Consider the following 144,179-nt stretch of genomic DNA (forward strand, 5'->3'; position numbering starts at 1 on the left):
ACATGAGGGTGGCTAGTTTAAAGCAATTCTGTGTTGCTCTTAACTATAGGATTTACTGCTGAGGAATCTTTAAATGTCGTTTTTTTTTTTGTCTTTGCATCTGCAGAGTAGTAAAGTTCTTAGTAAAGCCTCAATTCAGTGGTTCAAAGCCTTGACAAACCACTGAATTAACTTTATTTCTATCATTATCTGTCAACTTCTATACAGATAATAATTCCATAAAGATGGAAAAGTATGTTAAAGGAAAAGTAAGTCTTCCCACTGCATTTGAAAAAAATAAAGAACATCTGAGCACAGAGAGTTGTGTTGGAGCCAAAATAGGTTTGAGTAGCTCCACAAAAAAATATAAATTAATTTAGTTTTATTAAATAGTACTAGAAGGAATTTAGTGAGGAGGAAATTCTTGGATGGTGTTTCAAAAGCAGCCTGATAATATGAACTTGAGTTGAACCTCTTAAAAAAAATGTTTATAAAGGAATGTGATACTTACCTTTGTTCCAATTCAGTGCATGTTTAGTTCATGAGACTGATCTTTCAGAGGTTTTTAGTTTGGTGGAAGGAATGAACAACTGAGTAGCATATAATGTGACTCTTTAGTATAAACTACTGTAAAGTTTCTGTGTTTTGTCTTTTTTTTTTCACTTGAGACCTTGAATTCCAAGAGCTTTTCATCTTCTTTGTGAAACTGCTGTACTATCAGGCTTGATAACCAAATCACTTTATACAGAATTCTGGTTTTATTTAATTACTTAAAACCTATTACAACTTTCTATCGGAAGCGCTTTGAAAGTACCATTCTACAACCAAAGGTGATGCACTTCTGTGGTCTTTATGACCAGAGTGAGCAGCAGGCGTGCCCTCCAAATATTTACACCTGAGCACTGGATTCTCCCTCTTCCTTCTTGCTTTTGAGTCTTGTGTACTCCATAGACTTCTATAGAATAAAACTGCTATTGCAATAAACTTAGGAGAGAATGAGGTCAGAAATAGGAGTAAAGATGTACTCAGAGTGTTTCATATATGAGAAAATTGCATCTCAGCTATATAAAATGTCTAAGTAGCCAGATCTCTTCTAGGAGTCACAAAAACTAGAGGTAGAGTCAAGAAAAGATCTGGCTGCTTAAAGTGGAATGTATAGGCAGAGTGTAGGTACCAAAGTATAAAATTATCTTAGACACCTGATTATCTTCTGTTAAAAATCTATTAGGTACTTCTTCATTTTGAAATTGTAAGAGCACTCAAAGTGTGATTTCACATGCAGTCCAAACAGTTGAGCTTTACAGGACCACTTGGGTGGACTCAAAGCCCTCTTAACAAGAGAAAGCTCCTTCAGAGTGCATTTGTGATGCCTGTTTTCTCTTACAGTAACAACTCTGGTGCCGTACATCTTTTTGACAGCTTAGCATTTAAGGCATAAACCAGGTAACCAGCTTAAATTTCCATCTCTGGAAAGGATGGATCTCGTACCTGAGAGAATGGCCTGGCCAGCAGATAATACACGGCAGACTTCTCCCTTTACAGCTTTACATTAACAGCTGGGTAAGTTAAATGAACTGTCCTGGGGAGGAAGTCTGGGACGTAAAGCTTGTGCCTAAGCGGAGGGTCCCAGAGGGATGCTTTTAACTGCATTTTTGCACTTCCTCCTCTGTCTCTGGTACAATCATTTCTGCACCATGGCTTAGTTTCAGCAAGAGATTTTGTCAGCCCGAGTAACAGTCTTAGAGGACTATCCCAAGAGCCAGGAGTGCAGAGTTTGATCTCCCCGAGACGAGAGGTGAGTTCAGTCCAGATCTCACTTCCCAGGCGAGTGCTCTAAACAGAAAGCGCTGCAGGGAAAAGAGGGTTCTTGCCTACCAAAAGCGAACTGCAATGGCACCATAGAAACGGGTGATTCCCACTCTATGAAAGGCTGGCTGTAGAGACTTTTCTAGTGCATGGATCACAAACAGCTTCCACTTAAATTAACAGCTTGGTGGTCTTTCCAGGGTGGCTCTTGCTTGATCTCCATTGCCGAAACATCCCTACTATACATAAGTTCAGCGTTCGTGGAGCTGGAGAAAAGGGCTTCCTCAAAGGGTGCTCCCGAGAGCTCCCACTGTCAAGAGGATGAGAGGGCCCTGAAATGGAGCATCGCTTGTACAGGACAGACCACACGACCGACCACCAGGGCTCAGTATTTGACATTTACGGTTTGAGGATGTCAGCAGTGCTTGGATGGCACATAGAAGAGCAAAAGCTTAGCCTCTTTTGAAGCTCTAAGCCAAAATGACTTTCTAACTCTCACTTTGCAGTCTCAGGGGTTCTTCTGCTTCCATCATTCTTGCTTAAATATTACCATAATTCTGGCGCTAATCTTCAGCTGCTGTAAATTGACCCATTTTTACTGAAATTAAAGGAACTATGTCAATACACATCAGCATTAAAATTGGCTTGCTGTATTAATCCGAAATGCTGAGAAAATGGAATTGGCTCACTATGCTGTTCCCTTACTGGTTATGTAATGCTACAAGCATTTACAGTACTCTTTTGGGTCAATACATGGGAAGACGTGAGTTGTGATGACTGAGAAGGTGACATTTGTTTACGTAAATGCTTTTCTTATAATTACATCCCCTTTACATGTTTCTCAGAGAAGATTACACCAGGAGAGGATGCCCAGTGGAAAAATGTTTCTCTCTGTTAAAACTGAAGACCTCAGCTAATAAGGTTAGCATAGAACAAGTATTGAAGGTAAACCAGACTGTTTCAGATGTCAAATTATGCATGCAGAGCCTTTCAAAATATAGCATAATGCTAAGTTTTTATCTTGTCTTTCCCAAAGCTACATAGAAAATATTTACTGAAAAATTAATACATTACTAGGTAATCATTATAGTAGTACATATATATGATATTATGTCATGATGCAACTCAATAGCTGCAAATTATGGAATTGGAGCCAAAATTTCTAATGCATGCAGAAGTCCTAAAACAAAATTATAAAAATGTTTTGAAATAAAACCAATAGCAATGTGAAAATTGGGGCTTTTGAAATTCCATTTCAGGAGACATTCTTAAGTATTTATGTGCTCTGGGATGAAAAAACTGAAGTGTCAAGACTGGCTTAAGATGGGAATTCTGAACTTGATCATTTTTTTCTTTTTAATCAAACAAACTCCCCCCCCCTTTTTCTTCAATAAGTTTTGCCCAATTAAAGAACTAAAAACTCGAGCCAGTATGAAATGTGCTGTAAAAATATTTAATGTCTTAAAGTAGCTGTAATGACCAGGGCAGTTATTCCATTTTTACACCAGTAGAAGGGACCAGGAAACTGGCTGTGCTCTATTTTTCTATGAATTGTGACTTTTCCTTTTTACATTTGATCCTTTTTGTGACACAATAACCTTTTCCTTTTGAGATCTCTTTGCCTGTGATTCAGTTAAAAATGATTGAATCAGGTGTAAAACTAATTTCAAAATAGGAAGGGGACTATGTCTTCACACTTTAAGGAGAACATCAGTAGAAAGTATTGCTTGATATTTAATGGGACAATATGGTCCAAAATTTTTATTTGCTTAGGATTTCAGCTGCAAAGCTAGAGGCTGATTTAGTAAGGAAACATTTATTGCTTTTTATATACTGTACCTTGAAAGGGTTTTATGAAAGGCATCTTAGAAGTATTTCTGCCTCTACATTAAATCCTGTTGCTTTGCAGGGATTCTTTTTTTCCAAAACTAATGCATTTTAATTTAACGCAAATTATTACCTTCATTTGCTTTCTGGCACTATTGAATACATTTAACTAAATGTGTCAGTAAATCCTTTGTTTAAATAAAATGAATTTTATTTTACAATGTGGGTAAGCAGGCTTAACTTATTCAGGTTTCTTTGGCTGAATAGGTATAGATTTATATATAATGCATGAATTCTGTTGTAACTACTGCTTATGTAGTCTCATATCTTGAAATAATTAAAAGAAACAAGCATCTTTACTGGAACTAAGTATTCAGTAAGCTAGGTAATTTAAATCACAATTATAGTGTACAAATGTGGTTGATCATATGCCTTTTCTCAGGCTGCCATGTCTTTAGTGTAACTAGTGCATTTGTAGTATGCTTCTTATTAAACAAACACAAAATGTTAAAAGAACATTAATGAGGTTTCAGAATGAGCTACTTGAAAGTTAGGAAATAAAAGAATGAATATTGACTACAAAACCTTAATTCAGCTGATTGAGCATATATGCTGTATTTTCCACAGGGCCTCCTACTTCATTTGGTGTTCATAATATATAGGGTTTGCTTAATGACCTGCTGTTCAAACTATGCTCTGTGGACAACGTTAATAGCCTTCTGTGAAATTGCTGTGGTATTTATCCTTATGATTTAAATGTTAATTAATTGTTTTCACAGAGTAACTTTGAGGTGAAGGAGTGCCATAAATGCCATTTTTGCAGAGATGTTGGCATTGGCTACTGTATTTGGCTACCCAGCTTGAGGTGCTAGGACCGGACTTTTAGCATAAAATATGGGGACTAAATGGGGAGAAATAATTTAATGACAATGTGTCTTAACTTTTGGGTGCTTACCTTTGCAATAACAATAGTATTCTTTCACCAGTAATAATATTATTTCAACAATTTTTTCTGATGATGGAGATTGCCTGCTGTGACCACTGCAGGCAACAAAGGCAGTGAAACAAGGCTGTCAGGAAGCATGTAACATTTCTAGTTCTCTAGCTTATGATGTTTTGGCCCTAACCTAAGTGACGGTTAGCATAGCTACTGACCACCATAAGCCCTGGTAGCTTAATTATCCAATTAATTTTCTGCCAGAGGTAGGGATGTAACTATATTCTGATGGACATAGACAGAAAATAACCTGCTTTATTCAGACATCTTTGACCTAGACTCTTAAAAAAAAAATACTAAAAAATGATTCAGAAGACATTTTACCATTTTTTTTCAAGCTGTGCAACTTATATTAACATACATGAAATGTAGAGTGCAGGGAATGACACTCAGGTTTTCTTAAATGTCATGTTAAATGTCATAAAATGTCATAAATCATTACTCTTTTCAGGTTTCTGACTAGTAAACTGGAATTATTGAAGGAGCTTTTGTTCAAAAATCTTTTTCCCATAACCAAACAACGTAGTGGGCTTTGATTTCTTTATCTAGAAATCTCCCAGTGTGATTTGGGTTGAAGGGAAATTAAATTTGAAGTCCTTTAAAAAAGTATTTCTTATCTCTGTTCAAATACATTGTACATCAGCAGTGCAGGAGATCACCCTCATACCTGCTGCCTCTGCTTCTTTGTCGTCTTTGCCACAGATGCAAGTTTATTATATGCCCTTTGCATACTATAAGCATTGAAATCACTAGTTTAATTTCTAACTTGTGAAGGTGTGAGAACCAGCAGGGAAATAATAAACCAGACAGAAAGCGGTTACACTGTACTCATTTTAGCATCAGAATGGAATCAAGCTTGAGCGCAGGTTGTGAGATTGTAATCTGCTTTACAAAAAATAAATCTTTATGTCACCCTAAAAATGTGCATCAGCCTGAGAATGGTGTTAATGTTTAACACAAGGAGGAATGTGTTTTCCTGATGTTTTACTTAGTTTAAACAATTCCTTCATACATCATAAACCTGGAAGTAGGGCCTGTTTTACCTACTTTGTTTTGGAAACTGTAAGGCAGATTACAGCTTCAAAAGGGAACGTCGCTCCTATGAGGGAACATGGAGTTAGCTGGGGTCAAGACAACCACCCGAGCTGTGAATGAACGCGGTAGCAATTTTTATCCTTAGGCACAAAGTACATTTATACCTGTTAAATTTGGTTCGCCTAAACGCAAATGGATAGGAAGAAGCGTGTGTCGAAACCCCGGGAGAGCAGCCTGCCCCACTGAAGACGAGTACCTCCCTCTTCTCGCTGACGACAGCGGGCCACCGGGTGCCCGCGTCCGTTTTGGATCCAGGGGTGCAGCTGGCTCTTCTTTTAGACAAAAACGTGGTGGCAGTTCTCCCCCAACTCACTCATTTTAATAGATTTACACCTTTATACTATCATCAATGAGCATTCGATCCTCAGCTGACGTCAGAGATTGTGGAAGAGCAATAGCAAATGTCCATGAGCCACTGAACAGCAGTTAGTGGGAAAGTCTGTTACCTGTTTTGGTCAGAAAACTGGATAAAGATGGGTTAAATTTGATGCTGAACCAAAAAAAAAAAAAAAAAAAGAAAAAAGAAAAAAAGAGAAAATCCATAAGAAAAACAACTGTTCTGGAAGGGTTGGGGAAAGGGGAAAAAAGATAAGGTGCATACAGTTTTTTTGGTGTAATTTTTCAAAACACTGAATAACTTAGGAAGTGGAATCTCACTGAAGCCTAGTGGTACTCTTGCTCTGAAATCATTTAGAAGTTTTGAAAATGTTAACCTTTATGTTTCTAACATACTGAAAATATACTGTTTGGGCTCATGTTTTCCATGCTTTCTTTTATCTCTGAAGTGAATTACTTTTGAGAAGTTTTTTGCAAAAATCTCTTTTGCCATTTTTGAGATAAGTGTGGGGAAAAGAAACAGGCTTCACTTACCAAGATTAATAAGCACCTTTTAAAATACAAATAAGCTGTTTAACATAAAAAGGCTGTGGGGTTTTGGGGTCTCTTTTGTTCAAAAAATTCAAACACCATATATAGCTATATATAGCTAGTTTGTGTGTGTGCATATATATTTGTACACCTATCACACATACATTCTTATGTGTATATATGCACACACATATGTATAGCTGTATTTGTATACATATATGTACACACATATATTTATTGATATATAGCTTTAAAGTTTAAAGGTCGGCCTGAAAATAGGATCAAATCCTGCATGGGGCTGAGTGGAAAGTGTGGAACAGGGACCTGGAAAATGATGATGCTCTGGTGTCTCATGCAGGTACCTAGAACCAGGCCAGCTATGGCCTTAAATGAGGAGTAGAGATTTTGCTATGAAGCAAAAAAAATAGAAGGAGTTTGTTTTGAAATATCAATGTTACAGATGTTATTTTGCAAAGCATACTATAAATATTTTTTTTGCTGGAATGGATTCTTCCCAAATCAGGATAATCCTTCATTTGATGTTATGGGCTTGCACATCTTCCTAGATTTTGCGTTGTCATGGTTTTCTGCACCATTCACAGCTGGGCTGGTAATTTTTTTTATTGATTCTTGCTGGAGTGTGCTTTTACATTAGCATTGTCTGTTTTTAACTCTTGCACATAAATAATCTGTTATGCAGATACTAAGATGAATAGTTAGTATTTATTGTTGGAAGAGAATATAAAGACTTGTACAAGGTTTTTACAAATATATATTGTGCAGAGTAAGGATCAGATGCTCTCTGGCCTTTATTTGCATGGACAATAAAGTGTAAATGTCACCACCTGCAGAGGAGTCCTGGTCTGAAGGTAGTAAATGAGAACTTAGTATTGACAGTGCTGGATAAGACAGCCCCATGAACTGGATAGAAGGCTCTAGAGCAGATTTATTCATGACAGATTATTTGACTTGCCCCTTTTCTATTTCCATTTCTTTTTTTTTTTTTTTTTCTGCTATGCTATTGCATTTGTATGCTTAGAGAGCCCTGAGCTGAATGTGAGACTGTTCCAATTCTCTTTGACAGATATAAAGTCCTTTTGGCAATGATCCTTAGCCCTCTTCTTGGGCCTGTCTGTGCTTGATTCAGCCAGATCTGATGAATGAGGGAGCAAGTTAAAGTCCATTTTTAAGTAACTAGCATACTCCATCTCTCTGACTATGGTGATATCTTGAAGGACTCTCTTATTTTAGGCTTGCCTGTTAACAGTGTGGGTAGTGAGTTGTTCTGCTGTTGATTCAGCTGAACACTGTGCTTACCTGTTTTTGAAGACATAAGATATCATTAAGATTTCATTGCTCTTTGGTGGAAGCAGAAGGACCAGAATTTTCCTTCCTGTCCTCCACAAGCTGCAAGGCTATATTTCTTTCCTTACAGAACATTTGAAACCTATAAAATGTGGGAGTTAGGGGAACACAGGACACGTTCCCTCAGCTTTCCACTGACCTGGCTGACCACACAACTCGGGATGAGTTGTCTTCTGCAAAAGCATGCTAATGGGTGTCTTTGCATTCTTGGCTATTCCAGGCTGCATGGTCTGACCACGTGTTTCTCTGCTCAGAGAAGGATAAGGTAAAAGGAGGAGAAATGGCGGCATCACAGTGAAGGGACAAGATGTTCAAATTCTCATCTATATTTGAATAATCTAGAGACCTTCCTTGGAAGTTCCCACACTGGAATCACTTTTACAAGGAATGAGCCTAAGGGATTGTCTCAAACTGAACTGCCGATAGAAGAATATATAGCGTGGTGTAGATCTAGCCAATGAAATAAACAGTAACAAATCCCCAGTGCTGAGAGGGGGAAGAGTCACTCAAAAGTACTAAAGAAACTCAAATGCGAACCTGCAGAATTATTAACCAAAGTGTGTAACTGCATTGCTTCACTTGGCCTCAGTACTAGAACAGAAACAAAGCTGTATTCACCAACCTTAAAAAGGGCTTTAGGATGATCAAGGGAGCAACATGTCATGAAGTCTGGTTTCCATACTGGTTTCCATACTGGCAAATTGGTTGAAATGTTACCAAAAAAAAAGGGGAAGAATTCATTGAAACATGTAAAATTATATAATAAATTGACTTGTTTTTCTGCAGGGGAAAGTTACAGTTTACAAGTGCTTTTGAAGCAGGCAGTGATTATGCAATTAAGAATGATGCACGTAATGTACTGCTCCTATATTCAAGCAGATGTTAATGTATCCAGCACCAAAGACACTAACTAACCATCACAGGATAAAAAGGCAGTCTTATTATGTATTAATAACTGATCAGGACTTGTTTTAAAGTTGGAAATGCACAGTCAGTCTTCACAAAAGGAGGTTCCCTGGTGGCTGTCCCACGTATCTCTGACATTTCAGCCCACTCATGTAAGATCTTTAAAGGAGGCGAAGCATGAGCTGACAAAGCTGGCGGCTGCTTTGAAATTATTCAGAGCAGTCAAAACAAAAATTGCCTATGAGTAGGTACCAGCTGACTAGGTGATAACGTGGCAAATGAAATGCAGAGTTAGTGAGGAGTGAACATAAGGAAAAGCAGGTTGGTCTACAGTTTGACAGTGACAAACTCCAAATTAAAGGTCACTTTTGCCAGTCATAAAGAGGTTGTGGAGAGATAGCGTACAGCTCAAAGCTCAGTGCAAAAAGCTAAGAAATATAAGGGAAAAAAACAACAAAACACAGTATTTCACTATTGCAGTCACATCTTGAATAGCATATACAGGCCTTGTAACCCCTCAAAAAATGCTAAAGTAGAGAAATATAGAAGGTAGCAAGGATAACTGAAGCTATGGGATGCTTGTTACAGGGGAAGAGGCTAATTAGGCTAGGACTCTTCGACCTGGAAAAGACAAAAGACAAGGACAAAACCAGCATCCGATAGATCTCTGCAAAATCAGATATGTTAGGAAGAAGGCAAATATAGACTAGTCATTACCCCTTTTAGCACAAAATCTGGCAGGTACCCACTGAAATGAGCAAGCAGGAGGCTTTTCTGGGCTTATTTTTAAGGGAGAAGACGTGCCAGGAGATGTATCACTCTGCATTTGCCTTAGACAGTTTTCTTAAGCAGGCATTGCTGGCGATTGTTAAAGGCATGGTGTTGGACCATGCCACTGGTGGACCAGTGGTCTGAATCAATATAACAGTCCTTATATACTACAATTCCAAAGGAAAGAAAATATATTTTTCTGTGCATTGCTGTCCTTTAAAGGCTGTAAATCCACACAATAATGGTCAACTCCACTCATGTTCACAGAAACAGTACTTCCAACCTTCTTGCCTCTCTACGTAGTTTTGAAATCAAGTATTTCCTGTTAGTCTTTGATACACTCCCATAAATGTGACAATCAAGTTGGCCTCTCAGTGTTGATACTGACCTGTTTTTGCCCCAGCGGAGGAGTTGCCAACCTGGAAAGGTTGAAATAAATATTCACTAATAAAAATGGACTTTCAATTTTACCTCCCTTTCTTCCATCTTTCTCCTATTGGAAAGCTGTAGGCCTTAGTTATGCACTTCATTTTCATTACTTTTTTTTCCCCAGGAAAATACAGGATAAGACTGTATGAAAATAAAGTCCATGACCAGCTCTACAGCTACTGTAGATCAGCACAGTTCCTTTGAAATTGCCCAACTAATGAAACTATGCTGAGGAGCCAGTCGCACCTGAGGAATATTTCAAAGCATCTGTCTGTCTGCGTCTCTGCAAATGATCTGTCATGGCACGTTTGAGTTCCAATTTGGATGTGTTTGCAGATAGAGTATTGACTGGAAGAGTAGGCTTCAGTTTATTTTTCATTATAAAGTCTGATAGTTGATGAATGTCTTTTGGATAAACAAGATAACAGAAAAGGGATTTGAATCTTTTCTGCACATTCATGTTGTCATTTATGACACAAATAAGGCTCAGCTGGCCCTGTCTGTTCTGGACAGTTCTTTACATCTCTTCCCCATTGTTGGTTTCACACGTTTTAGCTCTCTAAATATTATTCAACATAATGAGTTTTTCAGTTCTCTCAATTCACATTTTCTCCTAGCTGCCCTCCAGATACTCATACTTTATTCTTAATAAATCCCAAATATATCCACCTTTCTTTTTCTGTGTAATTTCAGAGGTAAGGAAATATTGAGCGCTCTGATAATCTTAGTATGTGTTGAAAATACATTTTTTCTAACATGTAGTATTAGCCACTCTAGCAATTACATGTCTGTTAGTGCCTTTTGGATTACCAGCTTTCATTTCTACATGTTAGCTTAGAACTAGTAATAAAATTGAGAATATATACCTTTAGTTTTGCCTTTAATTTGTAGCTTTTTGATAACCGAACAAGTTGTTGACTAGATAAGTTGAAAACAGCTGCCAGTTTGTTACATTATTTTGGATAGCCCAACTAGTGTGCAATTATTGCTGAGCACGTGAATTGACTCAGCTGTTGTATTCATTTGGCTGCTAATACACTGTTTCCATTGAAGGATGCTAAGGTTATCATTATTAAATGCACAGTTTCAGGGTGATGACCAATCTTTGCTTGAATTTTGGTAGAGCTATCGCTTAGAGTTATGACAGCAGTGAAATGTAAATTTTGATTTACTATTCAAGGTTACATTCTTTCACCCCTAATGCATGGCAGAGGCATTAACTTAATTATGAGAGAAAGTGTGGGCATGTATAATATGAACATGTAATAGCATAAAAGTTCTCTAGTCCTTTTAAAGTACATAAAGTACATATGTTTTTTTAAGCCATTTCATGTTTGTTTTGTAACTGTCAGCCTCTTTCTTCGTAATGAAGTTAATGGCAGACAGAAATAGTAGAAATGAAAGTCTCATGCTGGGCTTAGCACCAATGTTCTTATTAAACTGTTCACTCACTTCTGCATTTACTTCAACTATACAAGCTGCATAGTTAATGTACATAAATATACAGCTGTCAGCACATAAATTTTTCTCTTGGGAATACAGTAACATGCCAGCCTGCTCTAGAGTGAACTAGAAATTGTTTCTTGATACTGATCTTTGGATGCTGGTTTTCTATGGTAATGGAGAATGCAAAGCTGGTTTGCATCTTTATCCAAAATTACGTGATCAGGTTTGTCCTGGGACAGACGGAGAACACCCGTCCATCCCTGTGGGGACAGTGCCCTTCCGAGACAAGCCCCCACATCCAATGCACTTCTGGCCCACCGCTGGCATCCTTACTGGGACAATTCACATTGCATTTCCCCATTATATTCTCCACTGCTGCAGTCCCGAGTCGGCATTAACATCTGCCATTTTTATACATAAAATGGTCAGTTTGAGCTTGAGAGGCATTTTTAAAATTGACAATTGATTGCATGATTATAGTTGTTCAGTTCATAACATCATTAGTTTCATGGCTTAGACCCAGCTTAAAACCATTAAGCTGTTTACTGCCTCCTAGACCATAAGTAATTTTTCTGCTTTGGAAATCATAATTAGTGCCGTTTCCTCTAAAAGGAAACCATCCTACTTTTGCAAATGCATTATTATTTTTATTTCATTTTTCATCTGTCTCTCTGCATTCATTTACTCCAAGAACTTTGACATTATATTCCTTCATTTTTTTACCCTGCTTGCATGTTTGTTGTTGCTGCACACATTGATTTCCTGTTCCACAATTCTATCTGTAGCATTTGTTTTTCCTTTAGTAAGTAGTTCATCAAGGGCTTTTTGTTATTAAGTCTTATCAGTCCAACAAATACAATGACCATCTCTTTTTCATCTCTCTAGAGTTTAATTTTTCTTAAGATAGGCTTCTGGCCTTTCACTCAACCTCCTAGCTGGAGAACCAGTGAATTATATGTTTTTCTCTTTTCCCCCCACCCTCTTGTTTGTTTGGGTTTTCCAGTCCTTATTTTCTTAAATTGTATTTTGATTATTTGAAAATTTAATTTCTGTGTGATTTTAGACAGCATTTGTTTCTAGATAATAGATTGCAATACTCTAACTTGTGATAATTGAATGTTTTCAATGAAAATTATTTTTCAACCCCAAAATGGATTTTCAGCTACTTGGATTCCCTTACCTAAACTATTTGCTAATGCAGAAAATGTTAGCTATTTGCCAAAGAAATAAACAAACACCCTAATTTTTGGCCTAGCACTGAAAAAAAAATCCATTTGAGAGTTACTCTGTCATTGAAAGTCCCTGCAGATTATCTTTTTCAAGATTTTTTTTTCTTTTAATCTGGACTACATCTTTCATGGAATAACAGAAACGGACTTTCAGGCTGTCTGCCAGTGATGAAGACAGAAGAACATGACATCACGCAGAAGGCACCATCCAGGCAAGAAAACTGTGATTTTGTGGGACATGAACAAAGCAAATAAAAGATTCTCATGAGACAATACAGTAACATTTCCAAAAAGGAATTTTCTAAGTTTCAACTGAAAATGTTTGATTTTTTTCCTATAAAAAAATAAGACTTTTCTGGAAATTGCATTAAAAATACCTTTTTCTCCTAAAATATTTCTGATTAGCTCTAGCTGTTATAACTTACATGGCCCCAAGCTCCAGACATGAATATCTTTAATGTTCAATATGCATGTCATGCTCCTTTAGCAGTAACTTTCAATGAAAGTGTAAAGAGAGTATTAACTGGAATGCATTAACTTTATGGCATGTTGTTATATGAAAGTAAAGCAATTAACTTGTGTCATGACTACGCGTCCTCTCAAATTGCAGCGCTCAAACAGATGCTTTACTGCACTCAATCCCTTTATGCTTCACTGTCATGGAAATAAATGCAGTTTTTAAAATGAGGATTGTGTAAGATAGATAAAAAGGATTGTTATGAAGTTAAAAATATCACTTTATACACAGTTAACTTGGTAAGCCATAATGATGAATCTCCATTTTTCTGAAGTGTTCATCAGTGGGAACACTCTCAGACAACCTCAGATCTCCCTGTAGCTGAGAGCAGAAGAAAAGCTGATAAGCATCTGCTGTGTCTCAAAGGCAGCTACAAGCAGCAGAACGCCACAGTTATTTATATGATGTTAATACAACCCAGTGCTGGAGGTTTTTATGTGGTAACTGTGTGTTTCCATTCTCTAACTGTGTGCAGGCGGTGAGGCCAGATAGTGCTGAAGACAGAGGAGTGAGATCCCTACCCAGAACAGGCAGAGGAGGCACAAGAGAGTATTTTGGATAAGTTAAATATTTTCAGGTTGTCTGGGTCTGGTATTTAAAGATCTGGCTGGCTCGATCTCGGATTCAGCGTAGGCCGCGTGGGGGAAAAGCTTTATCGTGGTAAGAATGGTAACCTGCCAGAACAGACAGGCTCCAGAGGCTGAATCAAGCTAAATATGTTTGCCCTGTTTGTATTATAAACTTTCTTCTGGACCCAAGACCGTGTTTAAAATCACTCACCTGATACTTTGAGAGGCAAAATAGGTCCCAGCAATTTTATTTCATCCTTAGCAGGTCTGCCCTTGAGACTTTCTTGTAATAATGGCTAGGAATAATCGAGGCCCTGCAAATTCAAAAACAATTGGCCTGTTTTTCTCACGTTCTGGACAAAGCGATAGTATATCAACTTTACTACAAGAAGAAACTTACTTTCATATTTTGTTTTATAGTGCACTTCTGAAATAGACTTCATGGTCGAAATGTCATTGCTAACTTTATTTGTGATTCTCAGCTAAGGTTTAAAATAACCCTTTTGTTCCATTTGCAGCATACACGTTGACATGCTTCCAGATTTACAGCATGAAGGGAAGAAACAACTTACAGCATTTTTAGCACAGAAAAGGAGAGATTTACAGGACATATGGTATTATAGATAACTTTTTTTTCCAAAAAAGGAAGTAGAGCTTAATTTGGAATTTACGTATAAGTTGAAGTTTATTAGTGGCCTCAAAGGTTTCTGCTGCACTTTTTTTCTTTTTTCTTTTCTTTTTCTTCTCTTTTTGAACATCAGAAATTAAGTACTGTCTGGATGAGATGACCTACCAGAGGTCTCATCAGTTCAGTGATTCTGTGATTGAAAAATAGAATGGAATTTCTTTTTTTCAGGCATTAAACAGCTGAAGCTGGCGAATGGAGTGAGACACCTCTCTCTTGCCTGTTTTACTACTTCAGAGAGTACTGTAAGAATGTCATGTGCAGGAGTATATAATCTTTTTGTGTACTAGTACAAAGTTGCAATATATTTATGTGTCAATTCATTGTTATCAGCCTACAAATTATTAATTTATGGATTATGGAAAACTGAGAGGGTTCAATATCAAAGGATTCAGCTATTCAATAAGTACATTTTTATTTTCTATTGTTTCTGGTCTTGACTCAAAAGAGCATCTCTGTTCAGAAAATTGTTATGCAAAGGATTCTCTGAATTGGGTCTATATAGGACAAAAGCAAAAAATTGTGCAAATAATCAATTTAACACATTAAAAATAAAAAGCAACAATATACAATCTAACAAGAAGCCAAAACACTTTTAAAATATATTGAAAAAAGTGCATGGTAGATATACAAAAGGATTTTGTTGTTACTTTTGGGAACACAGTCCAAACATTCAAATGTTTAAATATTTTATTTAGACTCTGCATACTAGGCATCTCTAAACCTTAAAATTCACCCAGATGTATGTTTTCATGTTTTATGGTTTGTTCTCCTACTAGGAAATGAACTATTTATCTTGTTTTTTTTTAAGGGTCTGACACAGTAGGTATTCTCGGAGCATGCTTTCATGGAAATTGTTCAAACAAAATGCAGGGTGGTGGGTTTCGATGTGAGTTTCAGTAAGGCAAGGGATCCCAGTTTCCTGCTGCCTCATAGCTCGTCAGTAGTAGTAGTAGAGTTTTGTAGTGGGTTGTCAACTGGCGATTTGCTAGAGTTTCTAAAATGAAGGATGAGAGCCCTGGCTTTCCCAGCCTGCATCTGTTTTTGTGATCTTGACAACTGCTCAAGTGCAACTCAGCTCTCCAGTGTTAGGATTTGCTAATATCCCATTGCAGGACTATCAACACACCCAATGCAGTTTTGTATTTTTGCCTTTTGAAGGCTGTAGTTAGATGATAGGATAAACACAAGTGGGTGATCTTAGAAACACAGCTAGAAATTCTACTAAAATAAAGATGTGACAGCATAGGCTTAGAGCATTATTCAGCCTTTAATCCAGGCCCAAACTCCACAGCATGGCTCAACAACAGTGGCCAGGACTGATCAGCAGGTGCTTGGGACGGCACTAAGATCAAATTCAACTGGGATATGGATTGATCCTACCAGTTGTGGATTACGTGCTAGGAGTGGGTGCAGACTGAGCCAGCCTCCCTCATGCTGGCTCTCTGCTTTGGTGCTTTGACTTCTCGCTGGATGAATCCAACGACTTGGCAAAACTTTTCCATGTAAGTAATATAGCAAGCTGTTTATGTGTCTGCACCATAAAAGTGAATCCTGTCTGTCCACAAATCCTTCCAGAGCACAGCCTTTGAAAATAATTGGAGATGACTGCAATCTCCTGCCTGTTTTAGGCTATGCATTAGATGTATTACTCTCTTCAGACACACTGCCTTGAGCATGGCTTTTAGCAGACTTCAAAAATCTCCTAAATTTAGCACTTCTTTTTAATCTGTATTTATTTCTATAAATGTAAGACCACATATGCACCCTGTTAGTAATTTTAGATTGTGAATAAATTGTGCATTTTTAAAAACATCTCCATCTGTTCTTAAATGTATCCAAAAAGTAGAATGAGGCTGAAGAAAACACAGAAGTATACAGATAATAACTGTAAGAATTAGGCAGTATCCTAAAAAGGGTGCTTTAGTCTGAAATCCTTCCAACCTTTGTGTGATTAAAAAAAACCCCTATCCAAAAAACAAGCAAATTATTAGGAGTGTAATTTCTAAAGCAATACAGAGGAAATGTAGTCCACTGTGTACTGCAGGGCCATGCTTGAGGTTGTCTCCCTTGATGCCCTTGCTATTTTGCAAGCCTAGCCAAAACTCCTGAGAAATTCATATACCAGACGTCCCACGCTGAAGACGAAATTGGGCTGATGTTTTCTCTGCTGACTATGAAGTGTAGTGAAGTCTTCTCTAAAGAAGTGCCTTGTGCACCACTTTGAATTGCGAGAGAAGACAGTAGCTGTCCTACTGCTCATACCTCAACTATAAACACCAGAAAAGAACGTGCTTGTTATTGAGACAGGAATCACTATAAAACATGCTTGCAAGCACTGGTCAGGAGAGAAAATCTAATTACAGCGTCTGATAAGTGTTTACATGTCCATAAATATGTTGTTAATCCAATGCCTAGAGATAAGTAAGTGCTCCTGTAAAGCCAGTCATCAGAAAATGGTTTTAAAAAAATCTGTTTAATAGGTATTGCACATGTACAGGGGAGGGCTGGTATATTTTTCCCCCTCATTGCCTTATTTAAATGAATCTGATTGATTGTCATTAAACTGATAAAGCTTGAAGATTCTTCCCTGAGAACGCTAAAACACAAGAGGAGAAAATGGAAGTGGTCAGGGTAATGTTCCAACCATATCTGCTATTATAGTTAAACTCAGATAAAATTTTGGTCTTGATCAATAATAAAACAAAAGTAAATCTGTGCTTTAATATATGTAAAAATCTTACCAGGAGAATGGATTTAGTTTTTTTCATGTGCCAAAGATAACTTAGGCACAGTAAGGATAATTTAGTGTGGGATATTTCCCAAAACAGGATCTCTTTTCAAATCATGCTTTGTCCTCAGTCTTTTGTGTAGCAAGTTGATTTATGTCTATAAGGAATAAAAAGTATTTGAATGGACTCTGGCAAACTATTATTTTGCCTTAAAATATTAAAATGTTTTGAAGTCCTGAGTGGTAAAACAGCTCAGCCCACTACCAAAAAGCAGAATGTTTTCAGGAAAAAGAGAACTTTAAGTCTTGGCTTTGTTAAATCTGGAGCACTCCTGACTGAGTCCAGAAGTACTTAAAAATGAGCTCATCTGCAGGAATATGCATTGTCTTAACACAACACATATGCTTTGAATTAAGGAGAACAGAACAAAACTATTTTAATGTTTTGCAAAACTGAGGTCTCCATTTCTTCTTTTTGGCTGGGCAGTCCCTGGTGGAAGCCTTGCTTCAAAGAGCTTATCGTCAGTGTCTTTTTTAAAATGTACCTAAGTAACTTGGTTATTTAGCTCACTGTTATACATGAATTAATTGTAGGATGTCTCCTTGTGATATATGAAGAGCCCTGACAAGTAACTGATGCTGCACCACCACCAGCCTCAGATCCTTTGTTTTTTCATCTGTAGTTTGTTCTAAGTCGTTAATGTTGTTGCTGTTACTGATTGCATGATCTGTTGCCTCTTGCCCTGCACACCTTGCACTCTGCTTTGACATTTGTCCCATTTATTGCAGGGACAACTAGTTTCCATCAGTGATTTACCCTTGTATTTTTCTTTCTGTGGTGTCCATTTTTAATTAGGTGGAGCTCTTTTCTTCCTCTGCTTGCTAGCGAAAGCATTTGGGAAGCAGTTTTCCCTGGCCCCAGAGATATTCCCTGGGCTTTGCAGAGCGAGGCTCCTTCCTCACGCTAACTTTGCATGTGGTCTTTATGTCACACGAAATGTGGTTATGGACTAGTTTCTGACTTGCATATTCAAATTCATACGACTTAGCTTTATTACAGGCCTGTAAAAAGATGGGCCTGCAGTTTCGCAGGGCACCTCATAATTTCCCCCATAACAACCCCTTATGTGTGGATCAAAGATTTCTTTAGCTTTGAATAAATTAGTCTAGCAGTTTTTCCTACTCCTGGTGGAATACATCATAGATTTCTGAAGCTTTCAGATGTGGAGGATTTCACACGTCTGATTTCTCTACCCTGTGATTTGCTTCAAGAAGAAAACAAAAGCTCTGCAGAGACTCAAACTGACAGAAGTAGGAGGAACTGTGGTGGCTTTATTTATTTCACTTTTGCTAAGTGTTTATTTTATTTCTCAAACCATGTAATGGAAGTGCGACATACACAACGGATGGCAAGAGGAAAAGTTTTACTTTCCTGGGCTTTGGCAAATGCCTAGTGGCAAGATGTTACCTCTGTTAATTCAGAAACTACTGACTTAAACATCTACTCTTAGGAAGCTCCTTGTTTGTACCGACCAGAAACTCGGTGAGAAAGACACCTAACGAGTTGCCTTCTTTGGGCACTTGAGGACATTGCTGAGGAATCAGAGCAAGTTTAAAAGGTCAAGAAGCTGAATTTCTGTATCTGTCTTCCAGTTCTCAGAAGAAGGCAGAAGTAGCTCAGATACTCGCTTTGGTGGCTGCTGCTGTGAACTTCCTGCTCCTGCTTCCACTAGTTCAACAGCAGGGAAAAGCCCCGGGGTATCGGCAGGCACAGCTCCCATCAGGAGCTCTGCTTTTACGTGGTTTCCCCTGTTGGAGACCGGAGCTCTGAGGAAGGACGTGTCACCAACACACAAGTTGTGCTGCAGAGAGACCGTGGGACTTCTGGCACTGCATGAAGAAGGCCAAAGCCGCCCTGCGCTGGTGGTGAGCCCCGGGTGCCCGCGGGAGAGGGTTCCCGCAGGGATGGTGCGGCTGGATGGAGAGGGCAGGCAGCCCGGGCAGCTCGGTGAAAACCTTGTGGTACTTGTAGGGGACGGATTGAAGTGGGGGCTTCAATTAACATGCGCTCAAGGCCTGAGACAGAAATTGGGGAACTGTTGTACTTAATATGAAAAGAAAACATACGAAAGTGATAGTTTTTGACTGGAAAGTTTAAAAAGAGTGATGAAACCGCAGAGGAGGAAGTCTTACAGTCTTGATTAAAATGAGTCCTTCCTTAGAGATGTGATAGTAGTTGGAATATGGAGCAAACCATTTAAAAGAAAACAAATGAACAAAACCCCCCAAACCTACTAGACTAGGAAGAAACTTGAAGATAAGAATGAATAATACTTTAAGGCAGGGATTGCACATTCAATTTGCCGTAAATAATAAAACCCTGATGGAGAAATGTAAATGCCAGAATTGAGAAGAGCCAGAAGATGAAGCTGCACAGGCTGCAGCAACCAGTGCAAGCCAGGGCAGTGCCTGGCACATGGAGAAAAAGGGCAAGAAAAGCTGAGTTGCAGAGTTTGGCTTGCTGGTGGCGAGCACCTGTAGAGCATGTGCAATGTGAGTAAAAGGACTCACGACTGCACAGCTACTCAAAATGCAAGATTTTCACTTCTACTTTCATCTCCCTGATGGAATTTTAGAATGAGAAGTATACTTAAATACAGAATTGAAAAAGAAAATTATTAAGCAATATTGTTGAGCATGGTTGTAGAAGCTTCATCTCATGGAAAAGGTACTCTCACTCGAGCAGTAAGGGATCAGATTAATTTGGTAGAAGTTTGAAGGTATTTTCCAGCATATAGGAAGCCCTCAGCAAGGTAAAATCTAAAGTTGAAAGCGACCAAGGGACACTCAGCAAATCATTAGAAAAACTTCCTGTGCTATAAAGCAGACAAGACAAAACAAAACAAATAAACAGTATAGCAGGTAATTCACTAGATTTCAGAAAAACAAACAAACAAACAAACAAATGCTGTACGCAGAACCAAAGGTATTAGCAGTATGCAGGAAAAAGCTGTATCTGCTGAGGACAAAGAAGTGTTAGTGTGGGGCAGGATATGCCAGTGGAGGAACAGATCTGTGGACATGCAACAGGGTTTTATCTTGAGAGATACTGTTTCCTCAAATTGCTTTTTGGGTTGCCCTGTGCAATTTCACAGGGAAATACAACAGAACGGCGCACCTGGGAAAAAAATTAACCTAGCAAGGATGGCTTGCAGCAAGCCTGGGCACATTCATCACCACCTTTCTTCCACCTCCAGTCTGGAAAAGTATGAAATTTCCTGGAAATAAGCACACTTCTTCTTGAAAATCATCAACCTGAATTGCAAAAGTAGCCCCACAAGAATGCTATTTTGCAAGATGTACAGTTCAAATCTTAATTTGAGAAGTTAACAGTGATACTCAGAGAAGTCCTAGATCTGAGATACATCCAGCACTAAGCTGTCCAGGGAAAGACTATAAGAAAGGAGCTGCTAAAGTCTATTTGCAGTGAGCTGGTCAAAACTGGCTAATGCATCACAGATATTTACAGAAACTGAATGTCAATACACTGGAACAGAGAGGCACTCTTTCATATTATACTATAAAATTTTAAGCCATTTATTTTTGGGAAGCCAGTGCCCACTGGAACTCACCATAAATGGTGCATTATCATTGCCAAAGGGCTCGACAAGCCCTTCCACCTGACAGCATAGAATATTTCTGCGTCCGGCACCGGCACTCAGGCTGGTAGGACCCGGCCCCGGAGCAATTTCCAGTCACTGCTGGGGAGGACTGACCACAGCTCTCCTGTATCTCCTCTTCCATCTCCTTGGCATATTTTTATTTTGAGGACAGGAGGTGGAGAGGAAGCACAGGCCTAGGCTTGGCACGTCTGTGCTTTGCACTGTGGAAATCCTTCGCTGGGAGCACACAACCAGACTACAGCAATTCTGCGGCAGCTCAGAAAAATCATTCTGAATCACCTGTTTATGAGAACGGGTCTAGATTAATTGTATTAGGCTTTTGTCCAGCCTAGCCCAAAGACAGACTTTCCCACTCTCCAGTCGGCCAAAATAGCCACGTAAAAATCTGTTGTCAGAATTCTGCCCAGGTAGGTGGCACTTTCCTGTTCAAGCACTTCAGACTCACATTTGCTTTTTTGTGGGTAATTAGAGCATATTTATGTCTTTTAACATACAGCACTTTCATGTGTGTATACATGTTTCTTTCCTTAACACAGTATATTATTTCAGGCAAGGCTAAAACAATGATTGTAAAATCAAACATTCCTTTAGCTTAAATGTTAAAGTTCACAGTGTGTTATAAGCTTGGTAAATCAAATTTGCTTTTCACAGCCTTCCTCTGAACTATAAAAATACTTATTGTGCTATTCTTTTCCATCAAAAATACTTGTGTTTGATTTTGTGACATAATTTGCTTTAAAGAACTCTAAAAGTTAAAGTATTCTCTGCAAAAATAAAAAGTTCACTGGCTTTCATTTAATGAAAATTATATTTTTAAGAGCCAAAAGAAAAAGTCTCTGAAGTTGATACAGTACTTACATTTCCTCAGATGAAAAAGTCTTAACATTGAAAAGCTTCTAAAGGACTTCTATAACTGTGACCAGTTAAAATTTTGTATGCTTTTCCTGAGTCATCAAAATACAGGAAAAATAATCTTTTCCACTATACTTTCTTTGAGCAGACTACAAGTAATAGGATTAGATTATTAATGCAATTTCTATGGAATACATTTATACTTTTTGTCATTTTTTAACTTCTTAGCCTAAGAGATAATATTTAATGCAAGGTACTTCAGTAAAATTAGTTATCTTACTTGATATATTCTTGTTATATTTAGCAGCTTCCTATTTTGAGTGGAGTGTTGGACTGGGAGGCAAGGGAGCTGAAGTGCTCTCCTACCCTACAGAAGTCAATCAAAATTTTAGCATTTCCTTCAACAGAATTAGAAATTCAATCTTAAATCTGCTTCATACGTCTGCCCACTGGCCTGCGTGACATTTGGATATTACGGACGAAGGACATTATTGCCCTTTAGAGGGAATGACTTGCCCTGAAGAGTCCAGTGCTTTAAGACCTTATCTGCAATGTGGTAGATCAGAGGTTTTGTCCTGTCTTAAGCACTAGGCTTTGGAATAAGCCTCCCTTTTTTCACTCAAACTGTAAAACTACCATTAAAAACAGTGATTAAAGCTGAATTTGATTACAGCAACACAGGCTGAGAGTACAGCTTCCCAAACAGGTTACCACAGCAGAAAGTGTGCTGCAAACTTACAGTGTGTCTATCAGTTATCATACAGTAACAGTTTGCCCGCATGCTCCTATCTGGAGCAAGTATGAGATTAGTTTGAGGTAGCCTGGCTGCTGACAAAGAGAGGTTGCTTGTTCATCTGCCCGTGCAGGGTCTATAAGCTGCTGATGAAGACGGCACTGATGATGCCAAAGAACCTTCTGTGGCAGGGATTTGAGTCCAAATCCTGGGTACGCCAGGTGAGCGCAGAACAGACTAAATTCCTGGTAAGTCTGACCTTTCCCACTGACCAGAAATTCAATTTTGGACATGGAGAATGATTCCTTTTGTTGAAACTTTTAAAGATTCCAAAAAAGTGTTCCTGAATTACTATTTTCCAATGAAAAAAAATTTGTCAAAAAATTCACAAGCAGCTCTAGTCTTGATCTCACTAAATGCCTCTAAGTGTTACTGTCAAACAGAGATAAGTAACAAATGCAGCTGAAGGCAGGTGGGAAGCACTTTTGTGCATTTTTTTTTAACACAAAACAATAAAAGTCAGGCAATTTTGTAGTATTTATCTACATACAGTTCAACCACCATTAAATTAAGCAAAATTAAAAATAGTAATAATAAAAATGGGAGCTGGTTCCCAAAGATTGAGTGGCTCCGGCTGCAGTCATGAATTCAGACAAAAAGCTTCTTTCCCTAGGTCCAAATCTGTAGTGCCTAAGTGGGTGTCCTGCTGGGAGCTATTAGTAAAATGATGGTTCTCACTGAGAGACCATTCACAGTTATTAAAATATAGTAGAATCTCACAAATCCATGTACTATATAACTTATGAGCAAAAGAAAATCTCTTTCCAGTTCTCAGACATGGAAGATGCCTGCAATAATGTCCTGTATTATCTTTTCACAATAATGTGTTTAGAAAATATATTGCTCTGCACGCAGTGGTGAATTATGAAGTGTTATAAATAAATGACATTAAAGTATAGCCTTTCAAATAAACGAAAAAGTCATTTAATATTGCATCTCCCTTGCTTTTATAACTGTGATTACTCACTTGAAAAAAAAAATTTCCACCATGCAAGGTCCATATTAATATATGTAAAGCCAATATGATTATGCATTTCAGCTTCTTCCTTTAACTTCACATCTGCAGTAAGAACTGGAGAGTAGTCTGGTAGCTGCTATTGCTGACAACATGCCTTGACTACAATTAGGAATGCGATTTCCTATCTTGTGTTTACCTACTGCCTCTTGTCATGAAACAGGACGTAAAACTTCAGGCAAGGATGAGTGGCGTTGCTCCTGAATAAGGGCCTGCAGTCGGAGCATGGGTTTGAGCTGTGCTGAACCCTGGCTGGACTTTGCTGCGATTCCAGGTCTCCAGGAGCTCACCTAAAGCGTGGCAGAGCAGGGGAGAGAGGCAGAGCCGCGTCTGTCCCCAGCCGGCCGTGCCCAGCGAGCACGCAAGGCGAGAGACGTCTGATCTCACTGCCTGCCTCGGGAGGCATCTTGGCAGCACTGTAGGACCCACACAGGGCAGACGACCTGGGTGCTTTCCAGTGTCAGACATACTAACGGACCCCGCTGGGATCACAGTCTGAAGCCGTCTTCAGAAGGGAGCAGACTCGTGGCAGCCCAGTTAGAGCTATCCTGGGCCGTGCGGCTGCGCTTTGGACCTGGGCCTCACTGCAAGCATGAAAAATCAGGACTATCCCAATGCTAATACACGGCAGTGGTCCTTCTTCCCCTCCCCGGCTGCAATGCGGACAGGCCAATTAGTGTCCTAAGAAGGTATGCACAGTCCTCTTAAACTCTCAGTAATTTCTCATGACTCATGAGGAAAGTCTCTCAGGGGCTGGACAGGAGTGAGTTTTCTTGATTGTCTTAATTGGGAATGCTTCCCTGATCTTAAACCACCACCTTGCTTAAGACATTGTTCCTCTTACAAAGTGAGGAGCTGGCAGTTTGGTGCGAACAGAGAGAGGAGTATTTTCTGGAGATGTAATCACTGATCTAGTGACATTTTTTTGTGTGTTTGTAATTTACACATTCCTGAACTGCAAGGTTGGAAATAAGCCAGAAATTTTCTTGACTTTTATTCATTTGACCAAATAGGAAACTTGGAAATAAACAGCAAACTCCTAGCTGAACAATGGTATATATTCTGGAAGGATACGGACTCCAAAATAGGGTTGTATCCAAACAGCAAAATGAAGTCGGGCTTGAGCACAGAGTCAGGGAGGCAACTGTTCTGTTCTCCCTTTTTAAAATTATTTTTTTCTTTGGATAGGACAAATCTAGACAAAAGATAAATACAACTGTGTGCATTTCTTAACCTCAGCTTCTTCATGTGGTTTGAATAAGTCGTGCTCTTCCATGCAAGTGGTTTTGTGTCCCACTCTTGACTCAATTTTTTCTGCCATTTATTTTACTGAACCAGACACCTAACTGTTTCCCTCTCTACCAATTCCTAATCCCCTTAATCTCTCCACCGAAATTGTTCTTCTGTATCTATTTCCTTGTCTTTCTTTCTATCCTGTTCCCAGTGTCCTCTCATCCTTATTTCTGTTTCCTCATTTTTTCTGCTCATACCAATTATCAAATGTACAGTATGATCATTTTCCCTGAAGGCAGACTGTCTTGAGTCTCACTGAAAACGAAATATGGGAAGTAGTGCTCATCATTATTGGATTTCATGCATGCAGCCTCTAGGAATATGATAGCCATTTTGATTTAGAGCAGTGTGGTTTTAGCCTTCCTGAAAGGCATAATACTTGATAGCCATTTGGAGTTAGCAGAAAATTTGCATGTTTATAACCAAGGTTTATGGGACATTTGCAATACCCCGTGTCACAGAAATAATGATAAAATCATGACAACTGACAATGTCTGCTCTTTTACCCTTCTTTTAGATTGGCCTCTCTCTGCATGATCATTCTGCTTGAAATGTTAATTTGGTTTATATTTTACTACCATATAAAAGTGTGCCTGGATCAGGGAAACCTGCAATGCAATAACCACAATAGTGCGTGTCCCTAAAGTAAGCATCCTTCCTTGCTGCTACATTGCAACTTCAGCTGGGGACTTCTGCACTGGATAACTACATGACTGTACAAAAGAAGGTAAAACAGAGCATATGGCTTCATTGGGATTTAGTTCTAACACTTTCTAAGGAATTACTGTAGCATTTCTCATAGAGAAAAAGAAGTTCTCTTCCTATCACACACAGAAAGAAACTGCTGAGAGATCTGTGCAAGCTTATTGCTACTGTCTCCACATTATTGATCCTGTGGCTGTTCCGTAAGGCAACCGCAAACAATAAGTCATCATTGCATGTTAGTTGCAAGAAAAGAAAGGGGAAGTGGGAGTGCAATCTGAATACAGATTCTGACCTGCTTTCTGTGCCTCTGAACATCAAGATAAATTTAAGTATCACCAGCCCAAACCTTGAGTCCTATACAGTGGAATAACTATACAAAAAAGTAGTTTACTGCCTCATCTCTAATTCTGCTGTGTATAGCAAAGTCGCTGCATTATAGTGCTGATGTATTGGAAATGCTGCTATTTGAAATGCCGGTGATGCTAAAAATATAATACAGGACTATGCTTCTATTACAATAACAAGTGGATTACATATCAAGGAGAAAGCTATTTTAACAGAAGTATGTATGGATAATGACAAATAGAAGCACAGAAGATATTCAAATTTAGGCTGTAAGAGTTTTTCTTCTGCCAAGTATTAGTGTTTTGTGCGCATTCACATCAAGCAAACAATGGGGATGTCTGATATCTTTGCTTGAGCCATCAATGAAAATATTGAAGGGTATTGATGTCTGTGTGAAAACAGATCTAAGTATCAGCAGTACTTAAAAACTTCCCGAAGAATTATTAATCGTTTTAGCTGATATTTCTTTTATGCACAAAGCTATAATAGTTAATGCTATTAAACATGTTGCATTAGATGTGAAGTGATAAGCAAGTGCAAGAATAAAGCACTAACCTATTCCTGAAAGAAAAGCATGTACAAATATGTGACCTTATCACAATATTGAGTCTCCTGTTAAAAGCTAGTATATAAGAACCAGAGACCTTACTGTATTTTACTGTAATTAGGACAGATTCACATTAAAATCCTTAAAAACCCAACTGAGTTAGAAGAGACCTGAAGAATCATCTCTCTTTCCACTTTGAGTTAAGAAATGAGAGATTTGTGTAACTTGTTCCCAAAGACATCCAGCGATGGAAAGTCTGCAGCTTCTCCAGGCAATCTTTTCCAGTGTTTCGCTATCTTCAGTGGTAGCGAAAACAGAATTAAGTCAGAAGATGCTCTCTGGGCACCCACACACAACATGAAATACATTTAACGCAAGAAAGACTTTATATGGTAATATGTTTTAACAAATGTAAATGTTTCCAGTCTTTAGCTACTTCCTTCAGCATGAAATGCAGCCCTTTCAAGAACTCTTTGCCGTAAGAACTAATTAGCACTCTGAAATTTGAACTGCTTAAATGCATGGTTATTTGTATTATTCACGTTTTTGCTTCTCCACTACTCCTTTATGAAAGAAATTTTACTGTCATCCCCAGCTGCCATGAAATAGGATTTACTGATCGTGTTTCTGGGTTCTCAGAGCTAAACCATTTCTTTAATTCATATAAAATAAACCATATTATTTGATATAAACTCTATTTGTTATTTAAATATCATTAGATTGTGTAAGAAAGAAGAAATCATTTCAAGGCATAATTTGGATAGCTTGTTAGAGTTATGAAGTGCTGTTGATGATACATTAAAGAAAGGTAATTAAAGGAATCAGTGAAGTACTAGATACGAATGTTTAAATTCTTTATACAGTAAACTCATTTGGGTTGTAATAAACTTTGTCTTTACAAATGAAATACACCACCTGGTTCAATTACGCTATGTATATACTATATACCTATGCACTGTACGCCTATGTCTGTTACTTGGGTACCTTGGAGAGCCTGAGAATAAGGTTGTAGATGGAGGGAAAGCTGGTCAGAAGAGCTTTGAGAGGGGTCTCCCTTACCAGGGTCTCCGTGGTGAGCCGATTTCTGAAAGAGAGACCAGAACTGCTTTGGGAGAGCGCTGAACAAGCTGGGGAGTCGCCCTGGGTCAGCTTTTAAGCAGCTGCTGTGCTTCGGGGCCCCGCTACGCAACCAGCTCCAGAGCTCGGGACAGCGGGCGCCGAAGGCAAAGGCGGTGGGTGAATCCCCGCAGGGTCAGGTCGATGGAAAAGCCGGGCGGTGGAGCTGCTGACAGTGACAGTCTTTAAGAAGAGGCGCGACGACAAGGCAGATGAGCGATGCTGCTGGTGCTGCGCTGTGCCAGGGGCTGGGCTGGGTTACCTCCTGGTCTCCCACCGTCCTTTCACCCCAGCAGTGCGGGTGGCGGCGGCGGGTGCGGGACAGCTCAGCTGCAAGCGGCCCGCGCGCAAAGAGAGAAGGCCCTGCGAGCCCTTCCTTCACCCGGGACCCCCTTCCCCGTCCGCGCTGACGCCTCTCGGCAGCTGCGAGCGGGGCGTCCCTGTGGGGGCCAGCCCGGGGGGCCGCCGGCAGCGGGGGCTGCAGCCTCACGGGGAGGACGTGCAGCAAGGCGGAGACGAAGGCACACGACTTTCTGACTGTGCCCGTGGCCTGGCATAAATCCAAGGTCTGCCGCAGCTGACAGTGACATCGCAGGCTGCTGTTGGGAGCTAGCGGTGGTGCCAAGAGAAGCCACCACTGCCGGTGAGTGAATTTTGGAGCCTCTGTATGCATTGTCATCATCTGTTGTTGGTAAGGATACCTAACAAGGACAAGTAACACACAAACTTTCACAGGTGTTAACAGCACTGACGGAGCCATAACTTTCATACTGTGCTAGCTGTGCAGCTTTCACAATGGCATTAAAACAGAGCTTTGCATTGGGTTTTTTTTTTTTCTTTTTTTTTTGGCAGAAGTGACTGTGTGATATGTTTTGTACCAAGTGAAATTTGAGGTTCCCACTTGCAGACAGAGTGGGTTCCCACGTCTTGCTGCTGTTGCTCTTTGGAGGTCACTTTCTGGGACCAGGTTATCAGAGCCACAGCACAGAAGAAGGCAGAGGAAAACTCAATCGGGCTTGTGTGGAAGGAATCGCAAAGTTTCCATTCCTCTCTGTCCACCGCGGCTGCATTAAACCTTCCCTATTAAAAAAATTGATTTTTAGAACATAGCGACTATTAGCAGCCCTGACATGCTCAAGGATTTCTCTAACCTTTATTTTCTTTTAATGCCTGTGAGGGAATACTCTCTCAGGCAAGAAAAACCCCTGCTTATCTCCAAATTTTCTTGCAACTTGCTGTGAAATGCCTGACGCTAGCCAGCTCTGGAGACAGCACATCAGACCAGGTGGGCCCAGGGAGGGCTCTGTGGCTGTGTCCCCTAAGCGAAGAGGACAGGAGTCACGCTGCATTTGTCACTAACGCCTCCCGGCTCCCCACGGGAGGGCAGCGGTGGGGGTGGCGGTGCTGAAGCTTGCTCCGTCGTGCAGGGTAAACACCGCCCGGGATTCCGGGGCGGGCAAGCGCTGCCGAGCACAGCGGGACCGAGTCCACGGTCTCTTTGTGAAGTTGCATTACGTATTTTTTAAAGTTGCATTATGCATTTTAAGGGCTGCGGCCGCGCTGCGACGATGCGGCCTCAGCGGAGGCCGGGAAGCGGCCACCGTGCTGGGGTGCGACAGCCGGGGGGGTCGCACGACGGGGCCGCCGCGGCGCTGCCACCCCGCCCGGGCGCGGCGGGGCGCGGCGAAGGGGCGCGGCGAATGGGGGCGGGGCGGTGGCGCATGGCCCCGCCCACGAGGCGCCCATTGGCCGAGCCCCTCCCGCCCCGCCCCCTGCCCCGCCCCGCCGCGGGGAGGGAGGTGCTAGCCCCGCCCCCGGGCCGCCGCCGCCGCCGCGATCGCACCGGGGCCGGGCCGGGGCCGCAGCCGCAGCCGGAGCCGGAGCGGGGCAGCGCGGCGCAGGGAGCGCGGGGCGCGCAGCGGGCGGGTGCCCGCGCGGCGCGGAGGCAGCCGCGAGCGGGGAGCGCGGGGAAGGGGGCGAAGGGAGGCAAACTCGCCCCGACGCCGCCCGCGCCGCCCTGCCCGTTTCGCTCCCTCGGTCCTCGCGGCCGGTGCGCGCGGGCGCGGAGCCGCGGGAGCCGCGCGGCGCGGGGGCGCAGCGCGCCCGGAGACAAAGGGAAGGGGCGGGGGCCGCGCCCGCAGGAGACATGCGCTCGGTGCGGAAGCGCTGGACGGCGTGCACCATCAGCATCCTCCTCATCGTCTACAAGACAAAGGAGATCGCGCGCCCCGAGGAGCGCCGGGAGGCCCCGCTGCCCGGGTGAGCGGCCGCGCCGCCGGGGGGGCTGCGCGCGCGCGGAGGGGGCGCCGGGGCCGCGGCCAGGCGGCAGCGCCCGGCCCGGCCGCGCGGGCGCGGGGGGGGCGCCGCGGGCAGCGGCCGCGCGTTGCTGCCGGCCCAAACCGCGGGGCGGGGGCGCGGGCGCGGGCGCGACGCCCGCCGGTGGCCGCGGGGGCGCGGCGCTGCGCGGCCGCCCGAAGTTTGCCCGGGAGCCGCCGCTAACTTCAGCGCCCCTCGGGGCGGAGGGTGCGCGCGGCTGCCCCGGCGCCCCCGCGGCGCGGAGCCCCTCGGCGTGGGCTCGCCCTGCCCCGCGGCGCCTGCCCGCAACGCGAGGCGGCGGGTCGGCTGCCGCGTTCGCTCTGCGTCTCGGCCGCGCAGCACGTCGCGTGCGTGCGCCTCTCCGCGCCTGCCGCTGCGCTTCCTTCCCCCCAACTTGTAGCCATCCTGCGCAGAAGTTGGGTGTTAGCCGAGGCTGGGCTCCGTCCGGAGGGGACGGGCTTGTTTTCGGGGCAGCGTGCCTGGGGGGAGCGCGAATTCGTGCAGGGGCACAGGGCGCTCGGGGGGCTGTGCCGGGGCTCGGGGGGCGCAGGCACAGCGGGTCTCGCCCTCTGCTGTGAGCCCTCGCCTTGGTGGGGCGGGGGGAAGGAGGAGGCCGCAGGTGCCCCCGCGCCCCGCGAAGGGAGAGGCGGGAGAGGCGCCCCTTCCCCGGGCGCAGCTGGGCACCGCGGGGCTGCTGGGTGGCGCCGGGTCCCCCAGAAGCAGCGGTTCTGGTGGCCGGGCTCCTTCTGCCGCCCCGCACGTCGGGGGGACAGAGCAGGGGCTGCTGCTCGCCCGCCGCGGCCCCGTCTCCAAGGTCTGAGAGGGTTTTCCCTCCGCGTGGTGAGTGGTGTGGTGTTTGCTTCCCCACGTATTAAAGGTTTTTACAACTTGGCTGTAACTTTGCTTCTTGTTGAAACTCAGCGTGAGCCCAGGTTTCGCAGCAATGCTGTGGTATCCCTGTGCTTGCAAGACAGCTGAAGTTCAAACTGTATGTTGGCAGGTGCAGGAAAACGCACGTGAGAACTAATGTGTCAGGGAGAATCAGCATTAACTAAAGACACCCGTGTTTCACAATGCAAAATCCTTCATTTCAGGCTAGAGGTAGTTGCTAAAATGATTCAGAAATTAGTCACTAGGTATAACTGGTACATATTTGCAAAAAAAAAAAAAAAAAAACCAACAACAAAAAAACCCCAAAACAAAAAACCCCTCACTCCTCCAGCTTGTGGTATCTTGTATTTGACGTTATTTAAAAGGTACTGAAATGAATTGATACTTTAATATTACATGAAGCAAAATAAGCGTATCTAGTCGTAGCTATGCGTGTCTCTAACAAGACTTAAAAATACAACCATAATGTACTTCAGCAAGGTCATTTAGCGGTATCTGGACACCTCTGGTGTCAGTGAAACTTCTTGCGCAGTCTGGTGCTATGCTCTTTGGCTGAGGCTGCGGGAATACTGTTTCTTTTCCCAGCCCGTCTGTCCCATCCCTCAGCAGCAAGGATCAGAAAACAGGAAGACCACTATCACCTTCTGCCACCGCTTATGACTCCAGTCCGTCTTCCGACGGAAGGGCTCACTCAGATGTTTGGTTATTTTTGATGGGCCATATGGGAAGACAGAGTCATGTTTTTGTGGAATGTTTTACTTCCCGAAGTACCAGTAATCTCGAATTCTGAATGCATGAGGTGACCGGTTTTGTATTTATTAATGACAGTGCCAGTAAATGCCAGGTTTTCTAAAATAGGTTACTGTATAAGAATCTGTGCGATTCCAAAGCCTGAGTTGCACCTTAAATAGCTCATGTTTTACAGCAAAATCTCTAGGACAATTACTGTAAAAGCATGCCATTCTTTAACTAGACTGTAATGCCCCTTTAAAAGTTATTCAAGTAATGAAACACATGCATTATATGGAATGCAGGCTTAAGCTGCATTATCTTCCGCTGATAGAAAATATGCGTTTTAAAGTTCTAAGACTCTTTTTTTTTCACGTCTAATGAACTGTATTCAGGATAAGAGGTGGTCTTATTAGCAAGGTAATTCAGAGTTGAGGTTGACACCATAAGCCACAAGTTGCCATCACTTTTAACAGCAGTTGTTTTATTAACATCAGGGGGGATTTGCTGCAATTCTAGAAGATGCTAAGTGGCTCCAATTTATTTCGCACTTGCAGAATTTTTCAGGGTAGATTGAGCTTTCTACACATCACATTATTTAATATTAATTTTGGACGAAAATTAAACTGCTAATAAAAAGGAGAGGAGCATATAAGCAAACACCTTTATGTTTGTAGCAGAGCTTTAACAGAAAGTGCTTAGGACCTTCTCTCAGCTGATGAGAACACAACTTCAGATTGTTTTTCTGTACCATAGTTCATTGAAGATGTAAATTGTGAATACTCGAGACAATCACATTTCAAATGCTTGAGTACTTTAGCTGTTTGGAACGTAATTTGTTGCTAAATTTTGTCACCTGTTTCACTGTTAAAGTGTCTAATGGGTCACTCTTTACTCAGCTAGACTAGAGACACCCCTGAAGTACTCTTATGCTGTGTACTTTACCTGATGCATTGGGTAATTTTCCTTTAGATGCATACACATCTTGTTGCAGGACAATACATGCAATAAATACATTCATAACGGTTGTGGAAAAGAAAACAGCAGTGAGCTTGCTCACCGAATATAAAATTAAAAACATCGAAAAGCGAATATTGAGTAAATTGCGGTTGCTGTGCGTAGTGACTTTGGCGACGTCCGGTCGCGTTGGCGTGGCTGGGCGGCTGCGCCTGCGGTGGCGCGTCCCTGCACGGGGCTGCCTGGGCTCGCGGGCGTTGCAGTAGGGGGCGCTCTCAGCTCTGCGGCCGCGCCGCGTCCCCGCTGCAGCCGGCTGGCGCGGGGCGGCGAGGGAGGGGCGCGGTGCCACTGGCACAGGGGGTCGGGGCTTTGGGGGGTTTTCTTTTTTTTTTGAATGAAGTGTAAAATACTGTTTACTACTTACAGGAGCTTTTGCAATCATGGCACTTTTTGCAAATGAACACCCGGTACCGGTTTTGTTAATTTAGCCTAATTAATGTCCCGTTGCAGGTTAGTTCCAGTTTAATCTGCTGTATAATTTACCAAACGCTAATGCGTATATGTACTGTAATAATGTTGCAGTAGCTCTTATCATGGAGCAGGATCCCGTTGTTTTAAGCACTTACAGAGGCAGGGAAACAAAAATCAGCATTTCCCTAGAAAGCTGGTGGTCTCTTTCAGAGACTGTAGTGAAACATCTTTCATGCTCCCTTGTGTTGGGCAAATGTCTGCTGGTCAAAATTCCTGTTTGCAAGCCAAGTGGAATTATTATTAGTAACAGTATTTCAGAGAAAAAGTTCCTTTCTTAACAGATAGAGAGATTTCTGTATATTACCATGCTATATATTCCTTCTCAGACATGAGACATTCTGCTTGGTCGAATGTTATACACAAAGAGTTTGATATATTAAACAATTATGGATTAAACAGCTATGTTTGAACTCAGAGAGCTGAGTGTTGCTCTGGTGTATAAATGGAAACAGTATGGTTGCACATATGGAGATTTTAGACCTAAGACATAAGTCCTGCTTGCAGAGTTTTAGCTTTCCTATTACACTTGCGTGGCCCTATTGGCTGATACAGTTGTGGCTGGTAACTTTATGATGCTTCATCAGATGTTCAGTGATCATCAGTCACTGCTAACTGCAGTTTTTGTTTTTTAAGGTTACCCTACCAAAATGCATGGATTTAATGAGATTGGTGAATAGGATTAGGCAACTGAGCTGTCTGGCCCTGTACGTACAAATGTTTCAGGAAGTCTCAGGGAAGTTTTGTGTTTTGTATTCCCCGAAACTCCAGAATTCCTGGCATGAAAGTCTCCTATTACTGGTAGGAGGCAAAGAGAGATAATTAGCGCATTACTGTGTAACATGAGAAATTGCTGGAGGAAGGATGAGAGTTAAGTCTTAATTCTTAGCTTAATACTGGAAGTTAGGGACATCGGAGTGCAGAATCTGCCTCACACACATAGAGGCAAACCAGGTCTGGCTTCACAATTTGGAGTTTATTATAATTTTTGTTTTGTTTATTGAAATAAAACTAAAAATATATTTAAGATTTTAAAATAAGCATTAAATTATTAGATATAGATCGCCCAGAGATTTCTCTTATTTTATTTGGTGAGTAGATTGGGTGAGAAGGGGAGGTAATGCTACGTTTTGTTGTGGATGAAAAGAAAATATCGCTCGTGCTTGTGATCTAAATTACTTCAAACTAGTAACATAATTGTGTCTTTTCTGTGTTGCATTGCAGAGATGGTGAGCTGAGTTTGAGTAGATCAATGATCAATAGCTCTGATAAAATAATTCGAAAGGGTGGCTCCTCAATCTTCCAGCACTCTGTAGAAGGTTGGAAAATCAATTCCTCATTGGTACTGGAGATAAGGTAAGTGTCTTAAAGTCCATTTCATATTACTATTGCCTATAATTCTTCTGGTGTAGAAAACTTATCATAGTCATGTGATTTGCTGTTGCTGGAGGATGTTTTATAACTTTGTGCTTACCTAGGTGCAATGTTAAATGCAACTGAATGACCTCAGACTCCGAAGTAAAGTTGCCCTTCACAGGAATACGTAAGATGTTTTCATCTAGTTATGTCAGTCAGACCCTCGAGGACAACGTCTACATTAAGCGTGTCTGCACTGAACTGGTGGTCTCGCGTTCCCTTACAGTCAGTGGTGAGAAACTGGCGCTTTTAGGACATGATCTCGTCCCATCCTACTGTAGCTGCCTAAAATAGCACAGATGAAAATACCCTGAAAGTACCTGTATTTCTCTCTTCTCTGCAAAGAGAGTTTAGAGAAATGACTTAGATCTAGGGGTCAAGAGAGAGGCTGTTGGGTGATAGGACTCCTACCCTGAACGTCCGCGACTGGCCCAAGTGGCGTCGGCGCCACTGCCGCCTGGTGCGGTTCTCCATCCCTTGCAGGTGCAGGCCAGGAGGAGTCTCGGGTCCACGTGGAGGTGGGCACCAGGGCAGAGTTAAGAGGAGGGACATCAACATTTTTTTTGCATCAGGGCCACCATTACTGGGCTCTTGTTGTCATGTCTTCTCCGTCTCAGGAAGGTGGCCAGGGTGGGAAGGGTGTGGAGCTCGGGTTAGCGGTACGGAGGGCTGAGCCTGTCACACTCTGTGCAAGGTGATAGAAAAGAGGTACTTTTCAGCAGCAAAGGCATAGCGGAGTGGATTTTTGATTTTCTGAATCCGAGCACTGTTTTACAGCTGAGTAGGAATTCGATCTAATTAAAATGTGGTTTCTATGTCACTTGTCTTTCTTTGATTTTGTATAAATTAAAGGGCGGCTTATGAAACCCTTAAAGGCAATGCTTCTGTGTATGAAAGGCATGGCTTCTCTGAAAAAGGGACTTCCAGCTTTATGGCTACTGTTTTATGTTCTTCATTCTGAAACAAGCCGAAGATATTAATAGCTCAGAAATGATTCACATGCACAAAGTTGTAGTAAAAGTAATCTGTGGAGCAGTTATAATTCTTGAAATTCTGCGGCTATGATGGACTTAGCACAGCCCCACTGCAACAGCGGGGGAACAGCGACTGGGATGAGAAGAGCAGCAGATTTTGGGTAGCAGCAATAATTGCTCCTGCTGATACTCAAGCCTGTGGCTGTATCTCAGCAGCCGGGCAAGCACAGCGCGCTGCGTTGCACTGCGTGGTGCACTGCGTTGTCCTGAACCCCTGGGTGCCCTGACTGGGGGACCCGAGGGTCCAGCTATGCCCCTGGCACCTGGTTTTCGCACCAGTGAACACCTGGATCTCACCCTAAAATGCAGCCAAGGAGCACTCCCATGCCCCGGGGCTGGTGTTTCTCCCAAGACCCTCGGTGTAGATGTCGCCTCTTTAACCAGTGTGTGGTTGTTGTGTAAAAGATAAATTCCGCTCCAAGGTAATTTAGGGAAAATAAGCAGAATTCCTATATCAATAACAATATTTAAGATTTATGAGGATGTAACTGACAATTTAAGCTGGACTGATAGTAACTTGAATAGTGTCCAAATTTCAAATCATAGGCTATGGTTCTGACAAGAGAAAACAAGCAGCATGCCATTTTGCTTGTGAGGTAAATTGATTTGTTTTGGAAGTCATTGAGAGACTATAAACAGAAACCTGTAATAACTCTTTTCAGTCCTCCCATTTCGGTGAAGAATTAAGTATCATGTTTCAGAACCATTTAAAACCAATATATTTTGCTGCTCAAGCCAAACAATAAACAAACGGTAGTATTATAGTGACTCTTTAGGTAAAGTTAAGAGAGAAATCAGAGTTTGGGATACTTTTGAGGTGCTCACTTTTCACCTATTTCAAAAGCAAACTGTATCGTTCGGACAAAGAAGTCAGAGTGCTTTTTTTTTTTTTTTTTTTTTTTTTTTTTAAAGTTTCTTACTACATACATATCTCAGTCTACCAATAGCCTGAGTTTCAAAAACAACACCTTTTTTTCTTACTGTTGGGGGATGAGAAAGTTCTCTCACTTATAAATGTGCTCTTAAGAAACATCATGATGCAGTTACTTTGTGGTTTTTAAAGACTTAACAGTGAAGAGTATATTTTGTCTCAGTGATACAGTGAAGAAAAACATGTAACCTGTACACTAGTTTAAACAGTAAAGCTCCCATTTGGTCAGCGTGAAGATTTTCCATATGGCAGAATGCATAAAGTTGAGGTTATTTAGATGTCCGCTTTGGTCTCATTTTGAGATGAAATAGCTATCGTCACGAACAGCAGATCAGAGGAGCAGGTGTTTTCACTGAACCGATACACGATTTTAGATTAATGTGACTTAGGGCCAAAATTTGATGTCCACTGTGAGGGGAACCAGGGCTACTAGCCAGTGCACATCCTTTGCAGAAATGCTCTGTGCTAACGTGTGTAGCATACTCAGGTACACTCTTTGGCAGTGAGGGAGGGAAGTTTGGTGCGTTTTTCCTTGTGGAAACCACAAACAACCCCTTGTAGCGTGTGCCCCTGTGCTGATGCTGACTAAACAACATGCGTTCTCCTTTCGCTTTTGTAGGAGGTTTGCTATACACCTTTCTTCCCCGTCACAGCATCTTAGCTGTAAATATTTTTATGCTTATAGAACTATCAGGACTAACTTTAAATGTATGTAGCAATCTCCTAGAGTGTTCTCATGGTTAGACTAACTGTTGGGTCCTCCAAAGTACATTACATGCACTGTGTAGACCATGAAGATGATTCATGCTCTATTATTGCAACTGTTAATGTGAATAGTGTTTGACTTGTGGTGTGAGGTTTGCCATAGCAAATAATGGCAAGAGAGAAACATAATAAAAAAGGCTAGCGCCTGTTGAATAATGTATAAAAAGTTGTCACTTCTTAGCAGTGGAGAAACAATTTGTGAAACCGTTAATGTGCAGCATACAAACATTTCATAAAACTTATAATCATCCCAAAATGGCAGCTACTGTTGTCTTACATTAGCTTGGCACCCACAATAAAAATTGAAAAATATGGAAAAATTGTGATAGTGAGTTTTGCTTTCTGCAAGGACAGCGTGTTTTGTGCTGTGTCTGGACCTGGCAGGTTGGCAGCTGGGACATTGTGCTTTGCTGTCTGCTCTGTTGACCATGGGTGTCCTTTCCTGCCATTTTATATTGGCTTGGGCTAATGACCACTTTCTGTCAGCTGCTGAGGTCTTTTCTATTTGCTATTGGAAATGAGTTCTTGACTGGGTCATAGGAATCAATGAATGAGACAACTCTATTAGCAGGACCCCATGGGAGGAGGAAGAGCTTCCATGGGGTATCTGGGGTCCCAAGATGCTCTCCTGGACTTTGTGACCAGAAGAGGCTGTCGAGGGGGTGTAGCAGCCCCTTTGGAGGTGCTTGCTTGGAAGAAAGAGCTAGACTTTGCATGACTGAGGTGGGGATGGTGAGTATCGCTAGCTAATTACTGGAAACTGCAGCAAATTTGCTGCCTTGCCAATCATGACTGCACCAGTAGGAGAGTGATTTTTTTAAATGGATGGTACCTTCTGATTGCTGGCAACTTCTTTTAAGAATAATTAGTAATTCTGCTGCCCAAGGAAAGAAGACTGCTTGCTTGATCCCTGACTGAATGGTTCAGTCACGTGGGAACGGGAGAGAGAGGATCCACCTTCTGTGGGGTTTTATGTCTAAATCCTTCCTATTGTCTGTGACAATTTGAAGGTTTTCCAATTATGGAAATTGGGAAATTTCAGTTCCATTAAAGGCCGTGCTTTCAGAACGGAGAGATGTGGCTGAGGTGATACAAGCCCATCTGGGGAAGCCGGCTTAAGCAGGACTGGGGCCGTGCCAGCACCTCTGTGGTCTGTGTGAAATGAAATACAGTTGAGGCTTGAGCGCGTGATTTTCTTTTTCCACTTCTTTTAATTAAGTGGGGGCATGTATTTTCGTTGGAAGGAACGGTTAGAGGTTTTGAATTGCAGGAAGGCAAAATGAAGAAAAAAAACCGATGCGTGTCTAGGATATACTTATCTGTTTGTGATGTGGGTGAGAACTTGATGAGTGGAAATTTCCTGTCAGAGAAGTCTGAGAACTTGTAATATGCTAACAGCTTCATTTAGAGGAGGAAGAAAAAAAGAGAGAGAGAGGGAGGCTTCCCCCATAGAAGGGCTCCAACTGTTATCATTATTTGTCTTGCAAGATGAAACGAAACTGCTATGATATGTCCCTGAAGTGTGTGCAGTAAACGTAGAGCTGGCCCTGGAGCAGCTCTGAAGCTTTTGGAGCCACATGTTGAGGCCAGCCAGGCTCTTCCCTTCCGAACCTGCGTCTCAGAGACACGCAGATCGGGACTCTCCGGGCTGATGCAGTCATAATAAACCTTAAAGCCTTCCCAGAAATTTGAAAAGCGTTTTGCTTCCCTCGGAGCCTTATCTCAACTGAAAAGGTGGCGTTCGTTCTTGGTTGGGGTGGTTAACGCCACTGACTCCGTTCTTTGGACTATAACTTGCTTAAATTCATGAAAAGCCGATACATGGCTGACCTTCATGTGCTAAGCGGTGGCCAGGCACGCTGTTTCGAAGCCCTCTTTTCCCCTTTGCGTGCCCGCTGAAGGCCTGTGGCGTGATTAACGTGTGCTTCAGCTGGGAGGTGGCGCTTCTGGCAGGGGGGGAGCCTGAAGGGCTCGGGGGGAGCCGGGGCAGGCCGGACCCCCACCTGGGTACCCGGATGGGTGCTGGTGCGGTCCGCCCCGGGCTGGGGAGTTCTGGGAAGCTTTCCCTGGTTAGTCACAGTTACGCATGGTTTTAACAGATCAACTCCAAATCTTAGCAGATTTTCAAAATTAAACAAGAAAAAGTCAGTGGGAATCTGCACTGGCTTGGGTGGGAATGGGAGTCTCCTGCGGGTGAGATGGTATGTGCTTTTCAAAGGAAAAAGATACATGCTCGGTGATCTTGCTATAGTGGGAAGTGTGAACCTGCATGCAACGTTCACCAGAGTTGCTGCATAACTCCTTAATATTTGTCTGGAGGAGCGCTCAGTAACACTGGATGTTTGCTGGTTCTGTATTGGAAGGACTTTGTAGGTTTGTTTGTCTTGCACACAAAAAAAGCACCAAGTGAGTCCAAAAAATGGAGAACTGAAAAGCCTGGGCTCAGTTTAGGGGTGATCTAAAGTCAGTACTTGAACCGTTTAGCTACTATCGAAACGATCAGCACGGTATTTTGAAATTGAAATATGTGTGGTGAGTTGCCTTACAGAGCAAATAAAAATATTTGGATGTGAGTAACCATTGGCCTTTCAGTAATCAGTGGTTCTTTAGAAAAACAAAACATCAGTCTCCCCTTTTGGTAGCATGTGAAAAATCCTCCCTGTAGTCACATAACACACATTCAGAAACGCAGAGCTGGAACTATTAAAACTGCAGTTAAAATTCCTAACTGGTCTTAATTTATTAAAAGCCTCCTTGTGATCAATATGCATAGAGAGAGCATAAAAAGGAAATACTAGAAAGGAAAGATAATTAATCAAACTAAAACTGCACGCTGTTCCCTCACTCAAGCATGCAAACGCAGTTTGATTTAACTACCTGTTTCTCTTGCGGTGCCACAGGCGAGCAGAGCTGGAAAGCGCAGCTCCTTTGAGACAGTAGTATTTTTAGTGTGCCTAAGTAAAAATGGAATAATAAGGAATATATTAGATAAACACGTGCCAGGAGTGAGGTAGGTATAGGTACATAAACCTTCAGTGGGGCAGGGTGTGGACTAGATAACCAAGTAGCCGGCTTTATTCCTGTATTTGTAGCGGCATTAAGGCTCGGTGCCCGAGCTGGGTTGCCCAGCGCTGAGGAAGCCCGTCAGTGGGTTCGCCCCACAGTGAGGCTTTCCAGCACTGCCCTGCTTGGAAAGAAAGTCTTTAAAAATATTTGCAATCCTAAAAGTCAAATACTTAAGTGATTTTTTTTTTTCTTAATCCAAACAGTTCTGTGGCAGATATGGGAGAGGTTGCCACAGGTTGATACTATTTGCATAGTACAAAGACTATTGTACCAAATAAAAAGTGCACATAAATAGAAAACATGTCGCCACATTGCCCCAGAATAATACATCTTTATATCTTTTGGAAAGCTATGCAAAGCAGTGGTATCTGTTATGTGTACTTCATCAGATAACCAGGAGTTGTGCTTCATGTTTAAGTACTTTGAACATCTGTTTCTGGTTATCAAAACAAACCCAGGTCAACCACAGATTGTGGCACTGCATTTCTGAGAGTCGTGTAAGCACATTGCAAGCAGCTGCTGGGCTCCAGCAGACCCCGCTAGCCCCCTGTGCCTCACCTGCCTCTGAAGGGCTCTGGCTGTACCCCTGGGACAGCTTTATTCATCAGAACAAAACTTGAAGCCCACCTCAGAAAAACAGTTTCTTTACACGTTCTAGCTTATACTTGCAGAAGTTCCTTCCATTCAACGCCTTTGCTTTGAGGTTCACTGAAAAATTACGGTTCCCCCCCCCCACCTTCTCTAACTGAGCTGTGAAGTGTCTGAATGCGAATTAGCATGTCTTTTAAATTATTTTTAACCAACATCACGATTGACTGAGAAACCCATGTGTGTTTTGTGTGTAGTTTTTGGTCCTATCCCTTAGTATAATTTTTCCTCTTAACACCCATGTGAAAATGGGAAGTACCACTATCCCCACAGTACAGATGAGTCAGCGCAGAGGAACTTAAAACAATGGCATGAACATCTGCATGCTTAATCACATTTCTTCCAGTATTAAAAATATTTGGATACAGTTTAAATTAAAGATATTTTAAAGATAGCATTATTACACATCTCATATTGGCACAGAGATTCTTACACATACTCTAACACCTGCTCATCCATTTACCATTGAATGTGCTACTCAACTTCAGATAAAAGTATACTTTTAAATATGCGAGAACATACTAAGATTCAGTGACTTTTGCCCAGCTCAAAATTTTAATGAAAAATAAATTCCATAGGCATTTTTGAAATTTCAGTTCTGTTAATGATTGATTGATTATCTGAATCTAATTCAGCTCCATTTGAAACCCATTGAAAGACTTTTCTGAGCCTATGTAGATACATAGGCAAACTCTGTAAAGTTACCCACCCCAAATTAATACAGGAAGCCAAGGCCCTATCTTATTTTTTGTCACTGTTTCCATAACTGCACTGCATTTTCTCGTGTTTTAAAATAATACGCAAGCTGCTCTGTTCATGCACAAGCATTGCCCCTTTTTTTTGCAGATACAAGTAATAACGGGCTTGTTTATTCTTGCTATCTGGGTGGGGGCTTCAGAAAAGTCAAGTGAAACTCCTTGTGCTCACGGGCGATTCTGTTTCCAGCCGCAGCTCTCAGTCTCTCCACGTTGCAGATAATTTTTCTGGCTTTTTGCACCTTGGCAGTGGCCACCCCTCCTCACACCAGGGCGCCCGTGAGGGGGGAGCCTCCGAAGGGCTCGCCTGCTGCTGTCGAGGACTTGGTGCATCTGCCTGGTCCCATGCAGAGCCCCAGGCCTGATGGCTCTGGTCCTAGTATTTAATAATTTCAGCTGTTTTTAATGCTGCTGGATCAGATGATTCCTTCTTTCCCTCTCTCTTTCATTTTGTAGCCGTTTACACATCTGTTGCTGGGTGCCCACAAAATGATGCTCATCAAGCCCATGGGGCATTTAAATCCATTTGAACTTACAGCCTGAGGAATAGGCTTTATCGTGCTTTATGGAGATGCCTTGCCTGGCTTTTTATATCACTTCCAAAAGCTTTAGGCACTCAAGGTTTTGATATCCTCTACTCTGCTTCATTGTTTGGAGACCCTCACCCACCTCGGCACAGGGCGTCTTTGCCCTGGTGCTGCTTCATCTGTGTGCGGTGGCTGCAAAAGGGAACCTTGGCCGCCCTTCTCTTTTTTTTTTTCCTCGCAGTTTAAGAAGTGAGAGGAATCACTTGAAAACAGTATTTTTATCACGTTTCACTTCCCCTTCGGCGTGTGAGTTTGATTCCAGGGCAACCGTTCTGCGCGAGGGGCTGCAAGCGGCTGGCTTGTCTGCTCTGAGCTGGTGAATTTAAAGAGCCTTGGTTTTGGTATTTTTTTTTTTTCCTCCCTCTTAGATCTCACAAGCAGGTACAAATTACTGTGGCTTAACTTCCTCAGTTGACATTTAAGCAGACATACTTCACCTCTTACTTGCCGTGGACTGGGAGTATACAAATGCTTAATTACCCCCATTCCCTGGACTTGTGCTATCTGATAGCTTGATCATGAGAGGCTAAACCCCTGTTAACAGTTTAAACGCTTAATTGCGGAGACGCAAGCTGAAGGATTGGACTGAACTGATTTAAAGTGATGATAAGAGTTCCCAAGAAGTGCTTCTCTGAGTTCAGCTAACAGCCAGGCTGCACGCTAAGCTGCAGTTCTTCAATTTGCAGTGTGGTTTTAAGCTGATTTTGTTAAATTAGTACAAAAGACTGAGCGTGTTCCTATTTCAAGTTAATTAGGATAACTTTGACTGAGCCTTCAGTTAATTAGGAGAAGGTTTGAGCTAAACCAAATACCTTGTTGTTACAGTGAAATAAGAATCTAAAAGAAAACATGGTCATTCCTGAACCAAGCTGACTTTTGAGACATGAGAGTATAGTGAAACATTTATTTCCTAACTCACAAATAGCCCATCTTTTAACCAACATGTTTTCAGGAAAACCAGCTGCTCTGGTCTTTTTTTTTTTGACATCTGTGCATACAGATTTGCATCTGTGCAAGGCTTTGTAAAGTATTAATCAAAAATAGTGCTCCTTCTAAGTTTTAGAGTCATCTTCCCTTGGTCTCTCAGTGCCTTTATCTGTATAAAGTAAGCGAGCTCTATCACTGTAATATTGTAATCAAGCCTTTGAATTCTGCCCTAAGGACTTTGCTCTAGCTCCGCTCCAGAGCGTGGGAAATGACCTTAGTCCGTCTGAAGCTGTCTGCCCTCAGCTTCATGCAGCGTGCTCCCTACAGCCGGCACTGCTGCCAAATAAACTGCGTGTGAGCGGTTGGTGCTGGGTCTTATCTGTGCCTTTTTGCGGATTGACAGGAAGAACATTCTCCGGTTCTTGGATGCTGAAAGAGATGTCTCGGTGGTCAAAAGCAGCTTCAAGCCAGGAGACGTAATCCATTATGTGCTGGACAGGCGTCGCACCCTGAACATCTCGCAGGATTTGCACAGCCTCCTCCCTGAGGTTTCCCCGATGAAGAACCGGCGATTTAAAACCTGTGCAGTTGTTGGAAATTCGGGCATCCTTCTGGACAGCGGATGTGGAAAGGAGATTGATAGCCATGACTTTGTAATAAGGTGAGCGCGCATCTGCTGTTGACGATTATAGTCTTCTGTCTGTTTCTTGGACAAAAGCTGTGAGAAATGCTTTAATCTGAGGCACAAATTTCAGGGATTATTTGAAATTATTGAGTAATTTATCTGAAACAGTACCTTTCCCTGTGGAATTCCCCAAATTAAATATGTTCCCGTGTGGCTGACAAGAAGAGTCTTTTTTGCAGTGAGACTAAAAGAAAGGGCACACCTGGAGAGAGCAGAGAGATTTGTGCTACTTCTTTTTTTCTGTTTGTTTTTGTTCCAGACGCAATGATTATTCTGATGGAAGAGTTGGTAGGATAAATGCAAAGTCTTTTCTTTTTCCAAAATATCCCTTCTTAGCTCTTGGCCAATAGAGATGGCCTGTTGTAAATTACTACACTACTTATGTGCAGTATGGGGTAAAATTTCAGTGTGATGCATTGGGATTGAACCAGATGGCTGCCATTAAGGTAATTGGCAGTCACGCATCTAAATCCCTTCACATTGCTCTAAAAGTGTATCCCTGCAGTTTGGGCAAAAGTGTTCCTATGCTTTGCCTTTTATTCATTCTTCACGCAAACATGCACAATATAAGATGTTTGGGCTTCACAGATAAATAGGAAATAAAAAGAAATAGTTGGCTCATTTGACAGGCTGACATTATATGGATAGAGCGAACGTCAGACAAAAGATAGGTCCTTTTGCTTTTGAAGCAGAAGTTGCAATTGGTTTGGTTTGAGAAGGGTGAAACGGTGGTGATAGGAAACAATATAGAATTAGTTGTCATTGCAGGTTCCTGGCTTTTCCTTTTCTCGAGGAGAGATGGTAGTGAAAAAAATATTGAAAGGATATGTAAAAGGAAAATTATAGTCCTTCGATTCATAAATCAAAAGAGGACATACGCATGAAAGTTGTATTTTATTTGAAAGGCATACCAGAAATTGGCCACCACATCAGTAACACACTCCTCTTTCATTTTTCTTACTTGTGCTGCTTGTGCCACGGCCAGTCTTTCCAATTAGCATCCTTATTGCAGAAGGAATCCAATATAAATACTACGTTTTCCAACCACGTTTAGGATATGGGCAGGCTTTCATACTTTCTCAAAGGTTAAATGTGTTCCACTTAACAGAGTACAGAAAAATCTAGATAGCAGATTTTATAGATGAAAATTTTCCTTTGGAAGGTAAAGTAATGAGTGCCATTCAAAAAGGCCCAATGCAGCAAAGCACACACTTTTACTTAAACCGTGTGCTGAATTCCTTTTGAAGTCATCTCCAAACCATCTCCCCTGTTTTAACTAGTAGTGAAACTAGACAGTGACACCTGATAAGAGTTTTTAACTAATTTGAGCCATGAGGAGTAAAGATACATTTCTTAAAGACTTGCATACCAATAAGAGATGAATGAAGTAGCTTAATAGGAATGTCAGGAAGTTCACAGATTCTGCATGGTTAGACGATGTGATATTTACTTGTGTGTGCGTGTGTGTGGGGTGCCTATGTTTGTAACATTTTTGCTTAAAGTAAATAGCAAGGAACTCCTTTGTATTTCAAGTTAAAGGAGAAGACCAGACATTCTTGAGAGTTACTGTTTCCTACATCTCTTATGTTTCTTAAAAAAAAAAAAAAAAAAGTATGCAGCATAGTAGGTAGTCACCCGATCTAATGGTACTGGCACACGTGGTAACCACTCTATTGCTGTCAGGATCCTGGTATAAACAGTGGCACTTCACTCTGTTGCTCTCTTTGCTTCCAGCTGATTTTTCTAAAAGTAAAATGCGCTCGTTCCACTTAACACCTGACGTGCTTCTGGAAAGCCGTTACCATACGCATAAACTAAATCACAGATGCCGCTGGCTGTGTAGACTGATGAAAAAAACTTTCATGACGCTGAATGCGTATTACTTAAGTGCTGTGATGAATTCGTCATACTATTTTGGTTAGATACATAATTTCAGTTGATTTTGATAGTACTATATGTTCTTTTCCTCTTATGAAAACTGAAACAAAAGTGTGCGTGTTTGAGAGAGATTTCATGCAACAGGAGCATCCTGTGCATGCTAGATATAACACCAAAGATATCGTTAATTTAATGCTAAATTTGATAGTGAAGATCTCTTACAATGATAGACATCCGCCAGTATTTCCATTATACTACAATAAATTGAATATCCTGAATTTTGAAACTCCTTTAAAGGTGATCTGAGCATGTTAGGAATAACTGATAAAGACCCAGAATATATGCTTTACCAAGGATACAAGGAGATGGTCAATACCTGGCACTTTAATTGATTTAAACCTCGTAATATCTGGCAGTCTCTTTGAAAGTCATCCAAAGTAACTAATACCTGGCCTTTCCTTGAGATATTCCAGCATATTCAGTGCCTCTCCTGGACCATTGATCCACCTATGACAGAAAATAATTAGAATACTTCTATTAAGAAAAATATTTTAAAATAGGCACCTAAACTAGAGGCACATAATAAACAAGTCAACATATAACTGTGTCAGCAAATTTAACAGGGAAAAGAAAGCAGTTCCTCTCTTTAGACAACACTGAAAGTGCTTTTACGAGTCATTTTTGCAAATGAGGTAATGTTTTGTCAGCTTAACCAGATTTACTGTATTTACTGAACATTAAAATAGCTTTTTTTAATTACTTAATCACACAGGGCCTTATTTTGTTCTCATGGATCAGAAATCAAGAGTCTAGGGACATATCTTCTGCTAGGATATAATGGATTAGTTCCACAAGTTTAATGAAATCATGCCTCTTTTTGCCAGTGGAAAATCCGACCCAGTCTAGTTAAACTGGGAAGCAAGGAGAATCTCTTTTTCTATTAAAAATCCTGTGCTGGCTGTAAATTCTTTCTTCTTCTCGTATCGCTTTCCTTTTCACCGTTTGAAGTTTTTACAGCCTGTTAAGTGACTACTGATTCTGGCACCTCTAGTACTTCCGTGGTGGTGAGCCAGAGCATGCTACATTTTGACACAATATCCAGAAAAGGTTCCTGCACCATTCCAAAATCTGCCCTTCCATAAAATAAATGAGAAGTGTAAAATATGAGATAAATAAGTTGATTACACACAAGATCTGTAAATGGCCCGGCTCTAGTGCAGGAGCTGCTTTCTACACGGTGCTGCTCTCCTGCCGTCTCTGCAGCTGGTGGGTCAGCTACACGGTGCTGCTTTCAGCTGAGATTTAGCTGTGGTACGTTTTATTCTCCTGTTGCCTACACTTTGTCATGCCAGAGCTGTGTTAGCAATGTTGGGTGTATCAGAGAACAGATGAACTAGTTAGAGGAAGTGGTAATTTTTGCAATACACTGATAGTTACATAGGGCTTCCTGAAATATCTATAACGTGCACTGGAGACATGTGCTGTAAAATAGTAATAGTAAACATTGCTAAGAAACGAGTTTGGGATTCTTGGATTGTCAGTAAGTACCAGAGAAAATTTAGTTCAACTTTAGGTTCAGAATTTGAAAGGTCCTGAAGATTCATGGAAATCAGCCTGATTATTTTTAATAGAATTCAGTATACATGTAGGGAACTTTTCAAAAGCAGGGAGTCAAATAGAGTTTTGGAGGTTTTTTGCTTTAAAAAAGGTAAATAAGTAGCAGATTCTTGTGGTTCTGCTCACAGTAGCATTACTTCTGGAAAAGTCCCATTCATTTCAGTTGACCGTTATGGAGAACAGACCTGAAATAGCTGATGTGTTAAGTGAAGCTGTTTGATTAGCAGAGAACTGCTCTGACAAGGAACAACTGTGAGAGGTTATTACTTAATTGCCTCTTTTTTTAGATTGAAGTACCTAGTTTATACATTACAGGCCCTTTTTCTTCTCCCAGCAGTCTGTTTTCCTGCTAACTCAGCCGGTGTCTGGGAATCAGGCTGAATAGCCTTGCCTTACAAGTCATCACTAGTTAACAAAAATTACTGGTCAGATGCAGCTCTTATTTTCCCAGTGTCCTTTGACTTTAATTTTTTGACTTGGTCATTCTTGTTGTGCTCAGTGAGGTTGACGTGGAAAGAGCTTGCACTCATGTAGGAAGTTTGTTGCTCGGTCGTATACAAGGAGGAACAGACTCTGTCTCGCTTCCTTGCTGGCGTTGCGGCTTTGTGTGCAAGCAGTGGCGATCTGAGCGGCAGCCGGCAGCTCCGTTCCGGGCGAGAGAAGGCCAGACCTTGGAAGGACGCCGCGGAGGTGCGGCGGGGCGGCTGCTCTCAGCAGAACTGTTTAGATTTCTCTGTCTCCAGATTCTGCAGGTGCTTCAGTCCCTTCTAGTTGTTACTTTTCCCCAAAAAGAAGAAAAGTCGGGGCATAAACTAATTTTTACATATAAGGAGAGAAGCTGCTGCATCTTCTTTCCTCTGCTTTGTTCCTTCAATTGATGGGGAAAATGATCATAGTTTTTTTCAGAAGCATGAGATTTAGGATGTTACTGCACTTGTAATCTGGGATTTTGTTGTTCTTGTTGTTTAGTAGTGACTTGTAAGTATTGGCTCTTATGTTCCAAATATTTATTTAATATGCCTTGCTTGGAGCATACCGCTGTGACCGTAGAATTGGATGCACAGAGCCAGCGGATCTGCCGAAAGAGACGCTGCCAGTATTACAGCCTTGCATCAAGGTGTGATTCTTACCTGAAAAATACCATTTGAATGCTTCATTGGTAGCTCATTAGACCTTTTTCAGCTCTCACATATGGCAGGGTTTTCTTTGTCCTCTTCCTCTTTTCTTCCTACAAATTGTTACACTACATGAGAATGATAAACAAAGCCAAAAGGCTCCTATCTCCAGACGATCTTGCTGTGTGATTTGTTGTTCCTGAGAAAGGGGGGAGCATCAGTGTGGCTGTTGGGTGTTTCCAATGAAGTTGGACAGTGAACCTCTCAGAACTGGCCCAAACTCAGTTGAGAAGACTAAGGAAATGGCCATACAGGGCGCTGTCTAAAAACCATATAAAAATGATCAAAGATTCCAAAGTGGTTTCTCAGTATAAATAGATATCCTGTGAGCATGCAAATCCAGAGCACGGAGGATTAGCCTGACTCTTTCTGTAATTACCCTGCAAGAAAAAAAATGGAAGTGTAGGTAAAATTTCATTTTTTAAGTTGCTAATTTCCTATTTCTCATAATACAGATATTTTAATTTAGTGATTTCCCAAGCAGTTTCTAATGCAGGAAAGAGTAGCCTTTTTTGCTGGTTAGAAAGTTGTAAACTTGCCAGGACTCTGGATTCGCCGGCATGGCAAAACCCTTGCAGACATAAGAGACAGTAAGCTGCAACCTCTTCTCCTGGAAGTTACTGCTTCTGTAGCAAGCCTGCTTCACTAATCCTCTTCATTGACTGCGCTGTATGGTTAAGAGGTGTGACTTACTCGTTAGGACAGTCACAGTCAAAAGGTCGCCCTTTTTGCCCTTCTTCATTTTTGCGTGTTCAAACTACCCCTGTTTTTTCTGCATTCCAGGCTCACGACCCCAAAGTGCTTCTCCAAAACAATGAAAACAGTCATTTTGCCTAAATTTAATGAAAGTACAATTGAAATATTTAACACCTTCTGCCATCAGGGAGTTGCAGAACTGTTCTCCACACCGTAACAGCAACAGTTTTACAGCCCTGTAGAATAAGCCCCTCATAGGGAGTAACATGTAAAGGCACATGCACATGAAAAGGCAAAAATACTGGTATTTACTGTGATTAAAATCTCATTCTCAATATTTCACGGCTGCAGGTTTTTTTCCACCTAATATGCAGCAAACTTTCAGAGATATAAATTCCTTTCTTTATTAGGGTGTCAAAGTAGCGGTATTGGAAACGAGAGTAACAACTCAGTAATTCATGGGTAATGGTGCAGCAAGAGCTCCCAATAAAGAGGTAAATCATGTGTGTTGCTACTGTCTCTGAGTATTTAACGCCACTTAGACCTTCTCTGTCACTTCGCTGTGCTACCTCGAGTGAGGACAGCTTGTGTGTCAGTCATCGGTGTTAAGATGTCAGGAATAAGGAATTTAATGATTATGGGTAGAAGTTCTAGATTGGGGAAGAACAAGTAAGGAAGCTTATTAGCAGGTAAGGTTACAAAAATGCATCTTCTTATTAAAGTGAAATCAGTCACAAATTGAGGGTTCTTGTGGACAGGTGTTAGAAAAGGGGGTACGGAGTCAATGGTGGTGTGTATGAAATGACACGATTCCCGCGTGTGACTTGTGTGCGCAGTTGTGCTGTGCCCAAGCCTCTAGTGTAGACGCTGCTTACGGCTGTCGTGAGAAGCTCTCTGCTGTGCCGTGCTGAGGGTAACAGTGCTCATGAAGTGGGGTATGTCAGGGGCCTTCCTGCTGATCCACACTCACATAGTTAAATTGAAGCAGTTCTAGTTTTATCAGGAGCCAAACAAGTTCACAGAACGTCCTAGAATACATATGTTTTTCTAATCACTAGTGGCACTTGATTGTTTGTTTCTTTTTAATAGAAAATCTCTGTTTTTGGGGGGTATGTGCATGTGAAAGTAGTCATACTGCTGCTGCACACCTTTGTTTGAAGGACAGGGTGGAATGATGTGCTACGCATGGGCAGGTGCCAGGGTGATGTGCTGTCAGTAGTCTGGGTAGAGATTGCTCCAGCTGGAGATCTCCCCGGTGCGTGAGCCTGGAATTCCAGTTCCCCACCCAGATGCTTTTTAAAACATCACAAATCTTTTGGAAGAATCTTTTGGAAATTGGAATTCACTATTCCAATTTTGACTCTTACAGGAGTCTGGATGTGAATCTAAACTTTAAAATTTGCAGGCTATTCAGGACAAGAATTTATGTTCTCGATAGTAGTTGTGTTTGTTCCTCATGTTTCAGATTAGTTTAATAGCATAAGTCTTCCAGCAACAAACTAATCTTCATTTATTGGTTTCTCAGAGCATATGTGGTTAATATTGTGTGATGGATATTTTTGGCTTTGCTCTACAAGGAGATATTAATGAAAGAGAACACACTTTTACTGCATTTCTGTGTGGCCTGGACTTTACATTGGTTTCCAAACATTTATTTCAACCTGTAACCCTCAAGTACACGAATTGTTAAAGGATTAACAAGTGTACAGCTTTGTAGGGCAATTCTTCCATTATTACTGTATGAAGAATATTCTTCTAGTTCTCAATGTCAAATAAAATGGAACAGAGTAATCACTTTCACTCAGGCAAGTTTCTATTGCTTTTATTGAAAATTAACTTGAAGAAGATGACCAAGTATGGCTCATAAATATTGCATCTTGGACATGTGTGTGCATATACATGAGTTGTGTATCTGTGAGTGACCTAGCAAGTCCAACTGCATCTCTGTGGAATAACTGGATTCCCATTTGAGTATACTTTCGAGAACATGATTTCATGACTTTGTTAAGCTCTGCTCTCTAAAAAATGAAGTGTGCTGTATGTGTGTTTGGGCCATAAAAGCTTCATAGCCAACCCAGGGTGATGACTTTGGTCTTTTCTCTTGATGTGCAACTCCAGCCCTTGCCTGACTGACCTTTTTTAGACTTTCAGCCATTATATCCCATTGTAGTCAGTAGGCACCATGGACAGTTTTGGGAGGAGCAGATGGCTCTTCAGTCACTGTGGTTTTTGTGATCTGTGTATCTCAGGCACGCTACAGACACCAGGCAGTATTTCAGACATGGGCTAATTTTCCACTTTGGCTGTGTGTGTTATAGTTAGTTAGTTGCCCTGGAGCTTGTTTTGGTGACGGCACAGGGGCACGCGTGCTCGTTGCACTGCCTTCGTCTTACTGCCTGTGGAGCCGGCTCCTGCTTCCGCTGGAGCAGGAGAAGGTGACCAGCCTGTTCTCTGTGCCTTCTGCCCGATTCCGTATGGAGAAGCCGGGGTCTAACGCCTGCTGCTTGGGGTGGCTACGGATGCATTCACGTGAGAGTTGTTAGTATTAACTCTCCTTCTGCAGTTAGGGTCATTAGGACAGTATTGCCTGTGACAACTACCGATCACATAGATTATGAACCTTCCCACTTATTTAGGTTTTGTCCTAACAGCCTCCCCCTACTTTACCAAATCTTTTGTACCATGAGACCAGTTTCTGAGCACTTCTGCTGTAGAAAGAGTGCTTGGAAGGAGTAAGGGGGTAAATACTGACTCTGTTTATTTGCTATTGTAATGCAAGGGAAAAAAAGAGGAGCTAAAGCTGCTGATGAAAAAAAAAATTTACATACAAAAAAATAGCCTGTTAGTTTTAAAGAATACACTTACAGAGATTTTTTTGAGGAAGAAAACAAAGGAACTAACAAAAACCATCAATCTTTGCAAAATTTATTTTGCTGGGGAAATCCATATTTCATTAGTTCCTTTGTAAACAGTCAATAGCATGGGCTCAGTAGAGAGTGTTTTACAAACCTTCATACAATGTGATGGATCATTCTCAATGCTCATATTTACAGCTATTTACTTACACGCCCAAGTCAATCTTCAGTGCTATATAAAACTGTTACTTCCAACCTGTTTGCATGTTCTCAGTCAAGTCTGTCCTGCTCGGATTGGACCTGCAGCCCACTTGCTTACAGGTTGACTAAGGTAAAGGCAACACTGAAGTTTTTTAGAAAGAAAGCATATATCTGTAGTGGTAGTCTGTTGCAGAAAATTGTGTTTTGGAGTCAAATTTTAAATAGCCTTATACTTGCAAGGTATCAATAATGCGGCATGTTGGAAAGAGGAAGCTTAGAAATGACATTTTTTAATATATTCTATATATTTTTATATATTATATATATATATAATATATTTAAATATTCTTCCTAGTGGATTTGATTTAGCAATGTTAACTTAATAAAAGAAATGAACGGTTTCACATGTCGTGTGCAAGTTCCTAGGCCCATACTGGCAATGCCACAGTGCCGAACTGCTGCCTCCTAATCCCTGTTATGGGTGTGTTTGGCATTCTGTGCCTTATCCCAAAGGAGCTGCAATTAAAGAGTATAACCAGGGAAGGATATTGCAGTGCCTATTTCAAAGTTGTTCAGTTAATGGGTTCCTTAATTTGATTTAATGACAAATAAGAATATGACTAAAGTTAGATATATGCTTACAGGTGTCTCAGAATAGGATGTTGTCTTGAAAGAGGCCATAGAACTGATAGAGGAAGGTCATTGCTGTCCGCTAACAAAATAATTTTTTTTTTTTTAAATTCCAACAGCAGTATGCAGCTATGGCATAGCGTAAAGAAACATTAGAGACTATGGTAAAAGCTCAGAAAGCTTTTATTTTAGTACCAAAAGTACCAAAAACCATTTACACGTACTCAGGTGTATACTGTACGCAAATATACTATAGCTAGTTTTATGTATTTCAGTTGTGAATAGCTGGGAACAGAAGTAGGGCCGCAATAGAAATTACCACTACAAGGTTTGGAATCTGTGTCTTTCTGAGAAATGCCAGAATCATGAATCCCTGAGCTAGTTTGTGATTAGGGAAGAATGTCATGAGATCCGTGATATGTAGAGACAAATGTGAAATAATAACAAGAGTGTATTCAGTTTTAGCATGCCTTTGCTAATAGGCTTAGTGCTCAATTCTGGGAAGAAACCTTCCTCCCTGAAGTAAGAACATGCAGCTGATGATACAAAGTTGCTAGATGTCAACAAACATATTCAAGCTTATATAAATATATGTAGATGTTGAATGCGATTGCATATCTGTGATTTTACCCAAAGTGTTTATTATTATTTTTTTTCTGAAGCTTTGGACAATACAGATAACTGAGTAATCACTCAGTTATTCTGTTTGACCCCTTGTCATTGCATTATTGGTATAGCTACAAAAAAAAAAAAAAAAACATCCTGAAAGATATTTTTCTCTAAAACTTTCTAGAACTCCTCTAGAAATAAAACATCATCCAGTACTGGCAGTGCAGGGTAAGTGTTAGGGTGGATCACTATCATGCAGACTCTTGAACTGATGGGCAAATGCTTCAGAAATAACTGAGCCATTTATTCCCTGCTGAAGAATGTGCTAACTTTAATTGGCAGATTTTAGCAGATGTTTTATATTTGCCAACTTTAGGGATAAGTATAAAGTAAATAGGCAATTTGACATTTTTGGTTTAATGAGCATTGGAATCATCCTTCGAAGGAAGGAACCTCTAGGAAAATGGGAAGTGGCTGTAACCAGGGTAATTATTCTTATAACTTGGCCAACTGCAACTAATACAATATTGTTTATTCCCTTAACAGAGCTGGGCATTATTGTAGCGGTGTGTCTTATGGCAGTGTTCTGCTACAGTAAAACATTGGCAGTGCATTAGTGAGCAGCTACTTTGAAAACGGAGCCTTTCAACATGCAGATGTACTTTATTATCACATTATTTCAAACCTGAGTAGTGCTAGTAATACATATTTATATGCTTGAATTTTTAAAGGATCAAATGCTAAGAGGTGCTCAGCATTTGGAACGCAAAATGTCTTACCTGCCTATAATATTATAATCAGGTGTCTAATTTGTGACACTAAAGCATGGAAAATATGACTAAGATTTTTAATAACTCTTCATGGACAACTCCATTGTCACCGAATGCATTTGGATTGCTCATTACTCCTAAATTATACTTGAGCAATCTGAAAATGCCACACGTTAAAAATGTATACCGCTAGATACCTTATGTGGTAAACCTTTATAAATACAGCCTTTGTTATTAAGTATATTACTGATGAAGCAGTAATGACATGTAAGATAGACAGTCCTTGTATTTAGTATGCCTGTGATGATTCTTTTTCAGGTTCTAGAGAAAACTACATCTAGGTGCTGCTTTCTAACTACATAAACTTTTAAACTGAAAAAAGATGCAGGCATTGATACAGATCAGGAATGGGCTGTCAAAAGACATACAGAATCATGTTAGAACCATATGGCCCATGTTATATGTGCACACTTTGCATATGGCATACAGCTTTTTAAACACAATAATTTGTATAAGTAGGTGCTTCTACAAGTTGTACACAGGGAGAGCAGGATTTGCAATGCCAAGCCGTGTCTCATGTATGTAAGCAATAGATGCCACCATCTGCATATACGTGTGATTCTGTAGAAAATTCCTGCTGTGCAGAAATCCTTCATTGAGAAGTCAGTCTTTAAAAGAGATATTTTCCGAAGTGACAGTAACACACTGAATTTGATTGGTGGATTTTAAATCTATTTTTTAGATTTTATGCAGCACAAGCCTTTTGACAATTCCAGTTTCTAGGTTAATGCATGAAGTTTTTAAGAAACAATTTTTTAAACTGGTATTGAAATTAATGGGAGTTTTGCTTGTGCCCTAGCTACCACTTTATAGAATATAGTACTCTCAGCTGCCTATGATGTATGCAGGTGGTTTGTGGAGCAGAAATGTAAAGATACTGAAGAATGTGAATCCATCTCCGAAGAAAGCTTATATCTGCCCGCGTGTCATCAGAAACTCAGGCAACTTTATCTCTTAGGAGTATATAGGCTTTATAGTCTTCTGAACATTTCTTTTTGGAGAAGATCTGGACCACTTCTTTACTTGATAATTACAGAATGAAAATAATGGTCTGAGGAAGTAACATTATCATCCAACACGAGATCATCAGTTGATGTTAGCCCATACTGCCCTGTATAGCAGAGGAAGATCTGGCTATCAAGAGATTCTAGTGAATAAGTTTAAGTAAAAGTAGCGATTATTATATTAGAAAAGATTTGGAGAACAAATAGAATAATATTAGATTAGGATTATAATAATATGGAAATGTTCTGCAGGGCCTAGATCTGACATAACTTCATATCTCCCTTCACTCCAAAGAATAGCTGGGATTGAGGAAACAAGTTCTGGTCGTTATCACAGATTTCTTGGGTGACCTTGAGCAAAACACTTAATGTCTCTGCGCCTCATTTCATGGCAGTGTTGTGAAGATGCATTCCTTACTGTTCTCAGGATAGCAACCCATAAAGATGTTCAGAACCCTGTTAATCTAGATGCCTGTTATAACATTTTTGTAAAACTTATTTTTTTTGCTGAAAAAAAATATATAATGGAAATTAGGAAATGACTGCTGAAACAAAGAAGCAAACAAGAAATTTCCTGAATTATCTGATAGCTTGATTTTGGGGTGCGTGCATGTTTGTGTTGAGTCAACTTGGGAAATTTCATTTGTTGTAAAAGTTTTAAATCATTTACATTCCAGAGCAGATTTTCAGTATTACCAATTTTAGGACATATGGTTGTGTTAGGAAACATTCCCTTAATGGCAAAAATGTAGTGCATACTAGAATTTTAAAGAACTGCATTCTTTTATCTTGATGTCTGATTTTATATATATATGTGTGTGTGTATTTATATAACTGAGACAAAAACTCTGGTGAAAAAGGCCTGAAATGGTTTTTTACTCAAGCTTAGAAAGCAGCACAATGTTTCTGCCAATTAAACAAGGTTTAAAAGTGAGAAATGATGGGAAAAAAAAGAAATTGAATACTTTTTTCCAGAAGTTTAATTTCAAAATGGAATGAAAATACTAAATGTCAAAACATCTGGTGAGATGCACTGATAATCTAAAAAGCCAAAATCCATTTAACATTGGCTAAAGTTGATTTGTAAAGCATATTTAAATACTGTATTGTAAATTTTTTAAAAATAAACAATGAGTAAGCTGTATAAATTATACCTTGTTTGACTGGCATGGCTTTAAGAATGTGAGCTGTTCCCAGGAAATGGTAACAAGTTGATGACAAATGAGCACTAATGAAAGGTAATAGATGTTAGAAGGCATACTTTCACTCATAAGTGCTTATCTAGCTACTGATGCATCGCATTTGTTAAAGCATGATGACGTGATTTTCAAATGTACAGAAAAGTGTCTTTCTCAAAGTTATTTACATGTAATATTTTTTTAAAAATGTCTGAAGAGTGTCCAAGCTAGGTAAAATGCAGTGTAATATCACACCTATTACCACTGGTATTTTTTTCTCACATAGTTTGAAATGGGCTTGCGTGTTCATTTTTCAGCTTTTCTTTCATGCATACATTTTTCTGAGTTAATGTTTCATATTTATTTTCATTTTTCCATTAATTTCTTCCTCTTCAGGTGCAATCTAGCTCCTGTGGTGGAGTTTGCTGCAGATGTGGGAGCTAAATCTGATTTTATTACCATGAATCCATCAGTTGTACAAAGAGCGTTTGGAGGCTTTCGGAATGAGAGTGACAGAGAAAAATTTGTGCATAGACTATCCATGCTGAATGACAGTGTCCTTTGGATCCCTGCTTTCATGGTCAAAGGCGGAGAGAAGCATGTGGAGTGGGTTAATGCATTAATCCTTAAGAATAAATTGAAAGTGCGAACCGCCTATCCATCACTGAGACTTATTCATGCTGTCAGAGGGTAAGTGTCTGGAAAAGACTGGTCTGTCCTTGGCACAATGGGACTTGTATAACTAGGCTTCCTAGCAGACAGAAAGAAGCTCTAGTATAATGTTAAAAGGGGTATGGTATTTCCATTCTTGTCGTAATGGATTGCATTTATGATGAAGTAAATTTGTTTGGTAATAAATGTCGTCCACTCTTTTAGCCTGCTCTAAAGCAAACAACTGGAATGCATTAGCGCTATAACTTTTCACTTCCACTTTTATGTACAAAATGTTTTTATTACCATTATAATGAGAAATTGGTGAGAAAACAGGCTGAATTCAGAGGATATGTGGGAGTCTTAGCACATGAGAGGACAATGAAAGTGCTACGTGGCTTCTTTTCAGCAAGACCATGGAGATAAAAAATAGATTTAGAAAGCAGGAGGGGTTAGGTAGCAACTGTGTAAATAATGAGGAGATCTGGCAGATCTGAAAATACTGAGCTCCTTCCCAAAATGTCCAGGGCTTTATAGCATTCTTTCTGCTTTTGAATTTGGCCAGATGCTTGGACGATTCAAAAAAGTGATCAGAATCACTGAAAGCATTCATGTAGCCAGTTGTTTTTTAAAAATATCCATCTGTGCTTAGTGAGGAGCCCTTTTTTCAACCCCATAATCAAACATGACTGTTAGATGAAGGCTTTCCATGCTGTTGTCACTCCAAGGTATATAGGGCTAAAAAACCCTCAGCGGATGATGGTAGTGCAGTACATATTTATTAGGTGAATTATTGCAATGTGAACGCATTCAACTTGTGTTCCTTGAACTGTGCTCTCTGTTTGTGGGGTTTGGGAGGATGCTTTAAAGTATTGGCATTGGCTTGTACAACCATTAATGATTATAATACCTGTCTGAAAAATTGCTTGTTACATCAGCAGAGAGAGAGGGATTGTTAGAACTGATGCCCCAATATAATAGATGAAAATAAAGTCTAAAAATACATTATTTATGAAGATATTAGGGCTTTTGAATATACTGTCCTCTTCCTGCCATGACCGAAATAGATTAACTGTTGCGATCTTCATATAATATACTTTCGGCACTAGAGAAAAAAAGAAATCTGTCCCTTTCAGAATTTTTAATTTTTTTTTAACTTTGTGCTGAGGTGTTCAGTTTGCTGGTAGAAGGTTGTTTTGTTATTCAGTTACACTTCAGTTACGTTTTGGGCTTTCAGTGTTTTCAAGTATTCAAAGTGCCTAAAGCACATGGACAGGTGCAGTTATTTTCACATGTGTATATAAATCAAAAGAAGTAAGTTCACTTTCAGTTTACAAACAGCAGTTTTCATTTCCATCTGCTAAATTTAGCCAACATTGTCCAACGTGAACAGTAATTCAGGATGCGCAGTCTTTCAGCTGGCCAACTGGAGGTTCCTTCAGGGCATCTTGTCTTAAAGAAAGATTTACCACCTACGTTGTCTCTCTGAAAGAAAAGCAGCCAAAGCTCTGCCATCAAAATTGCTATTTGCTTTTGAAATTTAGATTAACCATTTGAGATTATACCTAGCAGTATCATATGATGTGTCAACATAGATTTGCTGGGCTGTTGAATCTCTCCTCTAAGCCTGAGGCTTTCCTTAGACTTAAGTGTTGAATCATCTCATCTTCCCTTTTTCTGCTCTTGCAGGAGGTAGCACAATGTCAGCACATATTCTGCACTGTTCGTTTTTGTAATCTGAATAAGAACGCACCAAGAAGTCAAGAATTACAAGTCAAATTTATCTTTGGTCCAGTTCCTGAGTAACAAAGGGTGGTGCACAAAATGCATATGGCTTCCTGCCTCAAATTTGGAAATGATACGGTTAGAAGTAAAACATTTGGAACAATTCTTCTTTAAATTTCTTAGAAGGCAGGCTTAAAATACCAGCACATAATAATGAGGTTTATATTAAAGCAAAATTAAATTTAGGGAAAGAATATTATCTCTTTACAGATGTGAGTATCTTTAAGAATTATTTGGTTCATATTTCAAATGGAATGCTGTGGTAGTATGAGAAATTGGTAGGCAAAAGCTCTTCTTAAATTACAATGTGCTTGTGCTAAAAGTTAATATTACCTACAAATAAATACAGTAACTTGAAAAATAAAGTAAAATTTAAAGCTGCATAATCTGATTATCAGATGAGCCCTTTTGGAAGAGTAAGGCCTGGGAAAGTTTAAGCTCGTTACAGCTGCTAACTTCAGTACTATTTTGAAACAAATGGACAGCTGGTTCTGCTGCCATTTAAAATGGTGTATGCAAGTTTACCTACCCATATACCTTAGTTTTAAGGAAAAACTTCATAATACTATATTCTATGTGCAGTTAACTGTTCTGCTCTTTTTTTATTTTGCATCCCACTGTAAACTGTCTGATGATTTATAAACGTCTTAAGAGACATTTTCTAAAAGGAACTCCTATAAAATTCCCCTTTTTTGTGAATCTGAACTTTTTTTGTATAACATTAATTTTGGATGCTTTTGAGTACTATGTACTTGCTAGGGTAAGCCTTTGTCACTATGTTAAGTAAACAGTGGTAACCTATTAGAGACCTGTGGTGCTACCAAACAGAAAGGATACAATAAAGTGAATCTGAAGATTGCTTGCTGGGTGAGAAGACAAAACAGGAAACCTACCCACAAAGCTGCATGTTAAAACCTGCAGTAAGACATGTGCAGAGCATCTAGTCCCCTTTGTGAGGTGGTGGGGTTTTGCTGAGAGAGTGCAGTGTTTATGCTACATCTTTCAGTGCCTAAACCATAAGAGGAAATAGAGTTTGAGATATTGATGAAAGAATGATAAGGAAAGCTGAATTGCAAAAAGTGCTTTTTGTGGCCTGTTTTATTTTACAGGAGGAAACTACTTGCATATGCACTACGTGTGCAACCTTTGTTTTGTGGAGTACCAGCACTGTTACAATTTTCCTGTCTTTGCCCTTGAACATAGCTCGGTGATTTTCATTAAAATCTGCAAAACTGTAGAGCATGCACTTGGGACTGTAGCATTTGCAAGCACTGTCCTGTATTTGCAGTGTCCCCAAACTCCTTTTAACCTCCGTACAGATAAATATTCACTTCTTTTGTTCCCTTTTTTTTGCCTTGATATTTTCAAAGGCCATACGGCTTTACTCTTTATTTGAGTATGCATGTTTTACATTAAATAGTAATTTATATGAAGGTAGTTAGAGCTGTTTTAAATTAGACTTTAACGATAAAAGAATCAGTCAGGAAAGTCAGTATGGCTCTTATGATGCTTTTTATGTCTTGAAATCCTTCCAAAGTCATAATAACTGAAACATTGAGATTTTGTTAGACCATGCCAAAGACATAATAGCAGGAGGATCTACTGAAGTAGTGTCCTGAACTTGAAAACATATTCTTATGGAGACGAATAAAAGGTGCAATTTTATGTTTAATAAGCTAAAAGAGGCCATTAAGCTGTTTTGGAAGACAGAGATTTTTATACTGTGGAGATAACAGGCTCATTGCCACCTATGCAACTATGATGCTCTTTCCTTTTGAGGACTACATCATGTCCATAGCATTCTGCTACGTAAAATGAGGATCTTATTTGAAATTTGAGCACCTTATTACATTGCAACTACCCGTCTTCATAACCTAAAAATAAAATTCTCTGTGTTATAGGGCTGAAAACCACCTAAAAGAGGTGATACCTATCCTGAAAAGCTTACAATTATAAATTTTTTTTGAAAAAAAACAAATAAAACTTTGTCCTTTGCCAGTGCAAATTTAAATTGCTGTCCAGAGTGCTCTGATTTAATGCACCTAAAATTATATGAAAAATAAAGAAATGTAGCATATTGTGAGCTAAAGGATTTTTTAATTAATGTTTATGTTTCCAAACTGACATGCTAAATAGTAATAAAGAGATTTAATGCTGAAGGATGCAGGCTGATGGCCATAAGGTATGGAAAGGATTGTCTTTTTCTGTGCACCATACTGCCAAATTGTCCAGGCAAATTAGTTTTTTCCTTCATCATTCTTTAAAGCGTAAGGCATAGGCAATTTCTAAAGACAGGACATTAGTCTTATTAGACTGCTATTCTGATCGAGTGTGGCCAAATTATGTACTGTTTTACATACAAACAGGGGAGGTCTACAGCAATTGCATATGGCTCTGAAATTCTCTCTCCTGATTTTTCTTTCTCATGTAATGAAAGCGATGAAAAGTCAATGGGGTTTGGGAGTTGCTCTTATTCAGGTAGCAGCATAATGACTGTATTCTGAGGACATTTTGAAAAACTTCTTCTTTTTTTTTCCCCTGTCCATTTGTGCACTTTTTGGGTCATAAAAAAGGTAATGTGGTGTTCAAAAAAGAGATTGCTTTTCTGCAGATTTCATGCCCTATTAAACTTCCGTGAGTGATGGTTACGTCTCTAAAATCTCAGGGGACTCAAAGTTTTTTGAACACAGATTTTGTAAATACTAAGTCTGAGATGATAACTACCTTTTTAACCAATAGCCTATCTTAAGTTAGACCATTCAGATTTTGACTTAAGTAGGTTTTTGTCTAAGACATCAGGTGATTTCATCTGATAATCTGTTTTCTCAATTTTTTTTTTGTACTTTTTGGTCAAAGAGTTTGTTATTTCCTCTTAGAATCTGGGATTCTGAACATGATTTTGGGGCAGGTGCGTGACTTTCTCATGCAACATTTCTAAAAGCTTTTTTATGGAACTTTTAATGTAATTGTGCACACATTATTGACAAAATAATTGAGGTAATCAATACCTAACAGTGTTCAAGATAGAAGTAGAACATGTAAATGAAGAGCTTAATTGATTAAAAGGCTTCCTTTGCTCTCTAATGCCACTGGCAGGAAGGCTAATTATAAAGTTACTCTAATGAGCAAACCACACAGCATTTAAAAATAAACTGAATTTAACAACATATTTCAGAAACCTTGATTTATTAATAGACCTGATATTTCGTGCTGAACTCTTTCATTAGGATTATTTTTAGTAATAATCTCCAAGTGAATGATAGCCTTTGAGATATGGACAGTGCCAGTATAGAGAGTCCAGGCTCAGTAACAGAGTCAGAGCTCCCACAGAAGACGCATAAAACGAAAGGCGAACAAAAGCAGAGCTGACTGGGATTAGAGTCCCGGTCTTGTTTTTACTTCCAGTGATGGCAGGCAACCAAAGCACTGAAAGTAGGACCGACATATGTTTTTGGCTCTGGATAGCCTGTCTGGGACGGAGGAGGGAGAGGCCTCGAGGGTTGCGGTGGTGGTGCGTTAGGCAGAGGCCAGTGCCCAGCCCCGGGGCCTCACGCAGCTCTTCCCCAGCTTCCCAGGGATGGATTTCCCAAGACGTTTGCTGAGGAGGAATAACCCCCCCATGCTGTACTCCTGCGGTGTGCTGTTGTACTCTGGCAAGTCTTTTCTCATGTTTCCTCCCCCAACTCCACAAAACAAAGTTCTCACACTCATCTTAATGTGCAGCAGTGTTTTCTTGGCCTTTTTTCCTCTTGGAGCCGTCCCATGAACTGTTAGTCACTCAGCAGCTATATCATTGGAGTTGCTTCGTGTGGGATTCCTTCCAGTCTTTTGGGTAAAGAACAATCACACGGACGTCCCATGGGATTTCCCTGTGCTAAGCTTATTTCCTCCTTGCTACAGCCTGTGAAAGAACAGTATTAGACTTGATCCTACTTTAACTGTGGCAGAATTCCCACCGAAATCCACGTTTTGCCTGAGTAAAGAGTGTGCTGTGCCTATTTATGGTCACTTCTCAGGGCAGACTCTTTTTTTGCTTTATTAGTGAAAGCAAACAGCTGTTGTTTTGAATGGCGTGACCTCTTCTACAACTTCAGCACAGCTCCAGTGTCCTTCACTGTGGGAAGCACAGAGAAAATACTTTGAGAAACTCAAACATGCAGAAGTCAAATGGTTTTCCAGCAGCTCTGTGCTAATAAAAAAACAATTGCTGGGAGCAATTAATCCTGCAAACACGTCTTTTTTTCCTGACACTTTACTTGTTTTTTACTGCTAAAATAAAAAAAAAAAAGATGGCATTTAGCTAAGAATCAAATGTTATGTTAAATATAAAATGGCCATATCTTTCCAATCATGTCATAAAAGTCTTCAAATTATGAGGAAAAAACTCCACGCTTTGCTTTCCAGTGGAGTACAATCTTGTTTTTCATATATGTGGATGTTAAAATAGAAGTTTTGTATTATACTACCCTCCTGTCCTAATTTAGCATGTCAGTAGAGCTGGCTGTGTTTGCGAAGTTAGGCAACCAAACGGGATGCCAGTTAGTTTGGCTTTCGAGAACTTACATATTGTGTCAAGTCTTTAGTCTTTCTTTGGAGCTCAGGGTCCCTTGTGAATATGAGAGGAGGGAGGTGGTGATGCTCCTTAAGTGAGGGCATCATCAGAAGCATGGAGAAGAGGATGACTGGTAGGAGAGTAGTAGAGTAAGAAGCGGGTTTTGGCCATGCCGTCAGTGCAGGGGAGGTAGAGGTGAATATCCTACGGGTGTTAAGGGAGGGGAAAGAAGGAAGTCAATTCCCCTCTGGAGGTTTGAGGTTATCTTCTGGGGTTGAAGCAATGGAGTGTAGCTCGGGCATGGCGGCAGGACCAGTGTCGCATGGGAGCCTTTCCTTGGGCTCAAAGCCTCGCACTCTAGCCTTTCATTTGCTTTACATAAAATCTCCTTTTTTTTGTGGTTTCTGAGAGATTTAGCAAGATAGGTCACTTTTTGAGGGAAAGAAGCACTTTTTCAATGGGAACAAACCTGGCTAAAACAGTGGAGGGAGAGGGGAAATTAAATGTGCACTAAACTGTCTGCTTTTTATGCAGTTTATTTTACATAGCCTCATTCCTGATACATTTGGCAAACTGGGCCATGAAAAGCCTGGTCATGATCTTTGCAGGACAGCCTTTATTTTTATTTTTATTTATCTGGTGATAATAGAAGTCTCTTTCTTTTTTTTCCCTTCCCTCTTGCTGTGGCAACTGCTTTGTTTCTCATTATCAGAAAAAGATACAATTCAAACTTGTAAAACTTACTATCTTAATGTTAAATTTCAGGCTTCAACTAGAGGAGAGCAACAGAATCAGTCATGAGAGAAATAGTAAGGAAATTGCTTATTTTCAGATTTTTGCAGCTTAGTTTATCTACCACGAGCAACAGTGCTGTGCCTAATGTTAATGACTTAACAAACTAAGCAGGGAATAACACATAGTTTATTCATACAGTATATTTTCAGTTTTATATTAACTTTGACATCTATTTGGCCACTATCTTAATATTTTTCAGTTGTCGGGGTTTTTTCCTTCTCTTGAATAAAAGCTGTTATTTCCTATGTTTCTGAATAACTATAAAAATGTGCAAAATTAGTTATCTCTCATTGGCCTTATTCTGCTCCTGTAACAAAAATTGTAGCCGTGAAGCTGAGGAGTAAACCAGATGTGGTTTTCATAGTCAGCCTTGGAGGAGCAAAGTAGAGAGAACTGGAGTATTTTGAGAATAGTATTGGGCCGATGGTGTTAATGGGATGGGAAGTAGGTTCTCCGATTTTGAGATGAGTGAGTTGAGCCATCTATTGACCTTGCACAATATACATGTGTGTGAGGAAGTCCTGGGAAGTTTGCTTCTTTTTCATTATCATGTTTCTAAGTTAAAACTTTTAATAAAAACAATTCTGATATTTTTTTGTCTGAGAGTTACTGAGGGTTCTCAAGGACGTATGTAGTTAACGTTTGGTCTTACTGAACTTTTATGATGAGGAGCAGTTGTGTTGGATATCCAGCCAGTAATAGATTTCTTCAAATGGTTAGTTAATTACTGAGGTTCAGTGGAAATCAGGAAATACCTACAGTTTTGAATGCTCTGACTAAAGATGCCTTTCCATCTGAACTTTTAAGTAAAACTGGAGAGCTGTTATGATGCCATGTTATGATACGACAAATTGTACTAGTTCTAAATACCAGGTATATATTTATGATTTTTTTTTCCAAATCAATCCCTTCATCTGCTGAAAGAAATACCTAATCACAACAAGAAAATGTAAAAACGCTAAGATTTTTTTTTTCTCTTCAAATCTTTGTTGCGTATTTTTAGGAAGAAAACAAAACAAAAGAGAGAAGACAGAAATGGATGTACATACCTGTTATTGTTCCTTTTGTAGTTCTTTAATACTACGCTTCTGGCTGTCACATTGGCTTTAAACAGAGCTAGATCAAGAACAAAGTGTGAATTGTTTTTCTGCATGGGTGACCATGATATATAAAAGATGATGCCAGCGGGCCCTGACAGTTACTTTTTACTTCCTTTCAAGTCACAGGATTGTTTATGGAACTGAATAAACAGTAGTAGGTGTCAGTGTATGAAGGAGCCGTTTGGCTTAACATCATCTGTAGCCTCCCTTTTTAGTTCACATGCGTTTCTTCCAGGATGCTTTGAAGGGTTTGTTTAAAATGGCTGGGTTCTTGTTCAAATATGGAGAAAGACTTTGGGCTTCAAATTAAGACTTAGGCAGGATTTAGGTATTTTATGTCTCAAGTTACCAAGTGCCATGGCCAGTGGTTAATTTGCCGCAGCCCATAGCGAGCGGGGGAAGCGGTCCGTCTCCTGTGCCAGGAGTCAAGGGCTTGACGCGCTCCTCGGCTGGGTAAGCGAGAGAGGGTCTGTTCCTTCCTCTTTCTCAGGGAATGCATTTTTTTGGAAACTTGCTAGATCAGCCAAGTGTAGGCCTTTCAGAGACCAGGGGAAGCTTGCTAAGCTTTTCCACTTTGCATCAGAGAATCAGAGGCTCAGTGAGTTAGAAAGTGAGAAAAATGGTGAGCCTGGCTGTTTCAGGCACTGGGGGCTAAAAAGGCCGGGTGGTTTGATCAGTGCTGTAATGCCCACCATTAGTTTTAAGCAAAGAACATGTTTTGAAAGAAAACTATTGACTTTAACCCATCAGGAAAGGGGTCTGCATCGTGCTTCCTCAGCATTGGAGAGGCCCCGTAGCTGGCGGGTGCCTGAGGGGTGAGAGGAGGTGAGATTTAAATCTCTCGCCTGTCCTCATTTCCTTCCACGGGCTAGATCGACGTCTCTGTCTTGCTGCACATCCTGCCTCGCACACCTCTTCCAGGAGCGTCTGGTTTCTGCGAAGCCCATTCTCAGGTGCCCTGCTGTTCCCCTGCCCATGGATAGGCAGTCCAGGAGATTAACACTGCGTGTGGATTCACACTGTGAGCCTGAGGCCACAGGAAAAATTAAGACTATCACCTCTCTTTGTAAAATGTAAAAACTGTTACTGTTATTTTTTCAACTTTTTTACCATATTTCTGTACTGAATTCATACTTAATGTAGCTCATGGGCACAGCGGAGACAGCTTATTTGCATTTGTCATTCTCTTTTTAGTGGGCGCAAGAGTCATACTATTTGCATCCTTGAAGTATTCATTTAGTGAAGTAGTCAAAGAACATTGAGTTAGACCAAGTTATTGCTAGCACTTACTTTTCCCTTTAAACTTGGTTGCGCTTTGCTGGCTAGCAGTGGGATGCAGGGGAATTGCCAACCAGAACGAGTAATCATTTTCTCTCACAACTTGCAAGCGAAGAAGACCTGCAAAAGGATCTGAGATAAGACCCTACTGAGAGCAAGTGCAACTACTGGTGTCAGAATGTTTTGGAGGCTCATGGGTTGGTTTTTATCTTTTTTCTTTTCCTATTTCAATCTGAATGTGTGCACGCTCACCGGAGGTGTTGGCAGGGAGGAAGTAGTGGGTATATCAGTCATGCAGAAACAGACAGGTGGCACAGCTTATGCTTGTGTCAAAATCCTTAGGTTCAGATGAAACGTGTAATGTGCAGAAGGACTAACAGTGCTGCAGCCTTGAAACTGGCACCATTTCCAGCAGGGTAACGTTCGTTTTATATTGCTTCTATAATGTAATATTCATCCGTGGGCTTTGCAGAAGTGCGTGTTCAGCATGAATTTTCCAAATGAGGTCTCTCACGCCTTTGCTCTGCAAGGTGCAGAGCAGAGGAGGGTGCAAGAAACAGAAGGTAGACTGCAGCACACAACTCTCAGCGAGAGGAAGCTCTGCGAGGTTGTCTGTAGTGTCCTTCCTCCTGCTGAAGCCACTGGGAGTTGCTGCAGAGATGAGCAGACTCCCCACCGCCCAGGGTGATGCAGGAGGGCTGTGGTGGAGTGCCAAATTTGCCTAAGACGTTTTGGTTTTAAATCATGAGATTACTGAGGCGTTGTTGCTATTTTGGTATGATGCTCATCCTTTGGCTTAGAGGAGAAAGAGAAGAGGAAATGTGTCTGTGTAGACAGCGCTTTTTTTCCTGTTTTTATTTTTAATTTCTATAAACTTGTTTGTAATATGTAAAACAAGTTCCGGGCATGAAATATCTGGGAAATGTGCCAATATGTAAACACATTTGATTTCTATGACATTGATGACTTGAAGCTGAATAGCTTGAATTCAAACTGAAGATCTCACTTCAAATTAGTATTAATTACATGGCTGGTACAGCATGGTAGCTTAGTAAAGCCATTGGCAATATACCATGACTTTCAGTTTAATATTCATTCATTGAGTAAGACAGTTCGGTTTTTGCTTAAAGGCTTTAACCAAGAAAGGGACAAATATTCCCTTTCCTTTTGAAAGATTTTTTTTTAAAAATACTTCTACACAACTTATTTAAAAAAAGAAGGAAAAAAAAAGAGTAATCTCCTTACAGTCCACTGAACTGGCTAGCTGCCTTGTTTTGAATTTGTCATAATTCTTTTTTTCTTTATTTGATTTACAACAGCAATAATAATAGTAGAGAGCTACTCACCTGGACACCTTTATTGTATGTTAAAGAGTGGATAAACCCCCCAGTAAGAAAATAAGGAAAGTTACACAATGAACAGCACACATCTCAAAATTTCTTTGACAGATACTGGCTAATCATGACAAAAGCTTTTGACATATTTCTCTATATTCTATTCTGAAATAGTAGAAAAGAGAAGTTGATGTAGAAAGTTGTCAGATTGGCAGATCTTGGAAGAAAGCAAGCTAAAGATGGGAAATCTTTCTGGAGAAAGAGCGCCCTTTAATCTCCTTAACTTAAAAACCGTAGGAATTTCTGTTGGGAAGTCATTGCTTGGGGAATTCATAGAGGGATCCGGAGCCTTTCGCACAGGTATCATCTGTTTGCCTCTGACCTCGTGTAGCAGTGACCTAAAATTATTTTTTCTCCATCTAGCACATGTCCTTGTGAAACCAGTTGGTGGGCTTGGCACAGCTCCTCTCACATCACATTGCTGCTAATTGGCATTTTTGTTGGCATTGTTTGCAGCAAAGCTAAAGCCTAATAGGATGTGAAAAGTGAGCAACAGTGGCTCTTTAAAGGCGCGGGTCCTTTGGCATGGCAGCATGTGGCCTCCTGTGTGTTGCTGAGGTGTGCTTTGCATAGTCAATGGACTTCGTAAGAGGCTCTGTCGCCTCTCGCTTCTGCAGAGCTCTGCATTCAATTAGGTTGTGATGCAGCAAATTGTTCCTATTCAGTCATGTTCTTCAACACATGCCTAACTCTAAGCACATGCTTTAGTGCCCGTTTTTTTTAACCGTTTAAAGGTTTTATGGAATCTTGATCCTAGGGAGCAATTTCTACCTCCTTAATTTACTGAAGTAGTTTATTTTTATTTGTACGCAGCCTGGCTCTTCAGGTTAATGCAGTGACAGCTGTGGGATTTATTACTGTAAAATCAATACCTTTTATAGCTGATTAATCTGCTCTGATTCATTGCATTGATCAAATCTAAGTGCCTGTAATGGATATTTCATGTAATAATCTCTAAAAGGGAGACTAGAAATTGTATTGATTAAATCAAAATAGGTCAGATTTTCCTCTATAAAACTGACATTAGTCTAACAAATAACATATCACTGAACATGTTGTTTTAGTGCATCTACCAGGAGCTGCGATTTAGACATTATTGACTTCAGCCTTCATGGGGAGATTGGCACAAGCTGAAAACCATTTTAAACTGTTTATCAGCCCAATGAGCATCTTGAAGATATGTTCAAGTTCACGGTCTGCAGTTTTCAGTATCGGTTCAAGTGCAGTTAATAGATTGCTCTGTGATGCAGGGCATAGCCCTCATCCTGGGGTGCTCTAGGTAAATTGCCTCCTATTGCAGGGACACCAGACATTCATATTCCACAGCAGAGAGCAGCATGTCCCATAGTTGTGTCTTTTTGTCTTTTTAGGGCAAATTTAACATTTGATATAAGGTGTTAGGAAACAGTCTCTTGGGAATAGGGGACCTGGGAAGTAGGCATTCTGGGGATCAGATCATTTATTTCATGGTTTTCTGAGATGACATGGACTGAATTTAATAACTCTGGTAGTTGCTTCTGTTGTGTTCTTCCTTCCTTAACATACTGAACACAGTGCATTTCATTCTAATTTCTCATATATTTATTTCCTTTTTTATGGACATTATAGCATTGACAGTGTTTCGAAAATTTGTATGGGGGGTGTCTGTTGCAGGAATACATTTACTTGGCATTAGTGTAAGAACAATTATTCATACCAGTAGGAAAGACTAGAGCTAATGCTGAAATGTAGATTAGTACAAGCTGTTAACTTTAATTACACCACTCCAGTAACGTGCTGATGCAGTTTTCGGAGGAAAAAATACTAGTCAATTGTAATTTGCAGTAATGCTTTCAGAAAATATCAAAAATCCCATGCTTTTTTTTTTAATGCATATTTTATAGATTTTGATTGGTATACTGGGTTACAAAGCACTTAGCTCTGTCCACCAGTCAGTCTGCTGTTTGCAGTAAGACTACATCCTTCTGTTTCTCTTACTAGCTTTATAGCTGAATTGCCGCCTTTGTTCAAACAAAAGCTGTTTCTCTGCTCTTCCTTTGACGTGGCTTTTCCAGAGAAGCAATGGCTTGTGTGGTTAGAGTCCCACCCATTCAGCCCCGCTCCTGTATTGTTCCAAACCAGATTCCTTTCCCACTCCATTTGCCCATGTTTGATGTGGGAAATAGCTTCGCCCAAGGTTGATGAAGGTTTTTTCATGCCCTCACAAATACCACTCCCCAGAAGAAGCCAGGGCCCCAGGGCACAGTTCAGCCAAGCACCTAAGTTCATGATTAACGTGAACCTGCATTAGTTCAAATGAGACTAAAATTCAAAGTTAGGATGGAACGTTTTGCTACTTAACCTCTCTGGCAGCTAAAACATCATCTGCAAAATCAGCATCGCATAATAGTCATGCAACAGGAAAATTCTTGTTTTATGAGTTCAAGTCAATCCTCAAATAGATCAGCCTGGCTTTATTAGAGGAACTATCATTATGGTGCAGGATATGGGTCAAATTCATTTCTTGGCTGCAGTGCCCTTGCTGACGGCAGCCGTTGTGCAGGCTGCTTGAATGGCCTTTCTGAGGTAGACTGACTAAAATAAACGCCCTTTCAGGGGGAAAATGTGGGTGGGAAAAAGCAGGCTGCTTATTTAATGCTCTGCCCGGTCTCTGCCTGCTCTGTCTCGGTGGGGCAGGTGAAATTCAGGAGATCTGATTTCTCAGTTGTAGCCCAAGGGACTGGCGAGGCGCTTGCCTGGGGCTGTACTTGCCACCCCGCAGCGGGCAGTACCCTGGCAGGACCCCAGTACGGGTTTTACAGAAAACAGCGCATTTTCTTTGGTCTGTCACTCTTTCATATTTTCACTGTTTTGCCTCCCCCCCGCCCCCCACACCTCTACACATGTTTCTTGAGAAAAGAGTTTTCTTTCTGTGGACAGAGTTGTCTCGCATAATGTCGGGAATTATCCAAATCATTAAACTGACTTCCAGAGAAAATACGTCTATAGGTTTGTCTGTATCTGCTGAGTTCTGCATCTATTGCAGTTGAAGTGTGCTACAGTCTATGGGCTCGAATATCTTAGTTTTGTGTTTGGTTAACTTGGGGGGTTTATTTGTAAATTTTGGATCATTTTACCAGTTTAGATCAATTATTAGGCAAAGTACAAAAAAATACATTTTTTGTAATCTCTTTCTCTTCTTGCCTTTCATCCTTTTGCTTCATCCCTTCCATTTAATCCATGCTAATTCTAATAATCTTTTTAGAAAAGGAAATAAGTAATATTTAGAATATATATGAGAGAAAAAAGCAAGGGATTCTCTCTAAAACATACTTATATTTCTAGTCCCACTTATTTAAAATGCACTAACAAATAACCACTGACTTTTATAACAATTTGTTAGCATTGGGCCCAGTGTATTTCCCAAATGTAAACCTAACACTGCTTTTCCTGACAAAGATGTTGTCCGAAAAGCGGATTCGTTGCCCGGTGTGCAATGAGCCAATAATTACACACTCAGGAGAGACATTTATTTATTTATTTCAGAGTTGCGCAAGCCTGGGTGCTCAGTGGTCTCCCACAAATCGAGCACACCCCCCCAACTTTTCAGGTAGCATTTATACAATCAAATTTGCCATATTTGTGACTTCCTTCCTCTTATTGCCATATTTGTGACTTCCTTCCTCTTCTACACTGATTGGTTAATGATTTCTTCACATTTCCCTGGGTCCCACCCCTGCTTCTCAAGGTTCTGATCAATTAATTAACACTGCCCCAGCTGGGTCAGTAGGTGTTATCTTCCAAGGCCCTGAGGAAGAAGACATAATCCAGACCCCTTAATCATCACTGTTTTAACAGTGAGAGGAAGCTTTTTACTTCCCAAGGTCTTGGCGCCCAAACAGGCCTTATTTCTCAGCCTTGGCATCCTCCCTTCTGGAGAGTGGGGCACAGGAATGCAGACTGCTTGTAACTCCCTTATCTTTCCAGCCTGCACCAGCTCTGAGGCCTTTTCTTAACGAACTAGGAGCACGGCCTAAGGCTTCAGCAAATTTAGCTACTTATGCTAAGCAAGTGTGCGGCTACTCATGCTAAATAAATTCTATCTAAGATAGAAGTTATCCAAATCTACCTACTTCAAACATTCTTTCTGAGCTTCTCAGGGTTGTCTTGTAACAAAGAGACTTAGGTTTTTTGCTTGCACGGTCAGCATACTTACTTTTCTAAGCATCATTTGCCTGTGTTGAATGGGTGATTTAGCAGAACGGGGACGTAGTGGTGCTCCAATCTTTAATGTCTAAAGATCTATTTTAAACTGTGGTTTGGTTCACCAGTTAAAATGGGTTTAGGGGTTTCGATGTAGTCCCCCGCGTGTGCCGCACCACATAGGAGAAGGGCACGGCTCGGCACTGTTTGCTGTCCCCGCTCTGGAGCAGCGTGCTGGCCTGCAGTCACAGGGACCTGCTCGCGTCGAAGTGCATTAGCAGAACCGCGTGGGCAGAGCAGCAGGGCTCCTTTCCCCCGTTACGCTTAGCATGTTCACCGGTCATGAGCATTAGTATTAGCTCAGATTCTCTGTGTTACTGTCTCCAATCATGAGTGACAGAAGGCTATTGCTATTATCAGTAGCGATTTCTGTAGGTCTTTAAGCCTGCATGCTGCAAGTGCCCTTCCAGCCAGGAAACCAACTGCCGCACTCAGCAAAGCTTTGCTGGGCGTTTTGCCCGCTCTGCCCTGGATGTTAAAAGGAGCGAGGAAGAGAAAGCATGGCTTTTCACTGAGACCTGCGGAGCCCATGAACGGCTGAGGTGAATTCCCTTCTAGCTTATACATGGACTGATTGTCCATGAAGCTTTTCTTTCCGGTTGCGTTGCAGGAAATTGGGAGATACTTGTGTAACAGAGGGCACACCTGCGCTCAAATTTCTTACTTCATTAATGAAAGTGTGTCAGGAGAAAAGATTGCTGTTAGAGTCTCTGGATGAAACCCCAGCCTTACTGAAACACATGAGAAAACTCCCATGATCTTCCATACAGGCGAAGCTGCACCCTTTGCGATAAGCTTGCTAGGGTTAGCAATTGGTGCAGGGAGAAAGTTGAGGACAGGGGGAAGGAGAAGAAAGTAAAAACTTGCTAAATCAGTGCATTTACAAGTCACAGAAAAGTAATGAATGGGGCCATTTTGTAGCTGCACTTAACAAAAAAATTCTCTTCCAGGAAAATTGTTTCTCTTCCATGAATTCATGTAGAAGGAATAAGACAATGGAAGGAGGAGGACTGTAAAATGATGACAAATAGTAGGGTTCAGTATCCAACCTGTTGGTTCTACATTTTTCCTAGTTAATCGAATGCTTTATTTTTGTGCTGTTTTCTCATCATTGCTACTGTACTTTGCTACAGACATTGTGGATTTTATTTAGTATTAGCTAAGAATTGACTGTTTTTTGAGCCATCTAAAGAGATCTCAGATCTTCCGTATTGAATCTTTGTAAATTCACATGCATGCTTTTTGATCATCATTTTTACCCTCAAGGTATTTATTGAGTAAGTCTGCTTCATTCTGTTCAAGTGTTGTCTGTCATTTTTAATGGTTTTATTTTAGCCCTTAATATTTCTGTATGTTTAAGCAGTCCCATGAGGCAAGTGTGAAATATATAAACAAGAGTTTGTGGGTTCAGAGTCGTTTTTAAGTATTGGAAGTGTAAGGAAGAAAGACCCCACTAACGCCAGCAACTTTTAACCAGTGTTAATAAAAAGTTAATTTACTAGATGCAGATTCAGTCTATATTAATCAAAAATAGATTGGTTTGAACTTTCAAACTGACACATCGACTTTGATCATCTGAGTGTAAAGATAACTCCCTCATTTATAATGTGTGAGGGGGGAGTAAAACAAGAAGAAATTGCTGTAATTTTATTATTTATCACTGGCGGATTCTATTTTAGGCCCAAGAAATGGAAGAAATGTAGGGTTTTTTGAGCAGGTCAGAATCAATTAACCTGAAGGAAGCATTTATGTATGTTCATAGAATTATGTATTTTGCCCCATTATCTGTATTCCAGGAATATGTTGTTATCTAAATATGGCACAGAAGTAAGGTAGAAATGGAGCACCCGCTGTGAAAAATACCTGCTTCCACTAGACTTGTGGAAGGAGCTAAATTGCCAAAAAAGAAAACCCTTTCTCCAGAAGAATCTGCATTAGCTTTCTTATTTTGTAAAATGTACTCTAGGTCTATTCTGGAAAGGCCAGTGCACTGTTTCTCTTCTGTGCTCTCTAAATGAATTGAAAGCGACTTCTTTTGACACGAAAACATGTTTGGCTCTTAAGAATTTTGTGGATGAGTTGAGGGGATGGCAGTTTTAAGTGAAGGCATGCAGTGTGCTAGAGCGAGTGCCAGCTGATGACCTCCATGGCACTGAAGCAAAGATTAGTGTTTAGGTGGCCATGCAACAAAAGACAAAAGGCATTTACTTGCAAAGGCTCAGTACTTGTTGGCATAAATGAATTTCCAGCAGCTTAAATGATTTTTTAAAAAGCTTATTCATGTGTGTTCTTTGCTATTTTCACTAGTTGTGTAAGTAAACAGCCTCTATTCTCCCTTGCCCTCCTGTCATGTGGTGTCACCAAGACTATTTCTAAGTACCCAAGCAATAGATCAACGTTTCACAGATGTTTGGAGAGCAGGAGGGAGACACCAGTCTGAGCAAAGTCCAAGTGCTTGGAATGGTAGGGATCAGTGACTGCTGATGGGCTGGTGCAGAGGTAATGACACCTGCAAGAGGAGCTCTGGTGGTCTGGCCTCAAACAATAGGTCATATAGAGAGCGTGTGGGCATGATGGTCCTCCTGACAGTAATTAGTGAGAGCAGCTAAAGCTCAGTCTGTTAGTAACAGCACTGTGTTACAAACGGGGTTAATCTTGAAGCCTCTCCAGTGATCTTCTGTACTTCCAACCTACTTCTCCACTTGGGATCATCTTTATCACAATATATTTTAAATGTCATTATACCATTACTTTGATTTGGGTTCTTCACTGTCCTGAAGAAGAATCAGCTAGTTCCTAAAGGATGTTCCTCTTCGAAGCTCACGTTTCATTCACTGTGTCGTGTACAAGCACACACAAGCTCCCACTCCTGTTTCTTCTTTTTTTCTTTTATTTACTTACTTTGATCTTTATAATGGCAACCAAAGCATGACAGTGGGAAGTCAGGCTTTGCTATTGTGCTAACATCACATTTACAGTCAGTCTTTCCTGACAAGCTCCAAAACTCGCCTGTGTTACCGAGCAAGGGTTGTCCCGTTTGCTCATGATCACCATTCTTGGCAGTTTTGTAGTCTCTGAGTAGAATCAAAGGACATCATTTAAAATAGAAATTTCATTAAATAGAATTTAAAAATAGAAAATTCACCTTGGCATCTCAAACACAGCAGACCAGTTCTGGTGAGACTCCTCAAAGAATAGCACACACATGTTAATTGTGGTCTTCAGCAGAAATCCTGGGGACTGTTCCTGCTACCATTTAGGTCAATAGTTAACTGCCACTGGGTGTCTATATATTCGTGGGTTTAGTTTGGATGCGGAGTGCACTTTCTCAGTAAATGCCCTGATCATTCTCATTTTCAGTACTTTGTGTCACGGAAAGGTCTTAGAGCACATGATTTTCCAGTGAACATAAGCTGGGGCAGTCCCGTAGCACACCAAGTACGCTCCGACTGCAGAGGGGCACTTGCCTCGCAGTGCCTGCCGGAAAACACCTGGGACGTGTGAGGTGTGGCCATCCCCTACTCGGCACCATCCATCTCACCCTGCAGAGCGGCTCCCCCACTACTGGCTAACGTAGCTCCAGTCACTGACTGCGCGTGGAGCAGAAACGTGGATAACTTTGGCATCATTTTAAATACTCTTTTGCCTTTCCCATTCTGTATTTGAGTGGTGGTCCTGTTGTGGAGCGCTGTGAGACACTTGCAGTTCTAAAAAATTGTTTCCTTTCGTTGTAATATCAATTATGTTGTAGAAGTAAATGTAATCCGTGGTTAAGGCAGAATACTCCCCCCTCCACTCCAGGGGGAAAAAAAAGTAAGAAAAGGAAAGAAAGCAAGCCTAGCTCTAAGAGTCCATAGTTATTTTAAGGATTGATTTCTGCTATGAGGTATCTTGAGACAACAGTATTTGGCTGAAGCTGTTGACTGAAAGATATTACTAATGCATTTGTTAGAGGATAGTATTCTATAGTTTTTACTTTTCCAAGGATTTAAATTCAGTTAATTTTTTTAATGTTTGAAGCTAAAGTATGTAGGCCTCTGTTAGGGCCTGGCTTCAGAGACATTCTCTGCATATCAAGGAACACTCCCGTAAGAGTTTAAACTATCTTGTCAAAAAATCTCCCTCAATTTCTAGCAAGGTAATTGCCAGGGCTTTTTCAGACTGAAGTCTGAGTTCAAAATGTCTGGCAGGCTGTTAGTATGTAAATACCGCTGAAATTCAGTGTGTTTCCTCATGTGTAATCTCCTTTGCAATCCCATATCCCTCATCTTTAAACACGGTTATCTTTGAATATAGTTTAGTAGCTGTGTGCAAGTCTACAGCACTATCCACATAAGATTTACTTGTTGTAGGAAGGGTTACAGAGGAGGCCCTTCACTGATACTCTCCTTCAAGGGAAATCAGTGTGTACCTGAATTTCAAACCATGTTTTTTTTATCAGGATTTCCTAGTGTATTTAGGTTTTCAAAAGAGCTACTGATGTAAAAAAGATTTAGAAATGTAGTAAACGTGCTTATTTTTTGCTCTCAGAGTACCTGTGCTTGGATATTGTCTAGATAATGTTAACTAATATTTGTATGAGTAACCAAAAAAGTTACGTTGCCAGTTTGATCATTAGGATATTGCTTATGGAATGAAAGCAATACACTTCCAGTCACACATTAACTGTCTTTTGAAAAAAAGACATCACGTTTTTACTTTGACATGTTTATCATTTTGCAAGTCACATCGTTCTCTTTTCACAGAAGCACTTGGAGATGTTTCTTGTTAGTGCTATGCATAACTTGCTATTGCAAAAGAAAAGATATACAGGGCAAAACAAAAGATACACAGGTGGGGACTAGTATTGCTACAGTCCTGTTGTTTTCTCTTAGCCTACTGATTGAAATTTAATGTAAGATGTTATTTCACAGTCTGGTTCTGTAGGGGCCTGCTAGGAGAAATTAATACACTATTATTTACATTGATGCTAGCTAGTCTTATCATCGAAATCTAAAGTGAACTAGCTATTAAATCATAGTTTCCTTTCTCATGTATAGTCTTTTCCAAGAGAATTACAACTACTTTTTAAAATATACACAGCTATTCCAGCTGTTTCTGTGGGTTAATTGCAGAACTTGGATTGTGTTGCATTGAATAGCAATAAATATGCATTGTTTGTTGCTTAAATGTGGGTTCATTTTATTTTCTTTTTTGTTCTTTGAGATTTGCAACTCCTGTTGCTTAAGTCCCTTCTGCAGGGATTTACTACCTGAGCGAGACTCAGCTTCTTCAGAAAGGAGGGTGTTTCTAACAGCAACCTCAACATTTCTTGGAAATTTCAGAGTATTTTTTAGAAAGCTTTTCCTTCTTGACTAAGAGTCCTTGGTCTAGCTGCTCTAATAGGTTTTGAATGGATTTGTAACTCTGTGAATATTTAGGCATCTAAAATCTTCTGTAGGAACAAGATAACAGACAAAAATACTTTAGACAAAAATACTTTAAGCTTTAAACAAACAGAAAATACTTTGATTTGTAAATAGCATACAATTTTGTTTCCACTTGTTATTCCTGAGGCCTGAAAGACCATTTGCATTAACCAGTTTCACAGATCTGTACCCCATAATAGTGTGAAAACAAAAGAGCATTTACAAGTTTCCTAGCTGAGTAAGAGCAGTGATCTGTCTGCAGCTGAAAGATCCCTCATACGAGCAGTTTGGTGCAGAGGTGGAAGTGTTTAGGGGAACACCATGGATATTTCTAAAATCTAGAATTTTTGCCATAAATTTTAACTTTTAGTGCCACTCCAGAATGCCTTACTCATGACAGCGGCGAGCAGGGTGCCGTGTAGCTCTCCGCAGACTTTTTGGGGGGGATGTGGGTGATGTGTCCTTCTCTCTGACTTGTCAGAGAGCTTGGTCTAGTGGATGTCCTCTGAGAAGGCCCTGGGCCTGTTAAAAACAGCTGCTCCAGCCACTGCTGCTGTCTTTACGGTCTTCCTGAACTAGAAGGCAGATGGTTGCCCTTGGTCTCCTTCTGTACCACAGCACAGGGTACAGGGCCCTTGCAAAGGATAGGAGAGCCTAAACTTACCTCCTCCCCCTTCTGAGAAAGTTCGTGCCCACATTTTCCACAGTCATGCTCTGCCACGTATCAGAGGGCTTTTCTGGGAAAGGGCCGTTGTCTCTCCGTCCTGCTGGAGTGCTTCTGCCTTAAAATCAACAAAATCTGTGGGCAATTCTGGAAGTGCTTGTCTAGGAAAGGAGAGTCAAGGGCTCTGCAGGATGGACTGATTATATGATGGTTTAACAGAAAAAGTTGATGTGTTTGGCTTATGGCTGTGGAGGATTCCAGCTGTGACACCAAAATCTTTTGTTTGTCTGAGCAAAGAGTTCTTATGGCTTAACCGATCTTAACTGTGGCAACCTTTCTTAATTCACTGGCAGCAGAAGGGTAATGTTATGCTCTATCTTGGAGCCTGCTTACATTGAGGTGATCTTCCATACATTGATTAAATCTGCTTTAAGAGAAGATTATGCTAGAGCAACAGTGCAGAGCAGAATAGTCGCCTATAGCAGGGAAGCTGGACCACGCTCGTGCTTAGGTGTAGTAGCGCAGGGTGCGGATGTATCCTGTACCATGATTGTGTTTGCCCTTGATGTCACTGGTTCTTCTTTTATTGTTCTGAGGATCAGAAACGTTGCCACATAGAGTCCCATCTCTTGAGTGGTCTTCAAATTTGGCTTTATAAATGAGAATGTGAATTTACTTAGCAGAGCAAAATGAAGGGATAATAGGAGAAAAAAGCTTACATCCATGCAGTGAATTAAGCTTGCTAAAAGGAGAGTGACAATTTTAGTAAGTAAGTGTTTCTACTCTTCATAAAGTGCATTATTCCTTTTGATGAAATAGTTGTTGTGTATGCTGTTTCAAAATATTGTATATTGAAAACTGCAAAGCAGATATTATGTAAATACTTAGCAGTATTTCTTGGCTGGCTGTCACTCTCTCAACGAACTGTTCACAATTTAATTTTTTCATACTCTAGATTTCCTGTACAGCCCCCTGCCTAATGCATATCTCAGTAGGGGATGGAGAAATAGAAATTTTTAGCTACTGCATTCACATAAGAGGGTCAGATGAAGGGTTGTTGCTAATGTTCACATGATTAATCGCACTAAAGACATGAAAGTGTAGGAAGATGGAACAGGGCACCAGAGGATGCTTTATCCTTTCTGAGTTTGAAGAGGTTGTTTTAGCTGACACCTTATAGAGAGCTAGATAAATAAATTGAATAGGGATCCTGCCTTACTGAAGACAGTGGAAGTTCAGCCTTTGATCCCAGAGAGGTGTAAGTCAGACCTTGTGTGGTCCAACATTTCTGACTCAGGAGTAAACGTATGATAAAATTGACAGCCACAGCATAGTTTTATAGCAAGGTGTACAGTGTTTCTATGCCAAGACTTCTGTGATTCCTTCTTCAATGTCCTGTGCCATTTTTGTACATACTCTCTAAAGCAGACACTGGCTCCAAGATCATGAAAGTGGCCTTTTACATTAGACCCCTCTATCTAGCGTATGATGGTCATAGTGCTGACAGGCACCAGCATGGATGCTTAGCACAGAAGTCAGAGACGAAGGAGGTGTCGTGGTCACCCTGCGGTACGCATGCCAGTGGTCAGCAGTTTAGCTGGCCCCTGAGAAGGAGCTTCATCCGGACCGCTGTGTTTGTGAACTCCACCCATTTGTCTCTTTGTAACCGTTTCAACCGTTGTCGTCCAAAACCTCAGCAACGCAACGAGTTCCAGGCTTCGGTGGTGTGGCGTGTGAGAAGGTACTTCCATCTGTTTATTTTGGACCTGCTACTGAATAATTCCACTGAGTCCGTAGTTCTTGTGTTGCAGTAGTAATTAAATCCCTGTTCACCTTCTCTGTATACTACATAATTTTAGAGCTTCCTGTCGTATCCCCACTTAGTAGTCGCTTTTTCAGGCTATTCTGTTTTCTCTCTCCTGCTACAGGAGTTACTTTATTCTTCTGATAAGACTGTCAGAAGATGATGTTGCCTTCCTCTGTATCTCGTCCAGCTCAGCAGTACTTTGTAAGAAGGTGATGGGGACAATATACAGTTTCTAGCTTCTCCTACCAATGGAGGTTTCTTGAGTAACTATGAGGTCTTTTGTCTTTTTTCTCACAATCTTTTCCACATATTTTACTACTTGTTTATGCTAATATTTTACCTTTTTGTTTATCATATGAGATCTCAGAAAGCTCATTTAAAAAATACTCTCTCCATTTGGTGGCTGCAGAAGGAGCAGAATTTCAGTGACAGGCAAGTTTGTATGAGTGGGTTCACAGGGAGACCAGCCTGCCGCTCTGAGTACAGTTTGGTATGTGATCTTTCAGAGCGATCCAGAGTTATAAACATGTATGTGCTTTCTCAGATTCAGTCCTGCCTAGGTGAAGTAGTTAAAAGTCTATTGAAATAAGCTCGACCAGATTCAGATCTCATTTGTACTGAGTAATTCTAGGGAAGCTGATATGCAGATATGGTAAATAAAGGTGTTATATATGCTAAATTACCTGATTTTTGAATGTAGCCCATCATGGCAGCTTCTTCTGTATCTCAGACAACACATATCATTTTGAGTACAGCCTTGGGAAAGCCCGTATCATGTTTTAATTTAGTCACAAGTAATGTGTTCCACCGTAGCAGAGTAAACAATTGTCATTCAAATTCCCTTGTATCCATTTAATGGAATGATGATTGACACCAATCATTCCCCATATTGTCAGAAGATCATGTCATCTTTTTTTAAAACAAATGTCTGTATTTCTGTGTTTATTTGAATTTAATTTTTGTTGATAGCTGCAAGAGGTCATTATCCTATAGCAACAAGCTATTTAATTAACATTTCCTCTGAAGTCATGCTGATAATAATACATTCCATTTTATAAATATAAAAGTATCTTGCTAATTATAGGTGGAAGTTTGCTGGTTTTCGACTGCAGATTAAACCATAGGTAATATTTTGATCTGGCAGCCTGAAATGTTGAGGTGCTGTAAACACTAAGTATCAAAGCAGTGTCATCTACTAATACTGATTAACAGGTGTGTAAAATTGATATATCTCACATTCATTAGGCCAGACTTTTTTATATCTTCAATTTAATTGCTTTCCTTACAGTGTTCTTCCTTGCTGCTCTGACTCCTTTCCTTCATGGTTCCATTCATTTTTCCAGATCATTACAAATTACACTAATTTACAGCTTACACAAGCCTTAACACCTACGTACAGTGCTCCTACTTTGTAGCTCGTACTGCATCTGCTGTAGCTGTGCCAGGGCCCGGTAGCAGAGAATTGGGTACAGCTATTGAAGTGTTGTATATGCAATTGGGGGTAATCATTTTGCCAGAAGGTTTATTGCCTCATCAAAGAAGGAATGTTTTCTGTTATATTCGGCTCACACGCTATTTTTCATTTAGCTTTATTTTATTTCAAATTTCTTACATGCAGGGTTGAGTTAAATAGTTAGAGCTCAGCTGAGGTTAAGGAACATGAATGTTTGTGAGGAGTGGAAGACAGTGGTAAAATATTCAAAAAAAAGAAGAAACATACTCAAATGTAGATTTAGAAAGTCCTGAGACCAGATAGACTGAGAGACTTCGACACCAGTAGAAACTCTTAATTTCTAATGTAATTCCACTGATTCCGATAGGGGTGCAGCAGGTGTGGGACTGGAATTCCCTGTCAGAGAGAAGTTATTTCCAATTTTTGCTTCTTTACTTGGAGTGGAAAGCCCTCTTACAGCTGCTGGGGTGGCAGGAATTGGCATGCAAATCTCTCAAATTACAGACATGTTACAATAAATGTATCAGCTGTTTACCCTGTTGACTCATATGCAGCTTAGGACCATTTCCAACTCCACGTGCCACTCCGCAGAAGTGGCACCTTACCAGTTTTTGCCAGCCTGTGCAGGTAATTATCTCTGTGTAAGCCCTGCAGTAACTTACATTTCCTGTTTATTGAATTGTATCCTATTTTTTGGTCTATTCTGTCAAGCTTCTTTTATGTTTTGAGTCTTATCCCCGCACCCCACCCCATGGTATATGCATTCATTTCAGTACTGAAACTGTTTTATTACTGCATTACACGCTGTTTGACCATTGCATTGCCATTGCCTACAACCAGACCCAGGGCACAGCTTTGCTGAGCCTCTCAATATGCAACTTTCTATTCACTGAGAACTACTGATAACTGCTACTGATTATAGTTTTCAAACCAGTTTTTCTCCTAGATAGCAGGAAACTGTAGTATTTTCCTAAGTGTTTTTTGGCTTGCTTATTGAAGTATGAAAGCAAGCTTCCACAAGAAAATGTCAAAATCTTTCCATTTCTAACAATAGCAATTAGAATTTATTGTTTGTTGTCAGCGTGAATAAGAACAGAACACGATCTTATCTTTTACTCGCTCCAAATTTCAAAGGAACTTGTGTTATGAAGAGAAAAATTGTGCATTTTGACTAAGTTGCGCTGACAAAACAGCCGAGCATTTTGCACCCCCCCGCCCCCCCGTGATGTGTGGATGAGAGGCACACAGCAGATGCCATGTACCTGAAAGCCAGGCTTTCAGCACCGTCTCCCGCACCGTTGTATCCGGGTGGTCCGGCGCGGGCCGTAGGAGATCCAGCAGGGAGAGAGGCGGCATGCTGCGTCAGGGCAGGAGGAGCGCTGGAGGCGGCGGGGGGACCCGCATGCCATGGGGGCACGAGGCAGCGGTGAGCCCCGGGGGGTCTCATGGGCAGAAGCGTGGTCGGCCCGCCGAGGGGAGCATCACCCCCTCCCCTCTGCCCGGGAGAGACTGTAGCGGGCCGACTGTGTCCCGCGATGGACCCTCTAATACGGGAAAGGCACTGACCGAGTGGAGTGAGGTGAGCTGGGTAGCAAAACATACGAATCTCTTATTTATGGCGCAGAGCTACATGTAAAAAATCTAGGTGTCAGTAAGATAATAGCACTAAAAAGGAAGGCACAAACATTTTCTTTATACCTAAGGTATTTGCAAGTATTAAGATAATGCTGGCACAAATCTGCTATTGACAACACCTGTCTCCAGCCTTAATGGAAACACTGAAAGATGTCTTTCAGAGTACATTATTTTTACCTGCAGCGTATAGTGAAACATGAAGGAGAGCATTCTTGGAGTTTTAAAATCATGTGAAATCTCTTTGAAATGCACATGCCAAATAGAGGATTGTAGAGAAGAGATCCACATTTGGATGGAAGAGGCAGTCTAGAGGGGTGTGCCCGTGACTTGCATCAGACGTGTAACACGTCTGATGCCAGATAAAAGCTTTGCAGAGGCAAAGAGGCTTGGACTGGGATGAGGAGGTGAGGTGCCATCAGACAGGACTGGCAAGAGACCGAAGAGAGGAGTGGGAGCAGAGGGCCGTGGGTAGAGGAGCTGGCGCCGCACAAGCCTGCCTCCTCACCAGGGACAGAGAGAGCCTTAGCCCTCCTCTACTGCCAGCAGTGTCCTTTCTCTACCTCTAATTTTACAATGCATAGCGCTATTTTTAGTTACCTGGTTGCAATCCTGGCAATAACTCCATGTAATTTTATAATAATTGAGGACATGAACCAGCCTAAATCCATTAGGTGATAAGCTGACCTTTCTTTCATTTTAAATAGTTCAGCAAACTCTCTGTTCTTGCTTGGGTTTTTGATGGCTTTTTTTAGTGGTGTCATGTATTTCACTTATTGTGGAAGGTTTATTTTTAACTTGGATAGTTAATAAAATAAAAAGTTCAATAATCTGCTTTACAGCATGGCCCCACAAAACAGTTGTTGTAGCATGAGACCAAGGGGCTGGGGCAGCAGGGTGGGACAGGGGCTGTCTCAGTCCCGCATCGGTGCGTGATGTGATTACACCCTGCCACATATGGGCTTAACGGCACTAGTGATGCTTAAACACTGGGCTCCGTTGTCCAAAAATGGCGAGATGCACCTATCCCTTTGTAGATTTAGCTTTATTTATATATCCAGTCTAAAAATTGGGAATCGACAGGTCATGGGTGAAAATCTAGCGAATAGCTGTGAGAAACAAAAGATCTCAGATTTATGGGTCTGTGGTAAGTTGCTTCTCTTACTTTGTCATCTTAATTTTACAGAAAATTAATGCATTTCAGACAGGTAGGAAAGCAGGGTATCTCCAGGCTTAAAACTAGCATTATAACAAAACTCCACAACCTGAAAAAGAGCAGACTGAAAAAAGATGCAGAAATGTTCATTGGTCAAAGCATGTACAACATCAGGGAATTGCTAAAAATCTGCCTAAACTAGTTTCATATTAGAGTAGCTACTTGAGTTAAATCGATTATACATATATTTCAGGACCAAAATCACAGAGGCTTACTACACCACACGGTCGTTTTATCAGTTCAAGCAGAGGTTGGGAGCCAGGGATTTGCACCAATGAGATGTCCTGCAGGAGGCTTTAAGCTTCAGCCTGAAGCCTTAAATGCCTCTAACCATTTCATTCATTGCATTACTTGGCTTCTTTTCTCCTCTAGCATAATTGATCTCAAGTTGCCAAATCTCAATAGTAAATACAGCCAATACCATACTTTGGGTATAGTGTTTGGATATCTTTTTCATTTGTAAGAGAAACCCAGCAGTCGCATTTCTCTTCTCTATAATTTCTGAGTATGACAAGCAGTAGAAGATTTGCTTTTAAAATATAAAACCATGATAAGCTCTAATGTGTTAGTGTTTTTTCATGACATCTTTAATACTTATTCCTGCACACAAATGCTCAGTAAAAAGTTGTTTTAATTTCCTTTTCAAATGTTTTGATCTGCCTGTTTGCTGTTAATTTAGTTCTCAACAGTGATCAGCCTATTCCTGTAAGATTGAATTTGCCGTGGATGATACTGGTTGTGCGAGGTCACTACCGTAACAGATGTGTCAGGTCTGATTACTGTTTGGCTAGAGACAGTCATGTAGGTGGCTGACGGTGTGTAGTTACAGTGGGAACCAATTTACTTTTGTAGAGGCAAATATCTGTTTCTGCTAAAATTACATTACTGGGTTTCAGGTTCAGTCTGTTCTGCTTTATCTGTCATATGAAATACCAAAAGTGGTCAGACTGAGTTTTTCAATAACTTTTCTACAAGCAAAAATGGAAAAAAAAAGACCTAAAAATAAAGTTTCTCCTTTGGCTTGCCTTGTCTCAAAATGCCAGGTCAGTTTTCTGAGCTGAAAGCAAACTGCTTAGCATTGTATCTCAGGAGTTTCTCCCATCTGAAAACTTAGGTTTATGTAAACACTGAAGAAAATGGTGTGCAATACATTTGTCCTTTGCACACTTAATCCTTCACTGTTGCATTTGCTTTTTTAATGTGCTTTTAACATCCTGCTTTTTATGGCCAAACAAAATTCTGAGTCATTCCGTCTGTTGGCTTTGGAGAAGCAATCTCGCGGCCTAGAACTGCTTCCCGCCTGCACGATCCCTCAGCTTTCAAAAAAGAAACTGAGTACAATGGAAAAATTTTCTCTTTCAGACGTATATGTTTCTATGGTTCAAAGACATCAGCCTTTAGACAGTGTGGTTTTGGCAAGGCCTGAAACTGAAAAGGCTGATTTCAACAAGATAGTTATTTTTAGTGTTGTACAGCATCTGATGCTTTTAAGACACTTTAATGCTAGTTTGATTAGAGATTTATTTTTACCATCCTTTCTCATACTGATGAATAGATGTTCCCAGGAATCATCTTGCTGTATCCCTAAATGTCTTTAAAATAACACAGTTGTATACTCACAGCTCCAACCCTATGGTAATCCTATTTAACACAAAGACCCTGGCCTAGTGAGGCTAATTTCACTCGATCCCCTCTCTAAGCAGTGGTAGTGGAGTGTACAACTAATTAAGCATTTAGTGAGACAATACAATGGTTTAGGTTTAGGTGGTAATGCTACATAAGGATTTGTTTGTCTCCCATACCTGCAGCTTCTTCTTCCCCCCGTTGGACCACTGCAACTGTGTATGTGACTGCTCTTTTAACTGGATCAGCGGGATGATCCAGGTTGAAGTTTCTAAATACCATTCTTTATTTCTATAGAGTATTAAGAAACTATTGAATTGGACTTGGGAAAAGTGCTTCACCAGTGCTGACACTATTTTAATTTAGTCTTATTTCTAAGGATTGGGGACATGAAAGAGTGTTGGTGGCAAATTTCGAAGGTGCTAATGTGAGTTACGGGCCAGCATCCTGTGCACTTCCCATGTGTCATATGCACCTAACCACGACTTGCGTCTTTGGAAACTCCCTGAGGCTTCTAAACCCGTGATTAGCCATGTTGTCACTGGCTCAGGAAAACAGTGGTCCCATAGTTTCGGTGGGATTTGTGTAGCAGTCACTACAAAACCAAACTACTCTAGTTACTAGATATAGTTTTGCTTTTGCAGAGACTGCCACTAGCAAATAGGAAGTTTTAAGCACATATTTACAAGCAAAATAAATAAGGCTTCAGGGTTTTTTACTTCCGAAAGTTCTATTCTCATGTATTACATCCTTATTTCCATTCACTTTCTATTTAGATGAGTGATCTCTGAAATAATCACTATGTCAATCAAATATCAGCGTAGGGCTGATTCGATGAAGTGAATCGGATACTGTGAGAGGTCAAGGTTTTTTGCAAGAGTCTATGTTCCCTGACTGCTGCACTGAGAAGAGGAACTGCCCTTTTCCTGCACTTGCAAGTTCTTGGTAGGGTGAGAGCCTGAACTCAGATGCTCATTCGGCTAACTTTTCTTCAGCCTTGTGTTAAATAGGTCTCACTTCTGTATTTCTTCTAGGTGGAATAAATGTGTGCCAATACCAGTGTCACCATTTAGGGACATAGCAACAGAAGTAAAAGGAAACTTTTTTTTTTTTTAATATATAAAATGTCTGCATAAGTAAATGAATAGCTAAAACAAGTTTACTTCACAGGGTTTATTCACATCAAGTTTCTTGACGTACTTTTCTTGGTTTCTTTGCAGCTATTGGCTGACAAACAAGGTCCACATCAAACGGCCCAGCACCGGTCTCCTCATGTATACGCTTGCCACCAGATTTTGTGATGAAATTCACCTGTATGGATTTTGGCCATTCCCAAAAGATTTACATGGAAAACCAGTCAAATATCATTATTATGACGATCTAAAGTATCGGTACTTTTCTAATGCCAGCCCTCATAGGATGCCACTAGAGTTTAAAACTTTATATGTACTGCATAACAGAGGAGCACTTAAACTAACAACGGGGAAATGTGTACAGCAATAAAGCACATGTAAAGTACAATAAGAAGTCCAGAATATGCACTTCATCATAAAGATGTTGTGGAATGGCAATGGGGTCCCAGCGAGGATATATTTCAATACCCGCTAAGCCATTGGAAAAGGAATTTTATCAGAAGTACATAACCAGCTACTATACCTGTAAAGTGCTATAAAACAAAGCTATCTTGACTGCAAGGGTTCAAGTAAGTGCCACTTTCACTAAGAACAAAGCTTGAATGTATACTCAGTAGTGTTTACAGGATCCAGTGATATATTTGTCATGAATTAAAGAAGAAACAAATGGACTGCCTATTGCTGACTTGCCACTGTGGCCAGAGAGCTTATCGAAGAAATCCCCGGTGGATGGGGCAGTTTCTCGAGGAAATACGCCAGGCTTTGGCAGAGAAGCTCACGATGGGATTGCGCAGAGAAAGCAAAGTCCGTAAGATCAAGCAGATCAAGCAAATGCCTTCAGTCAGGGGACTGTTTCTGATCTTGTATTATAACCTCAGCTTTTGTTGCTGTTTTTCTTATTGTTGTTGGCTGGGTTTTGTTGCTTCTGGGTACTGAAACCCTTCAAGGATTTTGAGGATGTTATGAATAATTAAAAGTATGTATCTTAAGGAATTGTCTTAGGAGAAAAAAATTCGTAAGGGAGGGAGGGTGGAGGGAAACATCAAATATTTTATCAATTGTTATTGTGTTGTAACCTGCTGTCGCACAACTCTCAACCTCCCAGATGTTTTTCTAGCTACAGCTGTCAGTACCCACTACATGGAACCGCTCAGAGATTGGTCATTTTGAGCCTTTTTAAAGAGAGGTTTTTCGGTTTTATTCAGATCTGAAGACTCACTTAGAAAAAGGTGCCCTTATTTTTGGTACCAAAGATTACTCTTATTTTGTATACACGATTTTTCCTTTTCTTGAAGAAAATTCATATGATATTTCTTTGCTGCTGAAGGAAACATTTTCTGGATCTTTTATTTACAGTAATTTATATTGTTTAAATTGTTTGCTTGAAGCATCTCAAACAAAGCCTCTTTACTGACTTTGCCTGTAGAGTTTTATTCTTCAGAAAAATCTGCAGGAGCAAAGAGATTATCTCATACATTCAAATATATATGATTTTTATTCCTAACTGAAAGGAAAACAAGAAGTCTAGAGGAACTCAGCTGACATATTGGAACAAACTAAAAGAAAAAAGACTTAGCCAATTAAATGGAAAATAAAGGTACTGTAGAGGAAACAGTTCTTTCAAAACTTAAATTTCTCATGGTATTGAATAATACATCTCTCTAATATACCTCTTTTGTATCAGCTTGATGTAGGGGTGTGTAATTGACTGAAGTAACGCAGAGCTGTATTATCTCACGTTGATTTTTCTGAACAGCATTCCTTCTGTTTATCCACAAAACCAACCATTCTTTTGCTCCCTCCTTTCAGAAAAGAGAACAAGAAATTGGAGGAGCGAGGGGAGGCAGACTGTCAGTACGACGTACACAGAGTTACAAAACCTGTGTGCGTACGGTTGGTTTTAGCTCTACAGGAGCAGGTAAAGCAGGCCACTTGCTTCCATCGTTTTCACGACAGGCTAGGCTAAGGAGGAGGCATGCGGATACAACATATGTGTATTTTGCTGTTATGTTTTCAGCTCTAGGATAGGTCCTTATCTCCAAATATTATATCCACTGTACATATCAGACCTTGAGCTAGCTTGGAGAACTTCATGTGTAGCACAAAACCCAAGAACAATTAGCAGTTAAAAAAATGCCACTTTTTACCCATGTTTCCTGTTAAGTTCACATATGCATGACTAGAGGTCTGTGATTATGCAAATTTAGTAGCCTAAATCCCCAACTTGCAGCCGGTTTTGCTAGAGGCTGGTGTGAAATAGAAAGTCGTCCTGCCATAGCTAGGAAACAGTAGCAGTCTCCTGTTCACCAGTGTCTCCAACCCAGGACAGTTTACTTTGGCTGTATGCCAAAGTGTGAGATATGGTCCTAATCAGATCAGCATTGAAACCAAGGCATCACTAGGAACTTAATAGCAATACAGACTGGAATGTATTTAATTTGTTGTTGGTCAACCACACAGTGTTATATGTACACTGTAAGCTTGAAGTTTAAGACAAATTTGCTTGGTGAAAGATGTGTGTATTCCTCTTCTTTCTGCTGGGTTTTGCTGCTTTTTTTTTCTTTTTGACACATTTTGTATACACTGATTGACTTTCTATTGAGATAAAGGGTTCACAGATGTCAGTCCCACAGAAGCTCAGAGAAGTGCCTGTTTAGCTTTATCTGTTCCTCTGGGAATGTGCTCTCTTCTTTGCTCCGCTGTCAGGCCATCAACAAAAAGGGAATTCACGTTGACTACAATATGAACTGACAGGTGTTTTTTTCACTTCAGGAAAGGTTTTAATACACCAATATGATTATTTCTCTGAGAGAAAAGTAGATGGAGACACTATAATTCCTCTGGTAGTAAAATAATAATAATAATAATAATAATAATACTTTTGTAGTCGAATAAATGAAAACAAGGAGACATTAATGATGAGGGATAGATGAGGGAAGTTGCCTTTAGAAGTCAGCAAATGAAGGATGGAGCAAAGACCCTGTTGGTGAGAGTCACATCTGATTCTCTGTGGGTGAGGTTAGCTGTAATGCACAAGCCATGGAGTCCAAATTCCCACCCTATTACTAAGTCTGGTCCAACGGGGCAGTTCAGGGCAAGTTTTCTCAGACTTGATTTTGCGCAGGCCATGACAGCAGCACCTCCTTCCAAGGCAACAGTAGCTCACCCAGATCTTCTCACAACTGGCCCTTGCCCTCAGTTACTGCATGCTTTCCACCTTCGTATTGCACATGGCTGGCACTGCCAGCCCCGCTCCTCATTCCCAACCCTTGGCCACGCTCAGCCTCCCCTCTGGCTGGGACCTGGTCCGATCTCCCCGCTGAGAGCAGATGACTGCTCCCTGACCCATGGCACAGCACAGGTGTGCTTTATTATGATTATCCTCTCTTATCATCCAACACTATCAGTGACTAATACAAAATAGCTAGAATAAAAAGAAGGATCCCAAATATTATAATGATATCTGCCTTGGTGAGGATCAACTGAGGAATACCCTTCACCTGAGAATTCCTCTAATTTATCTTCAAGAAGGTCATATCAATTGCCAGCCATGGTTCCTAGAAGTATGCTAAAAATAAGAACAGGGAGCTACATCAGGACAGCAGACTGTGTATTTTTCCAAATCTCTTGGTAGCTCTACATTGAAGAATTGGATTGCATTCAGGTAAATTTATTATGAATTGTTTATTAACATATATGTTAATGTTTCTGTGGCAGAGACTCTTTCTCGTATTTCATGAAAATTATCGATAAATTTATCTGATGGTTACGTTTTCAGCTTTGGGACAATTCTTTCTCCCTCAGCTCTGAGCCACTCTCCCGACTTGAGATCTACTGAACCTTTCAAACTTTGGCTGGTTTACATGATCTGATATGTAATAAGAAACCAGGCCTCATTTAATAAATACTCTACCATTCTTTTGTTAAAGAATAAAATCATCACATACTTAAGGTCAGCACCTTTTTTTTAAAACTGACTGCAATTTGAAGAAAAGCCGATGTGGGTTCAGTGCGTTTTTTCGTGTTTGATCTGGCAGTGCTGAGCACGCCTTACTCACAGTGACTTTACTGGGAGTGACATGTCCAGTACTTAGGTGGGCATCTAGATTGGCATCTTTCAGGATCTGACTCTTAAATTGCACATTATTATTTATTTTTAAGAGCACTGTTACTTTGTGTAGGGAAAAGCACAATTGTTCTAAATGTAGATAAAATAAAGAAAGAGAGTTTACAGAGAGCATCATTCCTGCACAGTACTATTGCTACTGAGCATATGTAATACCATTTCTGTGATTTAAAGTATTGATATGTATTCTGTCAGGATTGTCATGTCTGACACTGTTTAATATTATTTCATGTACAGCTTTGGGGTATTGTTTTATTATTTGTACAACTATAAAATAAACAAGTTTTTTCATTTTTTCTGCTATATTCTGTTCATATTCCTTTATAACTTGTCTGGCACTGATTTTGTTTTCATGTGGTAAGATTTTTACATTATGTACTAATATTTATTAGAAAATGTTTAAAGTAGTTCATAGGAGAGCAAAACTTAGCCAATGAGGGCTAGAATTAACCTCTGTCTACACTTCTGAATTTAAAAGAAAATGAAAAAATAGGCCGTAGAAATCATATGCAGCATTCCATACTATACTTTAAAGCCTATGCAGTCAATAGCAAACTCCTAAATCTATATACCAGCCATGCTGCAAAAACAAATACACAACTCTGCCCTGTCTATAAAAACTAGGGGGGAAATTGGTATTCCATAATGAATTTGATATTTTTATTCTATAATTGCAGACTGAGCCTTCACACACTGTTGGAACTAGCGTATAATTTGAGAATGCCACGAAAGTCAATATTTTGCTGAGCTCTGTTCTTTTCCATGGCACAGAAGCAAGACACTGTATTTTACTGAATCCTGCTTATAGTTCTCTGATATTAATTAGGTTATTTTAAATGGCTATCAGTTTTTATTGGGAAAGTGCTGCCTTTTAATTACTTATTACTGTGAAAATATATGCATATAATTCATGATCAGTAACTGTGTTCATGAAAAATTCTTGCACTGTAGCGAAGACCTACTTACACTGGAAATCTTGAGCTGTGCTTTCTTCTGCAGCCTTTAACAGTGGCCTTGCTAGCCCCTCCTTCTTATACTCAGCTTTGCTGTCTTATCCTCTGTCTTTCATGTTCCCAAACAAATACATATGTAAATCAAGGAGAGGCTTCCACCATTCTCTTATTGCAAAACTTTAAAGACATTTGACATGATTTAAGTGCTTCTTCTGAGCCTTAAGAAGCCTGATTAGCAATACGAAAGACTACTCTTCAAAAGAATCTGGCCAAAGGAAGCATAATTTCCACTTCTGGTTTAATTGTCCGTTTGTACCACTCAGATGCTGGCCAAGTACTTGGATAGCTAGATAACACAGCAGACATGCTGTGCTCCCAAAGGAGAAAAAAAAAAAAAAAAAAAGTGCTTTCTGGAAACTAAAACGTATTTAAAGGAAAGTGCAATGAGAAACATAAAACAGTAAAGATGCAACAAGAAGGGTCCTCTCTCAGAGAGACCTTGCTGGGAGAGTCCCGGTGCTCTTTGATTGTTTTAGAGCAAACAGGACTCGTCTCTTTTGGAATACAGTAGTTATTTCTATGATGATCAAACCTGGTATATGGTCTTATTGGCTGGATTTTTGCTTACAATTACACCAGGTGATAGCTGAAGAAATGCTGTTCACATGATACCCACTGAATCATATCCGTTGGCTTTGTTGTTACAGCAGCCTGTAAGTTTAATGATAGGAAGACGTGCCTATTGATTACAAGGCAGTCTTTCCACAATCATTCCATATATCCTGTGTTTTCTACAATTTGGTGTATGTACTTCAGGTCTTCTCACCTTTTTCACTCATTTTAAATTGCCATAGAGTGAAAACTAGAGGATTTGATTCTTGTTTAGTGCAGAGTGTATTTAAAATAAAATTGCATTTTAGTCTTTTTAAAAAATGAGGAAAAATAGGTCTATAGGCACATGGTACCTGTACATCAAAGGTGTAGGTACCTGTACATCAGAGACTCAGGGGAAAAAATACAGTCTTCATTCTGTTGCTATTAATGCTCCTGTCTAAAGTCAAATGGGAAGTTTTGACCCCTTTCTTTTCTGCAGACCAGGGTCTCTTGTGGTGCTCTGAGGAGCATCCTCTGTTGAAAAGCTGAGGGGCAGCATCTTATGACTCATCTGAGAGGCAATGTGCAGGCTGAATTTCTATCCCGGAGTGGAAAATGCAGACACCTGCCCAAAATACAACTCCCATAAAGCCCAGGTAAATGTTACAGAGCAAAACATTTCTGTTCAGGAACGGCCAAGTGCTTTGTTTGGACTCCAAATGCCTAAACTACCCATATAGACATTTCCAAACATGATTTTTAAAATTTTCAGTCTCTCAACTCATTATCTGCTTCAGGGGGAAAAAAACCCCACAGATATCAAAATACTGTATTTTGCCGAAGATAATTTTTGATTGTGTATTTTGCGATGAATTCAGGTTTTCCCTTTTCGTATAACAATCCTTTCAGTTCTTGAGAATAACATAAAGAAGACCTGTATTTCTTCGCAGAACTAGACCATTTTGCAGGTTATCATTATTAACGGCTTTTTTTTCCTTTGACTTACTGTGGTTGAACAGCTTTGCGTGTTACTATTATGTCACTGTGCAAGCAACATGCAGGGAACAATTAGGAGCCTGCTGACGTGAAGGTGCCTTCTTGCCTGTGCGCCTGCTCCCCTGCTAAAGGCCACGCAAAGGCGTTCCAGGAAACCCCCCTGCCAAAAAAGGCCCATTGAGACGCTGGGCTGCTGTCCGGGAGTTAAGCCCCCCGCCAATGTAAAGCTGGGAAAGCGGTTCGTCCCAGTGTCAGAGCGGGCACGGAGGGTCAGCCAAGACACAACGCCTGGGCAGTGACTGTCTGGAAACGTGCTCTGTGTATCTGTTAATCCTTCCAAATAATCACCATCGTGCTTAATATTAATGCATGCCTCTAACAAATGCTTTAAGGAGATGGCTTTTTTTGTAGTTAGCCTTTTGACTCAAGTTATTAAGCAATCAGTCCCTGAAATCTCGAGGACAGGAAATCGATCTCACCAAGTGTTTCACTTACACAGAAGGACTGGGATGGCCTGTTTCCCCAAATGGTAGCAGAGAAGGCAGGTGCACATGCTGTGCTTACTGGTGCACACCTCTTTTCAAATCGCACCTTAGCCAAAAAAACCTTCTCTGTGAGCTAGCCGTGCTGTCCAGGTGGTGTTTCTCTGACTTCCTTTGCTTCCTTATAACCTCATGAATATTATTCTTAGGGACTTCCATTGCTTTCAGAGATGCACAGCTGCTATTAAATCCAGCTCATCTGCCTGCCTTTCCTATCAGATCTCTCCAGATCACCTTCGTGACTTGGCAGCTGTTCTGGAGCCAAGCCAAACTTTATCTCTAACCATCGGACTAAAGCCTCTAACCGACGGACGAACAGAAATCAGCCTTAAATCCGGTAATTGCAGCAGTGTTCTTGGAGCAGTTAGTCAGTCCCACATTGCTTTCCTATATAATCCTCTGACTGAAAGAAAGCAACAGTCAAAGCCAAGGTTAATAACGTAATATGAAGACAGCAACGAAGAAACAGTTACTATGTGAGAGCAGATGTCTGCAGGTGTCCTCCTCAACCCCAAAATGCACAGCATCACCCTGTCCTTGCTCCAAGCTCTCTCTTACTGCTGAATCACTGGCAAGTGCAAGCTGTCTCTGAAAGCTGTGTGCAAAGAGAGACTATTTGAAGCCTGAGGCAGTGTTATGTGGAGATACACCAGCCTGGAAGAAGAACAGCTATTGCAGCATGGTACTCCACGTGGATGAACTGCTTCTCTTAGGAAATGAATAGAGTAGCCTAGGCAGTGCATCACGGCAATGCTCTGTGCTCTGCCTCCGCAGGGCATGGCGTAGAGGAACATGGCGCAGAAACACCAGCAGCACTCAGTGCTATTGATGGCCTAACACTGGGCACGAAACAGGTTGTTGTATGAGAAGCAGAACGTGTAAAGCCTCATATCACACACGGTTGTGTCCTGAAGTAACCTCAGCTCCTCCCAGGGCAGCTGCACCAGAGCCCAGCTCCCTTTCCCCCTTCCCGAAGTGTCTTCCTCAGTGCTCCCACCCAGCCCGCTGGCCCCTCCAGTAACCCCACTGGCCCATCTGCTTTGGCAGTGGGACAGAGACCCCTCTCTTATGAAAGCAGGAGAAGCTAGCCTGCCAGGTGAGCAAAGATGCTGATCTATAGTGTTGGTCTGCAGCCATACAAGGGCTGATAAGCCTTTGCTAATGAGCGAGTCCCTAATTAGTGAGCTCCTGCTGCTGTGGGAATGCAGGCTGCTGCTTGGCTTCCCTGCAACAGCAAGAGGTGCTTACTCTCCCTCTTCCCAGAAAGTTACAAATTTTCATGAAGTTTCAGGAATTTAATATGCCTATAATAGCTGCTTTTCTGTCAAATGTGGCCAACTTTGGTCAAGGGTTACTGGAGTAAGTTATTAGGAGGAACTGACAGACAAGAGATGCAATTGCATGAGCCTCACTACCTCCCCAAACCAGGCTGAAGTGACCTGCAGGTAGCAAAGGCAGAGCTACAGGACTGCAGCAAAGACTGAAAAGCAGCTGCCTGAAGAGCATCCAGGTATTCATTTGTCTCTCAGTAAGTGTAAATCCTGGTTCCCAGCCTCTGCTACTACTCCCAGTGTTTGAAACCCCCTCACTTGTGATACCAGGTATGAAACCAAGGCAGGTGAGTAGCAGTTAAGTCCCCATTTTCCTCCTTCCGCCTTCAGTAGCTTCCCACCTAGAATATCCAAAGAAGTTTAGAAAGACAATGCAGAATTCCTGATAAGAGATGTAACTTGGTTTTTAAGGAGTATATGAGAATTACTGTTCAACCCAGGTGAATTTTATTCCCAGGATCTCAGGACGCAGCAGCCCAGGTTGTAGTTGTGTAACCTTGCAATGGCTTGTGGCAAGCCTTTGGCTGACTATGTTGAAGCAAGTGACTCTAGAGAGGCTTGTGTGTTGGTTACTTTCATATTTTTAAAAAGGGTATCAACTAATGGAAAATCTAGTAAAAACTTATGGCTTCATTTTGATCTTTGTTTTTAGAGCTAAATAGAGAAATAAGCTTGAAAGCTGGCTTGCGTGTAGACGTATGCTAAAAGAAGATGATGATTTTGGCTTTGCTCCAACTTGCTGTTGAAACAAGTCATATGAAAAAAAGAACTTCGTGGTTTGAAAACCAGCAGCTCTCTAAAAATAGGAGAGATTGTTCATCTCTCTGTATCCTGTTTCTTTGTGAGATTATCTGAATAGCACATAGCAGTAGAATGTATGTTAGTAACTGTCTGGTAAAGAAATAGTTCAGATAAAGTATATTTCTTAGCAATTACTTGACTTTTTTAAATCTAGTATACAGCCAAGAAATTGCTAAATTCCAGTTTCAGTTCAAATGCTATCTTAATGAAAGCCAACAGAAAGACAGACAAGAAGTAGTTGAGTTGAGACAGACATCCTCTTTGTGTTTTCTGTTTATATAGTACACATTTTCATGGGGTCTTGCTCAGTAAGCAGAGGATCTAATATGCTATAGCAATATGCATAGCTAATTAAAATTTATTATTGAAAATTTTAAGATGGTGCTTTGACTTCATTGTGTTTGGGTTTTTTTCCAAAGAGTACTTTTTTAATAAAGGAACTTTCTTCCTCAGAGCGTTCTGGTTTGCTTGCTGTCCTGACATTTTTTACAGAACATGTAAGGTCTATATCCTGTATATACCCACTATCAGTGAGAGGAGAGTTAGCAGGAGACCTTGCAGACTGGCCAACTAACTGCCTGTGTGCAGCCAGGCAGCCGCTGCATCCTCACACTGCCACCCGTGCAGGGCCTCAGCTCCCCCTTGCTAGAGCCAAGAATACAGCAGCAAGACGATTAGGCAACCTGAAGGCAACACTTAAATAGCAGTGACCAGTGTGCTGTTAGTTATTCTACAGAGGTAGTTTCCTACTTGCAGCTCAAAACCGTGGAAAACAAAAGCCTGGACATACAGCTGGTGGGAAAGAAGAAGTGAAAGGCCTATGGGAAAGCAGTCTGTTGTTATTGCAGCCTTTGGGCTTCCCAGGAGGTGACAGGACACTGTCTGGCAGGACTGTGGCTCTGATAAAAATCTCTGGTCAAAAACAGTGTTCTTAGCTGTTGAAGAGAAGCATATGAATTCTGGTTTAAACTAGTTCTTCCTGACTTGCTTTGTCTAACTAATAAACGTTTCAAAGAGTAGAACGGGTACGGCATGCAGACATATATTTACCTAATTTACAAAGCATAGAAATATTGCTGACCTTCTGAATCAGTTACTATGCCTTTGAAGCAATACAGCTGATAAACAAGATTTTAAAGCAAGCTTCTAATTTGCAAAAGGTATTATTAAGCCGTGGCTTTTGCCTGCAGAACGCGCTACAAATCAAGAATGAGACACGATAAATGTGACTTCAGACTGAGCTCATTAGTAGAGGTGTATTTCAGACTGTGGATTTTGCTGTCTTGCTTACAGCTGATCTCGCTGTTGAAGTGGCTGGAAGTGACTCTGATGATGCCTCTGGCAAAGAACACGCTTGAATGCTTTTCTGTTCCCCCTTACATGATGGAGACACAATCTGAAGTGAAAAGGAGACCAGATGAAAAGTAGCCGTGTATTATACCAATTGCAGAGTAAAAAACTCGCTGGTAAGCCTAGGTGCATAACTCCATTAACTTAGATTAACAGCCTATGCATGAGGCCAGCACACTTCATGCTAATGCTGTAGGAATGACCAGGATTTCCGTCCTGCGGTTTTTATGCTCAAGTAATGAGGAAGTCTGTCTGCCTTCTGTGGCTTGGCTCAGGTGAGCACTCGGGCTCCCCGGAGTCGTAGTGGTGGTTAATACTAGAGTACAGCATATACCATATGCACAGGGAGATGGCTTAGACTTTAGCTATTTGAATAGGCATTGCGTTTCATGAGACCAGCGTTTCCTCAATACTTAAGGTAGTTTCAGTGCATCTTGTTTCACACGCTTGCACACACAACTCCCAGAAAATGAAACACGAGTGTGGACATTTAACATACGATTGGTCCTTATCAAAGTATGTTTTTCAAGAGCTTCTCATTGGCGGTATGTAGGACGAACTGAAATACTTCCTGCCATGAGGAGTTTACAGTCGAGGAACAATGAATCGGAGCACAGGCGCTGCTCTGACCCCTCCGTTGCAGGGCGGACGGGAAAAGGATGCAGCGAGAGCCAGGGGACTGAGCACTGGCGCTGGGCATGTGTCGTGAGGAGGTAATTTCTGCACGGATTAGTTTTATTAAGGAGCAGAGATTTTGCTGCCTGAGGAAAAAGCATTCTGGAATAAAGACTGAAACCACAGGCAGAAATGAGTAAATGAGAAGAAAATGCAGTCCAGGAGAGCAATCAGCAGCAATGAGGTAATGGCCACATAAGGAGGAGTATTAACATGACAAGAGGGAGAGGCAGCGTGTGGTTAGAAAGCAGACGTTAGTTCCCCCGTAAGTGAGGAGGTTTAGCAGGGGCACAGTTGGCTGCGCAAAGAGGCCCTCCTGGGGCCTGAAGGGCGGCCGTGGGGCTGGGACAGGGCTGGGGCTGGTGGTGCCTGGCTGGTCCTAAGGGATGGGGAGGGTTGGGGGTGGTGATAGAGGAGCTGGTTCTTTTAAGTGCTTCCAGCAAACGTCATCCGGTGTGGGTAGGTTTTGGAGCAGCGGCACGATAGAGCCATTCATGTTATTTATGAGAATGGGTCCTTGTGCTCCTACCTCCTGGCTGCAGCTATTTGTCAGCAGCAGATATTGAGGAAGAAGAATGGACCCAGCCTCATTTGAGCTGCCAGTTAGGGATGAAAGCTTAGAGGACTATGGACAAATGCTTTCTACTTTGGGTGCCTACCTGAGGCACCCACAGGCTGATGTTCAGTTAAATTTAGTCTTATTTTCTTAGCACTGCTTCAGCTTCCTTGAGGTTCATTGATTTGAATTTGAGCTTGAGGTACTCAGACTGTTTGAATCTTAAGCTGCTAAAAGGAAGTTCATTAATGTAGAAGGCTTCTGCTCGTTTGTTTGCTGGTCCTTCAACACTGGTACTAGTTAGAACTGTTAATGTTACATAGATTGATTAAAATGAGAGAGCAAAAAAAACACTCTTTCCTATGAAGTAGCTACTTTGAACAAATCACAACAGTTCTATTCATACATTACCGCATGTTGTCAATCTAGTCTTTTTTTCCTTTTTATAACCTATATTTTAGGTTCAAGCAACAGCTAGGATCAAAATTAACAAGTCAGTTCCAGAGCAAGCACCACCATGTCACTGCTAATTGCTGTCAGGTTTTCCATTTGACTTAAGAGCTTTCCTTCAGCAAGCCAGGATTAGGAATTGGAGGAAGCTGATAGCTGGAAGGTTTTCTGATGCTGTGTGAGCTAGACCGAAAAAGCAAAGGAGTGTTTATGTTTCCTCCTACCAGGATGGAAACCCAGCAGGATGCGGTAATAATCAAGATGAGATAGCATCTCCTGTGTACAGTTACACAGGAAAAACGACAGGAGCTAAAAGGTGGAAAAAAGTTTAAAAAAGCAATCCGTGTCTAGAACTGAAGACAGCCAAGTTCCAGTGGGAAATAAGTGACCTCCTGTTGGCAGCGCGGGTGGTTAAGTGTTGGAGCATGCAACCGGGGACAGGTGTGGTGGCCAGGCCAGGACGAGGCAGACCTCTCTGGAGCGAGTGCTCCACTGTATGTGGCAGAGAGAAAAAAAGAAACAACACAGGGTCTAATAGGCCTGAAACAAGGCCTTTTTTTTTTTTTTTTTTTTTAATCAAAAACAAACATAATAAATACATCCTTATCTTAAAGTGGGGGGGAAAAGTTTCTGATTTGAATGAACATGTGTGCTGGCTAACTGTACCTAAGGATGCCTTAGGGCTCAGCAATTAAAGCCGGGGGAGGAAGCAGCTCTGAAGGTGGAATAAACTTGAAGCGTTTCCCATGCGGGGAAGAGCCGCGCAGATCTGCAGTGCTCTCCGTGCGGCTGCGAGAGCCGTGAGGGAGCGACTGGGTACGCTTGGTGACTGCACGCAGGATCGTGGCATGTTGACCTCATTGCCTGGCAATTCCTCGGTCACGAGAAAGGTGTTCCCGCAGGAGGGTAAAGGTGTGCATCTGGCTGCCTCGCTGCAGGGAGGACACTTGGATGGGCATAGGTGTGCTTTAGGCTCCTGGAACGGTGTGTTAGCTTGGAAATGTCAGCCCCACTGGTGTTTTTCTCTTGTGTTAAACCAACTGATTTGTGTTTTTTGGAAGGGGAAAACAAGCTCTTTCAGCATGAGGAATTTTAGTGTAATTTTCCCAAGATTTGGGACAAGGTTGTAAATGAATGTTAAATTTAAAGGAGAAAGATTCTTTTAAATTTCAGCTCCATCATCTTTGGCTCAGTCAAGTTCTGGCAGACCGCTCAGGTGAGAAAGTGGTGGCTTCTCCATTTCATGTGGTCTCTTTGGGAATATGAATTTTAAATAATGAAGAGTTACTGACCTCAATATAGAAATAATTCAGAACCCTGTGGTATACAAAAGCCCTTCTAGCCTTGGAAGCTCTACAGAAGACAGTTCGCTGCCTTTGGCACAAAGTTGCACACCCACACTTGAGGTACAGGAGATGACACCGAAGCTGTTCTGTATTACTCTGGCAGTGCCAAAAGGCTTGAGGTGGGAAAAGAGCAAAATGTATCTTTCTTAAGGACAGTCTGGATGCCTAAAGCAGTGTGAAAGATATAAATGTGAATGAAAATCAGTCTTCCTTCCCTAGGTACTTTTTAACAGATCCTAGAGATTATGAAATACTGAACTAAAAATGACTTTTCTGCTAGATTCAGTGACAAAAATCTGTTGTCTGATGGCAGTGGCATCTTCAGCTATAAGTTTTTATAAAAGAGCTGAGCCAGTGGGCCAGAGATTTGAGGGTACTTCAAAAAGAAAGAGCAATGCCGAAAGACAATCATTAAAGCAGATTTCAGCAGAGGATGCAAACTTATTAAATCTCCAATTTATCAGTCAGGCTGCTTGCCAGCACTGTACAAAAAGCACTGAATCACATTCAGTGATGACTGTCCTAACAGCTCTCCATCCTGCCTGTCTGTCTCTTTTACTCCTGAAGAAAAACAGTGGCCTATTGGAGTGCTCAAAGTAATCTTATGATCAGATCATGAGTGTGAGGAGAAAGCGTTGTCAGTGCTCATAAATAGATTGTAGGACAGATACCGTTTTGACTCACCAGCTCTGAGAAGATCCCTTTTAGCATTAGCTCAAATGTTTCTCAATAGATAGTATATAAAAGCATAACACAGTATATATGGAAACAGGAAATACTATATGAAAAGGATTTAGGTCTTGGCAATAGTTAGGCAATGAACTTTCACAGGAAGCCCCTAGTTTGCCTTTGTAGTTCCCATTTCATTGTTCTTAAATTTCTGGTCTCCTGGGGACACTTTTACTGCTGGCTGGATTGTCTGAACTCGTATGTAACAGAGAAATGTGATGGTGCAGGGTCAGGTCAGCACATACATTATACTCAGGATCTTCTTTATGTGCAAAGAAGAAAAACAACTTACATATAAAGCCAAGAATTGATTGTTAGTGCCATTGAAATCTTAACAGTCTAATTCAAGAATCACTATTAGTCTAGATCCAATTATTACCAAAAACTAAAGAATAATAATACAGTTAGAATACTTCTATATGGGGAAACCGCCCCCCCCCCCCCCCCCCGTAGTTTCGGTAACAGTAATAATACAGTTACATTTGTAACACGCACACCAGTTAGTTTTATCCTTTTTCCCTGATGTTGTGTTCCCCCCTTCCCAGCTCCTCTAGGTCCTGAGGTTGGTGGTTTCACTCTGGTGGTGGTGGGGGTGTCACAGGGAGTTGTTGGCATCAGGAGTCACTCCCCAGCAGGAATATCATATTCATGGTGGTGGTTTCTTCTTCTGCAGTCTAGGATCCTTTGGGGGTCATTTTTCTATGTTTGCTAACATGCGTTTGCACTTTTCTCTCTTCATTGCTCTGCAGCTCCACATTACATCCAAATTTATTATACGCATATTTTAGATGCTTTTACATTTGTTAGGTACTATTTATTCTCTTTGTTACCCCAAAAGCCAGTTTTGTCCAGCTCCAGGTGTGCGTTTGTTTACCTGACCACGGGTGAGCTGTTTGCAGCCACGGGGTCTCCAGTGCCAGCCTGTGCCCCACCTCTCACCGTCCCACACCCGTTCCCTGTGCCGCAGCCTGTGTCGTCCCTTCGCAAGCCACCGCTGCCCCGTCAGGCCTGTGTGTCTCTATACTTCATCGCTGTGTTAGTCCTAAATGTCTCGCTCTGCGCAGAAGTACTTGCTGCTGCTATCTGTATAAAAATGTGGTGTACCATAAAAAGATAAACAAAAGTAAACTAAATTAGCCATGGACACCTGGCCAATTAAAGGAATTACTGCCATTAAATTGCTAAACCAAGTTAAACAAAGCTGCAGGCAGAGCAAGGAAAGCTCAGACGGAGCAGCGTGAAAAGCCTCAGTCCTGAGGTCTTGCAAACTTTGTACCAAGTTTATGGTCTGTTACTAGCAATGGCAACAGGGTATTTAAGGACTAGATTTACTCCTAAGCTTGGTAGCTGGCAGGTGCATGAGTTTATCAGTGGCCTGCAGGTTCCCATCCCTTAAGTATCGCCAACCTGTCATCAGTGGGGTGGTTTCTCTTCTTCCCCTTAACCAGAAATTTCATCTTAAAACTGGAAAAAAAAGAACCCAAATGCCTTTCCAGGCTGTATTTGTTGAAATCGCCGTGGGGGTAGGGGGACAGTGAGTGAGTATGGAATTTTAATTTAGCAGCAGATTTCTCATAAATGTGCATTAGCAAAAAAATCCCAACCAAAGATGTTATGATGTTGATGATTATTCTTTAGATGTAATACAACATTTCTCATGTTGCCTCAATCTTTGGTGAAGAGAGCACAAAGTAAATGCTCTTGACTTCATGAGACACTTGAAATCATAAAGTGGGCCATTTTTGATTGAATAACCACTTTAAGATGACTATTGAAGCTAAAAGGCAGGCTGAAGATGTGCGGGGGGGAGGGGGGGAGAGAGATAATGCAACCGCAAATGAACAGCTGTAGCATTTCATAATTAGGAATATGGCAACTATTAGGCCCACATACTGATGTTTTTTTCAAACTGTTACCACATTTGAAAAAGGCCTAGGCATCATCATAGTGTGCTCAGGAAGCATGCTTACTCAATTTGTTCTTAATTTGCATATGTATAAATCAGAGTACAGTTTTAGTGGTTTGTTTTCCTCTCTTCTAGGACCTCAACCACTTCTGAGATATAGAGAAGAAACAGGCAGGCAATTCCATGATTTTTCAGTGGCCAGGTTCTTACGCTTTCTTTTAAAGCAGTTTCCCCCAAGTCTTCAAACGCGGCTCTACCCCTGTGAGCTTACACAGCTGTAAGCCAGGTTGACTAAAGAGCACGGCTATATTACTTGAGCACCACTACCGCGCAAGGGTTAGTGAAAGTTGGGGACTAACGGTGTCGAACATCTGGCCACAGCTTCAGAGCAACTGGCCTTGCCCAGCGGGACCTTGCCCCTGCCCTGGCTGGCAATGCACTTCCCCACGGTCCTATCTGATTACAGTCTGGTCAGAGACTTAGGTGACGGTAATCCCTGAAAGAAAAGCCCTGACCATGTGGGACAGCAGAAGCCGTACCAGTTGTCTCAGTTGTTAGTTCTGTTTAGCGAAGTATCGGCATGAAATTAATTGTATTGCCTGAGAAATGACAGCACGTTTCTTCAAAGGTAATATCCGACGATTGAAATCCACTAAAACCTTCATCAGTCGTTTTGACACTCCCAGATATTAGGCAAGCATTAGCTGGTCAAAGATGATTTTCGATTTTCAGGCTCCTTACACTCAAAATAATGTAAGCCTACACAAAAGATTTGCTCAGTGAAAGAGCAATATATTAAGCTATCCATTTGGCTGGCAAATATATGTGAAATATGAAATGATGGCAGGCCTCATCTATTTCTTAATTTTATGAAGTTAAGGAATTAGTGTAACCTTTCTAGCATTCTCCAGATGTATGATTCAGTCATGTGCTTTTGGATACCTCATGTTTTTAAAACAAATTCTCATTGCTGGCCAGTTAGCAGAGAAAAATAGCAAAGCTGTTCATCACTTACTGAAAATGAGATAAGTGTATCTAATGTTAGACCTATTTATATTCATCCAGGTGTAAAGTTACAATCATTTTCACATTAATCCCTAGGGTCCTATATTTTCTTTTCTTTCCGGTGTTATCAGTTCACATGTATACTTGTCTAGAACTGTGAATGGTCACATTTATTTTCCCCAGAAAGATACGTCCATTATAGCAAGACTTCCAAGAGGTTTAGAAAAATTGCATAAGCCCTTAGCAAAGTCTATTCTGCTTCACTCGTATAGTACAAACTGAAAATTTGTACTAGATTAATATTAGGAAAAGTTTTGATGTTCAGGCAGATATGTAGAAGTTTTATAGCCCAAATATTCAATGTAAAAGTTTCTCAAACTGACCAGCCACGCAAGGAGGGTGTTCAAACCAAAATGGTTTCAGAAGCTGTGATTTTCAGAATTTGGTGTGTGAGACATTTTTGGATTTAAAAAATATGGACCTTTCAAAATGCCTCATACTGAAGTGAGACTCAAGGAGTAACTACATAACACATTGCAGCCTGCTTTCTGAGCTCACTGAGTAAAAGTCAACTTTGAACCTAAATCTATTTAATCACATTAGTTTGAGTTCATTGCTACACTAAATATCTCCTGCCTCTCAGCAGAATTCATTAGCTTAGTTTCAAGGCATGCTAACAGTATTTTATCCTGTGCAGGATAAAACTTTCTTCTGGGTAGCTCAAACTATGGGTGAAACAATCTTCTATGTGGCCATATCTTCCGAGGATGTTTCACAGAAGCAAGCTGAAGAAATTTTTAGTTCAAAGGGCCTGTAGATGACTAAAAGGATCTCAGAAAAGTTCGGATGTTCATTTCTTTCTATCTCCATATTAAGAGGAAATTAAAAACTGCTGAGCAGGATCCCATTACTGAGCAGTACTCACTTTAGCATAAAAAAATGCAGAGATATATGTAGAGACATATGCATGTATTTTGTACTGTTCATGTACAAAAAAATAAGTAAACACCTAAATAAAGGTAGTTGATATTTGAAAACCGTGTACTGAAGGAATTGTGACATTATTTTAAACAATGATAGTGAAGGTGAAAGAAGCAATAAGTTCATTTTTTTTCCTTAAACTGAAGTTGCTAGTGCTATGAATGTGTCTACACTTCACTCATCTGATATAGGATTATGAATTATCTTTATGTAGCTTCAGCAACTACAAACTCAGTTTTCATCATCCATCTCATTTGTCTTTTCTGTTGTATTTCCACCCACATACTGACTTAAAATCCAAAACATTAGTGACACAGTCAGCAACAGTAAATGGAAAAACCCTTGAACCCTTGGATTTTACCTTTTACCAGGGCAAATTTATTTATTAGCAAGTATAAGGTGTCATGATAAGGAGAACTGAATGACTATAAAAATGTAGACTCATTCTCCCCAAGGACCTGTTACATCTGCTCTGGTGGGAGTTAACCCTTCTGGATGCAGAGGGGTTTCTGGGCACGCCCCAGGCTGGAGGAGCTGGAAGGGGAACCTATGCATACGGAAGTTGGTTGTTGTTGCCTGGACAGTCAGTACATTTAGTGATTTGCCTTTTTAATCAAGGACAGTGACACTTCAGCAGATTTGTGGGTGTGTATGTACATTATGTCTAACACATAGCAGTGTGCCTCCTGCTGATGGTCAGCAGGTTCCTGGTGCACTGGAATGGAGGAGTGAATACCCATCCTGAGACCCCATGGTGCTTGTGAAAAAGCAGAAGATGAAAATACATGCCAGGAGTAAAAATAATGCTACAGCCTAGAAGGACCCAATAAAGCTTAAAGTAATGTGGGCAGACGGGATAGGAATAAAAATGCAGAAATAAGGCCAGTGTTCAGCAGGGGCAAGTGGAGAAATTTAACAGATACTGTGATGGTCTACCAATGGTCTACAGAAATAAGAAGCAGCTGTCCCACCTGGGCATTTCCCAGGACTGTCTGTCTTTGGAGAAGGGGCCACTAAAAGATATGCTGAAGAAAGCAGAATGTGTCTAATGAGCAAAATCTCAAGAGTATGATCAATGGATTAAAGACAACCAAGAAGTAATGGAAGACAAAGAGTAGTTTCTTCAGGTATAACTTTTAAACACATCTGTAACCAGTAAAGAATCCTGGTGAGTATAGCAGTGTTAAAGCAGAGAAGCTGAAAAATCAGACTGGGATAGATCAAAGACTGAACTGAGAGGACGACTGAAAACATTTGGAGGAGTACTGAAAAAGAAGAGAGAGGAAGGATAGAGATAAGGTGAGAAATTAGGAAATGAAGGGCATTGTAAGAGATATGTAGGAGAGAAAAACCTACCAGAATAAAAAAATGAAATAAGAAGTCAGGAAGAGAGAGTCCAAAAAATCCAAAGAGCTTGTTGCAGTGTTCCAGAAGATCAGAGAAATGTGATGGCATCTTACTCTGCAGTTGAAGACTAAATCATATTTTCACTTTTTATTATTCTGAAAAAGATGCTTTACTGATCAGAAGATAGAGAACCCGAAGGAAATTCACTTTCATGCATAATTGTTAAAGTTTGAGGTTTATTCATCATCATGTTATCATTATGTTATTACATTCAAGATAATTCTAAGCTTGCTCCAGTCTATTGAAGGTGCTAAGAAAAATTGCTGTGGATGAGAAAGGGAGGTACAGAAGATCTCTTCATTATATTATGCAAACCTCTGTGAAATTTTGCTGTATGTAACCCAAAATTTTATTCTTTGTCTTCTTTCATAATATATATGAAAATCTATTTGTTCCAAAAGTGTCATGCCCTGTGATTTTTAGTTTATTTTTGTATTCACTATTTCTGCTGTAAGGCTGGAAAGATATTATCTTTGTTTGGATAAAAAACATTCACTTAAAGAGTAAATGCAGACCCGATTCATACAGCCAGCTTCAAAGCTTTATGATGGAGTGTAATAGAATGATCTGTACCAGAATCCTTGTAATTTAAAAAGTGCTGTGGAATTCTCCATTTAAGTTTTTGACATTTGTGGCAATGAAAGTCTAAAATATTGTTGCAGTGTAAAATCCAGAATGCAGTACCTAATCTTTCGGTCCTTCAAAACTCAGACTTCACTTAGCTGAAAGGAGGTTTTGTATAGTGAGAAAGTGATATGACAAAATCTAGAGCACCTACCACGTATATACGCTGCAATTTACATACTGATATGCCTAAAAATGATGTGCTTGATGCTGAGCGGGATATCTAAAGCAGGAAAATTGAATGCCCACCTCTGTATTCTGCCAGCAAGCGAGAGTGAGATGGATTTGAGGGGCAATCCGGAGTTTATACACTGAGCGAGGCTCTCTTTAAGGCGAGTTTTGCCTCAGTCCTTCGCCCCTTTGCTCTTCTGGGCTTTGGTACTTTTCATTGTCCCAGACCCTCCTCCCTGCAGGCAAAAATGGCCAAGCAGCTTCATGTGAGCCATCGTTAATGCGTTTTCCTAGCGTGTGCCTGCTTGCAGAACTGAGCATCTCCAGAGTCACCGAAGCCGTAGGTAGGTACAGTATTTATTCTGTTTTTCCAGCAATATCGACAGGTAGCCGGTAGGAAGGCAGGTTGCAATGAGTTGCTTTTTGGTGGGAGAGTGTCTAGATTTTTGGCTTTAGACAATTAAAGGCAAGTCCTGTGCTCTTGTCCTTGCGGGGGGAGATGGGGGGCTATAGCAGAGACCTTGGCCATGGGGGGACACACTTGCTCACTGAGAAGTGCTCGTGGTACTAATGGTTAGAGTAAAATATCTTCATGCAATTGCATGTAATCCTCTCCCTCCTGTGATAGCAGTTCATTTCAGGGGCAGTGTAGCTGCCTGCATGCAGGACTGTGAACATACATTCTAGCCGTTCATGCACATTTTAGGTAAAACCTCCATACTTTGTATGTTTTGTATTTAGTATTTTAAACCAGAACTGATTTTTAACATACAGGCTTTGTAAAAGGCAGTTGGCTGATATATTTACATCTTTCAAACTCCATGGAAAGGAAGCTCCTTACTGAGGTGTTATTTAAAATAAAGCTTGGTTTTGAAGGACCGCAAATATACCCGTTTCTCCTGAACACATCTCTTTCATGGTAAGTATTTAAAGAACAAAGTAACAAACCGGAATTCAGTACTTAACTAAATACCAAAAAAGAGGTAGGGGTGTGCATACGTGTGTGTGTGTGTCTCTTTAAAAATATGACTGTAAAACCTCACTTTGTGTCTTTGTGAGTAATGGGGAAGCAGGGGAGGAAAGCTGTTAATGTTGGATTTTTTTCAAGGCACAATAAAGCCCACATGCAAAATGCAGCAATATAGTCCTTATCTATTACATTTTTTTTAACATTTATCACTGACTAAAATGTAACTTCTCTTTTTATTTTGAAGATCTTAAAAGAAGAGAAAGCCAGTTAATGGTTCTCTCATTTAAAATGATGTTTTGTCTTTGTAGTTCCACAAGCTTTGTCCTTGAAGAGCAGATAGCATTCATACCATCATTTTTCTAACTCATTTTCTCATATCACTAAGTGAATGTGATCATAATTGGACTGCATATATTTTTTCCCAAAACTATTCAGCTGTTTCATACCACTTTTCTGCAAATGTGCTTTGTCAGTTTTGTTGTAAAATATGCATGAAATGTTTATGCAGATTTTCAGAGGGTAATAACTTTCAAATATATGTAATTTAATGGGATGACTGCAGCCCTGGCATCTCTAGCTCACTTGATAAAAGAAACCAACTGCAAAGGTGGCTTTATACCTCTTTGTGTCCTCTGATCCATGCAGCAGCCCCTCAGTATTAGAGCAGTCTGTGAGCCGAGCTCTGCTGAAGCCAGTGGCCTCAGGAGACCTCTCTGTCCCTGAACTGTCTCAAGAGAAAAAATCTTGTGCTCTGCGGTCACTCCGCGTGCAGGAAGCCACGGGGGAGCCACCGTGGCAGGTCCAACGCCTGAAAACTTCTGCTAATACCAGCAGAACGTGCCAGGGAGCTGTCACTACCCTTTTGTAGAGGTAGCTGCAGGGACCCAGGTTTGGCAAGTCCTTGGCCTCTCTACCCACGGTGTGAATTACCTCGTGTTTCTTGTGTCACAGGTCTTTGGGTTGTCGTAAGGTATTTGGCTGTGTTTGTGGCTGGTGTGTACGTGGCTGTGGCAGAGTGGCTGTGGGCCCTTATAATCAGTTGTAATAAGGTCACTTTGCACAAGGTTCGGACTCAAAATCTTTCCCTTGTGTTTCAAACACAGTTAGCAGTTTGCAGTTAGTAGAGGACATGGCTGCACTAAGGGGGACAGGGCTTGGCATGGATAATCCAGTTTGAGAGGGCTAATGTCTTCTGAAAGGTGCCTGAATGAGGACTGCAGGATGAAACCGTAGTGGCATCAGATATTCTCATGCTAACACAGTGCTTGGCAGACCAGTGTGTAATTGGTTTATACACTGCAGGTACTCATGCAGTTTTAAAAATAAATGTATTTTCCAGTGAGAATCACTTAAATGCATCACTACTTGATGCTTCTCATTCTGTGAGCGAAAATAGTTAATTGTTAGCAATCGTTTTTAAAATTTACATTCCTCCTGATTGGATTTGGCTGAAAGAATAGAGAAGAAAAGAAAATAGATGAACAGTTAATCCCATGTGGGATTTTTTTTTTTTATTTTTCTGGCTTGAAGTTGCTTGGATAGGCATGATGCAAGCTCTGAGACATAGGAAGCTGTAATAGCCCTTGTACCACTGCACCCTTTTCCTTTTTCCCTGCCAGTAACACAGAGAAGAGGAAGTTAAAGCAGTGATGTGCTGATAAACTATAGCCAGCAAAAGGCCTTTACTGCCAGTGTAATGTGTCTTTTGTGTCCTGGCCCCCTCCAAAGCGACAATGATGCATAGCCAAGGAGAGCAGTGGCCCAGTTGTATTGGGGAAGACTTCTTTCCAGAAGAGCCTGGGCACCAGGCTACAAAGGTGGGGAAGATGATGAATATTGGAAATGAAATGGTCCCACTTCATTCTTTACTAACCATATTCTGACATGGGCATGGGTCAAGGCAGAATACAACCCATTTATCACTTACAAGGTGTTTCGCATATCTTTTTTGCATACTGCCTCATAAATATTTTAAAGTGAAGTCTATCAGAGAGTCCTTTAGAAAAGAATATTCAAATCACATTAAGGAAAATTATTGAATGGGTGTTTAATTTACAGTCATTTGCTGAGGGCTAACGCCAGCTCATGAGGAAGCTCTCAATAGCCCTTTGTGTCTCTGGTGCTCGCTTGCAGATCATCCAGTTGTTCTGGCAGAGGCTTTTAATTCCACATCGATCACATTTTTCGGGCCTCCATTCGTACTATTCAACATCGGGTGCTGCAAGGCGCCATCAGGAATGAATTTGTTCTGCTTGGAGTCTGTCGTTAGCATCCCAGAAAAACGGCTGTGATTAGCCAAATCAAAGTCTTTTAAAGGCAGCAGCCATAGCCCAGCTGAAGTGCTGCAGCTGATACCGCCCGAGTAAAATGTTATCCTCGCTTTAATCAGTGGCTGGAAGAGATGATTTTATTTAGTCCGCACAGTGCATAATTGCACCGTCTCTTGCAGACTGAATCTTTGGGAGGTAATAACTGGGGGTGCAGGGCAGGGCGGGGGTTGCTTGCAAGGACTTTTTTTTTTTTTTTTGCTAGTTACTGGCTTCTGTACTCCACATCAAATTACAACAAAACTGCTGATTCCTCTCAGCTTAGTACCCGGTGGCGCTCGGAGGCAGTCAGACACAAAAGCAGCGTTTGTGCTCAGCGTGTCGCAGTGCCTGGAGGGGCAGAGCCCACCGGGCTGGCGGCTGCCGAGTCCGAGATGTCCCTCCGGGTCCCTCCGAGATGCAGGGATGGGGCTCCAGCTCTGTTGCCCTTGGCCTCGCCGACCTGCCTGTTTTTGGAGTAACCAGACACTGCAGGGCAGCCCGCTTCTCCCACCAGCCCCTCGTAGTGGTGACGGGGTTGTGATGCCAGCTAGCTGGCTGTGATGGCAAAAAGGGGAAACCTTCTGGGATGGAAATGGTGTTAAAAACTAAAACCTGATTGAACAAAACCAGGACAAGTTATGGGAGGAAAGTTATGTTTATTTTTTATCAGAAGTTAAGTTTATTTTTCACTGGAAAGGTGCTGACTGGATGTCAGAAATTGTTTCTAGTTGTGCCCAGATGTTCTCCTTCTCACATGCAGTTGCTCTCTCTCTCACACAAACACACATGCACCCCAGAAAGGCCACTGGGAACAGACAGTCCCTAGATGTCACATGATCCCAAATCCTTGATTGTAGAAATCAGTATCTCTGCCCCACAAACAAACAACAAATTATAAGAGGTTTTTTTTTTTTTTTTTTTGATAATTTTTCCCCTCTCCCAGCCTCTCAAAAACTGAAATAATGGGTTTTGGAAATCATAAGCATAGCAGACATACAGACTTCGCTATGGTAAAGCAAGCAAAACAAAAACCCTGGGATATTGAAAAGGAATGCATTGCAATTTTTAGTAGTATGACATTCTAGTTTCTGATTTTTTGCTCTGCTATTCATTAGTCCTTTTTACTTGCCTACAACTAGTTCGTGTTTGCAGCCAAGTATACTGTTTTGGCAGCTGAGTGTCTCAGCTGAGACTGGGCTATATGAATAGCAGCTAATTTGGATGTTCAGTCCTTGACTTCTGATGATTTGATTTTTGCTTCTTGAAGTTTAGTCAATTAAGAATGTAGAAAACCCTCTCCTGGGTCTCCTTGCAGTGTCCCTGAGCTCGTGACATTGATTAAATCTTATTTGATAAGAAGCTTTTGAATATATACATGAGACTTAAGTACAAAATTCTAATATTTAGTTGTAATACCTATAAAAGTCTGTATTATTTTAAAAAAAAGACACTTGAATTTCTTACGCCTTCAGAGCAAGCCCTTGTCAATGGAGGACATTTTAAAAGTGCCTTAGAAAAGTAGTAAAAAGGAAAATTTATCAAATAAGATTGCTTTTTTTCCCCCCTGAATTTAAGATAAATGATATTTACAAAGTAAACAGTTTGGACATAACCTGCCTCTTTGTTAGAACTAATGAATTTCTCTTTCTATGGGTAGCTAAAAGCAAGACTATTTAGATAATGGGATGAGTTCTAAGAAACAAAGCAAAGCTCCAAATTTGCTTAAAAATGACAGCTTTTACAATCTTGCTTTTATTGTTGCCCAGAGGGTGCCATGAATTAAAAAACTATATTCTGCCAGAATACATAGAAAATTATTTTCCCATCTACATGCTCTTTGTTTAACTGATGACTTAAAGGAGCTATAATTGACTCTTGTTTAGTTAGACATGTAGGTGATGTCAAGCAGGGACAAAGTCTATGATTATGTCTTTCATTTTTGACTTCCTAATTGTTTATAGAAAATCCTTGTGCTCCTTTGCCTTACCAGTCTCTCTCTTTTCATTCTTTTCTTTCTTCTTTCCCTATTACTTTATTTTAACTTTTACATCTTTACAAATCAGATAAATCTTCCTGGCATGGAGTTATAGTTTAGAGGGCAAAATAGAAGTGTTTTGGTTCTATCTTTTTCTTTCTTTACTAAGAATGTGTAAGGCAGAATAAATCATTCTTCAGCCCAATTTTGCCGAACAGCTGCAATGATGGAGAAGTAATACTAACATAAAAATGTAAGTCTTGAATAGTCATTTCTAGCAGATGATAATACATTAAACCTCCAGTTGTGTTGAAAATGTAAAGATGTTGTCATTATTCTCCTTTAGTTGCCTATGGCTGGTTCAGCTTTGCAACCAAGTATATTGCTTTATCAACTGAGTGTTCAGGGAATATCAGCTAATCTCATTGTTGGTTCCTAGTGATGATTTGATCTCCAGCAGTTTTCTACAGATTTGACCTGGGATGATTTGATTTCTGCAGAGGAGCAGTAATGAATGTTGGGGTCCAAGGAACAAGCTGAAAAATGACTAAGAACAAACTCTTTGGGGAGAAGAGGGGTCCCATATCTCATTACTAGGCGTTTGTCAGCCCAAAGGGAAAAAGGGGCTGCTTAGTCTATCTTCCGCTTAGTTAAGGGGAAAGGACCCTTGGGAGCTGGCCTGAGAAACACTGTCCTTTCAGCTGCGATCATTAATCTCATCCACATCAGTCTCCACTGTCACGCATAAAGCAGGTAGCTGGCATGCCTATGCGCCCACGGTCTGGACACCTCTGCCGCTGTCCTATATTGATGCATATCGTGCTGATACAATCCAGAATTACAAAGTATAACTGGGATGCTGTTGGATATTTTATACACAGAATCGGGAACACAGCAGCTCTGTTACACACCTGAGGAAATGCCTAAACTGATCCCTGCCTAAGCCCAGGCTCCTACTGTGGCTTGCCTGGAGACTGGTAATATGCAGCTCCAAATGCTTGAAAAAATCTTCCCCTGAGGAGAACGTGTATTGCTTGATTAAGACTGAGCATGGCTGATTAATGGCAGAAGAAGTGGAGTTTACAGGAGGTGGAGGCAAGGCAAAAAGCAGTGTAGGGACCGTATCAAGCAGTGGCAGAGTGGAGAAAGAGCAGCAGTGCAGAGCAGGAGATCTTCCCTCCCCTTCGCTGACTGACTGTGCAGGTGCTGTGTTTTGCGTGTGCGTAAGCCCCAGCAGATGGACGAGGGGGAAATCTTTCTTCAGATGAATGGCTGCATTGCAAAAACTGGAATAGGTGAGAAAGGAGACATGCTCGCCCTCACAGTGCTAAAAACCTTTCTACAGACGCTGCCTGAAAATGCTAACAAATCCAAAGCCTTTTAGCATATCTGCATGCAAGCAGAAAGAGGTCGTTATCAGCTTGACCTCACCTCATATGGAAAAAGAATGAAACAAAGTTTTGGAAACCTTTAAGAACTTGCTTATAACCCCTTCTTCTGCTAACAGGTTGTTGTGTTTTATGCAGACACAAATAGGCAGCAAACGCATTCACACACAGACAACACAAACAGAAAACTGAAAACTAGTGACAGTTACTTTTTCACTCCAAGGATCTTTCTCCCTTCTGTACCTGATTACATAAATTAAGGCAACTCCAATGACAATGAGTTACATGACAGAGTAATGTGATTTCCTCAGACAGGGAGCAAGCCAGCCAGCCACTGAACAACGGTTTACAGACCCCTCAATACCCAGAAATAGCGTACTTTTAAATATTGAATATGGCAAAGCCAAATGGCCATGCAAAGAGGGAATGTGTTACCTGTGGTCTCCCTGCCATGCTCGCCTCCATGCTCAGTTCTGGGGTGCAGGGTGCAGACCCCCCCGAGCTGAACAGGAAAAAGTCTTCCGTGACAGGCCTCTAGAAAATTGCTATCCCTGGGAAAAGGGAGCTCTGGGCAGCCAAGAGATGCCCACTCCCTGAGGAGTAGAGTTTTATTTCTTTCCTACTACTCTCACAGCAAATGATGACAGGGTCAAGTGGAGTCTGCACTTGCTGTGCGCTTCGGTGGCTTATTCTTTCTTCTCCTTTTTTTTTTTTTTTTTTTAATCCATGACTCCTTGGCTGAGTTTGAGATCTGCTTTCCTGAGGCAACCTCCCGCCCAACTGCTACTCCCCAATAGTACCCCAGAAAACTAGGTAGATACTTGGTTTTCTCTGATCTGTGGTAACTGAGATTGCTACTGAGTATTATACTGTAGTCTTCCTGCTGACATTAGTCTGCTCCAGATCAGGTCCCCTACAACCTAGAAAACTGTTTTAAATCAGTTGCTATTTTTAGCCCAGTTTTTCTTCATTTCACTAATTCCCAGTTGACATGGAGTTAGGTCCTTGTCTCACTAATTGCGACTGTGCATTTGCACCTATTTTACTTCGTAGGCTGTGAATGCATATATATATGTACATATATATATCACACTAAACTTGTGAAGTGAAACGCAAATGTTTATATTTAAAATAAACATACATATAGGAAAATCCAACCAAATTGCCTATGCTGTTTTCTTCAGGACTTTTAGTTACTTACAAAACAGTGCCATTTTATTACCGTGTTTTATGTGTTCTGTGTTCTCAGTTAATTAATCTCATTTTTGCCGTGTAAGTTTTATTCTCCTTTTCTTCCTCAGGGCCGTACAAGCCCCTAACGTGTAGACTGAGCTGAAAAAGGAAGCAGACTTTTGCAATATTAGCTGTTAGGAAGCAGATACTTCATTAGCTGTGAGTTGTCTACACCACTGTTCGACATTACTAGGGCAATTACTCTAATTTCAGCAAGCATGCCCCTCGTTAGTTAAATGGCTGCTTCTCCCTGGCTTTTTTACTCAACACAGAGCAGTCCTGCAGTTCCTGTGTGTTCCTAGAGCTCTGTGAGCCTCACTGGAAAAAGGATGATTTTACCGTGGCAGAGGTTAGTGCTTCACCTCCTATCATCTCTGCTGTGTGTGACTCTCCTCCGGCACCAGGCAAGGACACGAGGAAAGGCAGCTGTCGCTTCTGAAGCGAGCGGTTTCAGGCTGGACTGCAAATAACCTTCCCCGCTGCTGTACAGGAGAAGTGAAAGTCTCGTTCCTTCTTTCATTTCCTGGACCAGCGCTTATCTGAACGATGTGGAAATACCAGTGCGAGGAAAGAGTGGTTTCGTGCGACGCAAGGGTTTGCATCTGGAAATTTCATCCAGTATGAAAACACATCTCGCCCTGGGGTGAGATCACTTTCTTTTTTTTGTCTTGTGCTTACAAAAATTGTTCTTGTTTAGGCTTGCGGGGCTTGAGAAAACTGTAGAAACGTATCATGCTGTGGCAGCAGTAGAGCTTCTACAGCTTTTGTATCAGCTTGTGTAAAGACACCCAAAGGCCCTGTAAATTTAGCTTCTCACTAGGAGTGATCCTCACCTTAGGTCTAACTGTAAAACTGGTCAGAAAACCTTGGTTCACTGAGAATTCTATAGCATATTTCAAAAAAAAATTTTTTTCTGGAGAGCATTGTTTTTGCAATGGTGTTTGATTTTGCTTCATAAACTTAGAAGGTAAAAATAAAGAAATCAGTAGGCCCTACTCTGAAAAGGAGATCAAATGCTGTTTTAAATGGTATATCTTTCCAAGTTAAAAGCTTAACCAGGTTAGTAGCGGTAGGTTCAGCAAAGCAAAATTTTCTCTCATCTCATGAAGTAAAAAGCTATACTTTGTACTGACTGAAAAGTGACAAAAATGAAGAAAAATATCCACACTCTATGACCTAATCCTGGCAGAGATAGAATATGCATGTTCTACATCGTGAAATATAGATTAAAACTATAAAATAAAACTGGTCTTTGCAGAAAGAGTGGTATAGAAGCACTATAACAATTAACAGTAATAAAAAATTGCATATATTATTATTTTCACATATATTCAGAGTTGCAAAATCAAATATGTCTCCTCTACAGAAAAAGCTTTCCATCTAATTTTACAAGCTGTGCTACTGCAGTTATTTTGGCTTACCTGAGCAGGGCTCTCTGTGTCTGAAATTAAAACCTGCAAACTGTTGCTTGAATTACTGCTTAACTACTACCTGAGAAGGTTATATTAATAACAGTCATCCTGGACAACACGTTTCTCACTTTATCTGATCAAGCAAACAAAATTACATTTGGTTCTTCAAAGTAGCCAAAAGGGCTCATGACTACTTTAAAAATTGTTTAGGTAATGGAAATGTAAATGAAAACATGGGAAGCTTGAGCAAAAAAAGACAAAATATACATACAAGAAAGGAAATTGGGCCAGCTAAGCTTCAGGAACCTCTCCGCTACCACGTGGGAAAGATGATCGCATTGGTGCTGTGCGATACCTCCCAGAAAGTACATCATCTTTCCGGTTGATGTTCTTGGAGCACAGTTTTTGCTGATAGAAACGAGAGAATATGAACAGGCAGTGAAGGGGATGATATCTGAGGTATGCTTAAAGGGCATAAGATCAAACTATTACCCCACTCATGTTGTCCTAGTAAGAGAAATGAATTCCCTGTTTTGTTTAGAACAATTCTGTAGAAACACCCAAGAAGAAAAAAAGCTGGCATCTCAGCTGTGAAGTTAGGTCTTCACAAATATACAAACAGGTGTGCTTTCCTGGGGCATCCACATTGTACTGGAAGGTCTGAGCCTTTGCTGTCCTGTAATAAGTGTGAAAAGATTTAAAAAAAAATAAATAAAAAAGAGAATTTCCCTCAGCTGTACCAACCTGAGAGCCAAGGGTCCAAAGGACAACTGTGGTTGGAGATGTTAATTAAAAATGACAGCATGTGGCATCTGGAATGGCAGCTCTGGTCTCTGCTTGGGGCAGAGGTTTGGGGAGGAGGCTTTCAGTGTTGTGGTGTCTCTTCTGGTCTGCTTTGAAGATCTTGTGGGCTCTGACAAAGGCTGCCTAATGTCTGCTGAGATACTGCACAAACTGAAGATTTTTTTTCCTTATTTTTGCTAAGTGTTTACTTATGACTACTGTCCATAATCTTGCAGTATGAATGAAATTCTATTTCAAATCAGTGTGTGCATGGGTGTATTTCTAGAAATGACTAACTTAAATCACTGTTAACTGTGAGTTTTAAGTGTCTCTGTAAAACTACTCCATCAAGAAAAGGGCTATTAAGAGTTATAAGCCATTTTGTATCCCAGGGGATATTTAGGCAGAGTAAGAGTTAGCTGTACCTGTTGCTTGGAAAATAGTACCCTAAAATGGTGCTATTACAGCCTCAAAATGCCAGAGGCAAGCCCAGCTTTTCACATCTCTGGGATTACTCTTTCAGGAGACTCGTACTAAGCTGGATAACATCACGAGTTGAATTTTGCTTGTGGTCTTTTTAGTAATTGAATTTGTTGATTATATTCCAGGTTGTTGTTAATTCATTAATGGCTTGATTTGATTTCAAAATTTGGAGATAGTAGTGTTCAATTTTGGTCAGACTTGTTACAATTTTCATTAGGATAGCAAGTTGTATTCACATAAAGTCAATTTTCAGTAGAACAAAGTACTTAACTGTCCTTATTTCTAAACAGTAACAAGGATTTATATCCACAGGAAACTATTAGGTGACTTCTTATGTTTGATTTGACTTCCAAATTCATACTATTGTCTTTACCAATTTACTTTTGCTTTCACCAAATACTCTCTCCCTATATATATTTTAGGTCTCTTTCAATCCCTCTTTAGGCTACTTTGCACCTTGACTGAACCAGTTATTTATAAAGTGTGCTTTATGTCTTTTTTTGAGGTTTAAATAACATCCAGATTCATTTGCTTGTCACCTAAAAGTTTTATTGGAAGATGAAGATTTGAAAGTTATCTATCCTGTGCCGTATGTACTGTTGACAGTTGACATATGACAGTGGAATTAAGCTCCAAGTCTGTGGCCCCAAAACTGAAGAATTCTGCCTGCTGAGCTTAAAGAGACTCATCCATAGCAGTTAGTGATATGAAGGTTTATAGCTTCTAAAAGGCACAAAGATAGTGGATCTCATAAAAAACCAAACATTTCAGTAAATGTGGTTTTAGTACATACTATGGCCAATAAAACAAGCATAAGATCCTGAAAGCTAACTTTAAATAAATGAAAAGATGTTGCTTACTTGTAGTGCCTCCAGTCTCTGAATGAAGGCAATTCTCTGAAATGCCTCCATTCCTAATTGCAAAGCTGGCTTGAAACCTTTAGGGTCTCAGAGCTTAAGGGGAAGTTTACATAGGATTGATGTAGTCTAACATAACGTAAATGGAACAAGCCTTCAGGCAAGGAAAACATGGCGATCACCAACAAGCAATATAAAGCATGGAGAATTTAGGCCATTTGAATCTGGGCCATTATTTCTATGAATGTAAGAATTTATAAAAGGAGAGAGGAAGTAGAACTGGAAAAAGTAATTGGTCTCAGGCATTACTGGTATTTGGAGAATCCTCCAAATCAGTATGATGTAGCATTGCATAGTTAAAGGTTTACCAAATCTATGCATGTAAGTGGAAAAGTAAGCTGTCTTTGTATCATCATGTTGATTTTAATGAAATATGGCTAACTAGGGAAGCAGAGCATGGGGTAGAATATCCCCAAGAATATAGCCATTATCTTGTTAGTTAACGTTTATATTACCGTAAGGCTCGGTTCTTGAGCAGCATTAGGACCTACTGAGCTTGCATATTCCACAAGAAGCATACCTGACGTGAATGGCCTTGTACTGTATAAATAGTACTTGGAAGCAGTGCTGAATGCTATGAGCATTTTGTCATTGTTTCTATGTGTGTCCTTTTATATTTAGTAACAAGCAAAAAGAAAAAAATAAAGCAAAGTGATGGAAAATCATACTATAGAAGTACTGGTCAGGAAATTATAATTTCCTCTCAAAAGGAAGATGGATAAAATTTTAAAATGAAAAAAAGATACCAGTCTTTCCTATGTCTGAAAACTCTTTGCTGAATCTGACAGAGCCAGCCTCTTTTAAGTACAGGAACAAAGGAAAACAAATCCAAGCTATGAACTATAAGAGATGCCATTCACCTTAACTTGCATTTCTGTTTTCTATCCATATGAAATGATTTAACTGCAAACATTTAGTAAGCTTTTTTGCCGCTGCACATGTATTTCATGAAGAATAAAATTATACTACATGGATTAAACCACTCTAACAGTAGCAATCTGTTAAATGAGCTCAGATACTATGTGTAATTTCATCTTGTTGTATGTAATCTTCTGGGGTACATCCCTTATTTCTTCATGCTGCAGTAGAGGTGAGCAGCTCTGATCCTTTGCCAGTAGCTTGTGGGAGAACCTTTGTTCCCCTTGGCTTCACCATTCCCTCCTTCCCAGAGCACTGGTTGCTGACCAGCTCCATCTAGAGAATAAAACCACAAATTTGGGAAGATTTCATGGCATTATATGTCAGCCAAGGGTTGTAGTGCTCCAGGTTTAAAGGGACTTTGCTGGCAGCTGTAGCATATATACCTAGCATAGCACAGATTGGCGGTCTCCACAAAACCTGCCTCCCTCCTTCCTCTGCTAGATGACTGAGGAGTAGGGTCTCAAATGCTAGGAAAGACAGGAGCTGGCAAGTCTATGCACTGATCATGCATCTTCAGACCAAACCTCATGGGAAGTGAAGGCTTCTTGGACTTTCTCTGAGCTGAACAGTTAAGGAATGAGAACAGTTTGTTTTTCTTGTTTCAAAACAGAAAATGTCTCTTACACAGTGAAGCTCTGGAAGAAGCTAAAGAAGTTTCTCACAAACAATTCCAGATCTTGTTATGATCGCTTGATAATTTGTTCCAATTTCCACATTCTACGTTATATTATTATTTAGATGATACTATCAAAGAAGTGATAGCAGAAGATTCAAAACAGAAAAAGAAGCTCCATTTTGGAAATGATAGCAATTTCAACATTATTGAAGTACTTCATCTTGTGATTTGAGGGTGGTGGCTTTTTTTTGTTTTGTTTTTGTTTTGTTTTTTTTAGTAAAAAGCCATCATTATTGCTGTTTTGTGTTTACATTTCTCAATGCAAGAAAAAATGGCCTTGCAAGCAGCTTTATTCATTGCAAGAAAGATCCAGTTAAATGAAAAACTTATCATACGTGTTCCTTGACTTTGGCAATCTGATACATTCTGAGTTTAAGGAACTAAAAAAAAAAAAAAAGATAATGTACAGGATTCATTTCTGGTAGTTTTGGCTCTTATTTCAATTATATGAATATTCATTTTCCAGAGAACTGGATTTTAAAAGCTTTCATCTCAGAGAAAGATAGTAAAAAAGATTTAATGACTCTAAATAATTACAGTTCATTTTACAGGCCTTTAAAGCTGTTGCTGCTGTGGCTTACTGCTAAGAAGCTATGTGTTTGTGACTGCAATGATACCAGCCAGTGGTAACAAAGGAAGACTAAAATACTCTGAGGCCACCTTCCTTCTATCTGCATCTAGGAAAGCAACATAAGAAAGCATATATAGCTATATGTGTAAACTATAAAATTATATATATATAAAACTATAAAAGTTAGATACATTGCTGTGGTACCCAATGATTCCTTCTGTGGATTATCATACATTAAGATCCAACCATCTTGGAAAAATGACTGCCGAAACTCAACAGTTTTTCTGCTATGGCTAGTGTAGCCAAAGACCTAAAATTTGTGGACACAGTCTGTCTTAACCAAATTTGCTGGAGTCAACCTTAAGTGTTATGTTGTAGACCTCTGGAACATGATTTCATATCTGAGGAAAATCATGAAACAGTTTGGAATGCTGAACTTGGGGGTAAGTTTGTTATTGAGATTTCCTTTGAACTAGAGAAATGAAAGTCATACACAGGGTAAAAATAGAAGGAAGAACAATAAGGTCAGGGGGGCTTTGTGGAGAGCCTGGTCAGTGCTCTTTGCATTCACAAATCAGTCCAGCTTCAATCCTGCACTCTTCTGCTTTCAGCTCTCAGAGTATCTTGTATTCAGGAGGACAGCATTGCTTGTAAAGTTATCTGTAAAGCTAATGGTTGGACAAGAATAAAGTGTATTGTTTGGGGAATTAAAATGGCATAAAGTGGTCTTAATTAATTTTAGCTATTTGGCAATTACTGTAATGATGTGGCTATGTACCACTGTAGTTTCTTTGTCCAGCTCACAGACTTGACCTAAAAGATAAGTGAAGAATGAAGCCTTGGAGCTGACGGAAAAAAATGCCAGAGAAAATTGAGGCAGAAAGTCTCAGGTTCTACCGCTATTGTGAAGGTATTGTAAAGAAAGTCTAATGTAGCTATTCAGTCCAGCTTTAGTTCTGACTGGTTGTGTTTTTTATACAAAAACTTTCTAATGTAGTACACACACAATCACAGAAGGAGGAACGGGACAGGAACTAAGCCTTACCATCACCACAGGCTTCACAGTAATGTTTCCTCTTGTAAGTTTTTTCGTAGTCCCACACGAGTAGCCCTAGCTACTGGGCCATGTGGTGAAAGCAGTGTGTATTAAATATCCGCAAGCCTGTATAATGGACTGGGACCGTAATGATTTATCAGGACGGCAAGAACGCATTGCCTGGGAAGCTCAAACAGCTTTAGATGGGACGCAGTTTTCTAGATGCCTACTGTCTTTGGGAGTGCTCAAAACAGAATTATCAGCATGTGAGTCACTTTTGGCATGTAAATTCAAATGGCTAGGTAAGCACCAGAGGCTTCAGGGTGTCTTCTTGTATGCCTAAGAACCTGGCAGGCATTTCTTTCATTTTAATGCTCTCTTAGGCACTATGGCTGTGTTTGTGGTATCTAAGTGGACTTTTTTTAAGACTGTGTCGGATGTTTTAAAAAACAGATCTGGAGTAATGGCTCTGACAGAAATGTTACTCTGTGTTTACCAGGGGTGTCTAATTTACTCTCTGACCTGCTGTGCAACTATTGGCAATGTCCTCAGAAATTAATAGTGTGTGTTTTCTAACCCTGAAGCAGAGGCCTGTGTCAAACACGCAGACTCCACTAGTATTCTTACTGACCATTTGAATGCTTTACATGCTTAGGAGCATGCCTTTCTGTTCAAAAGGCAGTTTAGCTAAGAAAGAATCTCTGTTGCAGGGCATGGCCTTCGTTGTTTAGCACGTATTAAAAAAACACATATAATCACTGTGAAGAATTTTACCAAGCAGAGGAATCAATATGTGTTCATTGACAGCTGCAAAAATTTCTGTCTGCATCACAGAAAGTTTCAAGTAACCTCAGATTTGAATATTAGGACTCTGCACGGCAGGCTCCTGACCTCTTCTCAGGGTATCAGCTCATAAGCTCTCTGAAGTCCTTGGCAAATTAGAATATCAAACCATATTTATTCATATTCAGGAGCTGAAGATAAATAGGGTAGAAATATTGGTCTTGTGCTTAGGGGTTCTTCCTGTTTTTTAGTTATTAAGGTAATCAGTATCATAGTAAGGAGACATTGCAGGAATTAAAAAAAAAATAGCTGCATCTTGGAAGCAAAATACTTCAGTTATCTCTTGGTTTCTACAGAAAATAGAGAAGAAAAATTTAATTTGAAGATGATACAAAGCTGTTATAAAAGCTTATTAAGCACAAAGGATAAAAGAACTAGTGAAGCTTTAAAAATGGTAATTAAAATAGCTGATGTGTGTCTAATGCATTTCTTCAGTGTCTTCTAGCAGCAGATCATGATAATGTATATTTAACTTTTTCTTCCAGTTTATTGAAATTATTACTGCTAAAATTTCTATCTCAATAGTTTGTCAAGATCCTTATATGATAGTGGCACTTGGACCATAAAAGCAGCAATATACTGTCTGCTGAAAATTCACTGTGTGAATGTACAATAACTAAGCCATCAACCGTTGTTTTAGTGTCCTGCCTAATTAGAAGGAAATGCATATAAAGCATGATCTGACAAGAACAAACACCTTCTTGAAGTATATCATATATGTTTTAGGATCAGCATAATAAAAATAAGCTATTGAGAAAGGAGAGAGGACTTAGTGATCTGTGCTGCTTGTGCTTCACAGTGAATCCTGCATATAATACTTAGGATGCTCCCAAATTTTGTGAATTATATGGTGGGATGCTACTAAAGATCCAGGATTTGTTGAGCCTTCTACGAGAACAGTATCTGACTGAAAATACAATTCATAGACTTCAGATTATTGGAATTATACGTACAAAAACACATCATTTGGACAATGAAGTTTCATATTGGTAGCAGTATGTGTGTGGTAATCTGTTTCACAACTTCTAATATTCTCTTTGACTTAAACCTATACTTTCACATAGAGATTTCACTATCTTTCCTTTCCAAATATTGGAAATGTATCTTTCCTTTCCCCAAGTTTGGCACTGCTTGCTAATAAGGTCTGCATTTTGCTCTCTATCTGGAGTGTATTATACTTGCCAATCTGGAATATGTATGTTCTCCCCGGGGGGAGTGTCTCCAAGGTTTTCCTTAGGCTTTCGAGCTGCCCTCCGGCACAATGGGAGAACCCAGCTGTGTTGGGTCTGTCAGGTCTTCGTATCAGTCCTGCAGTGATCATGTCTATGCAGAGAGTTTAATATGGTTTATGCATCTGTAAGTGACAAATATTTGTAAGTAAGGCCACTCCCCTCCTTCATATTCTTCTCCTACCCGCCAAGACATACAAGCTGTTATATTCATTTCCAAAGGTTGTCCCCTCTTTCATTCTTTCAGTTTGCGGTATAGGCGGAGAGGTGAGGTGCTAGGGAAGTCCTGGGTGGCAGGAATGTGGTGGGATTGCTATTAGTGAGCGCTTTCATTCCCTTGCACTTTCACTCACCACTGGTGAGACTGGCCATCCAGTGGCTTTATTTGTTATTTTTTTAATCGCTGTGGGCAGTTACGAATAACGGTTGCAAATTTTACCCCAGTCTGGGAGCTGCAGCAGCTCTATTCCCCCTGCGCCTCAGCATAGGGGGGGAATTTTGTCATTTTAAAATACTTTGTATATAGTTTATCTCTTCTATTTTTATAAGGTTATCAGGAAGTTTCATCAGCAAGTTACTGAGGATGTAGAAAGCAGAGGAAGGGATTACTATGACTATCATACTACCTGCCACCTGGTTTAGCAAATGATAAGGTGTAAAGTTCGGGAGCGCAGTTGTGGTACTTGGTCTCCTGCCAGGGCAGAGCTGGCAGTGAGTTGCTCAGAGATGTCTCTCTGAAGAACTAGCCTGGGAAAATCAGATCACGTTTCCAGCCATTATATCTGCACAGGAATTTCCACAGTTACCACAGTGAAAGGCGTTCTTTCCATTAGCCCCCTACTAGGAAATTCCTCAAGAGAAACAGCAATACAGAATATTTATAAAGTATTTACTAAATAGTTATTTTTAAGGCAAGAGCATTTTACTCAATTTGCATTATTCTTAGATTGAAAGAATCATAAATACAGCTGCAAATGGAAGTCCCTATGCCTGGAAGAAGCAACGCTACCCATGAAGAATAATTGAAAGTGCATGCACATGCAAGAGGCAGGGTAGAGAGCATTAAGACTGCTTGATACTTCCCACTATAGGGTTTTGTGAAGCTCTTGGATCAAATGCCAAGAGGGGATTAGATGTTGTGATGCTCTCTACTGCTATGCCTTCACGTTAGATTTCTTTCTTAGGAGTGAAACTCACAATGCTGAGTTCAAGTGACTAAATTCCCTATAGCAATTTGAGCAGATTTAGACACTCAAAAAGGCATTCACAGCAACTAGCGTGCTGAGCACCAAAGTCTTTAAAATGTCTAATAGGGAATGCTGAAGAGATGGATGTGCTGAAATTCTTTCTTTCTCTCTCTCTCTCTCTCTCCATCCTAGGTGCCTAATAAAAGCGTTATGGAAAGTTCCTCTGTACTGCTGGGGCTTAGTGGCAGAAACCTCTCCCAGGCTTGTGTGGCCATCTGTGCATTTAGGCATGGGCAACCTCATGGATCTGCTTTTTTTAAAAAAAAACAAAAAACCAAAACACAACAAAAAAAACTGACTGGGGAGAAAATCTCCTGAACGTGCCCATGTGCACTAGCACTTTGCATGTGTTCAGTTTAGGGATCCTACCGAAGTTTGGCAACCATATATGTAAGGTATTTATCTTTCCTCGCTACTCCAAAAGGGAGCACAGGACACACAGGTCTGACAAGGCAAGTCACTGTTCTGTCATACTTCGAGTATTATATATTAAAGGGTCATTGGATAAAATCCAGAAGAAATCCTGAAAACAGACTTTGAGGACTCTTCGCTCTTGTGAGGACTCGTAAATGTGTACATTAAGATGTACAGGATATCACTCCTCCTGTTTCTTAGTGATCTCATTTTTTCATCTCTCCTGTACATTGAGACTGATAATCTTCCTATACTATATAAGAAACAGTCTGGTTTCACTCACAACAGTTTCAAGTTTAGCAGCATAGAAAGGAGCACTTAATTTTATAATCCCAAAGCTTCCTTTCAGTTTCTATGGATTTTTGCTTCCTTTGTATTTTTGTACTACAATCAAGGAATAGCAATACTTATCTGAATTATAAATCAGACTTTTATTCAGTCTAGCCAGCTGTAACAGCTTATCTGTATTACTATAATTAAGAAACTTTATTATCCTTGCTTTGTGGAGGCCACCAGGTGCTCCACTCTGTGCCCTTTGCATGACAAAGAATGCATCCGTAAAATTTTCTGTAAACGTTTCTTTAAAGAGGTATTCAGCTAATTCTTCTCTTCTTATTTTCCCCTCCACTTCAGGCAAGTCAAGGAGACACAGAGATTATTTCTCCTGCCTTTATCATCTTCTTTCAATCTTTGTTTTATTCATGTAGACATTTGCTATTCTAAGACTCCAGCTTATTCACCTGATCTTTCACATTGCTTGCTTTCACTTCAACTTCACTGACCTGTAATATTATTTTCTTAATCTTCTTGTTATCTCTATCAACTGAGGTATAGAAATCATCGGTTTGGTTAGTAATTTTGTTTTACCCCTCATCTTCAAATCATCTTTTAAATACTGTGTAATGCCAAATTTCAGTCTTTCTCTCAGCCAGAGCTATTACTTAGAGCAGCTTCCTGAGATCAGCCTGTGCATAAGAGGAAAGAGCAGCCCAGCCATGTGCTTTGCAGAGGACGCTTTCTGCAGCTGTTGCAACAGCTCTTTTGCATCTTATCTGTTTAATCACTCCATCAGATCATATCGTCCTCTTCAGAAATAGAGCCAATTCCAAATTTCTAGTTTCCTTTTTCTATATTCTTTAGAGAACAAAGTAAAGGAAAAATGCCTACTGAAAACACCTATAAGGTGTATTGAAGTCCAGCTTCTCTCATACAGAATCAAGGATTTGAGTGATAAGCCTTTTCTGGTTCAGCTGTGAATTGAATGTAGCAGTTAGAAATTAAATATCAATATAATATAGGATAGTATATAATGAATAGAAAATATGTAATGAATAGGAAATTAGTTGCCACATGGAAACTGATACAGATGAGAAGTTCTGAAATGAAGAAAGCTGGTAAGGGAGTTAAGGATTTCATATAAAACTCCATAGCTAGATAGGGCGTTTACAATATTCAAGAAAATAGACATTTTTTCAGACAGGGAGATGGGAAGATTAATGACAATATTTGCATTAAAAAAAAAAAGAAAAAAAAACCTAAGAGGATGATCTAAATAATGATGGTGGAAGAGTTCCACAAAAATTATGCCATAGCTGTTGCAAGACTCAGTTGGTAAACAGTGTGAAGGATAAAAACGTAATTCATGTCAGTTGATACTATTATATGGAAAATGAATCTTCTCAAAGTCCAATTTTATTCCTTGAAATACCACCTTTACTTGAGAAAGGTAAAGGAGTAGATATATTTATATATTGTAGACTATCTGACCATGTAACACACTGACCAAAAACCGCAATACCAATATAACAAAACCAATATAGCAAACGTTCAAGAAAATCTACCCAATTGATTGTTTTTGAGTTGTACCTTAATAGCAAGAGTAGATAATAAGCTGTAAGAGTGTTCCCCTGCCCATATGACTTGGAAGTAAAAACAAGAAAGAAAAGAATCTTGAGAATGAATTGATGAGACTGTCCAGTTCTGATAACTTCTTAAAAAGATAATGAAAACTGGATTCAGTACAGGAGAGAGATGGAAAAAAGGTTTGAGAACTAAGAAACCACTACAGCAAATGAAGATGATAGATTTTTCCCTCTTCTGCTGTTCTCAGATCAAAGCACATCATCTTTCTTTTCTGGGAAATATGCTCTAGGTAAATGCAAGTTACTGGTTTCATTTTGTCTAGCTGAATCCCTTGTGATATAGAAAGGACTTATGTTTGCTCCAGGCCTTCAATGCTATGAATTGATTGCTGACTTCTGTGTGTGTGGGGGTTTTTTTGTTTTTTTTTTTTTTCTCCAGATATTTCTTAATCATAATTTAAATGATTCCCAAGTTATGCTGGAATTAGTCTTCACCAGACAACCATTCTTTCCTTTACAAAGACAACAGTTTGACACATGATACCTGTGGAACATGTCTTTGGTAAACTGGAACTCCTCCTTGGGCAAACTGTATTCCCAGTATTTTTATTTTGAAAATTTTTCAGTATCTATCCTACTCTATAAAGTGAAAAATCTATAAGGTATGTTACAGATAACATTGCTAGCCTTGCAGTGAGCTGTTTCTTTTTAATCTTGCCAGCAAAGCACTTTTGCTCAGCCGGTACTGTTCCTTCCCTCTCCGTAGGACTGTGCTGTTTGAAGCCCTCTAACTCTCACTGAGGAATGGGGCTAAAATGTAGAATTGGCTTATATGTTTATAACACCATAGAAACCAAAAGATTTTATTTGCTTGGCATGTGAGGCATGCTAGGCTTTGACACACCTGTGATGACAGAAGAGTTTGCTAACTTTCTGTATGGTGAGAGACAGTATAAAACTCTGAGGAAACATGGATAGAGGGCCGGTCACAACTGCACTAATACATGTCCTGCTACCTGTGAAAAAATTTTGTACAGGTCTTTGCAAAGGTGGATTTTTTGGGGGGAGGAGTCTGGAAGGGGACAGTGTAGTTGTCTAAGACTGCAGACTTAAGTCAATTCTAAGACCACAGATTAAGTAACTTGCTGCTATAAAAGAGAGCTGTATGTACAGGGAAGACGTGGTGTTTGTGAGCAAGATCTGGCATTACTCTTTGACAGGACCAGTACTTTTAGCATCAAATAGAGCTAATTCAAATGGAAGTATCTAGCCTCCTCCCATTATCTGGAAACCTAAACATAGCAAAGGGTTAATAAAGAATGCTTACCTCAAAACAGGTGAGAGCAAGGCAGCAATTTATCAAATATTTTTATGTAGTGTCTTTGCACTTGTAGGGTCAGAAAGACTGATTTATATGACTAATTTGGCTTAGAGGAATAGAAATATCTATTTAGTCACAAGATGCTTGTCTCTATCAATTATAACTCATTGGTCTCAAATCACATGAAAACTTTCAAAAATATGTTGTTGCAGATCAGCGTGCTCTCACAGGTCATAGAGTCTGCACTTCAGCTGCTTCCCAGACCATCTGGAGTCAGTGTCTTGGGTAGATCACTATGGGCCTGTCTGCCAAATGGTACAAACCCCACCTTCCTCTGGGTCCAAAATTAGAGGTGACCCAGAGATGACAGCATCCCTGCGCCCTCATGACAGCACCCTTTGTGCCTACATGAGGGATCATCCAGACTTCAGAACTAAATAGGTCAGCTTCTGCTGGACTTGGATTTCATTCAGAACCAGGACTAATACTTAGGATCTACAAGCTCAAGTTCAAACTTTTAATTCCAATTCAGGTGGTGAGCAACTTTCCAGGTATAATTCTGAATGTGTGGTCTGCTCCTAATTTCTCATCAACACATGTTCCATTTTCCCCTAAAAGTCTTCTCCATATTACTCCACTTACTTTTAAACTCTTAATTACATCTGAAAATCACTACTGGTAAGTGCAAGTAGAAGTTTATACACCTAATCCCCTTGGAATTAATAGGTTTTACAACCCTTTGAAAATTTGGATTAAGATGCTCTTGAAAGTATTATTTGTCTCCTTTATCTTACAGTGCAGTTTAATTTTTCATGAATACAAATTTTATATGATTAATTAGTGAAACAAAATAGTTGTTACAAGCAGTGACATGTTACTGTGGAAAAATATTGTAAACAGTCAATTCTGCAAAAATGAAAATAATTAGGAACAACAAAAGGAAATCTTAGTTCCTGCATGAGGCTTAAATGCATTTGCTCTAAAAAGTGCTCAGTGAATCAGTTTCGCATTTATCCAGTTTTATTTTTTAGAGAAATGTTGTCTACAATATGATGTTTGATACAACTCCATTAATGTCGTTATAGTTCTACATGCATATTTTCCCTATGCATTCTGTATTTTTCTTTGCAAAAATAAACACTAATTTTAAACTGAAAAAGAATCTTCTTTAAATTCATTGGTCAGATTCCCAATGTTTGCTGCTATCCTCATTTATATCACCTGAGAATGCAATTCAGACTTCCCTCAGCTGTCAGTGATTTCCTCACACATTCAACCATGTCCTAGCACTTCTTGTAGCTATAGAGGCATGTTGCTTCTCTAGCATTCTTGCTGTGTATTATTATTGACCAGCAGGCTAGTCTTAAATTTCTTAAACAGCATGCACTTCACATCTGACATCTGTGTGCTGTATGCCATTTCTATTAATGTTTTAGCCTGCCTATGTATTATTTAGATCATGATCTCTTGAACTATTTACCTGGTGGCATGTATGCAGTCTTCTGAATTATAAATGGTAAAATTAATGCAGATTCTTGTTTTACCTGTCTTCATTATTCAAGTATTTTATTAAAAAGCAACAGACATTTTTACGATCTGCAGTGGAACCATACTGTAAGTTTTGCGCACTTGCACTTCTTCAAATCAGAAGATTTTGTCTTACAAAGCAAGCAGAAAATAAGACAACTGAAATTCACAGATATAGGCATCAGGTATGAGCAGACTTTTCCTTTAAGATGCTGTATGTTTCCCTGCAAATAGTTTTCTCTCTTTTCAGATTTCCCTGTGCTGTCTCCGGGAGCTCTACCCTGACAATACCAATCTCGCATGTTCCATCTCCTGTTAGCGTCAGCCTGTCGTATTTCCTAACTTTCTCCACTTCTGTGTTGACGTGCATCATTCTACCGCAATTAACTTACAAATGTCCTTTGTAGAAATGAGAAAGAGCATGATTCTTTCACTTATTAACTCCACTAAAGAACAGGCATGATTGTTTTTTTTGACAGCATCAGGACGCGCTACGTCAGTGTAAGTTGCATTTTTCCATTAGGGGAAAGGAAATACCATTAGCTTTGGCATGTGCTAATTTTCCTCATTGTTTTGCTCACTCTCTAAGTGTCTGTGTGAGATACTTTAGTAAAATTCTCATGTTTCAAAAACATAGTCGTGTTCCAGTGGCTCTGCCTATCTCGTTCCAGCGCAATAGGCGGTCACAAGCTACATCCTCGGACACTGCTGGCTGCATGAAGGACTTGGATGCAGCCCCGGTGCCAAGGTTCATGGTCTCTCTCTAAATGAAATAAATGTATTTACTGGTTCCATTTTCTCTGGTTTTACTGAAAGTCACAATGCTGGTATAAGGCAGGCTGCTCTGGTGAATTGCTGCCCAGGGATGCCTTCTCACACTCTTGTCATGGGGCAGGAAGGGCTGCAGCCATCTGTCAAGTGCATTGGGGATGTTTACCTGGTCCTTCTGTCTCAGTCCAGATCTTTGTGGCAAATTGCCCAGGATTGGTGTGGAGGAGCAAAACGTGTTGGCCCTGAGACCAGAGCCTTGCTGGGCTTAATAAGGTCTAGCACCAGGAGTCCAAAATGTCTTGCTCCAACTGGTTAGGCAGAGTTAGCCTGACAGCACGAGTTTATCCCGTCACTTTGGCAAGGTTCTCCCTTCTGTTGTTCTCTGGGCATAAATTCTATTTTACATAAATGCAGAGTGTGGAGTTAGAGGTAGATCTTTGTATCTAGTCTTTCTTCTGTCTCCTGTTGTGATGTTAAGTTCTAACATTTTGTTTCATTCTATTTTTCCCCCTTTTTTTCTTCAAATTACACCATATTTGATTGCTGGCCAATTTATAAGAGTTTCAAACACCCCACCAACCATTTACAGTGTCATTTACAACTACCTCACTTATCTGTCTCCCACAGATCTTCTACGCCCTTTCTTCTGGCTAGATTCCCAAAGGAAATTAAGCCTCTGGTGCATGGCTGCCTCTCTACAGCCAAGTCCAAAAGGAAAAGCTACAAAACACTTGCCCAGCTCTGGAGGTCCACAGATTGCCCAGACTTTCACACAGGCCCTCAAGCAGCCTTGGTATGTGAGTGACTGGGGAAGATTAATTTGGGCAACAGTGCAGAATACTGTGGGTTTCCAGCCATTGGCAAATATGTGCTGGCTCCCTTTGCCACCACAGATACTCCAAATTACGAGGCATCAGTCCTGGCCAAAATGTGACTGTGGTGAAAGGCAACTAAGGAATATTTGCTGACAGGCATTGTAGAGCACACTGGCCAGCAGCTTCTGACAGTCTCTGGACTGAAGGCCACCAGCACAGGAGGCTCAGGGATGGGCAGAAGCCTCAACATTTTGTTGCAGTGGGTCAGTCCCACATTGCCAAACCTCACTGTAATGCTCCCAATTCCTTGCTCAGCCAAGAGCTATCCTGGTAACCTTCAGCCAGAGGGTTTGGGTACAGTAGATGGGCTATGTCCCAAAATGTCCTCATTTTTATTTTATTTTACAGAACCTCACAGAGGCTTGTATTTCTTGTTCCCCAGGGGTTTTCTTTGATCCCAGTCATTTCACAGTTGGTTCCATTTCTACTAATGGTTTCCCTTTCTTGTTGCTTGGTCTTGTTTACCCAGGATTTTTCCTCTTACGTCTGTTACTTACCTCACCAACCTATTCTTTTAGCTTTTGGGCAGTAAGATTTCTAGTTTTTCCTTCAATATCAGACAGAGTTTTCTGGGTTAGCACTCTTTATCTAATAAAGACACATAACCGTATTCTGTTCTTTCCCCCTTTCAGCTTTCTTTGTTCTGTTAACCTGCCTTTAGAATAGAGCAATGTGGATAAGGAAGAAAAGAACACCTCTGGAGCATTCAGGCCAGGAGATGAGGTGCATGTGGGTAATATTCATTCAGTTTTGGACCCATATGTAGATGGCTATTGCTAGGAAGAGGATAAAATGCCATATAGATTAGATAAGTAACTAGCATAATATCCAGTTATCATTGATAGGAGAGTAATAACCAATGTAGGATGATGGGGAGGGGAGGGTGCTGGATGAAGTAAATCTTATTGTCTTTTGAATTGGAAGGAAGAAAGAGAAACATTTTTTTCCCCCTGTTTTGGGTAAAAAGAAGTGAGAAAAGAGGAAAGCAGAGACCTTCTGTATTTTCAGGGGAAAGAAGAAATCAAGTAGTGTTTCTTTCCAATGGGTATGAGGTAAAGAAATGAATGGCAAAGAAAACTAGTTTGTTTTGTTTTTTTCTTTTGAGGACATATAGTGTGTGTATGTATTCTTTTTCTTCAAGGAAAAGAATATTATTTCTACAAGGAAAGGTGGTGCATTTCTTGTTGGCACTGAATGTCATGTTTGTCAACTCAACTGGCCATTTATTGCTGCTTGGCCTATGGTATATCCATATTGATATAAGAGCAGCCGTGTGGCATTCATCTGGTCCAGTGTCCTCCAGCCATAACCTCAGGCTGACAGTGGTCAAATGTGGATGCCTAGGGAGAGTGTGAAAACTGTGCAAGTATGGCATGGCACATTATACAGAGTTTTTGTATTCTGGCTCTGCGGCATCCTTACCCAGACTACTCAAGGTGTAACAGGTTGCCATGATCTTCATGGCAAGAGTCACTCTGACCTCTTATTGATCCTCCGCTTTTGTCAATAGGCGGTCAGTCAGCCACAACTTTTGCTTCATCTGGTGAAGAGTGGTTTTGTTTTCATGGGCCAACAAGTCATCCGGACCTGAGATGGAATATGTGTAATGTGGTTATACATGCAGTACTGTAATATTGCAATACTTGTGTGTAATGCTGCTAAACCTAGTCTGAAGAAATGGCCTTGCCAGCTTCTCCAGGATAGCCATTTCCAGGAGTATATTCAGGTTGCTCGCTTGGTTCCCTCCTACAAAATGTATTTGGCCCAAGAATAGACCTCCTCGAGGATCATGGCTTCTTGATTGATAACATGAGGAAGATGATGAGATGGAGTGGCCAGAGACAGGCAGGCACCAGGGTCTTCACAGACTGAGGTATCTCTTTAGATGGTAAATCCTTTATCATATATGTGAGGTGGACAAATAGCGGGTTTGGCATGTGTGACAGAGGCCTGAGTATGAAAGACTTATAGGATGGCTATGGAATTAAGATACAGTCTTGTGTATACTAAGCCCCATGCACACAGACTGTCTATTCTAGCAAGACCTTTGCGTGGCGCAGGCACAAGGAGATCTACAGCAAAGGATCTCAGAGCTGGGGTTTGCTTCATGGCAGGGAATGCACAGGCTGTTTCGATGTACGCTTACAGCTTTTCATTATACTGTCTAATTCTGCCTCAAAGACCTGAGTACATTGCACTTAAAAATGAGCCACTGGGACACTGTGCCTACCAAAATAAATAAAGGCAGGAGAGGAGAGGAATTATAAGTGTACTTGAGAAAGTATAATTAGGAGCACTGAAAAATAACTAAGGAAAAGAAGTGCAGATATTTCTGCTAAATAGTACTAGAACTCTCTCAGTAACGTAAGCTTTGAAAATGAGTCATACACTGGAGAATTATCCTGTATGATTTTTGATCCTCTATCTTGAGTATTTTTTATCTTTCTCTCACATATAGATGAATTCTAAATATAATATATGTTATATATAATTTAAAGAGTCAGCGGATAGAACAGGGGTGTTGAAACAAAATATTAAGGCTATAAAATCTTGTAGTTAGTATACTGGGTGGTTAATACTTCTATTGGGATGAGGGAAGGAAAGAAATAAAGTGTAAATATGTAAATACAATGATCTTAAGCTCAACAGAGACCATCTGAATAGTCGGAATTGCTTGGTTAGGAAACTTTACAGAATTGCAGCGTCTACCTTTTAAGTAGCATGGTCTCCCTATGACAAGGCAGGGACCACAGAACGGGGTCTGTCTGCTCTCAGGAGAGGCTGGAGCTATGTGGGGAGGAGAGGCAGGAGATGTGGGCAGTGAAAAATGCGGGGTAACTCCTTGTTTGATGTGGAGATGTGTGATTAAAAAACTGTGGGAAGAGAGGCTGTAAGTCTGTGAGCCTGTAACTCTGTCCTCGGAGAGCAGCGCGGTAGGTTTGCTGGGATGCTGCCTGGCAGGCATTTAAAAATCAAGAGAAAACCAAAAGAAATTCTGATTTCCAGGCAAACTGCTGCAGAGCAGCATGCAGAGCACGAGACCCTGTAGCCCCGTGGTTAGATGACGACCTCTGGGAGAGCAGCACACCCTGAGCAGGACACACAGATGTTTCCAGGTTGGGCAGCTGGTTTGGAGACCCCCTTTTTCTTGGCAAAGCACTGATTCAGTTCAAACTCCTTTATATTTCTAGAATGATCTTTCATCCTGCCTACTGCAGAGCTCCTCCAGTTGGGAGCTGGGGCTCCAGGTCTTGTCTGTCATTCCTGGTGTTATTGCTCTGCTTTAAATAAATGTGTTTATCTGCTGGTCTGCAAAGAATGACCAGGCTAAACCTTTCACCCATGCTGTTTATTTTATTGCACCAAGGAACTATTTCTTGTTTCTGTGTACAGTGGTGGTGGTGGGGTTCACTGCATGTTATTTGTGTTGCTATTATATCTCATGAAGCTGCATTTGCTGAAGTAGTTATTATGGATGAAAGCTTTTATGTTTATGAATGTCCAACTTCTCTTTCCATGTGTGAGTACATGAGGGCTTATAAACCCTGACTGATTACTGAGACTGATTATTTCAATTCCTGCATCCCCATTCATCACTCTTACTCTATGTTAAAGCTGGATAAGAATATTTGCCCATGTATAAAATGCATTCAGCAGTTCCAAGGAGCCTGATTTGCAGTCACAGATTTCCAAGGCATCAGAATTAGATAGTAAGGAATTGGACTAGAATTTTAAAAGGGGTGTTAAAACTGTTGTGGTTTGAGTAGATGGTGTAGGAACTTGAACTGAATATTCAGACTTGAATGGTAGAAAGAGCCGTTCTTGAGTACCAAGGAACAAATTATCATGACCTCGATATTTGATGTAAGAGAAATCCAAGTGGCATATTCTTGAACTTGTGATTCACTGTGGCTTCAGGAGAATTTGTTTTCACTCAGCACCTCTCAGAGTCTGGCTCAAACAAATTAAAAGTATTCAAGTTGTGGTCTTATGACACCATAGAAAAAGAAGTCTGTGTTGAAGAAAAGCTGTGTAATTCTTTTTTCCTTGTAGTTTTATCAGTTTTGAGTGTTCTTGTGTGATTTTGTCTGTTTAATCTTCCACGTAGGAATCGTTAAGCAACAACTTCCTAAAGTATCTTAGAGTACTTAGGTGCTCTAAGGTGACCCAAGGTCACCTTTTGCCGCACCAGGACGCACACTGTGCCTGTGGGGCACATGCGGCAGGGTTCAGTTATGCAGACGTGTCTGATGTCATTCCAGGCCATGTGAGATAGCTCGCCTGGCCTTGAGCTGCCGTTACAGACCTGACTCCTCTAAGTCCTGTGCCGCGTGTGCCAGCCCCACGCAGACCCCTTGCATACCCCGGCCTCTCAAATGGCGTGAGATGCCTACGTCCAGGTGGCTGGATCCTGCCCATCCGCATGCACGACAACTGGTGGACCTCGTACAGCCATACGTGGCTCAGGACGGACGTCTGCTCCCTCTGCCACCAGGCTGGAAATATCACTGAGGTGAAACTGGTGTCAAAGGCATTGTTCCTGCTGACAATAGGGCCCCTTTTACCCTTAGTGCCCTGTGACAAGTAGTTGCAGCAATGGAAACGAAAGAGCAGGCGGGGCTGAGGACTTTATGCCAACGTGTCCTGTCCCCCTGCTCTGGCACGGCTGGCTGAGCTCCAGCACCCAGCCCAAATCGCAGCCTCGTTGTCCTGTGCATGTGGCCAAGGTAGGACAAAGGCTTGCAGAGCCCGTCTTGCTGAGGCATGGTGTGATGTATGGTTAGACGTGTCAATGCAGTCTCCGAGGAGTGTTTCAGTCTCTCCGTGCTCCTGAGTTATTGTTCTGATGATATTGCTGCTGCTACAAAAGAAGAAGAGATGTACATTTTTTTATAGAAATAGGTCTGGAAATTTCTTTAGCTTGCAGGAAAGCACGGGAGAAATAGATGTCTTCTCAGACGGAATAATTTCTCAAAAGGCACCTGGAACAGTGAGAGGTGCGTATAGAGTAGGACAGCTTACTTAATATATTTGAAACAATATACATTTAATTTAATTGGGGGGTTATAGAATTACAAGATGAGCAGTCTAATATTTATTTATTGTGTTTTCCGCAACACTTTAACAGTTTTATGAGATTCTCCCCTCCCTAATTAAAATGATGGGAGAGATGTTTATTTAGTATGGGAATTCACAGCCTAAAATTCCCTTGAGGGTGAAGCACCTAAGCCATATCTTAAAATACAGACCGATGGCTCACTTCTTTTGTAAAGGCACTAAAGACGTGAGAGGAAACCCCATGTTCTTGCATAATACCTTAGTGCTTGCCGGTAAACGCATGATCTATATTAGTCATACTAGCTGCATAAATTCTCCTAAAAAAAAAGACTGAATTCCTGCTTCCACTGAAATCAGTGATAATTTTTTTTTCCTGTGGGAGATATCTTTTTTTTTTTTTTTTTTTTTTTTTGGATTCTGAGAATGCAACCATGTAGATAGCTGACAAATCTGATATTTCTTATATTTATTGGATATAACTGGTTTGCCATCTCCGTAATCTTTCACACACACATGCACAGACATCTTTATCTCCTCCTGTAGCTCCAGAGCACCACTATTGCTGACGTCTATCCCAAGTGACTATGAGAAATTCACCCATGGCACTTGAAAGAGAAAGCTAGCAATTTCTTATTTCAAAACTATATCATCTCTTCAGCAGGAGAAAGAACCACTGCATATTTGATTCTCTGTTCACTTCTTAATCTCTCTACAAATAAATGCTTATAACTGAACCCAAGGTTTTAGAAATATTGGTGTTTTCCTCTACAGGGCCACTGGGAACTTGGCAGTACCCTATGGTTCTCCCTTCCTTCTTGACAGATAGTTAAGTAGTGACAATGGAGCCTAACATTATTTCAATTAATTTGTTTCCATGGTCTAGTGATTGCTAAATGTTCGCCATGATTCTTTGGCTTGTGTGGGATTTCTAAGTGGTTTCACTTCTGAGTGTTAGTAAGGCCAACGATTACTTACTTTCCAAAATGAATTTTGCATTGATTATGGTGGAATTAAGCTGCTTGGAGCAAAAGATAAAGGCCTATGAACTCTTCCCTGTTTAATACAGCACAGCAAGTAGGTGTCTCAGGTACTAATGGGCAGGTATAATGTGATCGCAACAACATGGGCTCTGGTTCAAAATGGAAGCACTTTCTGAGGTGGAATGGGCAAACAGAGCCTGAAGTGTTGGAAATGTTTCTCAGAGATTCTGTCAGAGAAGTTGCATACCAAATGTTTTGCAACGTGCTTTTCTGTGGGAATTGACAGAATCAGAGAGAAAGAAATTAAGAATTCTTTGGAGGGGAAAAAAGGTTTTGTTTTCATGTGAGATTTGAAAAGAACCGGAGACAAAGGGAAGTCCACAAATACATGCTAATAGAGCAGTGGGGATTATATGGCTTTATATGGTGTCAGCTGGTCACAAAGTTCTAATAATTTCTGGCGTTCGGTGAATTGCAGACCATTCTGTGAAAGTTGATGCACAAATGGAAACATGGCGAGTTCCCTGAATGGCAAGTACACATCACTGAACAATGGTGGTTAGGAGGCTGAGATAACTCAAACAGCCCATTAACAGTAGCTGCACCGAGGGATAAGTCAGGAGCTGCCAACAAAATCGCTTGAGTTGTTTGCCAAGATGCCAGATGCTGCTGCTGAAAAATAAAAAATTGTTAGCCAGAATTGGTATCTGAGCTTCATGTCTGCCTTCCAGAGAAGGGAATGGAAAAACAACACAACAAAGAAGTATCTTCAGTACTGAGCACTCACAGACCTATTTTTAAAAATATATATTATTGAAAAATATTGTATTGTTAACTGCTACAGCAAATGGGAAGAAATACCTTATCCTATGCATTTATGAGGCTTGTGAGATTGAATAATGAAGAAGGTTGCTTGATGCTACAGATCCTTTCCTTCTCTGATTTCTTTTCTATTCCTTACCAGCACAAAAAAAAAAGAAAGAAAAAGAAAAGAAAAAAAGAAAGAAAAGCCTTTTGTAGATTTCTAGCAGAAAATGCTATTTCTAGCTCTTTATCTAGTATCGAATGAAAATGTTGTCCTAAGAGTTTAGCAAGTGGGTGTAATGATGACCTAGAATTTCTATAACATAAAGCACTTAACATTCAGATGAGGAAACATAAAGCTAAGGGAAGAAGCTGAAATTTTCCTAGCAATATCCACAAAGGAGTTTCTGCTAGCACAGTTCTTGCAGCTCAAGGGTGGCAATTTGATGAGAAAATGGACAAGATTGCAAGACCTGATAGCAGTGATACCTGTTCTGGACAGATGTACCACCAGCAACAAACTTAAAAAGGTCTAAGCTTGTCCTTAAGTTCTGACCCAAACCTGCTGATTTCCATGTGAATATTTATGCTGGGCTCTGCACCATGTCACTAGGGCAGGTGTTAGCAGCTCCTGTCTGATCTTGAAAACGTGGATGGAAGCAGATGAGATGCCGGAAGTGCTCTCCATGCCTGAACCAGGACTAAAACCAGAGAGCGGGAGTCGTGGCTCCTGCAGTATTGGCGCTTGGCGGCCCAGCTGCTCTCACCACCACCAGTTAGAGATCGGAGACCTCTGTAAAAAATAAACCCAAAGGGACAAGTCTGTGTGGCACTGTACAGCACTGTGCTGGAGGCCCCCAACTAGCCATAAGTCAGCACAGCCCAGTGCAGCACTGTTTGGGTCGCCAAATTGCACTTTTAAGTCAGTGTGCATGTGTTCACATTTAGCTCTACCAGAAGCCTGGGGAGCTGCCGAAGCCTGGCGAGAAGGAGAAGAAAAGCATGGCAGGGAATGTAACACACTGCCCACAGACGAACACAGAGGACCTGGAGAGGCATTTAGGTACCTGTGTTCCCTCTGTGAATGCACCTCAGACTTTGTTGGTTCTGGCCAAGCTTTAGTCACAGCTAAGAAGAAATCAGGAGGAAAAAAAATACATGATTGTCCTCAGCAAAGAACGCATATTGCCTGTGTGTTTATTCTTTATGTTCTTTATGACTACATATTCTCAACCTACATCTCTGTTGTTTAAGACATAAATTAGTCTCCGTATCAGCATTTGCAAACAAAGAACATATGTTTCTGTGTGTCAGGCAGAAAATGCACTTGGCTTCTATATTTGTTTCAAGCTATAGATTATGCAGTGGTAAGCAGGAGAGATATTTAAAATATCTTATGAATAGAATTTTAAGTTAGGATAATTAATTTTATCATATATTCAAAGATTACATTTTCACTGTAGATTTAGATATCTATAATGAAGGCATCTTCCTTTTTTCTTTCATGTCCTCCTCGACTGTTGTTTTGTATCCCCCATCCACCAGCCAGTGAGTCATCAAGCTATTATCAAAGCCAGTGTCAAGGTAAGCATGGTATAGAAGAAAAGCTATTTCACGGTGCTTCAGGAATACACAACACAGCCAGGTGAACAAAAAAACCCAGAAATCTAGCTAGGACACTGCATAATACATTGTAATCCTAGCATCTATCTTTATTCTGCATGCAAAAGGATTGGAGAAGCAAAGCGCTACTTGTAGGTCTTTGTCTCTGTCTCTGTAAAAAGAACAATACCAAAACAGCCCACCCTTCTCATCCCAATTTCAAACTGATAGTGGATGCTTTTAACTCAGTTTTAGCTATTTTCAGGAAGGTCCGTTGTGGGTGGCCTTCTCAGAAAAATAGGCTCTCATGTTTTGAAACAGAGTGAGCAAATTAAGAGCTTGACATTTTGCACGAACTACGGGGCCTATATCAATTTACACAAAAAGAGCTTTAAAGTGCAAACTACACCTGAATGTGTTCTTTTGACTTCAGTCCACATGTAGACAAACAAGAAAGGTGACCATAAAAAGCTGTGTTTCAAATAGGCATTTGATTTTTTTCTGAAGTACATAGAAAAAATTTAAAATATCTAGCTCATCTCTGTTCTGCGGAGCCATGGAAACTCATTGCTGAGTTCTGTTTCTTCCACAGGGGGAGTTCAACCATCAAGCTTTGGGGTGCTTGAGAGTGTGAACGACATTTTGGTGAAAATATAAGCAAAGCTTGGCTGCATCAAATCCGTAGGCCCTGATCCTGCAACAGTTTTGGCTGTTGCCTCATGAGCCATGCCAAGGAAACCAATGAAACTTAAATCTAAAGAAATTATTATGCCAGGTAATCAATTCTGTGTTTTCACTTATGTACCTACTAGCAAAGCCTTTGCAGGATTGTTTTCACTGGGCTTCCTTTGAAATTACTTTTAATCACTTTCTTGGCAAATTCTAGTATTAGCATTGCTGTCTACAAATGCTTATCAGACAAATACCCCATGTAGTAATAGATTGCAGATCCAACCTTTCATAATTTAGACAGCAGCAATCTATTGAGTCTGTTCCATCATTACGATGAACTTCACAAAACATCGTACTATCACTTCAGTAATAATTGCATACATCAGTTGTGTAGTGATTTTGCTTTTAATTTCTGAACAGTGATGTTTAAATGCAATTGCTTCAATTTAATGAATGATCAGAAATTAATTTTCCTAGCTCTAGTAGCCATTTCCCCAGTTAAGTTATATATTGGGCAAAACCAAACAACAAACAAACAAAAAAGTGCTTCCTAAATTAAAAATGAAATTAAGAAGTAACAAATGTGGTATGTGGACAGACTTCACAACCAGGATGGGCTGCCATCCAAGATGTGCTATAAGATTCAAAACAATCTAAATGTTGCTGCCTCCCTGGTAATTAACTAGTACAGTTTTGTTGCCTTTACATGAAATAGCATGCATATTGAAACAGATACTGTGTTAGAGCCTTTCAGCAGCATAAAAAGTAAGATAATGTTTCAGGACATATGGCAGAATATCACATTTTCTCAAAATCAATGCTAGGTGTATTAATCCCAGTTAAAGGCTTGATATAGAGTTAAGTGCTGTATAAGTCCTGTGCTGATCCTCTGCAAATAAGTGATCTTTTCACTCAGTCTCAGACCTCTGCTTATTGCCCATTGAACCCTCATAAAAAAAATTCCATGAGCAGACTATTCACTTTTCCCCTCTATGATAACAGAGTATTGTAGTATGAATGTAATTCTGTATACATGTATGCAAATTTCTGCTTACTATTCCTGACTGCGAGCATCCAGACTGCAGAGCAAAACAAAATCGGTGCTCGGGCCTCTCGATCTGTCCCAGGCTCTTGGTATGATGTATGCCGTCTTTGCAGGGCTGATTTGCGGAGAATTGTGGGAGGATGGTCAGTTCTTTCCAATATCCACAGGTAACTTTTTTAGTCCTCTGGTGTAACCTAGATATTTCTAGTTCTGTTTCTTTGTTGTTTTTTGTTGGCTAGTTTTGCTTTGACTGTTTTAGCATCTCTATTTAAACCAGGCAGTGCAGATGCCTTTTTGGACAGTTGTAGCTTGCACTAAAGTTTGTGACACTTCTGGAATACAAAAGCATCGCACCGTGTGTATCTCTTGGTTATCTAAACACCCTTTAATAGATGATATCACGAATCCCAGGGCAAAGAGTCTTACACTTTAAGTTGCAAGAATTTCCGATGGTCAGGTTAGTTGTCTTGGTGTTGATAACCACAGCATGATATAAAGAGAAAAAGGCTTTCTCTAAGAAAAGGTAACAGTTGGTCCTTGGATTCATGCCGTGGGCGAATGAACCTTTAAAGAAAAGCACATGATGAAACCTGACAGACATTCTCGTTTTCAATTCACATTTCCCTTCAGTTCACTCACCAAAGTTCTTGTAACTCTTTTTAGTAGAAAGCTGAGGAACTATTAGCAGCATCTTGTTATCTAAAAGAGGTATTGATGGATTGGCTGCTTGGATGGAAATGGTCATTCTGGCATCCAGAAAGGTTCCGTTTTCTGATGGTGATGGGGGACAGAATGGGGAGACAATAAAGCACCCTAGAAATCTCCAGCAAGAGTTACCAGCTGCATAAAAATCTAACAAATTAGACTCTCTCGTCTGTTCTACCTGAAAAGCCATTCGCTTGTTTTACCATGTGAATAGGTTACTTTAATGCTGAAATACACTATACATCTGTATTAGAGCGGTATGGTGTGTTCCTGTAAAACCACCAGTGTCATCGTACTACATGGTCACGTGAATTTTGCCACCCCCCAGGGTTTTCGAGTTATATTCTTGTATTCAATAGCATAAAGCTGATTCATGACACTTTGTTAGATGATGCTTTTAAAAATTATTTATTTTAGCTAGTATAATTAAACATTGTTGAGCAGCTCTGACAGAACATTTATTCAAGATCATAAAATACTGACAAGATACAATTCCATTTTAAATGCAGTATATCTACCAGATGATGTTACTTAGGACAATAGCCACACAATTTAATTAATCAGACTATTGTTACACAATAATTAAGGACAACCTATCAAAATTACAATCATACATTTAAAATATAGCTGACACAAAGGATTAGAATGAATAAGCCAGCCTATAAATTAATAATACACAATACATGTCATAAATGTAACTAGGAGCAGCAGAAAGTGGTCACTTTGACCTCTATGTTGAAATAATAATGGACCTATTAAGTAATCTCCGTTCTTCTGCATTAATTAGAAATACATCCC

At 40.6% G+C, this 144,179-nt stretch overlaps 1 protein-coding gene across 2 annotated transcripts; it reads left to right on the plus strand.

The window, feature by feature from the left end:
* Positions 1-29,358: 29,358 nt before the first annotated feature.
* Positions 29,359-91,638, plus strand: LOC135324637 (CMP-N-acetylneuraminate-poly-alpha-2,8-sialyltransferase). Of its 2 annotated transcripts, XM_064501287.1 has the most exons (6): positions 29,768-29,827; positions 32,888-32,971; positions 34,214-34,345; positions 43,522-43,779; positions 56,873-57,166; positions 87,297-91,638. In XM_064501287.1, exons 2-6 carry the CDS (start codon positions 32,958-32,960, stop codon positions 87,577-87,579), a joined length of 981 nt encoding a protein of 326 aa, XP_064357357.1. In that variant the 5' UTR covers positions 29,768-29,827; positions 32,888-32,957; the 3' UTR covers positions 87,580-91,638. The 2 variants fall into 2 exon arrangements, with proteins under 2 accessions (XP_064357356.1, XP_064357357.1); XM_064501286.1 differs by lacking the exon at positions 32,888-32,971 and having other exon boundaries at positions 29,359-29,827.
* The last annotated feature ends 52,541 nt before the right edge of the window (positions 91,639-144,179 follow it).

Source organism: Dromaius novaehollandiae, chromosome Z (assembly GCF_036370855.1).
Source record: "Dromaius novaehollandiae isolate bDroNov1 chromosome Z, bDroNov1.hap1, whole genome shotgun sequence".
Classification (NCBI taxonomy): domain Eukaryota; kingdom Metazoa; phylum Chordata; class Aves; order Casuariiformes; family Dromaiidae; genus Dromaius; species Dromaius novaehollandiae.

Coding starts and splice junctions, on each gene's coding strand:
- LOC135324637 (XM_064501286.1), top strand. CDS start 29,715: ATGCGCTCGGTGCGGAAGCGCTGGACGGCGTGCACCATCAGCATCCTC. Junction 29,828..34,213: donor CGGGAGGCCCCGCTGCCCGG/GTGAGCGGCCGC, acceptor GTTGCATTGCAG/AGATGGTGAGCTGAGTTTGA. Junction 57,167..87,296: donor CTTATTCATGCTGTCAGAGG/GTAAGTGTCTGG, acceptor GTTTCTTTGCAG/CTATTGGCTGACAAACAAGG.